Source organism: Chamaea fasciata, unplaced genomic scaffold, assembly GCF_029207755.1.
Source record: "Chamaea fasciata isolate MVZ Bird 193981 ecotype frontalis unplaced genomic scaffold, bChaFas1.0.hap1 SCAF_11, whole genome shotgun sequence".
Taxonomy (NCBI): domain Eukaryota; kingdom Metazoa; phylum Chordata; class Aves; order Passeriformes; family Sylviidae; genus Chamaea; species Chamaea fasciata.
In genome coordinates this window covers 9391827-9536005 of record NW_027094096.1, presented here as the reverse complement: position 1 = coordinate 9536005, position 144179 = coordinate 9391827, and the positions used below count along the sequence as shown (strand labels likewise).

General features: G+C 41.3%; 2 protein-coding genes across 6 annotated transcripts; both read right to left on the bottom strand.

Annotated features, from left to right (window-relative positions):
- Nucleotides 1-53522: 53522 nt before the first annotated feature.
- Nucleotides 53523-56579, bottom strand: KCNE4 (potassium voltage-gated channel subfamily E regulatory subunit 4). Its single transcript, XM_066193813.1, has 2 exons — nt 56487-56579; nt 53523-56057 (listed from the first exon to the last, which is right to left on the bottom strand). The coding sequence occupies exon 2, from the start codon at nt 56029-56031 to the stop codon at nt 55540-55542; it is 492 nt and encodes a 163-aa protein (XP_066049910.1). The 5' UTR covers nt 56032-56057; nt 56487-56579; the 3' UTR covers nt 53523-55539.
- A 20873-nt stretch (nt 56580-77452) lies between these two features.
- Nucleotides 77453-141257, bottom strand: ACSL3 (acyl-CoA synthetase long chain family member 3). Of its 5 annotated transcripts, none has more exons than XM_066193163.1 (17): nt 141196-141257; nt 140836-141119; nt 113455-113558; nt 108632-109053; nt 101950-102127; nt 96884-96993; nt 95520-95658; nt 93560-93710; nt 92872-92995; nt 92610-92681; nt 91976-92115; nt 91081-91253; nt 90225-90299; nt 89390-89581; nt 88480-88594; nt 83785-83942; nt 77453-81548 (listed from the first exon to the last, which is right to left on the bottom strand). In XM_066193163.1, the coding sequence occupies exons 4-17, from the start codon at nt 108980-108982 to the stop codon at nt 81385-81387; spliced, it is 2142 nt and encodes a 713-aa protein (XP_066049260.1). In that variant the 5' UTR covers nt 108983-109053; nt 113455-113558; nt 140836-141119; nt 141196-141257; the 3' UTR covers nt 77453-81384. The 5 variants fall into 5 exon arrangements, 4 of the variants coding, with proteins under 4 accessions (XP_066049260.1, XP_066049262.1, XP_066049261.1 ...); XR_010722576.1 differs by lacking the exon at nt 77453-81548 and adding an exon at nt 84144-84334 and having other exon boundaries at nt 83855-83942; XM_066193165.1 differs by lacking the exons at nt 140836-141119; nt 141196-141257 and adding an exon at nt 129027-129098.
- Nucleotides 141258-144179: the final 2922 nt, after the last annotated feature.

Below are 144179 nucleotides of genomic sequence, written 5' to 3'. Positions count from 1 at the left end.
TCAATGAAAGGCCTCTCAGAGAAAGGAGCACAAACATGTCTCTTCTCATAAAATGATGTTGTACTCTCTCTCACTGTGGTCTCTCCCATATGAAGTTGGGAAGATCCCAACAGCAATTGTGGAAGCTGCCTAGTGTTTCTCATTAGGCTCTTAAGAAGACCTTGCTCTTGAAATCCCCAAGGGAAAATGAACAAGGCTGGGTTTGGGCCCACAGAAAAATTGAATTCTGAATGGATATTTCTGTGGTGCACAGTGAGGTGTCCTTGACTGCAGTGAAGTTCTGTTCATTGTACACCCTGCAGACTGTACCAAACCCTTTCCATCCATCTTAGCAAAGACTGGCTAGCAAAAAAATGGCATTGTGCTACTGGGGAGCTGAAGACTGCTGGACTCCTATGCAAGCAAGGTGATGGAGCTGGACTTAATGCTGCCAAGTTCAAGTTTGGACTTAACACTGGTAATAATTTTCTGTTGCTTTGTCTTCTGCGGCACAGTATCTTGTCTGGGAAAAGGTCTCTATTCTCTGCTCTTTCTGCAACTCCTGTGGCCTTGCTTTCACACAGCCTTGTCCACAAAAGCAGAGGGTTTTCTCTGTCTGTCAAGAAAGTAATGTCCCTGGTCCCACAGGCCATGTCAAAACCCTGTTCCACTGGCCTTCCATGGACACACAGTAATGCCAGTAATCACACAGGATCCAACGGAACGTGGACTTGAGGCTTCACAGTTTTGGGCGCTTGACTTTTAAACCCAACAAAGTTAAGGCAGCACTTAACAGGACTGGCCCCCAGAGAATTTCTTCAAGTTTCATGAACACTTCAGCTTATGTGAATTAACTTCTACTGCATATTTTGCCCACAGAAAAACATGCAATCCAGGCACTTTTAAAGCTTCATCCAAAGCACTTCTAATATAATTTATTATTCTCTTTCAACTAATGGGTATTAAAGCTACATAGTAAATCTAGACAACAGTAGAAACTTACCCCTTTGCCTGAGGAATGGGCATCAAAACAAGCTCACTTCCTTTCCCTCATCTGCAGACAACCTGCACCCAATTTCAAATCCCTTCTGTGTCAGGTAGAACTTGAGCTTCAAGTGTGGAAAGAAAGTAAAACAAGAACACCCCTATTAAAGGAAGACTTCACGGGGACTCTGTGTTGTGATTAAACTTTTGTTTTAGGAATATAAAATAGAAAAGTTCTACCAAACTCCAGACAGTCCTGCAGGGGGTTGGAAGAGTTTAAAGTCCCTGAATGACACTATAAAACTAAAGGGGAGAAGCAGAGGAAGAAAAATGGTGTACAAGACAAATAAACAGTACATAAATCAAGGTATAGAAGCATCTCACGTGGCACAAAACTTTGAGAGGTTTTTCAGAAGCAACTCTGAATTGCTTGGAAGAGAACATAAGGAAAATGGCATGAAGTTGATCAACAGGAGAAGGTGTGAGATGAGATATCCAAGGTACAAATGATGTACTTGCTATGCTACCCTCACCAGCCAAAGCTAGTTCTGCTAAAAACTTCCAGGCATATAAGGAATACCTCAAAATCTTTTATCATGGAAGCAGGGACTGGGTGTCCACAAGTATTTGTTCCTTAATGTGAGCAGTTGAGGGTTTCAGGTTTCTCAAACTGCACCCCATTTTTCCCATGTCTTCAAAACAGGAACAAGTTTCTAAAGGTCAGTGAAAAGTTTCATATCTTCAGGAATGCAGATCTTCACCTTTAGTTACACATGCCGCCCTGGGTCACTGAGGGCTGGCTCCAGGGCTCAGCTTCTCCTGTGGCACAGACCCAGCTCCTGTACCAGGTCACTCAGGTGTGAGCCAGTCTGGAAACCCAGAGATAATTGGCCTTGAGGCAGAAATGGGACATGAGGATGTTCATCTACAAAGCATACGCAGGCAGCCACAGTGATATTTCTGACTTTACAGTTACTTGTTTTCAGATCAGTTTTTCCAGTTTTGCATCTTAATGTGGAGTGAATGTGGTTTGGCTTTTACTACATTTGAGATTTTGCTCTTCTATCAAAAGACCAAAAAAGGCACTAAAAAGTAGTAACATCTCCTCAGTCTAATGTTGATTTCAAGACTGCCTTCAGACTTTTTTATGCATAGGCTCTATGATGCAGCATTCAACTTTGTTTGGACAAGGTTCCTATCCTTGCAACAATAAAGAACTTTGCACTAGACCTTAAGCGCTCTTCCCAGTGGAAATGTTAACACCCAAGCAGTTTTCACCGTGATCATTCAGTTTTCTTTCTATTTTCCAATGTACCAGCACACTGTGAAGAGTACACAGGAATCTGCCTCCTTACCAGTAGCTAAGTGAAATATAATCACCCTCAACAAATAAAGCAGCCTAAATTTAGGTTCAGAAACACAAACTTGCAGTGAAGTAATCGACTTGCAAGCTACACAGGATTAAACAATAAACAGAAGAGAATGCATGGCTATGACAATGATTCTTTAAAAGCTTAAAAAGGATTTGGGCTGACTTGGAAACAGTGATTCTCACATGAAAATATAATATATTTTTTTGTAATAGTGACCTTGTTTTGACGTGTTATACCCCAAGAACCTATCTTTGTGATTTTTTTTTTCTTTTTTAAACTAGAAACAATTAAGTGGTAAATTTTACAATGGTGTGGAAGATTTAGATGACTGTTCTGTAACTGCACTCTCTTTGGCTGGATAAGTAGTTTTCCATCTCTGGATTCTTTTTCCTCGCGTACAAAAAGACTTCTTCACAGTTGAAAATAATGAGTTAAATATAATACAAGACAATATAACATAAAGTAAATATAATAAATCTCCTGTGAGGCTACATATTTCAAAATTTTTAGGTTGCCTCTTTTCATAAAAATGTGTCAGAATTATGAACCTATTCCCTTAGAGGAGAAAGTCAGGTATCACTGAAAAAAAAAAAAATGTATATGCAAGGCTTCTTCATCATTTTTCCATGGTAACTAGATTTAAAACAGCTTGAAATCTTAAACCTAAAATGAGACAATTCAGAGAGTCCAGGTGAATCATAGCTGATCTTTAATTTGAAGGTTCAGGTGAGTCATTACTTTTTACAAATTTCCTGGTTACTAATCACTCCACCATACAGATCAGCACCTTGTATTATTTATGAGTAACAGCGGAAGCACAGGAGAAATATCACCCACTTGTGTCTGAGCTGAGGGAAAAAAAATAAGGTTCCTGCCAAAACCACCCCCAACAAAATGCAGAATGGCTGGCGGTTCTTTAATAATATTATTGGATGTGATTTGAGGTCAGATGAAGGCAGGAGAAGGGAAAAAAAATCAAAATATTAAATAGAAAACACTTTCTTTTACAGACTTATTCCATCTTGTGTGTATATATGGCTTTTTCCCTGGCAGTCTTTTAACACCATCCTGTTTCCCACGTTGTCTGGTTGGAACTACATTCAAAAAGCTTTAAACCAAACAGTGCATATGAACCAAAATTATTAAACCTTCTCTATTGTTGCTGCTTATGCTATATATGAGTATCATATGTCTGCTAAAGGAATAAAAATGTCTTTTCTTTGCACACAATAAGTTCTTTATCCAACCTAACATCTCCATGGTTCAGGGACAGGGCTTGGGTTGTCCAAACCATGACAAGCCCTACATATGACACTGCTGCACTTCAGCTGATATAGGCTGTATCACTGTGTGTCAGATCTGCAGCTTATTCATGCGAGTTCCATGAAGCCAGACCACTTTAGAAGCTGATAGTCTGGCTTTGGGTTATTTTTCCCTTCACATTAGTACTACAGTATGGAAACATGACATGTTTTACTACCAGAGTAGTAGTACTGAATTGTATCCTTTTCTGCTTAATACTGCATAGCAAGGCACTGGTCTTTCATTGCAGCATTAACCACAATACCACACAATGAGGATGTGCAAAGCTTAAAGACACTGCTAGCTGGCGCTTTAACCTAACATGGCACTGAGGAGATGCAATACCCTTCAATTATCTTGTGCTAATAAAAAATTTAACCAAAAAATGCTAAAGGAAAGCCCATACCTGGCCTAGCCAAAACACGCAAAAGGAGCACCATGCTCTAAGCAGCCATAAAAATGTCAATACTATGTATAGAAAAGCTCTGCCCTCTGGCTTTGCTGCGGGATGACAGATTCCCACCAAGTGTCTCTGTCAGAATCCTGACTGTCCTCAGTCGATGGGCAGAGATCAGCTGGGCAGGGTGGTGCAGGCTGGGTCACACCCTGGGGCCGCTTGCTGTCTCCATTTACTGTAAGTGGGACCTACAAATTCCTCCTTGAAGGCTCAGCACCTCCTTTAAGCCAGCCGAGGCAGTTCTCCTTCCCCATGTGCAGACAGTGAAATGATCTTGGTCACAGCCAGCTCAGAGGCAGCTTCCCTGCAGCTCTGTTGGTGCTGTCAGCTCTGTCCCAGCTGATTCACTTGGCATTATGCAGATCCCAAAGATATCTGAGAAACCAAAATATGAGATTTTTAACCCTCTCAACTATTCTGCCCTGGAACCACGCACACAGAAACACCCAACTCTTCAGAGAGCAGCACTGGCAAACAGAACCATCAGCAGCTATCCATGAGCACAGATCCCTGCCCTGAGTACGAGGTGGGGGTGCAGAACCCTGTACAACAAAGCACCCACAGCAGAGGGGTGCAGTTCTGAGACCCTCATCTACTTCCTGACTAAAGGAAATTACACATGGGGGTGCAGAGAGTACAGAGAATTTTATTTACCTTGACAAGACCCCTCTCTAAATATATTAAATCATCTCCTGTTCTTGGAGAAAGCAGCTTTGAATTTCTAAGCCAGCTGCTGTATACACTCCAGGGAGTACAGTCACACGTACATTTGCAGCAACTGACTCTCAGCACAGTATTTTTCTGTCTGGGGAGACTCACCAGTTAAAAGACAATCAAAATGCAGAGTCCCACCCAGCAGTGTGGAAAGGAGCACTTGTCACCTGGCAGATGTCCTCCTGCAAGACATCTGATGGTACCAAGCAGTGCTCTCTGCATTAACACATTAGGGTAATGGAGATGGAACACTGAGGAGGGGAAGAGAAGGCTGCAGCTTGTGATCAAGTCTTTGTAAATCACTGCTTCACACTGAGAAAATAACCACATGGATTATAACATGCCAGTATTTTGTTGTAGGGGATCAGACTAGCATAATATCAGAGCTCTACAGAAAGGACTCGATTCCGTTTCTCTGAAATGCTGTGCTTTCCTTCCCCCCTTCTGATGCTCTTTCCAACGCATGCAAAATACCAGAGAGGCATCCACAGAGCGCCTGTTTATCTCAAAGCCTGGTTATCTTCTGCCCAGGATGATACCAGAGCCCTACAGAAACGTCTGTGAAGCAAAACATCTAAAGGTGTCAGCAGAAGGAGGTGAACTGAGGTTCTATAGACCTGGTTATAAGAAATGAAAGCATTCAGAAATCATTGATAGTATTCAAGTGCCAATATTTAAAAATAAAACTCTTGCCTAACTTTCATCCTATTTCCTACTTGCAAACTTGCCACACTCTTCAGAGAAGGTAAATAGCATTATTTCATTTTATTGTGGGGAAACGGAGAAAGAAAGCAATAAAAAAAATTTGTCCATAATAATCCAAAAGACCCATGACAGACCTGAATTCTGTCATTCTGAATGCAACCTGGCCCTTTGGACATGAGATCTCGACAGGGCACCCCAGCAATGCTGAGTCTCAGGACCTGCAGGGCAATCACGTGGTGAAGATCTCCAGCACAACACACCCAAGTGGGCAAATATTGTCAATAACACCCAATTAAAAGAGAAGAAAGTTTAAAAAAGGGGGGAAAAGTGACATTTTCCTCCACTTGCTGCCAGCCAAGTGCTGCTGTTCACCCAGGTAAAAATATTGTTTGTGTCTACTGGATGGTAGAAATATACTTTATTATTAGCAGTTGCTTCGAGGCAGCTGTGTAAACGTTCTCCTGATTCCTGATGGTGGGTTGAGCAACAATTTGATTTACCACATTCAAATTTCCTTTTGGTTGTTCAGTCCATTGCATATACACATCAGAGGACACCACAGAAAAATTCTGGCCCGTCTTCAGTTTAAACTATTAATGTAATATTTTGACTCATACATCTCTCACACTATAAATGTTTTGTTAATGTGATACAGTATTGAAGATGAGGATAAATCATGGCTGTAAAAAGAATTTGCTCTCCACTTCCAGAACCACCCTTTGAGCACCCACATAGAATATTGACCTATGACACAATGAAAGCCTAGTAAAAACTTATTTAATAAATGGAAATCTATTAATAAACCCAGCCAAAATGTGGAATGAGGCTGTTCACCTTCTCCTTAGTTTTTTCCTTGTGCCAGGGACAGAGCAGGGGATTAAGGCTAAGATTACTTTTCTGCTGGTCTCTATACCAGTTCGTTTCACAAATGGGACACTGGGACCTTAAACACTCTTGGAATAATGATCATCAACTGATCATTAGTGATTTAAATATATAATTGAAGCAGTAGCAAACCACTGAAAATCTCAAGCCACTATTCAAAGCTCAGTCTGTGTCCATTCTGATCTGAACCAAAAAAGACAGCTGTTTCTGGGACCAATTCAAGATTGGCCTAAAATGGTGCTGGAAGCAGGAGCTGGCTGGCTAACAAAGCGTTTTTTCACAGAAAGAATAAATTGTAGAAAATTTTCCAAAACTTCTACATGCATTGCTAGAATAGCTGAATTGCTTTAAACCATTTCTATTATTAACAAACTTTCATTAGTTTCAGAAAACAACATACTTTCCAAAGTATTTAACAACCATATGTATATATGAAAGAGAGAAAAATATTTGTCCCTCCGTAGATACTTATTATCCAATCATAAGCTAAATTTCTCTCCCTGAGTTCCCTTCCTGAGTAGTATAATTTTTTCTGCAAGAAAGGAAAATACTGGTGCCTGGTCACAAGCTGGGTTCTTGATAACAGCAGAAGTCAGCATTAAATAATCTGAAAGCAGTTCAAGTGACCCAGGTTCAACATATTCATTAAAGATTTATAAGAAGCCATCTGCATTAAAACCCTGAGCCAAAGGTTCCATTAAACTGGAAAAAATCCAAAATGTAAGTTTGATGAAAGTTACTGCTGAAGAGAAATTTGAATGATTGCTTAGAGACAGTGAATGTGGGTCCTTTCAGACTCCAGGTAACACCCTGAGCTAGGAATATCTGCAGTATTTGCAGCCTAGAATAAATAAAAAGAACCTGGTGTGGATTATGATTTAGGCACCTTGGATTAATTTTAAGAGCAACTATATTCACACAAAATTATGACAACATCACTTTGTTACAAAAGTATTTGCATATATAATTTTGCCTATATAATATGTTGATTGCTTAAGAAGTCTGAAATGGTTTTAGCTCTTTGGGAAAAATCAGCAGTGAACTTCTAGCTCAAGCTTCAACTTATGCTTCAAGCCACTATAGGCTAATAAAGCATGTCCTGCAGATTACCCAGCCCACAGTGCATATGCTGAATCAGTGCTTTAAAAACCATCAAAATGTTCACAGGAAAGCCTTGGTGCCATAACAAGCTGATCTCACCTACGTCAGAGGTTTGGAGAGAACTTTGCACCCCATAGATCAGCTCAAATCGTGCTTTCAACCAGAAGAAAGGCTCCTTTTCAGTCTAAGCAGGAGAAAAGTAAACTCAGTCCTACCCCTGGAAATTTTTCCACTAATACTGGGTTCCTTCTGCTCCCTAAAAGGCAAAAGACCTTAATCTGTGTTTAAAGAATGTACATAATTTTTGAACAGCCTCTTGAGGCAGGTGCACTTTCACACTAAATACGTACTGATCTAGCCAGAGAGAAACCTCATCCCCCTGTGGCCCTGTGCTCTTTTGTCGCTGCCGTAGCTTAATACAACGAAACTCTTCTCCTCTAGGAGGGTGTTTACCTTTAGGTTTGATTGTCACCAGAACTCTTAGCGAGGTGTCTTCCCAACCAATACCTGAAGAAGATACCCAACAGTCACATATTTAACTCAGTGAAATTTTGAGGTCAGCTAAACCAGTGTCCGCTTCTTTGATGAACTCCATGCTACAAATGCCAAGTCTCTTAGGAAATGGAATACTGGTTTTGGTGTTGAAAGTAAGTTCTTCAAATTATATTCTGTGTGACATCTACTTTGGGAAAAAGTCAGGTTTAGCTCCCTCAGCATAGTCTTCTAAGTAGATGAGTCTCCAATTAGAGAAAGACAGAAATGATTCATTCTGAATCTAAACATGCTTGGACTTTGGATCACACTGATTGGAAATCAGTGCCTCAGATTTATTTCTAGTTAAAGTAGGCTAACTAAATTCCACAATTCATGATGTTTCTTCTTTCCAGATCTACATACAGTAAGCAAACAGCTACTTAAAAATTTCCAAGTAGCTCTGCTCTATTTCTGATTGCCTTCTGCAGCTCAGAACCATAAAAGGTATAATACACAATATTTTCCTCTTTCCAGTTCTCTTATTTTTTTTCTCTTTCTGTTTGGCAGATGTCAAATAAAAGGATTTTATGTTTCTGTTGCTGTTGCTCATTTTTCAGCTGCATCTCTGATCTCATCACAATTAAATAGTGTTCCTCTCTCTCCACACAGCAGAAACAACAGTGCAGACCCAACAGGAGGGGTACAGAGGAATCAAACAGCATTAAGCAACAAACTATTTTAAATGTGGGAAGAGATGAAGTCTTACCCGCTACAGAAGTTCTCATCTCTAGGGACAGCTGGTTTGAAGGGAGGGTGAAATCCTGCACCTTCAGAAGTTTCCTCAGCAGACTCAGCCAACCTTTAACTGCACTGCCATTGAAACACGAATTGTGAGGGGCAGAGCCTGTGTAGTCATAGACCAACTCACCCCAGTTCCAGCCCACCTGCAATTCCATGCTCCTCAGTCACAAACCATGCCTCCTGCAGGGACATCTCCACTGCAGGGGCAGCTTGAAGATTTTTTTCACAGGAGGATCTCTTCTCACAGGATGACACAACCTTCAAGTTGCATTGCCTCCCTTGCCTACAATAAGAACGGCAGAAGAAAAACTTGATCTCTGAATTGCAACTTAAGTGATGAGTTTATCCCTCCTCCTTTATTTTTTTCATTTGCAGTTTTATTCAGAGAGAGAATCTTCAGAGATGAGGTTATGCATGGAGCTCATCCTTCAGCTTCAGCTGCTTAAAAAGATATGCCAAAGGTCAGAGAATCACCCTTAACTTGCTACCTCACCTTAAGGCAAAAGGATTATCTATGGCTTAGCTGAACTCTAGGTAGGGAGCTGACACGGACTGTGAAAGATCCTGTGCAAATCCTGTAGGGACAGGTGGGTTCAGAAGCATTAAACTGTTAATCCAATAAAAAGGAAGGAACTATGTTTGTTACACATGCAATCAAACAATATAATTAAGCTCATTTAAGGGAATGACTAAGTTGTGAAAGGAAAGATGTGAATTTCATTATCATGTGAATGACAAACGTACAGTTGCCTTCCCACAATTATGAGTTTGAAATAACGGCTTATTTCACAGCTACTGTGTTGTAGAGGACAAGAGAGAAGGGCTGTACTTATTGCTCCTCACACCCACACCAAGTTATGGCCACAGTTCTTTTCCCAACAGCATGAGCTATGTTTTGGTCCAGGATAGATAGCCAGAAGAAACATGTAGTCAAAATTCAACTAGAGCTGAATATAAACATGTGTTTGTAAGTGTCTGATCAAATTTATGACTTTCAATAATATGTGCCTAGATTTAAGTCTGTTTTATGAGGAGAATGCAAAGTAAATACTGAATTGTTTAAACTATGCTTTTCCATGACCTCTAATACTGCTGCCCTGCAAAATAAGGTCTCAAAATTCATGATTTCACCACACAGGAATCTGTAAGATTTTTACCTCCTTTGCAGGTCCTATATTTAAATGGCTATAGACTTCATAATCTTTCCAGTGGCAAAAATAGTTATTCTCACTATAAATACTTTACCTGTGATATTTGCATCTGTGTAATTATTTTATTATAATACAGAGAAACCAAGGAAGAGGAAAATTGCTTGTAAGTACAGCTATAGAGAGTAAATCCCCTTGTGGAGGGATTTTGCAACGTGTTGGATCTTGGTTTTGTTCTGACTGGAAATTCTCCAAAGGAATGTTTTTCCATAGGAAAATGCTGATTCATCAAAACTAAAGCATTTAGCAGTAGAAAAGGCCAACTACAGTGGAAATCTATCTTCCAGTGGAAATATGCCCAGCCTTCTGCCAGCTTGCCTGAGGCACTGCGCTGCACAGATGGGAAACGAAAGCATCCCAAAACTAAAAATATGAGGTTTGACATGGAGATAAGATCATGGAAGGCTCATTAGCTCCTGTTGCCAGTGTCCTACATTTCCAAGGTTTCTCATTCCAACACAGTTCACCTGCAGGATTGATGGGCTGGCAGAGGATTCAGGAGCCTGAAAAGGTAGATGAAATGCCTTTCATCTCCGGGGCCAGGATGTCCCACTGCTCCTGCCTGCTCTTCCCCCACTTGCCAGCCAGGATGACAGAGCTTTGTTATATGAGAACACTGTAAAACCCACAAAGCTCACGTGAAGCACGAAACATATAATTACCACTTCTTCTGACCAAAGGAAAAAAAAATCTCTAAACTTTCTTTTGTCCTGAAAACCACTTCCAGCTCTGTAAACCCTTACATGGAATTATAATGTCTTCTACAATACTCCTATTGAGATATTGAGACATTCAGAGCCATTCCCTTTACCATTAAATGCTTAAAAGGGCCAGAGAGGCATCTTCTCCCCAAACTGAAGAGTATTTAGTATTTTTGTGAAGTGAGGAAATTTTATTAAATATTAAATTAAAGAGTCATTAAAATACATTGGGTTACAAGCATAGGCCAGCCTACCCCAAGCATTCCCAAAAATATTCTCAAAATAAATCTGGGACCTGCAGGTGCTAAGACACCCTGAAATGGGCCATAAACTTGCCACCCAGAGTTCCCTCACATGCACAGAAGGGTGTTTATCCACCTCACTGCTCCTGGGAATGTCAGTGCACTCACTCGCATTCACAGAAGCAAGACCAAGACTCCGCTCAAAGTTCCTGCTTGGAGCAGCCTGGGTAACTTATGGGACAAATCTTGCAGGGACGTTCATGACAAGACAGCTCCCAAATTCTAGCTGACTCTATTCCTGTAGATACAGGCCCACGGCAAAGGGCTCGCACTGAAGGATGAGCTCACCTTGCTAACAAAGAAGCAGTGCCCATAGCTGGTGGTGAGATCTGCCAGCCAGGCCCCAGGTGAGAGCACACCTGCTCAGCAGATTGCCACGAACAGCCTTCCTTGTACCCCATCAGGTCTTCCCAGGCAGAAGCACTTCTCAGGGCACTAGGTCATCGCAGGCTGCACTGTGGTCATTGCTCCCTGCTCCACAGGGAAGGACTGAACATTTCTCAGCACACCAAGAAATCCAGTTCTATCATCCCACTTTATGTAATTTGGACAAGTCTATTCAGAGTCAGAGCCAGAAGCAACAAGGGCTTGACTACAGGAGTGCCAAGTGGCTGGTGCTCAACATAAACAAGCCAAAGAATGCAAACTCCTTCAGGAGCAGGATTGCTGTTACAGCATTGGAGTTCTTAAATCAGTGACAACTTCAGATATCTCTGTAAGACAGGTGTTCAGTGCAGCTTTTGGGTAGTGGAATTGACGGCTTGCTGCATAACTCATCTTGCAGGGAGCATGTGACCCTGCTGCCCGAAAGTTCAAACCAGCTGCCCAGTAGCCCTGGGGGGCAGAGGATAAGTTTAAACTTTCAAAATGAACCTTAAATTCAAATACTAATGAAGGAAGGCACACTATTGACTTGAATAACTGACATGAACTGCAAAAATTGCTGTTTCTGCCTTTGTTTTGTGATTAGATTGTGTTTTATCATTTTTATGCACTAAAAGATGTAACAACGGGAATTACTACAATGGAGTTGCATATAGTTAGAATTTACTAGCCTGTATTTGTGAAAGTATCCCACAAATGCACAACTGAGCATACAGCTGAGATGTTGGCTACAAAACACCAGCAAGTCCATTATATATCTGAGAGTTACTACATGCAGTATCCAACTTACTCCAGAATCTACAACTTCTAATGTGGCATTCAAGACACATGGACTTAATTGATGGTTCCCCCTATTCCTTTGCACCTCTTTCTTATGGCAGGTTTTTGTGCTTGCCCTTTTCCAGTATTCTGGATCTTTGTCTTTCCTCCCAGACCTCAAAGACATTCTCTTAAGGCTACCTCAGAAGAGCTAGAGCAGAGCACTTTGGAGTTTTTAAGACACTGAAAGTTCAGACCCACAGGATGGCCATTATATGAAGAATCACAGTCTGACTGTAAGAAAAAAATCTGCCACTGCAATGGCATGAATCCTTTCAAATCAAATCAAATCAAATCAAATCAAATCAAATCAAATCAAATCAAATCAAATCAAATCACACTTCCTCTGTGGCCACAAGGGATTCCTCCAGGAAGGCCTCGTTCTCTACAATCTTCACCATACTGTCTAGAGAATGAGGGAACCCTTATATTTGCTCAGCTGTAGTTATTCTCTGTGAAACTCCTCGGTGGAAGCCAAGGGATAATGGGGATTATAGACGAAGGGAACAGTTCAAAGATTCAGGCAATCTTAATGTAATTTTGTGCAGCCAGAACTGTGCAGTGAAAACAGATCTCTGCTTTCAGAAAACCATAGGACCTTTCATGAGAGTTACTTCCTACTGATCTCTACTAAGAATACTGCTGAGCACAAAATTCTGGGAGATGAAAGGGACAAGAACTTAATAAAATAATTATGTAGGATTTCCACTGCTCTCTTCTAAACTGGTCTTATACCAGAAAGTTTGACCTTTGGAGAATTGCTTCTTGGAACAACTCGTTCTGGAGCACACAGGGGAGAGGATGTTCTGACCCTTGTCCTGAAAACACTCGAGCCTAGTCTGGCACAGCTCAAGAAGCAGCTCTAGTGGGGCTGCTAGTGACAGTTATCACCACAGAATCCATGAAATATCCGTGAGGAACAAATTGCTGGGGAGAGGGGCAACATATCAAAGGAATGTTTACTCTAGTAGAGTCACTAGATTAGAGGCACTAAACTCTAGAAAGAGAATTTTTTTCAAAACTTGACTTTGTTAAAGGCACCCTGAAATGAAAGTATGCAAATTGAGATACTTAGAAAAGATGTTGCTCTTGATTTGTTTGAATCAAAAATCTATCCTGAGAAAAGAGAAATTCAACCCATGCCCCTCAGTAACCTTAAGTAAACAAGGAACAAGAAAAAAATCCACTGAAATGAAGGCCAAAGTGTTCCACATGACTCAGTCAGTGATCAGAAGGACGTGACTATGATAAAATTAAAGAATGAAATTAAGTTCCTTCTATTCCCATGAAGTCACAAGTGCTGATATCTCCTCTGCTTGTTCTGCTAGGTTGTCCAGGATGTGTGAGAGTGGAGCTTGGTTTAACCAGTTAGAGAGTGACACAGAAAGAATTGTCTAGCAGGAACTTGAAGGCGTACATGAACTTAAAAAGAACATAAAAAATAATTTGCTATCAATAAGTTTTTGAATCATACCTCAAGTGTACAATTTGAAAATACATAATGTGCATAAGAAAACTGTTTTCTAAACAGTGAAATTTTCTGCAAAAAGTAAAGGACAAGAAAGGAAATTTCTCAGTAAATAAAGGTCTGTTGTTGCCACCTGTTAGAGGGTTCCTTGTGTCCTCGTTTGCAGCCACTGAGATGGTCCTACCCTTTGAGACCAGGAGCTTAGGTGTGACTACACTAACCTGTGAATACAAGTGCACCTAGCACCAGTATTACAAGCACAGCAGAAGGTAAAAAGCCACAGTATCTTGCAAATTCATGCAGGACACTATGGGGCACAGATCCAGGTTTCTCAAGGCTCCAAGTGTCTCTGATGAGTAAAAGGTACATTGATGTCTAGAGATATCTTCATAATCACCTTCCTCCATAATATTTTTCTACAAATCTTCTCTTATTTAAAGGTTCATTTGCCCACATCCAAAGGCTGCTCTAATAGCACACAACCTTGAATCCAATTTCCAAAAAACCAGGGAAGGTGTGAGAAGCAGGGTTTGTGCTGTCCCATCTGGATTTTCCACTTGGACACCCTCTGCCCATTGGATTGGGAGATATATTTGACTTTTATCAAGTATATGATAGACTCACTGCACCGGGCTTTGCACCTGGCTGAACTTTCACTTTGCCTTGACTTCTTCACTTGACCTTGGACCTGACTTGTCCCCAGACTAGTCTGCTGATCACTGGAGTCTCCTCTGGACCTGGGTATTCTCACTGGACCTGCTGTTCCCTTGTTCAGGTGCTGTGGGACTGGAGCCTTGTCAGAGAGGCTGCTGTCTGCCTGCCACACTGTCACCCCCAGCTCCCTGACACACATGGCATTTCACCACGGGCATTCCAAGCACCTGCTAAGCAGTACCTGTGTACCAGCTCATGCAAACAGCCCAGCACTGAGCATCTGTTAGATCAGTATTTTAAATTAACTGCTTAAAGTATCAGTGCTGCAGTTGCTTCATCTTGGGAAAACTAGGGAGAGCTCGACTGATGTTAATGTTGTGATGGAAAGTTTTTTTGGCTGACTTTGTGGGGGGTGGTTTCCATCCCTTTGTGAAGCCATGGTTTATTTTGTTTCTTGTTTTGTTTCTTGATAGTTTGCCAGCATTCTCTGGGATAGATTATTCCTCAGCATTTTCTGAATCTCTGTCAGTACAGTCCAACGCTTCCTCCTCCCAGCTCTCATACAGGCAATGACTCAGCCCTGGCTCTCACTTTCCCTTTGTTGAACTTTGTGACAATTTTTTCAGCTGCATTGCTGTGTGGCCAGAAGAAGTATGTATAAAGTATGCCAAAAAGGAATTTCAAACAACAGAAAGAAAAAGCAAGAAAGCTATTTGTTTCTCTTGCATTAGAACATCTCTGCATTTTATGTCTCAAATCTATATATTTAGGGATACTCATATTTATCTGTGCAGGATGGGAGTAACACGTAAGATGCCCAGCAGTTGCTAAATCTGCAGAAAATTTTAACTCAGAAAAATTTGGAATAACAAATTCTTGTTTCATGGGCCTCATATCACTTCATCATCAGAGGGCACTGACAAGACACATCTGAGATTTGAAAAAGTTAAGTGATGAAATGAGCTGCAGTGATGGAGTTGTGGACATACAAAAAGCAGGTTAGACACAAAGTCTCTTTGAATTGCAGGCATAGGACAGGTTGCAAGCAAATAACCCATTATCGTTTACTAAACTCAAGGATGACAGAAATAATGTCTACAGCTTCATAGAGAAATACCACAAGGAGCCAGGGATGTCCCCAGTCAAAGGGAAAGGATAGCATAGCTGGAAAAACTGTGAGCCACTCTAAGGTAACTTTGAATTTGCCTTTGAATGGATAGAAGCAGATAATAATGTCCTTGTTCACATTTTTGTTTGTTTCTATTTTTCCCAATTCCAGTTAAAACATACAAGGAAAGAAAACTCTTAATGGACAGGGCACTGTGAGGGTCAGGGAAAGCAATACAGGTACTGAATAAATGAAATCCTCAATTCCTGACATTACCCAATCCCCAGTGAAAATCCAGATTTTAAGAAAAACCCCTCTGAACTGCACCATGTCACTGCATAGTTACTGAAAACTTGATGCACCAATGTTTCCTTTCCAAACTCACGGAACAGCTAATTCTTCTGTGAAAAGGGCCTGGAGCACAATTAAATTCCACACTGAAGTCTTGATTCAGGCTTACTAGAGTAGCCTGAACTTTTTCCAAGCTTCAAAATTTAGTGAGAAACTTATCCATTAAGTTAAGAAGTATTTGATAAGCTGTGCACATATTTTTCCACTCTTTCTCAGACTAGTTTTGTTACAGTTGTGCTCTGCTACAATATTTTATCCAGTTGCTGAATAATAATACCTTATATTGATCTCCCAGGCAGAGCTCTGTCTCTTTTGATTTCATGTGAACCCTCGAACACACAGATCAAGCCTTTGCCTTGGCGTAAGAGCTGGAGGGTTTTTTTTTCTAAGAATTGTTTGTACCATTGCTGCTGGCCAAGGGATCCACCTCTGCTGGATTCTTTTGGACCTAGTTCTCTTGTAAAACTTCACCACTGTTCAGACTCCTAATTCAATGAGGACTTGTTACAAACAACTCCTCCTCTCACCATTTTTTCTAGGTCACAGTCAGCCACCTTCCCTGGGAGGGATGTGCTGTTGCCATGGCCTTTCCTTAGGATATCACTTATATAACAGTGCAATCTCTGCGGTGACGCAAACCTCCTGCATTCCTGGCCACAGCAGGACAGTGTGTGAAACCTGCATCCTCCAGGAAATAATGGTCCCAGTTACAGTAATGCTCTACTTGGCATCTCAAGCTAGAAATGGGACTGAGCTAAAACTGTTGTCAGATGCATGTGTTCTCTGAAGATCATGCCTCTTAGTATGTACATAAACAACTGCCAGGGTTACCACAATGTTTTTCTTTTACCTCCAAAACTGTCTGCTCCCAGCTTGACAGAATCCATTTTTGTGCCATGGTTTAGGCTGCTCAGCCTTGAAAACAAGAACTTTTCCATTAGTACAAATTTATCTCTCCTTCAGGTTAGCTGTAGGGAAGGGTGGGAAATGTGGAGGCGGGAGAGTCTTTTTACTTTCCACTATTTTACTGTCAAATAGTTTATAAACCAATGGATATGGATTCTGCTCCTGCCTGCCGGCGTTCAAAGTTAAACTATTTAAGGTAAATGAACAAGGAGAAAAAGAGAGGCAAGTCCCTCCCATCCTGGCAGCTTGTGAACAAATAAGCTCACACTGTCCTTGTTGTGACTAAATGGTATGGTTTCTATCTCCTTTCCTATCTACACTAATAGTCTTGAGTGGAACTGAAAAAGAGCTTCAAGGAACTATGATGTTTAAACCAAAATGTCGTGCTCTTGGTAAAGCCTGTTGATTTTGATAAAGAGGGTCATTTCAATAAACTTCAACATTATAGAGAAGCTTTCTGATTTTCTTAAATTACGATTTATGGCACTCTATATAGCCATAGCACTGTAAACTATGGTTTAATATGGTTTAATAAAGATAGGTTTGTGTTTTTTAAGCTAGGAATGAACTCATCCACTCTAACCTTGCCAGATTTTAGGAGTTTAGTAATATTTGAGATTCCTAAAATCCCCAGTACCCTGTGGACAAGGGAAGCAGGTGAGATTTTGGCCAACATAAGACCACAGGAGCCAGATGTGCTGGCAAAGCCCACTCTGCCTCTTTGCCAACCCCAAGCTAATGGATGAGGCAGCAGGGAGAGAAGGAAGATGACAGTGACTAAAGGAATGTGTTAATTATATAGAGTCCACAAAAAGAAGAGATGTTTGTGGTGTGACATCAGAGGTGCTGAAAGGACACGACACTCAGTGTGGGAATTTGACTTCACATAAAGAATTAGCTCTGACTCCCAGGCTGCTCATTAGGAGCATTTTGGGTATTATATTATCTGCACTTTTAAGGGACTTGGTTTCTTTGTTTATAAAAAACTGTGACATATCTTTACAATTTCTATTTGGTGATATGAAGGAAAAGCAGAACAAGAAGAAGGAACTAGATATATATTAGACTATGTGTACAAAATGTTGCTATATCAGGGAAATTATTTTTCTTTATCTAGTGGAAAAAGTTACTGCCATTTAATGTGAATCTAATTTTCTCCCAGTTCTGCATAAAAGATCTGAACTACAGCTTAGGTGGCTATTCTGGGGCAGATGGACATCATTTTTTATGTCCATAAAAAGAGGGAAAGACAATCACATTTTATTCAGGTGTGAAAAAAACTAGAAAATGAAATTCACTAATTATTTACAAATTGCTGTATAAGATGAATAAATCACCAACTAAAATAACTCGAAGTCAAGTCTATTAATCTTCTGGGGCAAAATTGAACCAACTTGACATTTTTACTGAGGAAAGGAGAGGTGTTTTCAAAGAGTAGACCATTTCTATTCTACTCCACAGATTTCTGTAAGGAATCAGGAATGGCAAGAGGTTTTCTCCAGAACAGTGGATAGCAGAACCTGTCCTGATTGGTTTTGCTATTTGGATGGTTAGCTTTATACTACTCTGTTTCAGAAGTGACTAACAGCCCTTAGGACTTTCAGATAGGAAAAAACACTTTCGGTACATCATTCTGTTTTGCAAGGAGACAGCTCGATTTTTCACATATGTTTTAAATGTAATTCTTATCACATACAAGCTAGGAGAGCACTTCCCATGGTCTTTGAGTTACAGAAACTCAAAGAACAGTTTAAAATCTGAATTGCAGTATTTCTTTTCTGGTTCTGAAAGTGAGTTTTTAAAATTTGGCAGTAAAGAGAACATTCAAGTGGCTGGCTTTCTCAGCCTTACCAGATCACGAGGGTGTGATGAATAAAAGAAAGCTTTTCTCAGAGGCCTGCGGGGATATAAAGGGATATTGACTTCAGGTAATCTAGAGAGGCATCTTCCCACGTAATGTTTGTTATAACTAATGGGAAGGCTTGCGTGGCTACAGAAACAACCAAAGGCATTTTGCATTTATTTGCAAACCCTCCCTCAAGTCAGACATTTATCTGATCTTAAGTTCCCCTCTCATTATCTCCTTCTCCGCAGCAAGATCACAGAGTTCCCCACTAGTAAACATTTGTTCTGAGGATGGGAATCCACCATCAACTTGCCTATGCTGAGTGACTTTGCTGACTGAAAAAGCCAGGAAAATTGAAATAAATCACTGTAATGACTTGCCATCCTCTTTTAGTGACAAAGAACTGCAAATTTTTGCTTTGCTGTGTAGCTAACACGAGAACTGGCAGCCGAGCTGCAGTGGCCCTTGAAAACTCTCTGTAGACACACTGGCCCCCACTGCCATGGGCATGGTCAAGAGGGAAGGCTGTAGAAACCACAGTGAGGAACTCTTCTGGAAATTTCAAGTTACAGCAAATATGGGAGCTCTTACTTCATTGCCAAAGCTGTAATTTAATGTTCAGACTGAATTCATTGCACTGTGCATTGGGGAGACAATGTGGTCTGGAGGTTACAGAGGAGGGCTGGGAACCACAAGTATCCTCTTGGGATTCTATCCAAAATGAACTGCTCACTGCGTGACTTGAAGGAAGTCACTTAATCTGATTTCTGTATGCCTTAGTTAATTTAGATATAAAACTGGATAGAAAGCAGAACAAAGCTAAAAATTCCTGTTACTGCAGTTAGTCCTTATCTATGAAGAATAAATAAGTCCTTTTGACATAATTCATTATGGAAAGAAATATCAGAGAAGAAAGGTGACCCAGAAACAGTCTGGTTTGTTAACAAGAAGCAAAACCAGGCACAAAGAGAAGTAGCATTTTCAAATACTGAAGAAATGTATTAAAACAGTACAACAAACACTGTCTTGCTCACAGTGCCAGCAGAGAGTGGCTTTTGGATAGGAAAAAAGTCTGAGAAGTCTCAGTGATACTTTTTCATCCATTCATGAAAAAGCTGATACCTGAGCAATCAGATTGGCTTTGTTGGAGCTAAAATGAGGGTGCTCATTTGGAGTAATTTGATCAACAGTTTTCAGTATCCACTTGTGAGAAAGAAGCAGAGAAATTCAAAGCTGTAAGTAGATGTATTGCTGTCCTGATAACCTGTGGAAGAGGACATAGATGTTCCATTTGGAAAATCTGCAGGAGCCCAGCCATCATCCAAGGAAATTTTACTCAAATAAAGAATCCTGGACAGAGCTTGAAACCTACCAAATCATTCAGTCCATCTAACCCAATATTCTCTGAAAGCTGCACCAGGATCCAACCAAATTAATGGCAATACATTGGGCCAAAAAAGAAAAAGTCTTAGCTCCAGCAGGATTTTCCCCTCTGAGTTTAATAAGCAACATACTGTCAACTAATATCAAAAACTGTACGATATATTTTAATTGCATTGTTACTATTTTTACATTAATTGCTTTAAAGCATACTCTTTAATATTGCCTTTAAAAGTCATGTCAAATGAACACGATGGGAAAACATTCTGCAATAAGCATGCATTCTCCCTCTGCTCACAAATGGCTTATAAAATTCAACAGCAACATTTTGGCAATCAGAACTATTTACATAGGAGACAGATGACTAGGCATGGGAAAGCAGCTTTTGTTCACATCAAAGGACCACATACAAATTCTCACATGGTACTCTCATTTTTAAAAATCCTCATTTTTATTTACAGAGAAAAGAGATTGAGCAACTTGATAAAAACATGAATGGTGAGAAGTACAGTATGTTGAAAGAGGGAGAATGCTGCATTACTAGTATAGCATAAGGAAATGCTGCCTTATTGCATCATATAGGAAAGTGTCTCAGAGTTCAGTCTGGGGACACAAAAGCATGGCTCCTGCACCATCTGCACTCTGTAAATGTCCTGCAGCATGAAGGAACTTGCTAAGTGATATTTCTTGCTTTGACTACCTGGTTACAGATATCTCTTATAACTGCTGCCTCACATCAATACCCTCTATCATTACAAAACCCCCCAGTTTATATATGGAACCCCCAGCTAATATAAGGAACAAAATTGGGCATAGAAACCTAAATTTAAATGTTTGGGGAAAAGTATCACAACAGGGTATATTGTATTTAAGAAATTAATTCTGCAGCAGCACTGAGCACAAGCAGCTCTCGGCTCTAAAGTTACTACTTCACACCATGGCAACCTCAGCTTGACTGAAGAATTTTTAGCAACCTGGTTACAATTACATGCTGTATCACACAAGTGGCTTTGGTGCTGAATAAAAGAACCTGTATTATACTACCTGATCATACAAATACTGCACATGATACAAAGCTTTACTACTTTTTTTTCCCCTTCTTCAATTGCTGTTTTTTGAGTGAATTTGGTTCTCCCAACTTCAACACAAATTCCATCAATTTCTAAACACCTAAATAATTATTTCATGACAGCAGAATGTAGTTTATTGTGCACGAATTGTGAACCACTGAGGTACATTGGCAATTAGTGAGCAATGACAGTTCAGAAACCCGTGGTATCTCAACAGAATGCTGCCATTTCTGCACGTGCATGAACATACACATTATGTAAACACAAAGTGTAAAAACAGGCATTGAAGGTCTTAGAGGCTCCATGCTTGCCTTCAGGCTGTCCACAGTGTATACCCAAAATGTAAGAGGTTATTTTCCTTGTGTAATGATGGCTGTGGTCAACATGTTCACTCCTTTGGCATGATGGAGCTCTCTTACAGTAAAGGCTAAAGTTTGTCTTCTCTGGAGTCAGACATCTGTCAGAAACAGTCAGAGACCATCTAGAAAATTCCCCCAGGAATGCAGGATCATCACAGGGCTCCTTCCCTCCTATTTTGACCACTTTTCTCATTATTCCTTTTTTAACACAGTTGCGTAGCAATGTGTGTTTAACGAGCACAAACACAACCATGACACTTCACATCACAGACGTCTCCCTTTAGGGAGAGGATGACAGGCACACTGTCATGTGCCAGATGATAATTATATTATTTAACATTCCACTGGAAGACACTGAGATATTCCTACATATGGTAGGAGAAGCTTTGAAGGGAAGAGTTCCTACCATGTGAAACGAAAGAGGCAGACACCATTACTTCCTCCAAGATCACTCATTTTTCCTTCCCCAGATCTGGTGTAGTCCCCTGTGCTCCTTACAGCTAACAAATCAGAACGCACCAGTCCTGGTGAACTGACTTTAAGAGAGTGACAGCTCTGACTTTTTGCCCACTGAATTGGCAAATTCCCCTGGCTGTTCTTTGACTGGTGTGGATCTTTTCCAGCTATTCAAGCATAGTCTGAGGCCACTGAACTCCAGACAGTGCAGAGTCTGCCTGATGACAGCAGCTCGAATCAATGACCACCTGCTGTACACAGCCCACAAAGCTACAGCTTACTCACTAACCCATTGTCAAATGGTCATTTTTACCCATTATTTTACCAACTGTAAAACACCTCAAAATGAGTTTAAAATAAACCTTTGGCTTTAAATTCCATGCAGATGATTGTTTCAGACAATGTGACCTTCTCTGGTCATGGATGACTGACTTGTGGATGGGAGGAGCATTTCTAATACGAAACATGTATTTAGAAGTAATTCAGCCAAATTGTTTACCAACGGAAGAGATGTGTTTACTGTACAGTCAATACTACTTGATCTTAGAGAAGGACAGCCTGTAGGGAAGGAGATTAAATGACTCATTAAAAGTTGTAATATGCATTTCTTTTCTATTCCCAGGGAATAAAAATTTCTCTTATTTTATGAGTGAAACACAAAGTTCTGGACATACATACTTCTTTCTTTGGTGCTAAACCTTTTTTTTTTTTTTTTTTTTTTTCCTGAATGCAGGCTACTGATCTGGGAAATAGACTTTCTACCTTTATTGCATAGATATAGGCATCTGGAAACAGTCAAACAGTATCTCAACTCCTGATAAACTAAATCCTCAAAAGTAGACCTTTTTTCCAGGTATAATTGCAGGTACAAGGTACAACTGTTGTTATAGAATCACTTTTATCAGATAGAAAATGCTGCCTTATATGCAGGTCACTTACTTGAAGAACAGTTTTGACTAGAAAAATGTTTGGAGAAGATGGGGTGCTAAAGTTGCTTTTTCCACGTTGGTGGTGGCTGGGAGTTCCAAGGATTAACTAGACCATTCCACCACCTTATAAGGGACCACGTTTAACTTCTCAGCAGACAGAGGGGATCTGAAATCCAGAGAAGCTTTCCCAAACATTTTAACGTATTCCACAGCTCCCTCAGCCCTTCCCCTAAGAGCCATGTCACTTTATATAACTTACTTAGAAAAGCAAAGAGCTGAGTGGTTAAGGAAGTGCAATGTATGGTTTGAGCTCAATTCAGAATTGTGAACTGAACTAATGGGTTGGGTTAAAAAGGGAATAGCAGCTCCATTTACATCTCCACAACCATCAAGGGAGAACAGTAATCTTAATTTAGTCCTTATTTCACACGTGTTTTCAGCTGACACCTCTGGCTTGAAAGGAAACATTTAAATTTTAATTTTGGCAAATAAAAAGCAATACATTTTAAATCTAATTTGATCTGTATAAGAAATCCTTCTAGCTGTTGAACTTCAAAGCCTATTAGCACAAACCGGAATGCTCTTTACTTGTCTGAGATTGTCCTGCTACTGGTGCACATTAAACAAGTTTTCTTAACCCTCAGCAGTTATTCATCACGAGAAAAGGAGCCTTTCCTCTCATTTTAATAGAAACCTAAGTTTGTTTCTCTATTTCCTGGCCTGGATGATCAATGCTGATTTTTCCAAGACCAGTATTTGAGCAGTCTGGCCTCTTGCTAGTCAGGTTGAGAATTTTTAAGTCCAGACATAAAGCCTGATGCAATGTCAAATTCAGTACTTTACTGGGAAAAAAAAATATGAATATGCATCCTAATTCAGTGTTGAAGGATGAGTAGATTCAAGATTCTTGTTTCCTCTAAAATGTCATAAACCTCTCGAGTTTTGGCATGACACCCTTGAGCAGAGCAATGCTGCAGCCTGCTTGCACTAAGTGCTTCCACTGGCTTCCACACAGGTGGCATAAGGCACATATGGCAGCAGGAAACATTTTCCTGGCTCAGATTGCTAAGTTTATGACAAAGCAACCTACTCTTTAACTTTTATTAAAGAGTTGTGCATAACAAATTACAATTCAAAGGTTCTCCTAAACAGAGAGAAAAGTTTCAAAATTTTAGCATAGTAAATACCATTTGTCATTCTCTTGCTCAGTGAAAACATCTCATGCAAGAGCTAACCAATATAAAAAACCTGCAGCCAGGAAAACTAGTGTTAAATCATGCTGACAGTCTTGTCAATTTTACATATTTTTGCTGAAAACAATCACACTAGCTACTTATTTAATTCTACTTTAAAATATGTTAGCATGCTAAATAAGAAGTGCAGCCTAAGATAAATAAGACATAAATAGTTACTAGGATAGCCTAGCACCATTTATTATTTTTATTCATTTCTTTCTTTTCCTGCCAGCTACTTAGATCTGTTGTTCCTTCAAGCACTTCTTTTCCTAATTTCTTTTTAAGAAGAAACACTTCCTGGGTAATTGCAAGGAGGGTTTTGAAGAAATTTGCTGTCAATCAGACACCAGTAGACCTTATGGCAAAATCTTTGCTCACTTCTGTCTCAAACAATTAAAAAATAATGAATATGCATATATATGTACTTGATCAAGAAACATAGAAGTCAAACCTTGCTATTAATTCAGAGCAGGACAATACTGCTGTGTTCTTGTCCTAGCTTTATTTAATAACAGTTTTACCTAAGCCTGAAAGCTGATAATGTGAGTAAATAACAAGTTTCCATAGGGCTACCCCATGCAACCATTCCCCTCAGTTAAACTCTCTTTCACACACCCAAGCCCATGATGTGTTGCCAAAGAAAATATTCAGAAATCAGATGGGGTAATTTCTTAATGAAGATAAAATTTTCTTAACTGTTTGAGCCGTGAAGTTCTGCTATTTTCTCCTTATTTTTTTTAATATTATCTCTATTACAGAGGAAAAAAAAATTGGAAAAGGTTTTATCATCCCAGTTAGGTCCTCTGAATATACAATATGCCAAATCACTCATGTTAAATATTAGTTAAGACAAAGTACATGAGTTAGTGGATTAAATTCAAGGTAAGAGAGTCAGATTTTTAACGTGGGCAATTATGACCTCTGTTAGTTTAGCAAAGACTTCTTTCCCTGTGTAACATGGATATATCTTTTCACTCAGACTCCAAGCCAGCAAAGAATACATAAATTAATTCACTGTAGGCCAGGGGTTTTTTTTTTGTTGTTGTTGTTTTGTTTTTTCGTTTTTGGGGATTTTTTAAATGTTATTTTTTATTTTATTACTAATTAAGTTTGGAGTCTAGCCATAGACCATGACTCCAAGTGGGTTAGCTACCACTGAAAAAACAAACTTATCCGAAGAGTTCCAAATCAACAAGCAGCTCAAGATCCAACAGCAGGATCCAGAGAATCAAGCACGGAGCAGCAACCAAACAGTTTGGAAAAAAAACCACCCTCAGGCAGTCCTTAGATTGGAAAACAGAATGGAAGATATGTGCAGAACAACTGGTTTCCAAGTCTATGGATTATATTGATTTTCTGCCGTACAAAATTTGATGACTAGTTTAATTCAAGGTAACATAAAAATAATTCTGCTTTCTTGCAGAGCGGCTGACTAGTTCATCCCACTCCCACCTCTCCCATTCCCAGGTGTATGGAACTTCTGCTTATCACAATTTTCAACCTAAATGTGTTGCTGGCCTGCCAGACCAAGTGCAAATCTGGAAGGGATGCTGACCCCCAGGGAACACCCAACACAGTGCTGGGGCAGTTACCACAAATGCACTGACTGCTCAGAATTCTCCTGAGTGACAGTGGGAGTCTTGGAGGAACCAAGGTCCCGTGACACTTTCTGCAGTGCAGAGAAAACCCTCAGCTTGTTTCCAATTCCAGCTTCACCTTGAGTATGTGAATGACTTCAGTCATTCTAAATATGGATTTGGCCATACTGCTGCTTATGGTTTTGGAAAATACATCTCAGGATTTTCCTCCATAACTTCAGCAAAAAGAAGCTGCTTCTCACATGAAGAAGAGTTAAGCTGAAGAACTCCACTGTGGGATATCATGAATGCTAAAAGTTTACACATGTTTAAGGGAAAACTGCACGTGTTCATGAGAGGGAGATTTATTGAATGTTACCAAATACATAGGAGCTCTGTTTGTTCGGGAAATCTCCAAACTGGAAATGGAAATTCACAGGGAAATAGTGTTCATTTATTCTGCTCTCACATTCTTGCCTAGGCAGGCACCCATTTTCAGTCACCATCAGAGCTGATGCTGGGCTGGGGTGGTCTTTGATATGAAATGAAGGTTCTGACGTTATTGTTTCCTGCAGATTTGGATTTCTTCACTTGCTGTTTTCTTAAGCTGTTGCTCACTGCTATTATTCACTGTCTCAAGAGCTACTTTCCTCACAGAGGCTTCTGCATTGAACTGCTGGATATGAGACAACCCATGGGTGTATAATGAAAACAGTATATTTTCAACCTGTTTTACAGACCTTTACACAAGCTCCAACCATGAAATAATGAAAAGCAGTACCAGCAGAGCCTATTCCTGATCTCTCCTTCCAACAGTTTGTAAAACACAAAATTATTCATGTCCCTTTCCAAGCCTGTAGAGAATTCAGCTACCTAATAATGAACAATTGAGCTGCACAATGTCTACCATAACAGCTAGACATGTTGTTCTGCACAGTACTTTAGTTCATTATGCAATTTTCATTACCATCACTGTAATTCTAAGTGTCAAAGCTCAGTTAGTTATCCCTGGCAAAATACACTGTTCCATTCATTTCCCAAAAACAATTGTTTATTTCTTCTTCCTAATAACGTCAGCTGCTTTCAGCTCTGTTGAGAAATGTAAATTAGTTATTCTACACTAGAAAGTCAGTGAACAAATTGGCCTCGCTCACAATAGCCTCTCAAGCAGGAACCATTTGCCAGAGATCATAAGATGAGCAGCTAATTGTGGCTTTCTAAAATGCCTCTCATATTCTCCACTGCAGAAGTAGTATTTCTGCTTTATTTAGCTGACTAACACCAGCAGAACTGTCCCTGTGGAGGTGGGATGAGCTTCAATGCAGTGATCTGAGCTTTCTCAAAAGCTCAGGTGTTTTGCAATCTTAGATTTTGTTTGTTTTTTTTTTCCTTTGTAGACATTAAAGTTGGCTTCAAAACTTCAAACTTGATATGCAGTATTTATCACGTTTCAAGCCTGGCATTACATTTCTGAAGCATTTTGAGATACTAGAATGTTAAGGGGCATGTTTTCTCAGGATGAAAACAAATCTTTTTGGTGGTGGAGGTCAGTGTATTTTGATCAGTTACAGAAATCACAGAGAATGGATGCTTCCACCCATGCTACATGGTCTCTCCTGTTTGAAGTACTGTTCCTATATAGCTCCCACCTTAAGGAGAGGTCAAGCCCAGCCACGATGATAAAACTGACCACAGAATGTGCTGAGGATTAGAGAGGCCACAAAGAATGACAAGATCAAGAAACTTTGGCTACCTCTGTACTTATTGGATGAAACCCATGGTGGCATAATGCAGAACTTTAAATAAGCTTAGAAATAACCTCAGAAAACATGAAATGTGATTGTCAAGCACAGGATATAGCTCAAACTGGATCACTGAAAAATTGCTCTTTGATGACCACGTTATTGTCAATTCTAATAACATTACAAGAGAGAAAACATGTCAGAATTTCACCATAAAAATAGTAAATTTTCAAAAAGAAATTACAGAAAAATGGTTAATCTTAGTTAAAAGAAAATTTAAAACAGCAGCTACAAGAACAGGGCAATTGCATGCAGCAGGGAAGCAATTCGAAACATTACATAAAGACTCTCAGTTCACAGCAATCTGAGGGGGAAAAAGACTCCAAAAGCAGCAATAAGAACAACAGTGTGGTTAAACTTCTGAGGAAGGACAGCAATAAGAAGATATATTAAAAAAAAGTTAGAAAATGTGAAAGATATTGCTAGGTGGAGAACACAGGAAAAGGAATTAATTCTGTCAAGTCAAACAAAAAAGCATATTAAAAATATTTTCATTTTTGGCATAAAGTACAACTTGCTATAGGTATAAAGACCACTAAGAAAAAAACTTTTTCAAAAGTACTGGAAGCCAGGAGCCTGCCAGAAAGTTTCTGAAACCAACAGATCATAAAGACATAAACACTTAAGCAGATAAGCCCATTTCAGAAACACTACTGAATTCTTTCCATTTGTGTGCAGCACAGGGAGGTCAGGCAGGTTCACCCACTAAGCCAGTCTGCCCAAGAAATCAGTCTGAGCAGCTGCCTCAAGCCAAAGTGTTAAAGAGGCAGCTTTCTTCCAGCTCTGTAACATGAACTGCTGAGATTGCCAAGACCAGGGAGTGTTCACCCAGGAGTTCAAAAGGACCCCAGTATAAATTTTGCCAGCCTATTACAATGCACAGCTTGTCATGTAAATCTTCCTCACTTGCAGAGGGGTGTAGTGGGCAAACACCTCCCAGATCTGCAAAATGGATCAAGGCCGTTTTTGCAAGCAACAAAGCAACAGACCGAAGAATTTAACTGCTGCTCCTGTAACCCAGTAAGACATTTACTCTATGTCAGAATCAATTGATACTTGGATAAATATGATTTAATGAGGAAGAGTCAATGAGCCTTTCAAGCACAATGGAAAGCTATCAGAATGCTTTGAGTATTGATCAGTGTGTTAATAAAGTTACTCAGTGTACTAGGATTTACCCCCAAAGGTACTGACACAGGTTTCTGAATGGCCTTGACAGCCACTGTTCTTCTGTGGACTCTCTGACTTTGCTCTAGGATAAAGCAGTGTCTTCAAATAGCAGAAGCAAGAGTTTAATTTTCAGACTGAAATACATTTGAATAGGGGTACTTCAAAAACCTATACTGAGACCTGTGCTACTCAACATTCTCTTAATCTGAAAAGGTCAAACAGGGACAGAAACGAGCAATATAGTTTGCCAATCATAAAAACAGGGAGAGGAAAAAACCCAAATTGAAATCCCCATTCTGGAAAGTCAAAACTTAAGCTGAACTATGAAGGATCAGAAGCTTCCCAGTATTTGATAATTAGATCATTAAATGAAAATAGAATTTATTGTCAATAAAAAGAGAGTAATGCACACGGGGAAAAGCAGCCTTAACTGCCCCTGTGTGGTGATGATCTGGTTTTGCCATTAGCATTCACGTCTATTATCCAAATTTTGCTGCACATAACAACTAAAATAGCACACAAATTGTCAGAAAGTAGCTAAAAACACCCAATCTAGGGATAGGAATTATTTTGACATGCAGAGGTAAGAAAATGTGTTCTAGTCAAAACCCATTGTTCACATGTTACACAATATGCTTAATTAAATATTTTCTTTTACTGCTCTCTATCTCAAAAAGATAACAGAAGAATTAGAAAAGGAATTGAAAAACATTTTGAGGAAAGTGTCATCTAATAAATGATAGGGGGTGAGGTGTGTTGTTGTTTCGGTTTTTAGATTTTTTTTTTTTTTTTTGTGTGTTGTTTTGATGGGTTTTTTCCTTTCATAGACATTCTTTCCTTCCAGTCATCTGAGGACATCAGGCAAGGGAGAGTGGTTCTGGCAGCTCTTAAGCCATACTTCCAGTTTTCTGGATTGTGCACATAGGTATGGCCAGGTCCACAGTCCTGGGTTTGGCCAAATACTCTTCCAGGGGAAGCTGGGAGCTGTCAAGAAAGGAATTCCTCCTTTTCACTTTTGTTAAAGCAATTTTGTTATTTATCAGATTGGTAATGGTGTTAAGGGGGGCTGAGCAAACCAAAATACAAGTTTCAGCACAAGGCCTCTCTCTGACTCAATGCACTTTCAAATAAATAAATATGTCTCATCTACTAAGAGATTGATAGACTCCAGTGGCATTGCATTTAAGTAGGTACTTACTGCTCTTTCACATAATCCAGGAGTTTGATTATTTAAAAAAAAAATTATAGATAAATTTGTACCAGCTACTTATGGCTAGGGCAGACAGCCAGAATCTGTAGACTTGTGAAAACATCTCTTAACATCTATCTGTGGTCACTGCACCGTTGACTTCACCAACAGTCAGAGATTTTATTTTTTTCATGAGGGAGGTAAGGGAATGGATGTCTTTATGCATATAAAAAAGACTCTCTGAGAGGTTCTCAGCAATATCAAAATCAGTGCATTTCATCAGAGGTCTCCATCTTTTATGCACAAATTGCACCTCACAGAGCACAGTGCCAAAAGCAGTTAGCACCATTTCTGTAGTAGCAGTTACCACTATCTCCAAACAAATCAACTCCTGGAACATTTTGGTGTAAATAAACAAAGCAGTGCATGATACCAGGCAAAACAAAAACAAACAAACAAAACCCCAAACCAAAAACAAAACAAAACCAAAACAAATAAACGTAACTCCCCCCCACATCGAAAATCTTAGAACTCACAAGAGCACAGCCCACAAAAGCTCTAGTTTCCTGAAAGAGCTCAGTATTTCTAATTTATAAGCATCTTTGGACAAGAAACAAACAAGAAAATACTAAGTAGGGGAAAGAGAGCCTGCACTTTCCTCAGATAACTTGGCAGCAGGCTTTCTAGTTGTCCACAAGCAACTGCCCTGAGCCACACCACAGCCCAGCTTCACCAAATCCCACTTAGAGGAGTACCAATCCATGCATTTCTTCCCAGCCCCAAGCAGCCATTTGATCACCACCAAACTTAGCTGAGAAAAATCAGGTTTATTTTGGTCCTCAGAGACTATTACAGATTTATTTCCACCCTGTGAGCTCTCTCATACATGGGCTCAGTGCTCAGAAATTTGAGCAAAATCTTAGGTGTTTGCAGCCAACTCCTTTCTTCTCCCAAGTACCTCAGCAAGCCCTCATCTCATCCAAGTCCAAGCTGGTACAGCAAACACCTGAGTGACAGGCAGACCCTCTTCAATTAAGTTTGTGCAAAGTATCACTTTTCCACACCACAAATAGAGCAAGTCAAAATGCACCAGAGCTTCTCAAGTGAATCCTTTTGTTAGATTATGTTTTGACCTCATCTGCAAATACCAACATAACAGAGGCCTTTTGCCAGCTCACCAGCACAGGTTTATCTTCCGAGTACTGCCTGCTCTCCTTCACCACCATGCACACTACTGGCAAAGTGGGATTACACATCAGTCACCACTCACATCCTTGGCAGAAGGTATTTGCTATGCCTTTCACTCAGCCAAAAGCAGGGGGGAAACCCCATGATGCAGCAGCAACAATACACCAGGAGCTGTAGCTCTTGAATTTGAGACAAATATAAAATGGAACTGCCTGACAATGGACAAAACTATCTTTTACCTTCAATATGCAGTGGGAAGATGGACAGAAGGAAGGAGAAGCTGTCCATTTTCTCCTCAAAGCACACTTTGTATGCAAACCATGTCTCAGGCTACAGGAGAAGTTTCATGCCTTGCTAAGTTTGACCTTGCTAGGGAAAACAACCTGCAATTCAGATATTCTTTTAAATAAGCATCATTCTTTATAAAACCCTATCAAATAATTAGAGAGGAAATCTCATAGAGATCCTCTATAAGCAAAAACTGTACAAAGTAGAAACTTTTAGAGTTTTTTTTCCTTGCAGAAGAAAACGTAGATATTTGTAATTTCAGTTAGAACCCAGCAAGCAGAACCTTTCAATGCTAAGTCAGGAAATTTCTGTGCTGGTGGTGCAGCCAGGCTCCCTTTGCAGGAAGATCAGCTGCCTCTGAAAGCTGCAGTCCAAAGGCACAGTCACAAACTGAGCTAGCCCACACAGACAAAGGGATACTCCTTTTCCAAAGAATATTACCCAACAGGAATATGGGGCATTTGCCCAGGGAAACTTCATAAAGGACAGCAGTACTACAGATTTCCTCAACCCAATTCCAATGAATGTATCAAAGGGCTCCTGGGAGAACTGCCACCAGCCTGGAAAGGTGGCACAAGCAGCTCACTCATTAAACCTGCTCATTGCTTTGCTATGCTCTCATCAGCATCATGCTAAGCATTCAAAATGTATAGAAAATTAAAACCATGTATTGAATTCTGCTTCCAAAGATAGCACATCCAATTACTTTTCTGTTTTTTACTTCCACAGCTGTTCACTAAGTGTCTAACCAGAGCACAGATGAATGTTAAGCTACCAACTTAAACATTTTCCATATGGTATCCAATTATGCGGCTTGGATTCTTTTAGTTGGAAGCTGGAATATTTGAATATTTTTAGGTCTTTTTAGGAAATAATACCTAATTTCCTCAAAAGTCAGGATAAAAAGCAGTCTAATAGTCACCTGCTTCAACGAATCTGCATAGTTAGTCATCAGTAATGTGTATGAAAGCAGGAAAAGTAATGGACCCTCAGAAGTTTCCTCTGTGCTGCCTGCTGCTATCAAATATATAAAAACACCATTACCATATGGAGATTACAAAATCCCTGTGTTCACTCATGCTTAAGTCTGTTCAAACCAATTTTTTTCTGAATTTTCCATTTTTAGATATCAAGGTGGATTTTTTTTTCTGAAAAGTCAAAGAAAACTTTTCCAGCTGTTTTAGAACAGTTAACGGGAGTTAAAATCCTGTTTAAAAAAAACCCCAATAACAACCACCAAACAAACTGCCTCCTCCCCCCACCAAAACAAAACAAATCCACCCTCAACCACTCACAATAATCCCCCTTTTAAATGACAGTGGATAAAACAGGAGCAGCATCAACAACTGAAATATCTCACATACCCTTCAGTTATTAGTTTAATTTCATGGCAAACTTTTGGCGAGTTTGTTGTGCTGGGCTTCACACATAGGATGTATGTCTCAGAGAATCTGCTGTTTGGGGATATGAAAATGGGAAACATATCTGGCAGCATAAAACATGCTGCAGGAGCAAGCTGGGAAGGAAAGAGGTTGGCTGTGGAGCCACTGGACTAACAGAAATCCCACCAAGCTTAGTTTATTCACTGTATTAAGAAACCAAGAGGGGAGATGAGCTGCCTTCTTTTGTCCTGATGTGTGAGGAGGCCTGGCAGAGGACACTGAAAATGGCTTTTATTGGCTTGGCTTTACGCACATCTACAGGAGCCAGACTTTCACAGGGCAGAAAGCTGAAGGAGGACAGATGCTTCCTTGGAATATACCAGGGAGATTCCCCAGAAACTCTACACGTACAGGGTCAGGTCAAAGATCCCTCTAATCTGCTCTTTTCCCCTGCAGCAGCTGGGATGCCTAGAGAAAGTAGCACAAGTACACAATAATGTTCCCCAAGTGTATCCTCCCAGCTCTGAACTTCCTCAACCAGAGACAGTATCTACTGTTCAGGAGCCTTTTGCGGAATTTTTTCTTCCATTGATTTGTGTAATAATGGTTCGAAACATTTGGCCTTCAAAACATCCTGTGGCGAGGCATGCCATCATTTAATTATGTTTCTACGGAAAAAAAAAAAAGTAAAGGGGGTTTTGTTTGTCTTAAACTTGTCAGCTGGTTATTTCATTATGTACTTATAGACCCTGTGTCATGAGAAATATTGAATATGCCTTCACCAGTCACCTTTTCCATATCTCTGAGTTTATGAACTGCCATGGTTTGCCTTTCCCACCCTCTACCTCACATCATATCTCCCAAGTTTCAGGACTGCCACCATTTCCTACATCTTCACACAAACATCTGAACGCTGTAAGTCCAAAACTACACAGACTAAGCGAGACAAGAACAAACTATGAAGATGTTTTCTCTTTTATTTTCCTAGTATTTTTCCTAATTTTATTTTTCTGCCTTTTTTATTATTGCCAATCACTGTGGAAAACTAGTGCTTTACTCCTAACTCAATCTCTGTTAGAAATTTTGAGTGTGTGTTTTGGGGGTTTTTGCTTGTTTTGGGTTTATGTTTTCATTTGGTTAGGGTTTTTAAGAACTTCTAGTACTCCAACATAAGCCAGATGGAGAATTAGCTCCTTAATTATTGAGACTTTACAAAAACACCAAAGATGTGAAGCATAGCTTCTCTGTGTGAATCTCTCCTCTTCAGCATATCTGTATGACTACTAATTCTATTGTTTATTATAATTACTTAATAGATTTCTCCTGTAGAAAGTCATCCTTGCCCAACTTAATCTTGCCAGATTCCCTTAAGAATTAGCATCAATTGACCATCTGTTATTCCTTTGGTACAAAAGCTAATTTAACTCATACATTATGCACCACAGTTAGCAGCTCAGTAATTTCTGTTTGACTACCTTCAAAACACCCAGGCTACACTGTTCAGCCTTGACAGTTTGTTACTACTCATTTTTATGGATTTGTTCCAAAAGCTTCTTCTGACATCACAATACCTCTCTGAGAAATATTTCAGGTCAGTTAGACCAAGTCACACCAGCACACACGAATGGAAGAGCGGAGATTGCCCTGCAGAAAAGGATCCTCAGAAAGGGCTGGGTGCCACGGTGATGTATTATGCAATTAGAACACAACATTTACCTTAGAAGTGCAAATGCCAAATTTGGAAAGAGTCAGACCCTTACCTTCACCCACATCAACATTAATGTTGACGCCATTTATAACGTGCCACAGGAAATTTCCAAGCAGACTGGCAAAACTTTTTGCTGGTTCTGTGTGTTATAAAAGTCTGAAGACTAAACATTGCATTTAGCTGTAAGCAATACCTCCTAGGATCACATTGCTTGAGGCTAGGGAGAGTACAGAACGTCAAGACTGAATGAATACCTTCCAAAGATAAGCAAACAACAAAGTGCTTTGTCCTCAGGGGCCTTTTTGTTTTGTAAAAGACTGCTAGCGAAGCCAAAACCCACATGTTTTCAGGTTTAGGCTTATGTATATAAGTCTTATAATATGAAAGCAAAGTTTCTTGAGGTTATATAATAAAGGATATTTGAGAAAAAGGAAAAAAAAAATAAATTGAGCTGTTCCCACAGGCACCCTTCTTTTCCTTGGCCTCATTTTTTCCACTTCCCCTACTTCACATTGAAGTTCCTTCTGCTTATAATCACATCTCAAGATGGTTTCTTTAGCTTAGTCATAAGTTTTGGTTAGAACGAGCCAGCCCAAACAGAGCAACAATTATGGTTATTGCAGTATCTTAGTTAATGAAGTTTCCTGTTACAGCTCCTGTTTTCCCAAAAGATCTTCCAGTTTCACACTCCAGCTTGGTGTTGTTGTTGCCATTTAGCTGATGTTTTAGACACTCACTAAAACTGATGCCTTGGTTAGTTATTCTGGCAGCTATCACACCTCTGCTGGACAGGCATGGCCCTTAGCTCTGTCTCTGTACAAGACTACGACAAAAACAATAAGGACAGCCTTGCCAACAGACCACATTTTATTATCTAGAAGCCAAAATGACAAATGGGATTCATCCCTTAATCTACATGCTTGTTCTCCTGACATCATAGGATCCCTGCACAAAGCAAAACCGCTTTCAAGTACCGCCCCTCTGCCTGACCCCACGACCTGTGATGACTAGTGCTTTAGAAGAAGGTGACAGGAAGGGCAGGAAAGAATGAGTTGCTAGCACTGAATAATCCCTTATTAATATATCACCTTAAGGATCACAAGCAGAAAAGCAAAACATAAATCCCCACAAAAACAAACCCCCAAACTATCTCCATATGTAGAAAACCCCATAATTTCACTAAATCTAAAAGTCTGAACCCTGTTGAGAGCAACTTTTCACTTGGGTGAAATGACATTTGTTTGCTCACAGGGGAGACTGGAAAAAATGAGGATTTCACATCCTCTGACTTATTTTGTCAGGTTGAATTTGATCTTACCCACATCATCAGTTCAGACAGTGAACACCAAGAGCTCCAAGGGAAAGGAAACCAGACAGTTCATGAGAAGAAATAAGATCTTTTGAACATGAATATCACTGAATATCCCATCCTATCAGGCATGTGCATCTGCTAGAATTGCTTACCATCCTCAGCCTGATGGAGTTTCTACCTACATTGCTTCTGCTGAAGGAACACCATTCCTACCTTAATCCATACACTCCCACTGGCTTTCCCAGTGGGTTTCTAAAACCTAGGGCCCCAAATAAATTTCTTCATAGGAGGTTTCACAAAACCCAGAGCTAAAGCTACAGCAACTCAGCACTAGCCAACATCCCACCTGCAGGCCAAATCTCTCTCCTCCATCAGCAGGGCTGTAAAAGACAACAATGGGGAGCACAGAGTGCAACAACCCAATCAAGCTTGGTCCTTTCCACATCCCAGGCCTCAGTTTTGACTCTGAGGCTCAAATTTGACTCTGAGCATTACAACATGAAGAGCTGCCACCTTACAGCTCTGCAGGGACCAGCTGGCACTGAATGGGTGATCAGGTTGTTATTTCAGTGATGTGAACTCCCATAACATCTACAATGCTCCTCCCTATCCCTTCCTTGGGAAATCAGTGGTCAAGTCAGGAACTGAGCAACTGAGGGAAAACTTAAAATACCTTTCCATTCCTATCTGTAGATTAAAAAACAAACAAACAAACAAACAAACAAACAAACAACATAAAAAACCCATACAAACAAAATAACCAAAATCAAAAAGTCCACATCATCCAGCTCTTTTCATTAGCACTAATACTCAGATCTTCAAATATGCTAGTGTGCTCAATTCCTGTTGAATTATTTACAAATAAGGCAATTAAATATCTACAATCCAATCTTGATTGAATTAGGTGATCTATATATTTTCTTTAGATATTTAAACAAGTTTCTGAGTCATAATACAAGAGAATAAACAAAGGAAAACACATTTGCAGAGGCATCTCAATGATAAAAGACAGCAGGGATTAATAATCCTAAAAGTAGCATCCATGACAATAAGATAGCATTGCCTCTGCACACATTTAACACTTTGTTCTTATACACTCTGAAAGGTAAAGCTACTGGGGTTTTTGAGTTATTTTTGCTCGGCTGAGAAAGTCAGATAGGTATGAGCCACAAACATCTTTAAATTCTAGCCATAAAATACAGCAGGTGCAGCTTTGTCTCAGGACACACAAATTGCACCGCACAGGTTGGAAGGATGTGGAGTCTATATATACACAGTCTACTCTGGGACTGCATGATTAGGCCATGTGGGTCATTATAAAGAATAAAATGAACTGAAGGATTTTGCACAGTCAGAGAAGAAGAAGAAATGGTAGAAGCTTTAAGTAGGTTTAACAGACTGGAATCCAAATTTAGAGTGCTTTGGGATTAAACTGGAGTTTTAAGATTAGAAATCCATTTATAAGATCTGATAGGACTGAAGAAAAGGCATGTTAGTGTTCTCTGGCACTGGAGAAAGCAAAGCACCAGGCAACAAGAAGAGAGTCGCTCTCTCAGCATTATCATTACATTTAACAGGTCTGGTCTCTCTGTACCACAGATTGATAGAGAACACTGGAGACATCTTAAGAGCCTATGGGGCATCCACAGCAATGTCCCTGACAAGTCAGCAAGGTCCTTTCACTGTGTGTGCAGCAGGCCTGATGTGCTCCAGGGAGCACTGGATGTCTGAAGTGCCTGCTGGGCTCCTCATGCACAGCAAGCCCACCCCAAAGAGCTTGACAGACTTGCTCTTTGTCAGAGCATGTAACCATTGGAGCCACCCTCACCAGCCTCAGCAAAAGGAATTCTGCTGTACATGAGCTCAGCAATTTCACACACACTGGCGCTGGGGCAAGTTTGGAAGTATTAAACCGGTACACCAGAGACCCACAGCACAAGCCTCAGGTTACTATTAGTAAATACACCACTTTGAGGAGCCTGTCCCCAGTTCTGCCTTGTGCTTACGCAAGGCACAGTCAGTGCCTTCTGCTTGTTTGGCACCATTTATACCCACAGAACAATGAACTGTTAGAGTTATCCAGAGCTGGGAGAGGTCATGGATAGCTAAATGCAGACCACTGCTCAGCTGAGAGCCTTCTCAGAGGCTCACGCAGAGCCTGCCTCAGCATGTCATGGTTTGCAGTGATGCCAGGACACACCAAGCACTTGCAAGCAGACCCAGACACATGAAAGTTGTGCCCAAGGACAGACTTTAGCAGCAGTTATTGCTATGGTAGTATGAGAAAGCCAAAACTTTCTAAAAATAACCTGAACAGCAATTTCACAGCCTTTGTGTAGTCAAAATTGTTTAAATTCTTTCCTTAAGTAGACCTGAAGGTTTGACTGCAGTGATACAAACTTCTTTTATAGCAAAGACAGATACCCAAGCCCTTTATTTACCTGCATAGGTGACACACAAACCCAAACAATCCTTCTTCACTTTTAAACAATTCTTTCAGTCACATTGAGGGCAATAAGTTTCAGCTGCCCCTTATGCCTTTCATCTCTTGGAACTGACTCCTTTCCAAAAGTGACATATCACAGGGAGCCACATCATTTTTTGGAAGAAAGTGACTAGAAAGGAACTTAACAATTTAGGTAATCTTCATAATATAGGCAAGCTAAAAATCAGTTCTTAATTTGAACAATACTCCTCCCGTCTCGAAGGGTCTCTGTCTAAAAACCCCCTTATCCACAGACCTAACAGTGGGCTAAATTCCAGCAGTGTCACAAACTGCTTTGGCTACAAGTGTGACCAGATTCTTTTCTCCTCATGACCTGTGTTTGGTTGCACCTGCCTTTCTGTACACCTGTGAAAGGCCAAACTGTTTGGAAGTCATGGTTTACTCACGTAATTATTCATTTGCCAAGTCAGTAACAGCTTGCATGCCTCTGGCTGATCTGAGCAGTGTTTGCATAAACTACTTTTTTCTCATGGAGATACAGTTTTACTACCTCACATCTGCTGAACCTGCAGCCTCTCTGAGAGTGACTCAAAATGTTATCATTCTGTGTTTCCATGCATATCAGCTCAAGGCTTTCAGCTACCAAGTTCTGCTCACTTTAGCTGTACAACAGGAAGAATAAATGTCTCTTTCGACTTTTGCAGAATAAAAGAATGTAAACTGCATTAGCAGAGAATAATCCCTTTAAAGTCTAAGTGTAATTATCACACTATGATTATCCAAGAAATTTGAACAGCTTACAACATCAGTAATGCAGTATCTTGTTACAATTTTTAAAATATTTTAATAAGATTTTTCTGTGTAAGTAGCTATTTTCCCCCTAGGTAAGGTGTGTGTGTAAAGCTTAGGAAGATAATAATGGCTGTGACCTGATAGACCAGAAAAGCCATCTAGCAAAATATCTCCAAGAATACCCTAGAATGGATGCATACAGAAAGGAATAAATGCAAGGGAGCACAGGATAATGCTTGCACAGAATAGTCTCTCAGCATCCTGACATATGTTGCTCAGCACCTTTTTCAGCAAGAGACCACAGTGGTCAGTTTGATAATTTCAAACCCTAAAAAAGCTCTGATTACAAGAATAAAAACTGGGAATGTGCCTCTAGGAAAGTAGAATTGTACCCAAAAGATGAAGCAGTACCTGAAAACAAGACAAAATATGAATATAAGTCAGGTGGAACACCAAGGCCTGCATAGGATGAGCAATTCCCAGACTAGAAAGTCCTGATGGCAGATCCCACTTCAGAGAGAAAAAAAAAAATGCCAGCAGGGCTGTGCTGCCATTACACAGAAAGGTATAGGGAACAGGGAGGTGACAACAGCAGCAGACAATTTACAGAATCATGGCTAGCACACCTTGATGCCAGCTCACACCTGCATGAAACAGCAGCTGCCCTGCCTGCAGGGACTCGAGGGGCTGGCACTGTGCTCTCTCTCAGAGCTGAGGGCAGTACAGAGTATTTCTTTAACCTCCACAGACTGCTCTGGTGCCATGGCAACAGGAACAACAAATGAAAAGTAAGATAATATGAACTTTAAGCAGAATTTGTCATTTTCATAACTTCTGATTAAAATGGCTTCGAGAATTTTTTTGCAAATTCTTGCGCTTTTTTTGAGCCTCTTCTGTCAGTAATTTATTAGATTCTGCGATTTGAGCTTGCCTTCGCATCACTTTTCACAGGCAGATCCCCAGGTAATAATTATGCTTTGGCAGGTTTTTTTCCAGGCAACTTCTCCCATACCTTTTATAAAAACAGTGCCCAAAGCCCAATCCACTGGTGATAACTGTTCTTTGGAATTTTTCCCTCAAATTCCAGGTGGCAGCTGCTGCCGAGAGACAGAAAGTCACACAAAAGCTTGGGAACAAAGGCAACAGGAAGGACCCATTAGTATACCCCATAGCTTCCAAGGAACGGATACTTAAAAATAAAAACATTTTAGCATTTCTTTCCACCTTCAGTTTGCCATGTCATGGGGTTCTCTGCTCTTTGTGCTTTAGAAGACTTTTGCCCCTAACACCTTCCATAGCCAGCATGTAACAGAACTCCAGAAACCTGTGCCCTGGGACAGAGCCAGTGTTCTCACAGATATTGATGTTCCACGTGAAACTTCAGAACAAAGCAGCCTGCTGAAATTGCCACCCTGGTTCTCAGATCACCCTGTCCACTCTTTGGTGTAACCTCATGTGCTGCCAGAGGTTTTGTTCTTGCAGCACAGGACCACACCTGCATCGAGGAGTGAACTCATGCGTGTACAAATGGGTATCTAAAGGATATATCTGAAATCCAACTGTAGCACCTTTCACTGACTCTTCTGCATAGAGCACTTAATTGCCTTTAAAGAGTTTTGGAACATTTATCCACAAAACGTCTGGCTAGGTTTAGTAATGATAGCAGGTACTGTCAGTGAAATGGAATTCTTATTAAAGAGTTTGCACACCTTTCTGGCTTTGCAGGAAAAAAAAAATTAAAAAGAACCAGACAAACAACCAAATCACAAAAAAATCCTCCACATTAAGGTTTGTCTTCAGTTTCTGAAAGCTGGACCGAGCCTAGTGCAGCTGTGGCAGCAGGGTAATTGTGCCTGTGCTGTGACATCTGCGAGTCTGCCTCCTGCTCCCTTTTTCACTGCACTTCACCACTCGGCTGGAGCCAACCTCAGAGATGTGAGCCCACCACCACGGGAGGTTTTAGCCAAACCAAGGACTGAAGCAGTGAGCCACATAGCACAAAACATGAGCTGTTGCTGCAGAAACACCAGGCTCCCAGTGCAGTGCATCCCGTGCACACACATCCTCTGTGAACCGGGCACAGCTGGGGATACGCAGCACAGAACCCACCCACACACTGGTCCTGGGTCACTCGGCAAGTACGTGGGACTAACGACTGAACCAGCATTCGAATGTGGTGACTCATCGCAGCTTCCAAACCCTGCCTTTGCAGCGAAAAGAACTCACTGCCATGCAAAGCACCAGAAACTTCCCAGCCACCCCAGGCAAACCAGCAGAACTGAAGTGCTGTGGTCTCCTAGACTTGACCCACCTTTAACAAGCTGCCAGGGTGGCCCCTTTCGCCCTTCTGAGCAGCTCACAAGATGGAGAGCACATTTTTCTGATGTGTCACAGGCACCTACAGACAAACCTCCCCAAAACTGAGCAGGACTGCAAATCGGAAAAGCTCTTCTCCCACAGAGGTCAGTAATTACATGCTAAGGTACCACAATAGATCTTACCATACTTACAAATTTCTCCACCAAAAGAGCCTGACAGCTTTCTTATTGCAAAAATAATCCAGGTCACATAAAATAAAATTATTTTAAAAATCACAATTGTGAGCTAGAGGAAAGAATCAAAACCACACCTTCCTATCACAGAAACAGTACTTAAAGTAATATCTGCCTGCTTTTCTACCTTCTGAGAGCAGAGAGAAGAGATGTAGGATAGGAGCTCCAAGTCCTGAAGGTACTAGTAAGTTTTATTACCCCCACTGGCCTCACCCACACCTGCCTCCATGGGCCAGGATCTCCTTTGCAGCCTAGGTTTGGCACACCAGTCCCAGAGCACACTGCAAGAACAAGTCCCTCAGTTGGCCTGAGCTGTCTGGGGACCTGAGCCCAGCACCCCCAGCCTGCCCCATGGCTGTACAAGGATTGATGGTCCCAGCCAGGGCTGCACTGGGTGGTCCCACGGTCCTGGAAGGAAAAAAGCAGTGGTGGCCTCTAGAGGGAAAAAGTAAAGGACGTCACCTTTTGATAATGTCTCTGAGCCATGTACTTCAGTTAAACTCTTCTCCTGAGATCAATCTCAAAGGCTTCTCTTCAGTTAAAAAAGAATAAACAATTTTTGTGCAATCTTTATGATGCAGCTGTAAATGACTTTTTCCAACAGGGTCTGTACTTTATTAAGACAGGAATGTTGGCCACAGAGTGCTAGCAGGTAAATGCATTTAGTGAACTTTGATACCTCTGCAGTGCCATGGCATTGGAGACTGTCCATGGTCTGGCAGCTCATAAGGCAAATCCTGTGTGTATACTCACTGAATTAATGAGAATTATATCCAGTGCAAGCTGCTGCACTGCTGCTTTTCTCTTGGTGATATTTGTTTAGAGATAAATCCTGGAACTGCTGATTACACTGGCTCCTTCACTCTCTGTCAACCAGCAACCAAGAAAAGCTGTGCATTCATTTACAGATGCAAACCTAGAATATTACATGTTTCCCTTCAAATATCAGCACATCCTAATATACACAGGAATTAGAGCACAATGGCTGGGCATTAACCTGCAACAAATCGGAGGAAGCAAACACCAAATACCAATTATTGCACAAAATTCAGGCACACAGGGAATGATTAGGCACCTGCTAATTCCACTAAGGCTAAAACAGTGTGGTACTTTCCTCAAAGACAGTCACATGTAAAATATCCAAACTGATGAGCTCTGGCCCGCCACAGTATCTCAGTGAAGTGTTTGTGTCGGGTACAGAGCTGTTGTATGACCCACCATACAGCGTCCTGTTTGCTTTACCACCACACTCTGGGCTGTTCCCCTCTCCCCAGTACGGTACTGTGCAGCCAGACCCTACAGGAATGCAAGAGTCCTCTTCAAATATGCTTGTGATGGTTCTATTCAGTCTCTGCAACACCTGCCATGGGGGGACTTTCCAGCTGTTTGTTGCATGGATCAGATTGGATGGGGGAGAAAGGTACCAACAGTCTGAGATGTTACTACACCACTATTAGCTGCCCCATTAGCTAACTGGAAAAAACTGTAGAAATGCAGCTGAAATTCAAGCTTTCTTATAAGTTACGCCCAATATTTTCATCCTTCCCGACTCTGAAAGGAATTTTATTTTTCCCACTGAAAACAGATGTAGAAGGAAATGAGCAGAGAGTGTTGCGAGTTGTCCTGAACTGATCCAAAAGCCTGTGCTTATGGGTTTGTGTTTTGTAGGATTTTACCCCTGACATTCTGCCCATTTCACCTTCCACAGTACTAGCAGCTACTGAGAAAAAGACAGGACATATTCTCATCAAAATCTAAGGTCTGTTTCCAGTTAAGGGTGTAGTAAAATAACATGTCATTTATAAAATCAGATGGAAAAACCCAAAGAACAATTTAAAGACAGGCTGGTTTCTTCTCAGAAAAATAAATGTCAGCCCTAGCTTCACTTTTTCTTCTATGCTTAGGACAGACTGAGGAGAAAAGAGGTCACACGGTCCTTTCTGTCTCATGAGCTGAATATTTCCCTTATGCTTGCACTGTAAAAGTCTGTTGTAGCTAGCAGGACCTTTAACAAGCACACTGAAGCAGTTAGTGAGATCCAATTATTGCTTTCAGGTTGTTTTTAAATATTAACACAGTTGCCAAAGACCTACCTATTTTCCGTTGCCTGCCTGACTCAGGACACCCAAAGCACATCCCAGATGATTTTGTCTCAGCTCTCTGTTTACCACACCTCCTCTCCCAGCCTGCAAGCTCTGGTGAACTGAGTTCTTGTTTTGTACCCCCTCCTGTAGCAGCTGGCAAATGAGGCCCCACTTTGACAGATTCATGTGAATAACTGCTTTTAGTCAAAAAGATGGTTTACAAATTTAAGTTGATGTTTCTAACCAAAAACTAAATCAACGTGGCTTTCACTTGAAACACCATTGTTTCAGCAAAGCATTTGCTTCTTAAACAGCAAAAGAAATGATAGGATATTTAATTCCCTGATTAAATCCAAGAAGCAATGGATCCAGACTGATTTCTACCTATGCCCTGAGAGAATCCACATCTCTTATGGGAGTACTATGGCTGCCAGGCTATGGGATAAATAGATCTCACACTGTCTTGATGTTCTTGTACAATTTTATACCAGTTATAGTCAGAGTGGACTATTTAGCAGAAATTCTACATATTCTTGCCTCTGTGTATTCACTAACCACCATATTAGGGAGTATTTGTAATTTCTTTCTCTCTGGCTCATGAAGTACATATTTTATACTGTAGGGACACAGGTCCAGTGGGATATACTGTGAATGTCTCACCCTTTCTTCCTAACATACCCAAAAGTGCTGGCAATTCAGTGGGAATGGATTATCCAGCTCCACCCAAGCATGGACTTAAACTGTATGAGGGATTCCCAGTTTCTGGGCAAATGCATTGACCCCTGAGTTTAGTAAAAGGGAAAAATTAATCCTCTCCCGGGGGGGGGGGGGGGGGGGGGGGGGAAAAAATCCCAGGAGTAACTACTCAGAAAATTTGACCTGAATTGGTAAATAATTTTGGGATGATGTAAATACTATTTTCCCAACAAACTTACTGTTCACCAGATTTTTTTCCTTCTGACTTTACAGGACGTTTGGCTCATTTGAGGTCCCTCACTATAAGCATTAGATAACAAACAAGATTTTCTTTGTATACAGCTTGGCTAGAAAGTAATTCACAGTGGGATTCCTTAGTCCACACTTTAAAATCTGCAGTCTGGTTTTCTAGAGTGACCATCATCACAAAATTATCACCGTGAGGAACACAGCAGACAAAATGGCCACACTCACCCTCAAGAATGACATTCTCCCAAGTTAAAGGTCCCAAACTGCCTGACAGAATTGCCCTTTTCATAAGTCACTGGAAATATTAAAACTCCTGAGAAAAGCGGATGACACAGTATCAACCTCAGATACAAAGCAAAATGAAAGGGCAGCTAATTAGAGGTTTCACAAATATCAACAAGGCAAAGCTAGAGCAGAGCTTAGCCTGTGGGGAGGAAATGCTTTCTGACTACCCTGTGATTGAAAGCACAGCCGCGGTCACCACCACCACCACAAAGGACTGAGCATGTCCCTCTGGCCCCTCCATGGGCACAGCCACCAGGCAGTCCAGCCCCGGGAACGGGCGTTTGCTGAATCTCCTCACAAGCATTTTGTGCCTTCACCAGGGAGCTCTGCAAAGGATGAGGAGATGTCAGAGCAGTTTGTGTGAAAGATGCAGCAAAGATAAAGCACTCATTGGGTAAGCTTGGCACATTCCCACCAGCCTGCTCAGCGCTGGGACGTGGATGCTCTCAGCTAATGGGGCCCGACAGACTGAGCAACCAGAGACATTACTCAGGCTGAGATGTGTAATTAAACCATAAAGTGTATCCTGACACGGCTGCTGGGGACTAATCACAGGCCTTGGGGTCTGAAAGAGCATAAAGCTGTGAGGAGCGGCACCTGAGAGGTGTGATTAAAGAGGAAATCACGGGGTTTGTTATTCCTCCGGTCAGCCTCAGCCCCACGGGGAGGCCTCTGCCCCTGCCCTTTGCCATCTCCTTCAGCCACCATTGCTCCCACATGGCAAGTGGCCTCGGGGGAGGCACGGGGCCTCAAAGAGCACGAGCTTGGGGTGCAACTCACAGACTTGTTTCCGATTTTCCCTGTGGGGCTGCTATGGAACAGCAAAAGCACTGGCTTGGGCTGTTCCCCACAGAGACCTCTCAGACAGAGCCCTCTGCCGAGCTGCACATCACTTGCTGCCCTAGCTTGGAGGCAGGAATTCTCCTCATTTCAAGGCTTTTATCACCTGACAGTTTCCTCTGAGAGTCAATCAGTATAATTCAGAGATTTTTTCAATAACTTCCAGTGGCTCCACACACATGAACTAAACAGCCAGAGGACTACACAGAAACTCTGTGTGAAGGCAATTGTGTGGCCACAGCTCACGTCTGCCTCATCCCTGCAGCAATTTTCTTCACCCCTGACGGACTCAACACCCACTGCAGGTGGAGGGGGGAATTGGGGCACCTCAGGTCCCAGCTTGCCCCATGTGGGTCAGAGCTCTGTGACTGAAAGCGAGGAATCTGGTGTGAATCAGCCCAAAACCCAACAGATTCAGAATGAGGAGACCCCATTGACATGTCGGAAAACCTAGAGGATCCATGGCCACTCAAGCTCTTTTGGGGCCATTTCTAGGGGAACCTCACTGGAGCGAGGAGCCAACAGCAAACCTGCACCTTTACTAGGTTGAGAAGAAATCTGGAAAGCTAAAGAAGCAGGATTTATTTTAATACTTTAATTTTACTTCTATTATGATATACAGAAAGTGACCCATGGTGCTGAGGAGGGCAGGGGAGCCCAAGGAAAATGAAGTACTGGAGAAGGTGATGGATCAAAGCCAATGGAGCAAATGAGGATATGTGTGAGGATGAGCTGTCCTAACAAATCTTTAGAGCTTCTTTTTTAAACCTTAACCAAAGAAACCCATTCTCTAAGCCAGCTGTGTTTTTACAGCCCCAGCATTCCCCCTTCAGCTCTGTCTGGGCTTTAACATGCAGATCCCATGGTAGCACAGGGAGAGAGGCAGCTTCAGCCAATTTTCAGTGATCAGGGGAATGGTTGCAGTAACTGTCCTCGTACTGCTAACCTCACAGCGCTTGGCATACTTAGGAAACCATTATTTCCACACAGAGAATATATCACCACTGATGAATCTTGCGAAAAAGATTAGGGGTAAAAAGGTTGAGGGCTGTAGCTGACGTTAGAGCAGGGTGCTGTTTTCACTGTGTCACGGCTCAGCTGGTATCTTGCAGCCCAGTCTTTCCCAAGGGCTTGATAGCACAGTCACTTTTATGGCCCCATGCTTAAATGGAACAGTTTGGCCTTCAGATGCAACAATAGCTTACGTGCAGGACTCCCTAAAAGCGCAGGTCCCCGGAGGGGAGCATGAGGATGTCTACAGGAATGAGCTGGCTGTGGCCCGAAGCGGCAGAGCAGATTCGTGTAATCCCTTATAGACCAAAGAGAGGAGTTAATCATTTTCCAGGCAGTGCTTCAAATTGGATCACTAGGGATATCTGCAAAGATTCCAAAAGAAATGTTCCTGATGCTCATTAATGTGTTCCCAGTGACGTACGAGATGCACACGCGCACCGAGAAAGCAGAAGTTAGCCTGGAAAAAAACCCAGCTCATATGAAAAGGTGCACTTACAGTAAATTTCATTGCAAGGGACTCATTCAGTTCCAGCACAAATAATGACTCCCACTGCCCTTCCACGTGTGCTCCCAGCAAGGGGTGAGGGAGCGGGATGCAGGGCATGTGTACAGCCCAGCTTCCACCCTTGAAAACTCCAAGGGGCCACGCTCTGTTTCCATAACACTTTTTACATGCTTACTTTTATGGGTCTCTTGATGACAATCTAAATCCTGCCTGTTCTTCAATAAACCATTAATCTTCCAGATAGAGTTCAGGGAAGTTGCTGTGAAGCAATAAAATGCATGTTTCCAGAGCCCAGAGGGAACAAAAAGGAAAAAAACAAAGTGAAAGGGAGAGACACTGTTTCTGATAGACAAATTCCTGACTCGCAAGGATTGGGGGGCATGTGGGGTTATCTCCCCAGATCCTGCCTGGAACATGTCCCTCCCCTCACCACACCCTGAAGCCACTTTGAGTGTAACATTTGTGAGAAGGCCCACCTGCCAACATCACTCTCTGCATAAGAAAGGGGCTGGTGACCCCTTTGACTCCCATCTTCGTGGCCCAGAAGGCTTTTGTGCATGGTGCCAGCTGGGACTGTGCTTTGGTGATCTTCACTGCCCCTGCTAGGCCTGCCTTGGAGGTCGGTGAGGAGAGGGCTCCACCATTCCCCACCCGCCAGTGACTTCAGCAGCCACCTCACATCACCCAGCTTACAGACTTGCTGCTGCTTTTGCAGAATGAAGCATAAAATGTCTCCTCTTCGTCTTCAAATTACTTCCTTCGGTGTGCTGAGGGCACCAGTCTCACAGAGCCAGTGGCACAAAAGCCATCAAGTACCCACACCAAGGCTGGTCAATCCTGTCCTGGGTTTGCATTTGAACTGATGACCCACAGTAGAAGTTACAAATTCTGTGCCCCACTTTATAACAGGATAAATGAACACGATCCCTTGTGCTTCCAGGCCCCTATAAAATTGATGGTAACCATATGTCAGTGTGTGTAGCTGGTAGGAAAGCACGTACTGCGCTGCTCAGAAGAGATGGTAGCAGGCAGCATTAAAGAGTGCCAAGGAATAGAAAAAAATCAGGTTCAACCTGACTTAAGTGCCTTAAGCTATGTCTTTTATGCAGTAAAGAAAAAGAAGGCAAGGATAGGCCTGAAAAAAATAATTTCCCTGGGCTATGGTCCTGTAGAAAAATGGTAGAAAAGGGAGAAAAAATAGGCACATCAAGAAGACACATACAGATATAAGCACAATTATTGGACTTTACCAGTTCAAACTGACACAGCTCTCAACAGAAAAATGAGGGAAGATTCACTTTCTGTCTAGACATCATAAATAAATAAATACAAGGACTCAGAGAGACTAGTACTATTACTCTCAGCTCCTGGGTTTCTGATATTTCTCTGGCACATGTGTATCTCACAAATATTCCTATACAGGACACTTTTAGTCCCAAAGCTCTGTCTATTCTATATGAATGGTTTGTAGTCTTCTTTCCACATGAATATAATGTTCTCGTTGTTCCTGAGGATAGTACTCCACAAGACAAACTAAAAGTCACAGAAGAGAAGTTGTGGAAAAAATCCTTTTTACTGACAGAAGAAATCCTGGGATCTTTTGAATGTTCTTCATGAGCTTTATTACAAAACTAATGCATAGTGCACTGTGTAAATGTCTACACAAACTGTAAGTAAAGTACCTATTGATCACCTGAAGCAATAAAAGCCTTGAGCAGCCACCTCTAAGGCAGCATTTTTCTTGCCACTGCAGCATGATGAAGGTCAGCCCTTTCAGCAGCCATTTGCACCTCTGCAGAAGTGAGCTGCATGATTATTTTAATCTGGTCTTGAAGTCTTGATGAATATAGAAGAAAAAAACCTCTACAGTGAGCATCCATCTGAGGTACACATCCTGGCCAAAGAACAGCTAATTAGATATGACTGAAGTTAATTATGTGTAACATTGAGCAGATAGACCCTGAGAAACAGAATGTGACAGGGCTGCTGCTGCTGTTGCCTCCAGTGGAGGCACAATGAGCTGTTTCTCAGTAAACATGGGTAGGTGCTACCATCACATCACCCCCTGGCCTCAGTGTCATTTCTTAGATAACACTCACCCTTGTAAACAAATTCAACAGCATCCTTTGGTGTAAAATCCTGTGCAGCTGATGAAGATTAACCCATACTCAGTGCATATCCCCCGAATTTCCACAGTGCTCTCATGCGGTGATGAGTGAGGAAAGTCAGACCTGGAGAAATGTCCCAGTGGTGCTTGGGCTTTCATCAAGCCCAGCACTGCTCCGTGCTTCTACAAGTTCCCTGTTTCCCAGTGCAGTGGCAGCACGGTGCTTGCAGGCTGGAAAGCAATTACTGACACTCAGTGGTTGCTGCTGCTGACAGGACTGGCAGTTGCAATGAGTCATTTGGTAACATCAGATATTTGTAAGGAAAACCATGGGATGGGTCTTCCCCTAAGGCCTTAAAAGAGGCACCACTGGGGCTCTCCTGTGTTATGTTCAAGCCTGTGTGCTGCTGTATCACTCCATGCCTATTGTTAAAAAATAGCAGCATCAGTTTTTCTCCTCCTCTCTCTTCTCTTACAGGAAACCTTGTTCAATTAGTTTATCCTGTTCTGAGGAAAGAGAGGGGGGATGTACATCCTTAGAGGTGCACAGTTTATATTTCCTCCTGAGGAGAAGGAAAGAGCAAGCTTCTGTGCATTGGCTAGGGTGGAATTCAAAACCACTTGCATATCCCACATCCTCTCTCCTGCAGTGTTTAGCTGATGTTTTCATTGCTGGGATGAGACACAGCTGTCCCAGGGAGGGCTAGGCTGAGGACCAGCCCCACAGCAGGCTGCTCCAGGTCCAGCATTCATAGGTAAGCTGCAGGGCCTGGAGGCATCTCACAGTTCCATCTAAACAGCTGGAGTTCAAACCAGAGGAAATTCTTCAATTCTTTAATTGATTCCTTCTCCAAGGCCAAACAATTTTTCTGCCTTTTCTCACTTTCCATCAGAGCTCAGCACTCTAAAATTCTCAATGTAGTTATCTTCACATCAGCCTTAGGCAGGGAAGGTGTGCTCTTCTTTAAAGTTTATAAAAGGGAGTCTTAGCCAAAGCAAGTAATTTTCCAGAGTACCACAGTGAACCTGGAGCTGAAGGGGGAACTGAATTTAGTCTCCCATATCCCAGAACTACTGTTCTCCAGCTCTCAACAATGCAAAAAAAACCCTGTTACATGGCTTCTGTGGGCCTGAGGAGGGAAGAGCTGAAATGTTCCAAGTGCTATAAATTGGCATTTGTTGCCAGTAACAACTGTTGCATCTAGTAGTATTAAGGACGGGAAAAAATTGTTGTTCCTAAGTGGGCAAGAGTTCTGTATTTATACCAAATCTTTAATCTAAAATTCACAAGCATTTCATTTCTATCAGAAACATCTCATATTTTCAGACACCAGTATAAGAAGCATCATATGATAATCAAGAGAAGCACAGGCCAGTTGAACAGATTACTGAGGGACAGAGCTGGGAACACAGTCTGTAATGCATCATCCAATTGCCTTTATTATCCTTTTTTAGTCAATTATTTGTGTGGTAAAAGCCTCAGTCTAACCTCAGTCTAACGCAAACTAGAACTCTACCCAAACTAAACAAACCAACCTTGAAAAATTGGTTGATTTTTTGATTCTTTTCCATTTTCTTGCCCGGTTGAGCTGGTTACAGAAGTGTCAATGAACTAAGAAGGTGTAGCTATTTTTGGCCATACACAGTAGGACCTGCAGAGCTGTGTAAAAATGGAAAAAATACAAAAGTAAATCAACCAAATATACAGAGGAAAATATGATCAGTGCATGAAAGCCAAAACCCCGAACAATTTTACTAACTTTTATGCCTCTTAGAACCAACTGTTAACTCAGGAAGAAATCATCTTCCCACTAGGACAAGTTCTAAAAAGATCGTAACATGACCATGGTAAGTAAACGAACACAGGAGAGCATGGCCCAACTTTGTCACAATGGCTCCCGGCACATCCAATTATTCTGTGCTGCACCGCCTTTGAGCATCTCTGAGAATGCTCATTTTTTATGTGGTAGGGACGCCTTTCCATCTGAAATATTTAGATGAAAATTAAAGGTAGGTGGTTTTACCTCTTGGTTGAAATGGCTGTGATAAAGGCATGGTCTTCCCTGGGGACCTGTGTACCCCTATCCTCAAGCAGCACACATACCCTTGGCCAGCATCATGCACTGAGAACCTAGAAACAGTAATGACTGCTGGAATTTACCCATTTCCTTCCTTTCCAACTCTTTGAGTATAGATTTGATTATTTGTGTGGGTGTGGGCACTTGTCTGAGAAAGGGACAGATCCAGGGAACACACTGCAAGAGGGCCGAGCTAAGGAGGGAAGTTTTGCAGTGAGTTGTAGCACATGAAGTTCCTGGCCTTAGCACCACCTGTGACCTGTGCTCTGGCCCTGGGAAAGTGGATTCCCTTGTTCACCTTCCTTCTCTGGTTAACTCTCCCCTGGGAGAGCTTAGGAGATCCTGTGCCTGGGGAAGAGATGGGTTCTGCATTCCCCCTTCATTAATTCAGCAGGTTCAGCCATTGAATGAGTAACCTCACAGGTGTGTCTGAACATGATGTACAGGTAGGATTGACAGGTCCTATCCCAGTGTGGCAACCTTGAGAGCTGGTATTTCTATTTTCAATAGGTCCTGGAGGCAGCCCATGTACACAGGCCACGTGTGGCCATCTTCTTTTCTCTCAAAGGGGTTATGTGTTAACTACTGCAGCAAACGTATGAGGTATAGCACTGCCGAGAAATGGGAGCCTAATAATATGTTCTTTTAAAGAAGAATGCATTTGTAAAAAAAAATCACCTCCGTTCAGTCAAATTACAGTCAATTATCCGGCCTTCAAGCCAAGACCTATTAGCTCTGAATCTAACTTAACTCAGTTACTGAAGCACAGTGGAAATGTCATTCATTTTGGAAAAAACAATGTTATTACCTTTTACTCCTTAGTAGTCAAAAGGATTTTGAAATAAGATTAATGGGAAGAAATTTTTTTCCTTCTATCCATAGCTTTTGAAGATTAGCAGCACTTCTTTTATTTTGGAATAATAGCAACCTGGCAGTCTTGGGTCACTGGGCTGTCTTCAAGACATCATTGCATTCACTTGCACATGCATCTAACTTTTATAGCTAAATAGATTTTTGCTGCTTTTTTTTTTTTCCTCCCGGTGTCATCAAAATACTGTTTTGGACAAATGCCTTAGGACAAAGGCAGGCACATTCAAAACTTTCTACATGCTTTCTCCAGCCCCACAACCCAAGGATAGCTCCATCAGAGCCTTCAAGAAGATGGCCACATTTCTGTGTTTAGTAACTCTTTTCAGCGTAAATAGGCCCTGGAGCAGGCGGTGTTTCCCTTTCTAGCAGCTCGTATTAAAACAAGAAACTGCTGGAATAAGCTACACCTTTTTGATCCATGCAGCAGAGCTGCAATTTACATTTTGTTCTGTTTTCCCTCCTTATCACCAGTGCTGTCAGAAGTTTGTTGATTGATTGTTGTGGCAATGGAAACACTGGGTAAATGTGGGAGATGCAGTGTTTTGGAGTGACCCGCTATTCCAGGACACCGCGGCTGTCCCGGGAGAGCGCTCGGCTGCAGGGAAACACAGCCCTCTGATGGGGAGCTTCAGGTCCACAGCAGCTTGTGACCAGGCCCCAGAATTATTTAATAGGGAGTGAGTGAAGAGACCAGTGCACAGGGGAGCCTGTTTTGTGGGAAAGCGAGCAGATATAACTTTTTGGCAACCTGATTTTTGAAACAACCTCAAATAACCTCTTGGAGCAGGTCTTGACCAGTGCTGGTGAATCTGTACACGTAATTCAACAGATTTAGGGAAGCTCAGCGTTGCCTCTAAACATTTATCCCCTTCTTAGGGAGGCAGATTCTGAAAACCTCCTCTCTACGTAAAACTGAGAATGACAGAGCAGCAGTGAGACCCAGGGTCAAAGTTTGTGACAAAGCCAGCTGTGTGCCATGGCCAAGCAGTGGAAATCCAGTGGGATTTGAGATCTGTGTCAGATACTTGTCCATAACCTCAATCCCAGCCCACTCAATTTGCTACAACGCAAATCTAACTCTGAAACTCAAAATGCAAACATGTCCAGAGGCTGAATAAGCAACACAAGTTTCCATAGCAGTTTTGCCAGCCTCCCCAGGGGCTCCCCAGCACCCCCAGGTCTTTGCAGAAGGGTGTCCCTGTGGCCCTGCTTCCACACACTCACCATCTGAGTGTGCTGCCCAACAGCCAACAGGGACCAAAGGTGGATTTGGAGCACCTGGCTCAGCCCTGCAGTCAGCCCACAGCTGCAGTACTGTAAAGCTCAAGGAATCATTTCAAAAAGAGGCTAGGAAAAGGATCCTGCAGGAATTGTGCCCAGCCTTGTTACTGGAAATCTATTTGATGTAGCGAACGAACATGGAGACTTTTCCAGGAAATGTGTTTCTTTATTTAAATAAAATTAGTGCCAGTAGAAACAGTAAACTTTAAATACATGAGACAATTATATACAACTCGATGTTAGGAATTATATACATCAGTTTTTTACAGATACAAATACATTTATACCAAAAGTAAAGAACGAAGGAGAAAGCAATGGAAAATGTGACAACTTGCACATGTCAGTCTCATTTGGAAAGTTTCAGGATTCAAGTGATTCCAGGCAAAGTGCCAAACTTAATTTGGCTCCTTTCAAACTTAAAACAGCCCCTTTTAGAGTAAATCTACCAAAAAGCTTTATATGGTCTGATCCAAAGTTCAGTGAAGCCGATGGAAAAACTCGAGCTGCCTTCAGTCTGCCCCGTTCAGGCCCTTTGCGAGCACAATGGAGCCTTTGTCCTGCCGTGCCTAAAGAGAGACAGTGATCCCTGATCCCTGATCCCTGCATCCCATTAACCCTCTGAGCCCTGCCCAGCGGCAGCACACTCTGGCTTCAGTTCATTTCTGCTCTTCAGCATTCATGTTTTTCGAGCTGTCTCTCAAGCTCTAATGCCAGTGGATAAATCACAGAGCTATTTTAGTGCAGGAAATACATGGAGATATTTTGCAAATATTTTGCTGTGCAACGCTTTAGATTCAGGCTCTTCAGCCCTCATGCTTCAAAACTAATCAAAACACTGTAATAAGTTATTATAAAACATAAGGTATGATTGAAATATTAATTTTCTTCTTTGTATTAATTTTTACTTCTTTTAAAAGTGCAATAATTTAGCAACAGATTTCATGAGCATTTGAAAAATGTCACAGTACCATTAAATTGAGGGAGGGGGAAGTCTGTGGTGGCTTTAAAAACTAGTAACTAATAGCTTTATAGAAATGCATGTGTCACATGCAAGCTGATTAAAAAAAATGTAACACAATGCTTACCTACACTGGCTTAAACAAAGCAAAAAGTCTAGATTCCTTAATGATGTAAATGGGTACACTTTTACTGACCTCAAACAGAGAATTTAACTCCAATAGAGAAGCACAAAATCTTGCCCATCCCTGACTCAGCTGAGAATTTCAGTGGGGCCAGGAATTCACCCTTGCTAGGTTTAATTCCATTCAGAATTCCACCTATTTTTCAAGGGAGTGTAACAGAGCAGCATCTGAGCCTTTCGACATCTTACAGCCTGTAAGAAAAATCTCTAAACATCTCCTTCAACTCACAGATCTTTGCCTTTAGTGACCAAATGTACACATCTTTAACAAATACAAAAGCAAAAAAGTAAACCACCTTTCCTGTTCGTAACTCAGTCACAGGCTGGATTGCAGCAGAAGGTGGTGAACCTGACCCAACCAGCACAGGTATAACTTCAGCAAAGACACAGATAAGTGTCATGGGTCTGGAGACAGGCTTTACAAACTGCACAGGAACTCAGTGCCTCTTTTCTTCTGCCTCGTCTTTCATTCTTTCTGTACCTAAAGTCAGTCTCCAGCCATGCTGCAATCTCCTTTCAAGTACAGCATCAATAAATTTTCAGCTGTTGAGGCCTCATTGAGCAAAGGTGCTGTTGGCTGTGGTTTGTCATAAGAAAAACACAGTAAGAGTATTTCTAGTCTATCACAGCTTTGTGTGAATGAGCATTACCAATCATCTTTAAGAACCAGGCACTTGTATGAGGGTAACTTCCCCAAACATTTCCCAGATATTTACAGAATTCTGAAATATGCGGAGACATGCCAGTAATAATTACCTCATTAGAAAATACGTATATATTCACCATGTTCTTAGCCTTCATAGTAGGAAATAATAATGAAAAAATTAAAATCAAGCAACCCAATTACGTGCAAGTTACACTTTGAAGTTGGGTACCACTGCTTCCTTGTCCAGCCAGCTCTCAGGAACACCTTGGGCCCAGGAGCACAGATACCTGTTCAGAGTTCATTGGAGAGCAGAAAAGTAGGGCCACAAGTTCTCAGAGGGAGCTCCACTCATGCTTTGGCAGCTGATCAGGGGAGCCCTGCGAGTGCTAGGAGTCCTTATGGATGTTTTCCACAGAACCCTCGGTGCTCTCGTTGAGGGGCGTTTCTGACACCTCCCCGAGTTCCGTGTCCAGCACTTCCTCCTGGATGGTGAAGTGCACATCTGGGGAGGAGGACTCGGAGCTCACGCTGCTGCCTTCCATGGAGCAGATGGCACAGGACAGGGAGGGCACCATGCTCTCCTGCAGCATGTTCAGCATCATGGGGATCTGCACGGATTTCAGCCCTGCCACCGTTGGCAGAGGCTTTACAGCTTCCCCCCATTCTCTCTCCTCATCTTTGTAGAGCAGAAGCAAATTGGATGACTTCTCTTTTCTTTTGGATTTCATGTAGCCAAGCATTATTCCTATCAGGAAGATCCCATAGAAAGACATGACAATCAGAATGTAAAAATACTCGTTGCTGTTGTTCTTCTCTGTGCTGGGGGATTCAGCATCAAGCATAGCTTGGGTCACATTTGCATGGTCCATCTTCAGCATGGAAAGTGTTTTGCCACAGCTAAAGCCTAGAGGAGAATGTAAATGGATATGCAAGGTCAAACTTCAGAGCAAAGATGTAAAAGAAACACCTGGAGAAAGGTTACCCCAAACTCTTATTCCTTATTCCTTGTAATTGTAAGCTTGCAAACCCCACACCTGATTGAAGCTCTCAGCCTATTATACCTCTGCATTAGTATTGTAAGTGAATGAACTCTTATTCAGATACAGGAAACATTAAAGGAAAGAAAACATATAATGTTAAATTATCTTGGGTTCAATGCTGAATTATAAAACCCCCAATCCATATGATTAAAGAAAGAAAACTATATAGAAATTCTCTGCTAGGCACTTAAACATAGTTTTGTGTTACTTGATCATGTTTCCATGGTGGGGGAAAGTTAGAAGTATTATTTTGTTCAGTGATGCAGGAAAAAAATAATCAGAAAGCAACTTACGCTGGTATGCAAATAATTCCTCCTTTTGCAAAGCTCAAGAGACCTTTCCTCTACCAAATGCCGGGTGTTCTGAAAACTTTCCTCTGCTGCAGTTGGAATAAATAGCTCTCAAGAAATGTTTCATCACGTGTTTTAGAGGCACAGTTTATAATAGTTTTGTGTTGGAGTCAACAGATGAACTTGAAGGATTGCAGTTCAACCCACTGAACTCTTAACAGCTGTGAAAAGAAAAAGAGTTGGGAATTCAGATTTTACTCTTTCCTAACCAGTTCCACACTGGCTCTTTCAGCTTGTGAATCTGCTCCTTTAACATCCCAGTTGCTAAATCTGATCTCTTACCCTGAGAGCTGCTACACAAAATGGAAAACCTGTAGATCGTTATTCTGTGTTAACTTACAGAAAAATATAGATGTGAATTTTAGATTTGACACTACAAGTTATTTACATATCCGCTATACATAGTCTTCCCTAAAGAAATGGAGGAGGAAACAAGTTCTTTTCTTTGGTCAGGACTACTGACAAAGCTTTGGAAAGTGCAGAACCAAGTGGTGACTTTCAACCCCTGCTGCAGCTCCACTTCGCCACAAGGTGAGGGGCTGGGAAGAACCGGGCTCTGAGTCTCGAGTTAGTTTTGGATGGATATGTGCTGGTGCTGCCTAACTTTGGGCATCAAATCAGCAGCTGCAGGATCTAGGTTCTCCATATAGTCAGTGGAAGGGCTCAGACTCCCCCAGGGAGCAATTTGGAGCTCCTGAAGTTTGCAGCTGCCTTCTGCCTCCAGAGAAGCAGCTAAGAGTTAATGCTCTGTGCATGATATTACACCTAAATAGGGGCCAGGGCCACTGAGTTAATGATGACTGAAGTATAAAAGGTTGTTACCAGTTCCTGGGCAGAGGGATGCTCTCTGAGTGACTGCTGCAGGCTGCTGGGCTGCACAGGACACCTCACAGCCCACGGGGGAGGGCAGTTGAGATGCAGCCTGGCTTGCAGGGCCCACAGAGTTCCCAGTCATCAGCTCAGTGGTACAGGAGCCTCTGAGACCCCTTTCCAACACGTAAGCAACAGCCCAGGCCATGGGAAGAAGGAGGCCCAGCTTGCACCTTAGGGATTTCATTTCCTTATCCTCTCCATCCCCGTTCTTCACACACAAAGCCCAATTAGTCAGGGCCCACATGTGAATGTCACCCCTTCTGCAAAGCTTCAAGGATGTTTATGTAACAGAACACTCCACTTCCAGAAAGCAGTAGACTGGTGCTGGAGTTTCCCAACGGTAGGTCTGGGGTTTTTTTCCTGCAGTCACTGGTGGATTCTTTGCATAGACAGCAAATTCTTTTCCAAACACTGCCCTTACAATCCCTCTGAGGTAAAGGCAGATAGGATTAACTTCTCTTCACATGCAGGAAAAGGCAAGAGAGAAAAGTTAAGCAACTTTAGATGTAGATGAGCATTCGAGAAAAGACAGAATTGTATCTGTATTTGGAACCAACATTTTCCATCATTTCTCTGAAGGACTACAGAAAGGAAAAAATTACATTAGCCAGATTGCCCTCTCTGCACCTTAAAATAGAGGATCCTCCCTTTAGGATGTTGGTTTTATCTCCCTGTGCATTCCCATGTGATAGCTCAGGAGCTGTTGATGTTGGACTAACGTCTACTGGGATTTCATCTGACAAAATCTGTCTGCAGCATCAGCTTGCCAAGTCTGAATTCTTCTTCCCTGTTCCCGACAAATTACCAAGCAGGCAACAAGAGCATATCAACTGTAGGCTAAAGCAGAACTCAGAGCAAGCCTCTGGATTTTCTAGTTAACTTTAGGGAATATTTACTTCACAACTTTCTCAGCTCCATGTGATATCTTGCCCTCCCCATTCAGCTCTAGAAATTTGGGGGTTGAAAAACTAAAGACAACGTGTCAGATTTTAGCAACACCTTGTGCAGGAGTTTCACAGACTTGTGAGGAAGTGCCTTGCATTTTTGGGTCAATGAAAATTGGCTCAGGACAAGGAGAAATCCTTTCTCTCTGCCCATGAAACCCTCTTGGAAGTTGCTCGATCCTGGGAACAAGACCAACTAAAGCCTGTCATCAGTGTCACCACTCACCTGGACACAGAGGCACATCCAGAGGCACCCCACAGCTCCCAGCAGTAAGCCAGCAGACCAGCTCTTCTGTAGGCCCCTGCATGTGCAAACAGAATCCTTTATTTGCTCCAAACCCTCGTATTCTTCACATAGGTGAAGCCCTGTACAAAATTACCAAGAAGAACTGGAGCACCCAACAGGAACACAGGAAGACTTCTCAGGTATATCCATAGATTTATGCAATTCCCCGAAAGTTTAACTGAAAATTGACTGGATTGCATAATTCTGCAGAGTTATTGACGAAAACTCTTTGTAACTATGTTTATTTTGGCTAGCTGATGACATCTCTCCTCCATCTGTTAGCCCATGGTTCTTAAAAACAGTTTAATTTTGAAAAAGCCTGCAAGGAATTTCTGATCCTTCTATAGACATGAAGAGGAGGAAAAGAAAGACATTGGGGAATAACTACCTGAAAAACATATGCCACTTGCTTACTGATGCCATCACTCAGCTTTCCCAAGCTGTACTCAGTAGAAACTGTAATTTTGTCTAAAAACAAGACCTAGAAAATTAAAACTTGGAGTTTTAGTTCAAAATTATATTTGCTGCAAATTATATTGTAAAGCCATTGATCACAGCAAAAAGCTTGTTTAATTTCAAATAACTTCTTTTTAAGTTAAGCTTACTAGCTACTTTTTTGATGTCTCTTTCTTTCATCCTTTCAGATCAATTCTTTTCCCCAAACTTCAGAGATTTTTCCTGAAATTTCATTTACACATCTCCTATGCTTTCAGCAATTGCCTCTCACGTGTTCCTCTTCACTTTCTTTGCACTCACCCTAAACAAGGCTACATATTTAAGAATAATCCTCATGCTGTTGCTACCACCTTCCATATTCCCCCTTTGGAAAACATTCAGGCCAATAAAGCAGAGTAACAGCCAGGCACTCCAACAATGAAAAGGTCACAACATAGTTGTTGATGCCAGATTTTTTTTCTCAAGGTCCCTGTCTCCTAGAGAGCCTTTTGTGGCAGCAACCTCCGTCACCAAAGGACGCAAACGTTGAGGCTTGAGGCATCCCACGGGGCAGGAATTCACAACATGGCTTAAGGGATCATATAATGTGAGCCCTTTCTCCAAATAAAAATGTGAGGACAGTCAGAAAACTGAACAAAGACACAATCTATTACAAAGACAACATGAAACCTCCTTAGAGACCCAGATGACTCTGCAGGCTGCCTTGGAAAACATATGCCTAACCCTTCATTACGGGCATAATCCATGGTCTGATGCTGCATTTATCTGCCTTGCCCCAGTTAGTGAGTTAATAAGACTAAAGACACCAAACAATTGTTAAAAGGCCAGCTCCTATGGGAAGCTGAGCCTGTTTGATGAGTGTTTGCTGACAGTACCACACTAAAGAGTACTTGAGTATGTGCTTATTTAGAGTTATCTGATTAAAAAAAAAAAGAAAAAGAAAAGAGAAACAGGAAGGACAGAGGAGTTGGGTTTATTCCTGCACATGCACATCTAATGAAAGTAATGTTTGGTAATTTACTGCTAGGGCAAAAAGGAAGGGAGAGTTTTGCCATTCAAGTATGAACTTATTTTTGATTTAGACCTTCCAGAACTACAGTTGGCAAAGGACGACCAACCAGTGGTGATCAAAAAGATGACCAATACATTTCACTCACATACATTACTTCAATTGAAGTAAAGTTGGAGCTGCTTTTGACACCATAAAAGAAGACATGATAAAATAGATCTTTGTGGTCCTGATCTGGTCCTGCACTTAAGGACCTGTCACGCTGAGAGGCACACACTAACTTTCAGTGCTGCTACCAAACCCCTTTGGACCTGAGCCAAAGCCCCCTAAAGTTACTGGCAGTGTCTCTCCTAAAACAAACGTCAGCACCTGATCCTTTCAAGTTCTGTGCAATTCAGTGAAGCCTGTGAATGTGTTGGAATAAAAGCTAGTCCAAAAGCAGCAATACACTCCTCCCAGAGTAGGCAATGAGGGGTAGAAGTAGCACAAGCCACCCACATGCCTCCTCACTATTAAGTGTACTAAGTTTGAAATTTCTGAGCTTTACTATGTGCTCTTAACGCTCCTATGCCTCATCAGTTCAGCCACTTAAGTGAAAACATCAAATAATACCCACAAATTTCTTGTGCTGGGAGGCACAGCATGGCAGATCACCACCCAAAAAGGCAACAGCCACTGTGTCCACAAGCACAAGGGCTAGGTTGGCATTTGAGCCACTCGCACACGGCTCTAGGTTCTGTGTCATTTTCCATCACTCTCCCTTATTTTTCATACTGCAGAAATAGACGACATCCTTCATAGACTTGACACAAGCAATTTCTAGAGGAAGATGGCAATTTCCTCAGTGTCATCCATAATATGCTGTGTTGCCATCTGGATGCCAAATGGGAGTTATGGTCTGATCTGTTATGAACCATAAAAAACTTAATAAAATGCTACAGCTCTGCCTTGTTACCTTACACCCTTCACTGACGAAAACATGCAAATATCACTCCAGAAGAGGCATGCATCAGCCTTCTCTCCAACTTTAGAGTTCAGTTTGCTTTAATTCAAATTTTATTTAACACTCGTAGCGGATCCATATTTGTGAAACTTGAAATTTCTCAGGCCTTCTCTGCACACAGGGCAGCAAAAAAATGTTTTAATCAATAGAAGCAAATACAGGGTTTAGTAGCATCTCACAGCCAAGGTGACCATCTGCACTCTGTCTCAGCTCTAGCAGTGCCACGAGATTTCCCAGAAGCCACATCTGGAGTGTGCAATTGCTCTCCAAGCACACAACAAAGATCTGTAAAAACAAATTGGCTTCAGATCCTGAGAGATGACAAGCAACAGAAAACCTCAATGATATCTGTAATAACAGTTCAGACTAAATTTAGCATTTACTGTAAGGCATGTGTTGTGAGAGTCTTGGAGTTTCAGAGAGGCATTCCATTTCAACCTCTAAACTGAACTTCAGGAAGCTAGGAGTGACTGCAAACAGAGCAGAAACAGGTAACTCTCATGATAGGAATAGCAAGAAATTACATAAAAAAAAAATAAAAACTTTTCAGTGGTTAATATGAGAATCTGAGTTCAAAGTCATCACCGCCTCAATTCTGCTTCCTGTAGCTAGGTCAGGTTGCAAAGTCATTTTATTAACATAAATTTCCATGCAATAAAATGAAACCTATCCTTCACATTACCTTACCCTTTTCCTTTAATGGGACACACTGAATGTAGTGATGCTTGATTTGAAAATGCTTTTTATTTTATTTTTTCTTTACTTTTTCTTTCCCCAAATATAATTCTCTGTTGGATGCACTACCTTTAAAAAAGGTACATTAATTCACAGCTTACTTTGCTTTTGGAGTCAAATAGTAGATTCAGCTGCTCTGTATGGCTCAACTGTGTTCAACATTATTTGCTTCTGTTTTGATCCAAAACAGCAAGCAAAAGACAAAATTCTGGATGTCACAAAAAACAAAAAAATCAAGAGCCTTTAATTGTGATTAGGAGAAAATCACTGACAAATCCAAACACACAATTCTTTCTCTTCAGCAAAGAGAGAGTTCTTGCTCTCCCAGCTATGGAAAGGTCCTTATTTAGGTCCATTCATTCTACCTGAACAGCTTCTAGCTCTAATCTGTTCAGAATTAACACTCTGATTTACCTTAGTGAAGGCTTTTCAACTACAAATTGTAGATTAAGGGATATGTATCAATATTTATAGGGCATTTGAAAAATTCCTCTGCATGCCGCATGAAGATCTCAGGGGTTATTTGTTTTGTTTTGGTTTGGTTTTTTTTTGTTGTTTGTTTGTTTGTTTTTTGTTAATTTTAAGACTTTCTATGACAAGAGAAATTCAGCAATGCCAGCAATTGCTAAGTATAAGAAATAAAGAGGACAAAATCACTGAAAATATTTAAGTGCTCAGCTTGAACCCTTACCTGACCACAGATCATTAATTGAAGATCATTAGAAAAGTTAAGAGACGCTTGCCCAGCATAAGGTAGAAAGCTTAAGGAGACACTGATAAACATCTAGCTGTCCAGTGAAACACAACCAGAGATCAAATAGGAAAGCATGCATTCATTCCCTGTGCCAGGAAACATTTTGTTAGAATGGGTTCACACCAGCTGGGACCCTGCTGCCTTTCTGAGTAGGAGCAGCTACACACTACCTGTTGGCACTTACACAAGTTCATGTCTCACCCCAGGTAATCTCCTTTTCCTCCTCACTTCTGGGGCCTATGGAGAAAATGGCATGGTCATTTTGCTTTGAGCTTTTTAGAAAAATGATATTTGGAAGCCAAGGAGAACAGGGGAGCAGGATCCTCTCTCATTAAATGGACGTGCCAAGGTTCACACATGCAGTGACTTCATTCACCCACATTCAGAAGCATAACTGTTTTCAAAGTTGGTCACACTTCAAAGAACTTGAGAAGAAAAACAAACAGACAAAAATATAATCATGAGGGAAACCACAGACTCTGAAATCAAGGAGACAGCTCTTACTTAGTCCTACTAAAGCACAGCAATGTGGGTTTAATTTTCATACACCAAGAAATGGTAAAGACACCAACATTTAACAATGCAAGTTCTGTCTCAGACATGCCCAGAGCTCTCACTGAATCCAGTAGGATTTTAGTGAGCGTTAGGATTACAACTGCTAATACAAGGCAGGGTACAGTCTGGCTTCCAGCATGGTCTGTGTCTGTTTTTCTGCTTTAAGATTAAAGTATCTGCCAGTACTATAAGGGGTACTTCATACCAAGTTTTAACAGTGCTCTTGAAAACGCAGCATGCAAAAGATTGGAAACAGAGAGGGAGATCATCATGGCATTTACTACAGGAACAATTCTATCCCTTTGGGAACTCACACCATACAGTAAAGACTACAACCCGAGTGTCACAGTGATACTCCATCCTCCAGGAAAGAAAACACGTGCAGAAATAAGTGTAGGGCAGAGATGAAAGGAACTGAAAGTGCTATCACAGTAGCACACATCCAGTCCAGCCAAAGTAAAAGCACTCGCAAGACCTCAGAGGAACAACCCACATTTTTTTTTCATTGTTATTTCTTCCAATCCCACAAAACTAGTCGACAAAGAAAGCAGCAGCCTATCCTTGTTTCACAGCCATGTCAGTAAAACGTCCCAGGTCACCGTGACCTTGAGTGTGTGTGAGATTTTCATTTTCACATCAATACCAGATGCTGAGCCCTCTCCCTCTGATATTCACTTTTCTACAACATCAGTCACCCCGCATCATGTGTGTTTGTAGCACTCCCTCTGAGTTTTGATTGTGAAGCTTCCACATTTAACTGTAGCTGTTACAGCAAACATCCATTAATTTCAGCTCTCAACCCTGTTGACCTGAATCTTCATGGGATTTCAAATACAGCTTAGATTACATCACTGCTGTTCTCTACAGCAGTCCCCTTTCAAGCTGAAGCAACTAAGATAGCACTTCAGTTTGATCTATTACATCTTGGCATCTGTTGACTGTATTCACTTTTTAGAGCATTCACTTTTTAAAATATTCAGAACAGCTATTTGTATTCTTATTCCAAAAGTCTGCTTCGGAAGCACAACAACAGGAACAAAATAGCAACCTGGCGTGTAAAGAGCATCAATAGAATGAACCCCAGGTGTACAGCAAAGAGGGCAGAAAGAATACAAAAGAGGCAGAGGAGGCATCCTCTCCAAAGGGAAGGATTCTGCAAGGCAGCAAGCTGTGATTTCTGAAACCTGAGGCTAAGATTTGTTTCCGTGTTTCAGTATTTTGGTATTAGTCCTCATAGCCACAGCTGTGAGTGTGCAGGGAAAGGGTCCCTAAACGCACTGTGTAGAGAATGGGTTGTAGGCAATGCAGCATCATGCCAGCTCTAACAAGACAGGATTCCTTTCTTCTTAACAGTTAGGAAAACTTTATTTCCTTCAGTTAACACAAGCACTCCTTATCCAGCCTTGCATGGACAACTGATGGAGTTTGAATAATGTAATCCTCCACTACCAGGACCTTGGCTAATGTAACAGCCTCCTGAACCCTCCTGCATGAAAGACATTTGGACAGAGTTCCAAGAGACCTGGAAAAGCCAAAGGAGAAGCCCTGCTGACATCTCCCTCATCATTGCTGCGAGAGGCCACCCTGCAGATCAGGGGTTTGCACGTGGCATCAAACTGAACCAAGTGTGCAGCCCCCTGGGAAGCAGTGCCATATTCCATGCTGGGAATGTGCCCACAGCACCCATGGAAAACTGCCCCTGTGCCATGTGGGGAACAGAAACAGGGGAGAGAGCACACATCGACACTGCAAGAAGGCTGAGCAAAGGAATCCAAATTAAATTCCCTAATGGATTCTTTAAAAAATGATACCAAAGAAAAATAATTTAGCAACATAAAAATGCCTACTCTAGGCAGGGGTGGTTTACTTGCAAATGATAAAACCAGTAGGGATGTATTTTTCAAATGCAATCCTTTATATCTCAGTGGGCAGACATGAAAAAATAATTGTTAAAGCAAAGATAACCATTGTTTTGATGGAATTGTGCTTTTAGAACTTAGGGGAAAACACTCTCTTCCTCTCTTGGCTGCTTGTAACATGTGAATAATCAGCCCAAAGTAAACAACATGTGGTCTTGTGTGGTCTTTTTCTCTTCATATGAGGTTGGTATTTCACTTGAAACTAGGAAGTGACAGGAAGTGGGGAGTTCTGTGCAGATACAGGAGACCTTGTCTTTTCCCAACAAGCTCTGGAAATGCAGTGTGTTTGAAGAAAAATATCATTCATGTTGCAGACAGGAAATGCAAAAAAAAACCCCCAACAATACATCTAAACACATAGAATGAATAAATATTCCTTTGAGTCATATAACTAAAGAATTTGGTGTAGCCTTATTTACAACATTTCCTGACTCTCTCATGAGCCCTCAATGCTCCAGTGTCACTGAGTACCATTCAATTGTTAAACTGAAGTGTTAAAGGAGTTCCTGAAAGCAACATAAGTGCTGCATTATTTGCAATATAATTCTTGATGTGTGGTGGTTGCTCACATAAATCATGCAGTCAGGGAAGTGAAGGAGTGCTCTGGCAGACAGAAAGGCTCAGCACAGCAGAGTCTGTGCTCCCCTTGCTGTTGCACTGCAGGCAAGGAGCTGCTTTCTTCAGGAAGGCTCCTGAAAGGATGATGAATGTTTAACATGCTGCTACCCATTTTCACATCAATATGGGCTGTGGAAATTTTGTGTTGGTTTTCTGAACCTCTGTTTGCTCACCCAGCCTCAGCATGCCCTGACTGCTCCCACCATGGCAGGGCATGCACACAGAGCATCAACTCAGGAGTTTTCCAGCTGCCTGCTCCCTTTCCCTACCCCAAAACCTCCCTCCCACACGACCTATCCATATTCCCATCAGTCCAGCCCTCCCTCTGTATGGTTTTGACCTCCACCCTGCCCAGCCATTCAACCCAGCTCAGCCAAAGCCCAGGAGAGGTTTGCTCCCTGCAGGCACTCACAGGATTTGGCTGGGTCCCTGTGTCCGACGGACTCAGCTTTGTGCTCTGTGGAGTACAGAGGCAAGAGGACACAGCCTACTCTTACATAAAAAATCCTTCCACTGGAAGCCATTGCTTTGAATACTGGGACTTAAGTGGTCCTTGCCTTCATTTCTGGGCTTCCCACCTTCTGAGTTAAACATCCTGCCATCTTCTCCCTCTGGGGCTCCTGTCCCTCGCCTTTGATTTCTCCCAAATTATCTCATTTTCACCATCAGTCCTTCAAAAAACAGGGTGCCAAAGCATCTCCTTAAAACCCCTCTAAAATCAACCTACTATCTTTTAGTAGTAGGGTGGGAAGTGAGACAGAAAAAAGATTTTAAATAACATTAAAATACTACAGAAAATACTCATGTGCACTCAGTACCACATCCTTATACTTATCCATACCTTCTGTGTCTTTTGTCTGACATTACTGGCTATGAACACAATGTGTCACATCAAACCAAATTGCTGTGTTTGTGCTGGGGCAGGACTGTGTTTTTCTGGAGCAAAATATCTCTCATTTCTCTGAGCCCTGAAATAGCAATCACACCCCATAAGTTTGTGAAGCACTCTCAGAAATGGGACAGCTCTGCAGGGTTCCAAGTGCTTTCCAGCACCTCCCTTCAAGAAGAAGCTGCCCAAAGCAGTTCCTTCCTTCTCCCCAAAGATAAATTCTCCTTGCCAGACATCCCTGGGGGTGCAGCTCAGCACCTTGACTCCCCCACCACCAGCACTAGGGCCAGTGCAAGGCACATTCCAGGAATGCTTCCAGCCAGAGTGTCTGTGCTTCCAGCTCCTAACTCTCCTCCTTTTCCTGAAAGTTCATCCATGCTTTATTCAGATTTTTTTTTTTTTTAATTTCAAATCATTGCTCATTTGAAAGCAGAGAGGGGTGCATCTATTCTGAAAGATTCCCTACCCAGATCCTCATTACCTGGTATATCCTATTAGGATTGGAGCACAGACCAAGAAAATATTAATGTGAATTCATTTGCATTTGTAAATAACAGATTTAAATGAAAGAGTGAATGCAGATTTAACAGCTTTAGGATTAGCTAGAAGCATAAGCAAAAAAAGAACTAAGAAAAAAACTCAGAAAAATTTTAAAAAGACCGTTCTTTGGAATTAAGGAGTTTTGAAAATTAAGCTTTATGATTTGCTGCTGAACCAACCAACAAGTCAAAATATTGTCATTATTTTTCCCTACACCCAAGAACTAACAAGGTAAACAAAATAAAGTCCAGAAAATGTTTTGTTCTATTATGAAGTCTTTTTTTTTTTAATCAGAATCTGAAGATTACTACAGAACACAACTAAAATGTAAACAACAGAAGATTGCCAGCGATGAGCTGTGCCAGGGTGCAAGTTTGAAATTACAAGAGTAGAACCATCTTGTTCTAGACTCCTTTGTGATGTGGGGGTGAATAAGACAAAATTAATCCCTTCCAGTTATGTGAAGGATGAAAAGCAGCTGCAGAGTCACTCAAACAGGCACTGATCAGAAATCCCTGAGGATACCACACCCCTTAACTCCAGGATCAGCAGGGTCTGCCCTGCCTCTGCTCCTGCGGCTCTCTCAGAAGGCAAGGCTGAGCTGACAGACATCACAGGATCCCAAAAGTACCCGGTAGGAAGCTAACAGACCCCCGTGCAGCCAGAGGGCTGCTCCTTCACAGACACCCACTACACTTCATTTTAAGGAAAGAAAGCTTCTCTTTTATTACAGGCACTCAACCAGCACAGGCACAGCCTGGGAACTGCTCAATTCCACAGGACACAGCAAACCCACACAGAGATCATTCCCCACTGAAGTCACTGGGTTGGTTTGTTTTTCTGTAAGGTGAATCATATTCTGCCCTTTGGGTTTAATACCTAAATCCTCTTCTAGAAAAGATTCCTTTCAGCTCAGCTCTGTAAATTGCCTCATAACCTCATATCCCACTGATGTCAATAGCAACAAGGGTTGGTCACCTCTCCGCTGTGCCCCAGAACACCACATTTGTGTTACTGCAAACCTGCCCCTTTGCAGCCACCTCCGGCTCTCACAGTTTAGTGTTTGCTGGTCTCTGGTACATCTCTGCCATTAGTTCCCTCTCAAACACAACTCACACAGACTCTCTTTGGTATTAAACCACAACAGGTTTCCTATGGGTGGGAGTTGTGATAGATGCTGTCTCTTCATTCAAAATCTCAGTGTGGGGAAGTTCAGGTCATCACTAAAACACCAAGTAGTCTTTTCAGGTTTTTTGGTGTTTGGCTTGTGTCTTTTTATCCAGCCCCCCATGACTGGTTTCAGGGTCGGATGAAACTCAAAAAGGAAAGAAAATAAAACACAGACATTAATTTGGGTACCCAGTGCCCAGACACTTCCAATGAATTGCCCCATGCCTTGCTGTAATTTAGCTCAGGAAAGCAGCCATTTTACTAAATGAAAGATATTAGAAGTCTTATGAGTAAAGTGAGCTTATGCTTCGCCCCCTAATTCATTAGCATTTTCATTTAATTTCTCTTATTTTACTCAACCCTTCATTTCAGAACTGGTCAAGTTACAACCCCATAGGTTCATTATCACATGGAAAAATCCACGTGCCAGGCCACTGCCATAGACTGCAGTAGCTCCTTTAGAGCAGTGACTCCAGCAGGAGGGAGCTGCACATCCCCAGCCCGGCCTTCCCCCTCAGCCCGTTACCATGGCTACCAGCGATGCTCAGGAGATGAGATTGCCATGGCACCGAGGCAGGAGAGGCTGCCCGGGGCAGGGCACACACTCCCCATTCTAGATGCCACCGTTTTATTTAATTAGGGAATGGAATGTAGCCAATTACACACAGGTAATGCAGATTTCTGGGGCCATTTTTGTTGGACTAAATTTAGGAGAGGTTCTAACCCAGCTTTAAAAACAAGTGGCAAAACCACATGAGCTTGTTAACAAAATAAATCACAGACAAAACATCTCAGATTTCTATTGTTGTAACAATAAAGTGAGGGAAATTAATGTGGACTAAACATGAGTAAAAACCAAATGAGGATCCCTCACATCTAAATGAACTCCATTGCACTTTCTAAAGATGAAAGGTGGAGGCTTCCTTCCGAGGAGGCAGATACAGTGCAAGGAAAACTAAGCAAGCAGCAATCTCCTCTGTACCAGGATTTTTAATTCTGGAGATTTGTCCACCACTGGGGGTGTTAAAAACTCAGTCTGTGTGACTCACAGGCACTCTTCAGCAGGACCATGTTATCACCCCTATTTAATAACTCCCCCCATTTGATCAGATACCCTGCAGCACTGAGATACTCATCTCACACCACTGAGCTGTTGCCAAGACACCATTCATACTTCTGACTCCCCATTAACATCAGCTAATAATCTTCTGCCCATTGGCTTCCAAAGCACTCCAGAAGGATCCAAGGCTGCTCTAAGAAAACAGGGAAAGAGAAAAAAGCTTCTTGCTCCTGCAAGCAGTCAAATTAAGTTTAGCCCATGGCTTTTGCATGCCTCAGATAACCAGGAAACCAGAATAATAAAATCCTAAATCCATTACTTTAATCATTTGGGGATCTGAGTTGTGAATTTTGAATTACAACTTGCTAGGAGTTGGCAGGAGCAATTAAACTTTAAAAAGCAGACATGACCACAGGTTCCCCTGTTTCCACCCGTTTCTCCCTTGAGTGCTAACAAGGTTTCTCTCTCTCTCTCTGCTAACATCCATAACTGTGCCACTCCTCCCTCCCGGGAAGCCCACAGCACACCCCCTCCACTTCTCAGCTGCTTTCCTATTTTGCTCCAAACACAGAGGATTTGAGCAGAGGTTCAGGCAGGGGCACAGAAACCGTTCATCCTGAGCAAAGCTTTTGGGATCAGCATCCCGGGGCTGGGGCCGGGGAAAGCCCTGCTGCAGAGGCCAGCCAGCACTGCTGTTCCTCAGCACAGACAAAGTCAGGGAGACAGAAAAATTCCAGCCAGCCTCATCTCACCCCATCATTTTGCTCTGACTGAAACAAACTGTTATCTTTGAACCTACTCTCCTCCTAGGATGCAATCACAGCACTTGTGAAATGCTGCTGCTTCTGCAACACTAAACCCACAGTGGGGAAATCAGTCCTGTAGATCTGAGTCTGAGCAGGAGCCACAGACACTCAGTAACCAGCACGTTTCCAGGGCTCTGTGTACCCGGCCTTGCAGTGCTAACACTCAACCTGTGTCTTTAGCCTTCGGCAGGAAGGTAACGCTGGCACAGGGAGGTGAATGCCAAGGCTGCTGCAGGAAGCCAACAGAGAAATAAATGCCCAACCTCTACTGCATCAACCGGACTGTTCTTACCCTCAGGTAGGTTTGTGTCAGATCTTATTTCAGCTGAACTTGATATTAGCCTTCAGAACAGGTAAGAAAAAAGAAATCCTTACATCTATGAAAAAAATACTGCAGGCAAATAAAAGAGGGATAAGAACCCCAAACCAACACTTTTTTTTTTGAGGTTGGTGTGATGATACCTGGGTGTGAGAAGTGGAGATTTCTGACTTGCACCCTTCATTCTGTCACTGGACACATCATTTGCTCCAGGACTGAGAGGAAAACACAACTGGGTCACTGCCCGGCAGGAAGATGACCTCCAAGGAGGTCAAGGGCTCTCCCCTAAAGCAGGAAAACTACAAAGGATGGATTCAGAAGAGATAAAGATTTTTTTTATTTTGCTTTGCCTCACTGTTGTGAAATAGACAGTCAAAATCCTTTCAAAATAAATAAAGTAGGACTGGGAAGATAATTCTTTACAAAAATGGAAGGTATTGCTTTTTTCTTGATCCAAAATGTGAGGAAATCAGGTCAGAACGATGGGTCTTTGCTCTTGTGGGAGATTCCCAAATTCACAGGAAAACAAATGCCACTGCTGCTCACCAAGTCATCTACTGCACGCAACTGCTGTCGTAACTGAGTCATTGACAAGCTACAAACATTTCCCACAATTTTCCAGTAAGGTTGTGGGGCTGTTTTTGTCTAGTGACTGAAAAGAAGAAAAAAAAGTCAGCTCCAGCACAAAAATCCTGAGTTACATTTTAAATATTACTTAAATTATAACTCAATAGTATAAATGTCTGTTGCCGCCCTTCACACCTACTGACAGCTGAGTTTTCTCACACTGCAGTTTCAGGGAATGAATGCACTCACTGTGCCCCAAGATACTCATACAGCTGCCTTTTAAGACTATCACATGGACCAGCAGAGAAACACCAGTAGGGATTTTTTTGCTTTGAAACTACCAATACCAACACTTCAGTTCATTAGCTGAGGAAATAAAAAAAGTTCAAGTAAATGATCCAACCTCATACAGTCTGAGTTACTGATTCCCTCAGTGCTGCAGGAGCATTCACCCCCGGAGTGGCTGCAGTGACGAGGGGCTGTGTGACACTTGTTTGCTGATGTCCCCAGCACCCCACGCTGGTTGGGGACCCCATGACTAAGGTGGGTGGCCTGTGCAGTTGCAGGGGAGCCAGGCTGCTCCACCTCTGCAAACACCTCCAGAGGTGATGCCTGGTCACACCAAAAAACTCCTTGAGGCAGAGACAGCTTGAGGTATAAACTCCAGAATAAAACAGATGAAGAGAAGGGATAATGAAGAGGATTAAAATTTCAATATACTTTAGAAAAAATTCTGACGATTCTGTCAACTCAGTTAATACAGAAAGCCTTTTGCTGCAGCTGACACGTGCTTCTGATCTTAAAAATGATTTATAAGTTAGGAGTAAGATACCAGATGTGGAGATGATGCAAGCATTTGAGACGCCTCAATCTTTAAAGCCATTTCTCTCTGAAAACTATGAGAAAGGTCTTGGCAGCAAAATCATAAAGTTTTTTAAAAAGAGCAGAAAGATACTAATTGTTTCTTAAGGGAAGCTGGGAAGAAAATCAAAGCAGGACTATGGAACAGTGGAAGCTGGCTCTAATTTTCTACAGCCTCTGCTAAAGGTTACCACAGCAGTGTCCTTCGCTGTATAAAGTCAGTGTCTCCGAGGAATGAGCTCAGACCCGAGGCTGCCGTCAGGAGGAAAAGCTCCCTTCGCCCGGCCGGCTTTGTGCAAGGCTGGCCCAGCACAGGGAGCGGCGGCGCCGCGGCTGCAGCGCTGCCTTGGGAAGGCGCGGCTCGGCTCCGCTCTCCCGGCCCCGCTCCGGGAAAGGGCCGGGGCGGGAGCCCGGCCACCGCCACTGTCCCCAGCCCGGCCACCGCCACTGTCCCCAGCCCGGGGAAAGGCTGGGGCGGGAGCCCGGCCACCGCCACTGTCCCCAGCCCGGCCACCGCCACTGTCCCCAGCCCGGGAAAAGGCTGGGGCGGGAGCCCGGCCACAGCCACTGTCCCCATGGCACTGCCAATGCTCCCGCTCCGGGCACACAAGGGAATATCCGGAGACTCAGACGCATACAGGGAGAAGAGAGCATGGAAGAAAAGGAACCAAACGATTCTTAAAAGAGTTCTTAAACAAAAAGCTGAAAGAAGCCAGGGAGTTGGCTGTAATCTCAGCCCTAAGAGGGAAAGAAAATGTAAATGGTGTCAGCATGTGTTCCTAAAGAGACTTTCCAAGGCTTTGTTGCACTGATTCAGCACAGGATTCTTCAAATCACCACGGGCTAGAAATTTCTATCACAATAAAGCTGTTCTGAGTACTACTGGAGCTTTCTTGAAAAAGTAAATAAACAAAGACAAACAGATGGAAATAATTATCATTTGAATACTTGGAATTGTTGGAGTGCAGTTTTCAACTATCCCAGATTGGTCTGGGCCCTAAAAACCAATCCAAACTTTTTCTAGCTAAGGCTGGAGAAGAGAAAAAAAAAGAGAACTCGCTCCTGGCATAACCATGTGGGAGGTTCCTGGGCTCTGGCCCTCTCCAGCACACAATCCATGAGCCCTGAAGGACAGCCTGGCGCCCCCACCTTGGAGTGGGACACCCAGGGAGGGCTCCGGCAGTACAGGTGTTTGACCAGGCACTTACTGTGGCACCAAGGGCCAGGAGGACGGTTTAGCTGCTGTCAGCAAAGGAGAGGGGCAGCCAGCACAGAGGGGGATGGAGAAGGGGTGAAGGGGCAGCATCCTGGCACCAGGAGTGCAGCCTGCAGTCAGTTAAACTGTCAGACATCACATGGCAATTCAGCACCTTGTTCAATGTTAACTATGGAATATGTAGACAAAAAAAGAAAGGTGTCAGGATAATGTAAATCTTTTTTCTTTTCCTTTTTTATTTTTTATCAGGTTTTCTATTTCCCACTGAATTGGGGCTGCTACAGACCAGCAACACTGGCTATTCACAAATCCTCAAGCTAGAGGCTGAGGACAGCAATCTTTGCTTTCATGGCAGACATTTCTCAAATGGAATTCATTCTCTCCACCAAATTAGCTGACCCTTGCACAAGGACCACAAAGACAGGGTGGCTACACACCTGCACAGTGCCCTGAGCACAGGCTGCTGCAGGTGACTCTTGGTAGCCACAGCCCCACTGTTCCAGCATTTCAGACAAAATCCTATCTAGAAATCTCTGCCAGTCAGGACTTACAGAGAGCATCATGCCTCCTGTGGAAGCAATCCATTTTATCTACATCTTTCTGTAAATTCTGTAAAACAATTAAAAAAGACAAAACATCAGTTATGGGAAAAAGCACACCAGAAAGATCTGACCAGCCCATGGTATAATGAAAAGTTACTGGTAGAAAATAAAACTGGTAGAAGGAAATGGAAAAATGGTTTAAAAACAAGTATCCCTTAGTAGCACTGGGAGAAATTCTGGGGAAAGTCCCAAATCTCATCTATTTATGAAAACATTAGGAAAATTACTGCAAAATACAAGGAGGCACACCCCTCATCAGCAAAACACTGCCCTCAACTAAACCTGGCACCTGCCAGTCCTGGAAAACCTCAGATAATCCATTACTAAGCACATGGAGGAACAACTATATTGGAGATACTTTCAAATAAATATTTCAGAAATTTATCAATATTTCAAATAAAAATTAAAGAAATTTCTGAAAGAAATTTTAGCACATTTTACTTATAACATCCTTGGAGAGACATCAAACAGTTCAGCAGGAACCACCACCCCCCGAAGCTCCATGGTGGTCTGCACCAGGAAGGAACAACCCAAAACCTTCTGGCCCTAATTCTGCCCTGTTGCAGGTCACCTACACAATGTTTGCCTGTGCCTGTCGGCCTGTGGGAGTGCAGAGGCACAGACAGATATCCCACTGGAGCGGGACTCAATCAAAAACTTATCAACCCATTTTGACAGAGAAATTACTCTTGAAAAGTCTCCCTTTTTTGATTCTCCTGTTGTTTTACAGCTCTTACACAACTTTGGCGAGAAGGGGAGGAAAGTGAATGTGCTGCTGAATGGGCCAGATTGCTTATTGGCATTCTCAGCCTTCCTGCTAATTATGTTACGCTGCTTTAGCTGGAACACACCAAGTCCTGAATTGCAACAAAATTAAGCAAAATCACTTCATTTCCAAGAAACCTGGCAGAAATACCAAGTAAACGGGTGTAAGACCCAGAGAACTGATGAAACATTAAATGCCTAATGAGTTTCAGTAAATGGCTTCCTTACAGCTTGTTAAACATCCACAACCCACCTTCCAACTACACTGCACAACAGGAACTACACTTTACAAATCGTTCTTCAGTCTTGTAAGCTATACGCTTAAGATTTAAAAACAACTTATACAAATATGGTACTAGGAAATGTACCAAAAATAGAGAGTTTGCTGAAAAATTCCTGATACAAATCTTATTTCACAAAAACTGAACTGTATCTGACCCGCATTATTAAGATAAAGCTCTAACTCAAAGGCTGTATTAATAGTTAAGCATCCAGGAGGCTTAACTATTTTTTACCAGGTTGGGATACAATGAATTTTGGGAATTTGATAGACAGTCTCTTGCTATTAATAATCTCATTTTTCAAAATAGTGCTTCTTTCTCTTTTAACCTCTCTAGGAGCCTAAAGTAGCAGAAACTTGATGGAAATTTACTCTACGTAAGGAAACTTATTCAATGTAAGGATCTACATCAAAGTCTCACAATTTCAGAGGAATAAAGGTCACCAGCCACCAGGCTTGTTGCCAAATACTACTGTGACTGCACATCAATAGGAAGCCATATAAACTTTTCCACTATATTCACAAAATTGTCTCTCAATTATCTGCAAATAATGACCAAAACAAAAACCAAACAACCTACCCAACCTTGCGACCAATGGAAGGCATTACAGTTCCAGAGAAAGAAATAAACATACACTTGTAATAAAGTGGGAAAGGGTACAGTGGAATACATTAAAATTGAGGGGCTAGGGACTTAAATATGGTACATGTCCTTTCCTGCTGTTGCACTTGGCAATGCTGAGTTACCCCAGAAGTCTGATATAAAACATCTTTTTGACATTCCACGCACGACAGGCTGAACTGAGCACACTGAACCCACCCAACTCCTAACAGGGAAAAAATGTTTACTTTTCTACTAACCACCTTGTCCTGGGGACCAGGCAGCAATTTGGGGATGCCCATCCAGGACCCCCTGCAGATGGAGGTGCCCCGATGGCCAGCCCTGTGCAAGGTCTCTACGCTGGGCAGGGAGGCAGCGAAAGCCAAGCACATGAAGCAGGAATGAAATGCTTAAGCCAGTCTATATAATGAAATCTGGGATTCAAATAATGGAGACATTACTTGCTAAAAGCCACAGGTATCTATTTTAATCACAGCTAGAGAAAATCCTTGCCAACACTGTCTGGAACTTTCAGCCACCCACACCTGCCATCCCTCCAGCCCCCACAGCTGGATTCATGCTGGACAGGCGCGGGCAGACACAGCCCCACTGCCACCAGCCCTGCCCTCAGGTCCAGCTTCAGCAGTCCACATGCAGGACATTCAGCTGCCCTGCCTGGGAACATGCCCTAATTCCTCAGTTATCACTGGCACCTTTCATCCCAAAGCAGAAACTTTCCTCCCACTGCCTCCCCAGCACAAAAAGGCACATTTATCATCTGTTCCCCGGCTTGCTGAAGGCAGACAAATCCACTTTATATCAATTCTAGGGAAAGTCAGAGTTCCCTTTCCACACCACTCCCCTTTGACCTGCAGGAGAACATTGAAAAGGGAGGGTAGGTGCCAGCCCAGACATTCCCAGCACTTCTCTGGGACAGCAGGAAAGGACAGGTACTGTTCTGAACACAACACAGGCCTGGGACTTTAACCTTTAGTGCCAAGAGAGAAATTCTACACGCACAGAAATAACAACAGGGTTTTAAAACTATTTTTCCTAAGTATTACAACTGTTTTTTAAAAAAAATTACTCACCTTTTCAACTGTTTGGGTACTCCCTTTCCCTGCTGCCACCTCTGGATTTTTTTGTTGACAATAGCAACTCGGGTCTACAATGTTTTTATTTGTACTTTTATTGTATCTGTTTTGGATCCCACACCTCTGTAATGGCTGCATTGACATATTGTTTGATATGGTTACATTTATCCTTCCTGAAATTAGTTGCTGCAAAAAATACCTACTGTAGTAGTTCCAAACTTAATTCTCTTTACTAAAGAGACTCCGAACAGCATTTTATTAGCTACAAATATCTAAAAAAAAAAAAAAAAAAAAAAAAATCAGTTAAAGTGAATCATATTATCCTAAATGATGTGAAATAAGTTTTCAGTCTTAAACCCTCCCAGTATTTTTGAAAGAATCAAATAAACAACTATTTTGGATATAACTGAATCTAGAGGAAGCTGGAGCCTTCTCATGGCTGGTTAAAGGGATAAACAAAAATACCAGCTATACAGCAAGGAAGGTTTGACATTTTGTCAGCACTATGACTCTGGGCATTTGGGGAACCTGTAGAGACACAAAAAAGGGAAAAAGAGGCTTCTGTTAAAATGTGAGCTAGTAGTCAAAAGTTGAAATTTAAGTGCTTAAGATCTCTTAAGAAGTTCAACTGCAAGCATCTAATACCTGACGCTTCAACACACAAACTTAGGGAAAGTTACACACCAAATACAAGTCCTAGCACAATTGGATAGGAAAAAAATGTCATAACCCTACAGCTTTACATCAGGTATTACCCACAGCCAGTGCTTTTAAAACCAGGTAAGTGGCAGATCATGTGTAAACAAAAATTGACCAAACACAGTTAATTTTCCTGCAGTAAAATCCAGGCTAACCTGGTAATTCTTGCTCCTGCATTCAGTCCAAAATAGTCACTCATATTTGAAACATTTGACAATAATGAGCACATTTCTATATTATCACCTCTGTACCACTGAAAAAACTGGATGTACAGGGCCCAATCTGTGAAATTAATTTTATTTTTGAAACATGATATCCAATTACAAATAAATAATTCATACAATATAACTCAATTAGGATATACAATGTTCAGGCAGTTCATAGTAACAACCAAGATCACATCGAAAATGAGTTTACATTAAATAACCCATTACAACAATATACAGTTGGTCATTCAATTAACGTTTCAGCCTGGTCCAAGGTGTAGGCAAGTTGAAAATTGTTCCTCTTACGAGTATAGAAACAGATGTACACTATTTTATACCGAGTCCAAAAAAGTTAATACACCACAGTAATAAAAATTAAAAATGCTGCATTGCATTACCTAAATGTAGTTTTAGTAGAGAATAAAAAGTTTGTGAATTTTAGCAGGACAAAGGTTATTGCAAAGGAGTTTTATGTCCTATAGCAATTTCTGCATAAACTTCAGAGCTTTACAGGTTGTTCTCAATGTATGGTTTTGATTCCACACCCTTCTCTGCATCCTGTCTGTAAAGCAGTGGGATGTAGGTACCTGTCATGTTCTTAGCTCTAGTCACACATTGCTTTTCACTTCCATTTCAGCAGAATGTTTCCCTGCTCAGCTACAGCTCCCCTTTGAGGTGTGCTCCTGCCTCTGTGAAACCTGCAGCAGCAGCAAACTCACACTGTCTTTTGACATGCAACTTCTGAATTTCTCATCTACCCCAGAAACGCTATGCTCTATAAAGAACACTTAGATCTAGACTGAATGACAGCCTAAAGTCCTGAAATTTTTTAAAGGATTGTGAAACTTAAAGGATATTCACAGCATCCCTGGAATTTCTTGGTCAACCATTTTAATAATGAAATGCATAGATTTTTCACAAGAGAGTTAGTAGTTTCAATTTTCAACGATTCAGAGATCGGGTAAGTTTTTATTTACAAAAGTTTTGTTCAAAATCCCCCTCTTTTGGGGGCCTTCAGGTGAGGTATATGCCCCTTGCTCTTAGTTTGAACTCAGATTGTTTAAAGTTACAGCTCTTCCATTACAGAATCCCCCATGTGAGAGAGACCACTCCTCCCAAACACACACCTCTCAGTTCCTGTACAGCTGCCCACAGCCCTTGGGACAGTGCAGTGCATTCCAGCAGATGCTTCTCTTCTGGTCCACAGGGCATGGGAAGACACACCAAACAAACAAACAAACAAACAAACAAATTAAAATATGGAGGGGAATTCCCAGGCGGCAAGTAGGGCATCGCTGCAGGATTGGAACAAATCCTTCCAAAGCTGTCCTTGTGCTCAGCAATGCAGGAGCCAGAAGGACCTGGCAGCCCACAGGGGCAGCCCCAGAGCTGAACTGCAGCCTGACTGAACACCCCAGTACAGCCCCCAGCACTCCCCAGCACAGTGGCCTCAATGGGACATGGAAGGACTCAAAATCCAGCATAGTGGAGTCTTTTGCTATAAATCAAAAGAAAAAACCCCATACTCATCACAAAGACTTTTAAAAGTCTTTATATCTCCAGCGCTGAGACTAAACCTAATGAACTGCTTTGTTTTCACATTCTGTAGAAGAAATGAATGAATGAATGAATTCCACAATGTATCTGATGCCTAATGAAAGAGGAACTATATATATCACATCCATTTTAAACATAAGAAACCTGAACTGCAAAATCAAATGTAGTTAGACTGCAACCCCATCTTGTGACTGGATTAGAAAAAAGAAAATAAAACTACTATTTTCCGAACCATTTGAAAAGTTTCATTTATGCAATTTCTCAAAAGGGGATTTAAATCCTTAGCAGAACAAAATACTAACTTGAGGTCTGTTTAACCAAAAGCAGATTTATTTTAAATCTGCTGCACAATGCACCAAGTGATACACATAGTACTTCAGCAATTTATTAATTTTCACTAAAAATCACAAAAATATTTGAACAATGTACAGTCTGTGCAGAGGTCTATTTAAGAACCTGTTGATGGAGCACAGATACAAATTTAAGAGTTTGTAATACCTAATAATGTGACACTTCCCTACAGCCTTGGCAATTTTTCCACATTTGGATTCTCCAGTCATTTTTCAACATTCGTCTTATCTCTATTTGCTACAAGTTTTCATTTATGATCTGGGTATCTAAAGGCAATAATCTCAAAAATATGGTTCTGATTTCTTTTTGTTACTTCTATTTCTATTTGATTACTTACATCAAAATTTACCAAATGTTAACAGTTTTTCATGGACGGCAGCAGGGGAAATCCATAATTAGCACAAACCACCTCATCCTTTCATCAGGGAACCTGCTTGATAACCTTCAACTCCTACGAATCTGCTTTCTAAAATCAGTGGAGAGCATTAATTAGAAAAAGTATTTCAGAGGTTTATAAAATGAGGATTTGCACGTCAAATACCTCCCAAAACCTCATGTCACAAAGACAAACAGCAGGAACTCCCTCTCCCAAACTAAACTTCTGGCCTTCAGCATTGCTACGTGCTACCATAGCAGGGCACTAAGTGAGCGTTAGGACCTTGAGTTTTAGTACTACAAGTAAATGATACACACAAGAGTAATCCCCAAATTAAAGCCATTTTAGTATTTGCTTCATCACAAAGTTGACTGATGTACACCTTTTCACATTCTCATGTAACCCCGAATATTCATTCCAGAAGTATTTTGAAAATAAAATTCACATCTAAAACAAATCTGAACACACTCACTGAAGATGAAAAGAACCTCTATGTTTTTTCAAACAATATCCGTGAATCTCTACTGAAACAGAAACTGAGACTCCTTCCCAAAGTAAGAATTAGGTGTAACAAACCAAGCAACATAAATAACTCTGGTTGACAAATGCTTCAAATATCTGTTTTAAAAGCAAAAAGTACTACACAAAAGAACAGAGAATCAAAGGGAGATTTTTAATGGCACAAAGGGCAGCTAGGCACTGTGTGAGTTGAGAACGTAACTGTCATTATGACTTTAAAAATCCCCCCCAGGAAGATTTGGGTTGCAGCTAGGGCAGAGCAGGGGTCTTGCCAAACCTTCAGAAACAATGAAAGAGCAAACCCACTGTAATGTCCAAACCTAATGAGAAAAGACAAAGGTTGCTACAGTCCCTTTGCTAAAAGGACAGTCAAGCTTGTAAAGTGTTAGGTGACATTAATGATGAGAGTTCATATTAGCACTACACAATTCAGCTCTGGATGAAATGGTCACGAGCTATTTAAAAAAGGAGTTTCTGTATCTGAGAGATTATTCTTAGGTTTAACTTCTGCTGTGTTAATAGCATCTTCTGTATTAAAGGAGGTTTAATTAACACCTGCAAGAGTACCTGCCTTGAGGCAGAGCTGTGCCACGACCATGCTTCCATTTTCAGATAAAAATAAAAGTAACCATTAGGCACATATTGAAGGTGTATTACACAAGCTAGAATGTCAAACGTTTTCTCCCTCAGATTCACACAGAAAAATAGCACAGCAGCAAATAACCTGGTCCTCTGTTCAACAATTACCTTGTAACAAGCATTTTCAATGTACATAATGTCACAACATCAATACCTTCTTATCTTTAAATAATTAGGTAAAAAAAGGCCCCCAGTATAACCATTTCTTATATAGCCAAGTTCTCTCTATATACATCCAAATTTTAAAGATACAAATAAAACATTATACAGGATTTATAAATGTTTAAAAACTTGAGGCTTCAGAATCATGGTTTCCCAAAAAGACCCGGGAAAATCCACAGACTGACAAGGTAGCAGAGAAAACTGGAAAAAAGGAGACAGACACAAGTTTGCTGCCATAACATTTTACTAAACTTGCCAGTCATCACGGTGATGTCATTAGAAAGAACAGTTTAAGCTGGAAACGAGGAATGGTGGTTTCGTGTGTTGATCTCAAGTGTTGAGTTGAGACAGGCAATTCAAGTATTTCCTATTTGATCCAAGCTCAGGGTACAAAGTGGTGCAGGGGAGGGTTATTTGACATTTTTCCCGTACATTCGATCGATGTCCGTTTGATAGAACGCCGTGAGCTCTTTGCGTTTCAGTTTGAACGCGTCTGTAACCAGACCAGTCTCTGGGGTCCAAGGATCTGGGCTCAAACGGATCTTCACTGGTATTTCAAACTTCTCCAGATTGGCTGTAAACAGAAATAATTTTTAATACAGAACCTGAATGTAAGCATTGTCCTAAAGTTAAGCACAAAAGGAGAAATCATATTCTCGCACAGAAAACCACGTGACCCAAATGAGAAAGTGCTCCTCCAACCCCCCACGGTTGGTTTGACAACCTGTGGGGTCACAAGTGGAGTGACGGGATCTGCTAGTATCTGTTGTCCAGTTTCCACAGGAATACTGGAATAAAGCCCAGCTGTCCAGGTAACTGCAGCTCCCTAACTTCAAAAAAGCCTCAGTGCAAGGAAGTGAGATCCTCAAAACAGACTCTGCTCTACCACCATCGTGGCACTCATCATCCAGAGGGAAAATCTTAAAATCCATTCTACTTAGGTTAGAAAAAATGGGGGAGCTTGTTTTTTCCTGGTAGTACTAAATTAACCAAGGGAAATAAGTTCATATGGGAGCTCTTCCCTGTACTGAAAGAGAGCAGTGCTCTCCATGTTACACCTTCAGCACATAACACCATCATTTGCAACAACTTCTGCTGTGGTTTCAGATATGAGAAAAGAAAAACAGATAATTAAGAAAAGTAGCCAACAGATAGCAATAATAATAATAAAAAATCTCTTTTCAAGTTGAATTTCAAAAATATATGCAAATGTATACCTAGCACATGCAACCTGTCATTTTTAGGTTTTCCTGCCCCTTTTTCTCCCTTTGGCATTAGATTGCTGAGTTTGGGTTTTGGGGGTTTTTTTGCAATTTATCACTAAAATCCATAGTATTTAAAAGTAAGGCCTGTGACACCAGAGTGAAAACAAAAACCAAATACAAAATAACATCAAGATCATTGAATCAAATACTACCATTCATCAATTTTTTAAAAGTATTTAATTATCCTTAGAATAGTGTTGCACAAAAAAATGAAAGCAACTTTGTACATGCTCTCCATCACAGCAGCTTCTGAGAATGACTGCTCCATACAGTGAAGAAAACCAGACTAGAGAGATGGGGCAAGGAAAGAGCAGCTGCAGAGTTGGGACTGCACTCATGGCAGGAGGGTGGTCCTGGGATGGGAGCTGGCAAATACCTCATCAAATTTTAACCCATTCACAAGCAATAAGGAAAAGAGATGAATATTAACAAGCAGAGATTGCTGGAAGCATGTAGTTATCCAGGGTAGAAAGGATGAGGACAAAGGGCAAAGAGGGACAGAAGGACACTGTGACACTGAGCAACTGCAAAACAGCAGCAAACATCCATTGCAGGACAGTGTCAAGAGATGAGTATGGAAAATTTTACACCCCTGATCATCATTTTAAAAAAGATCATTCTGTGGCCATAATTGACAGTGTTATGAAAAAAGCTCAGCGCTCAGAAATGGCCAAAAGCAAAAATAAGGCCAAAATTATTACAAAGAACAAACAATATCCCTGTGCCACTGCTTCATTCTGCACCAGAGCTGCCTGACAGACTATGGCCAATTAGCATGAAAAAGATACTGAGGGGGAAGAATAATCCACACTGACAGAATCACAACCACCACTGGGACTGTTCACTGCCCCTCCCAGACCTGAGCTCAGCAGAGCCAACCTCAGTGGGCAGATGGAAGGCCTGGCACAAACAAGGCATTTCTTCACAAAACCAGGCCAAGCTACAGACTCCCCATGAGATACTACGGACACTGATACAGAATATCTGAGTAATTTTCAAATGTGGCTAGAAGAATTAATGTAAGGAAAGTCTTCTGAAAATCACTATCTACAAAGGTGCTGCTTTGGTTTTGGAAATCCTTCAGATGCAAGTGGGAGCCAGGAGAGCCCTGTCACCATGGGTTTATTTCAACTCTGCACTGGTATGTACCATGTGAAACTGTCTGATACCTAATGCATATGATGATTATGGATCTATAGTTGGCCCACATGGTTTTTGGACCAGCAGCGAGGCCAACAAGATATTACAGGACATCTTAAACAATGCCACACATACACACATAGATACAGAGAACCGTACTTGTAAAGCTTCCCTGTTTTTTATATTCTTTCCTCAGCTACTGGCCACAGTAAAAGAAGCTGCATGAAACAAAAAGACTGACTCAACTCACGTGTTGCTGTTGGGGGTTTTTGTATGAAAATCTTACTACATACAGGTTCAATAAATTACACACACTCAAGGAAATATTTTAGGGCCTATGCTTATCTATTTCACAGACATTACAGTCCAGTCCACAAGACTAATACCACCTACCCAGCCACTCACCTGCCATGGCAGCCTCAGCTAGCACCTTCAGAACCTCTTTTTCCATCTCAGGACTGTTACAGATCTCTTCCCAGGTTCCTTTAAATCCTTTTTTTCGGGCTAGTTCTGCGAGCTCCTTTTGATTTGGCACAACAAATCCAATGACATAAGAATGGAAACTGAGAAGCACAATGTACTTTAGTATGAATTTTGCAAAGTAAACAACTCTTCAAAAATAACATTTCAACTTGGGGGAGTTTACACCTCATACAGAGATATTGCTCTTAACAGCTGGCTTTTGTTCACCTGATAATCTTCCTGAAGCAGTACACAAGTTACCTCTGCCTGCTTAAAAATACATAGAAAGAGAAGCTACTTACCTTACAGTAACTAGATTGCTTCAAGGTGTGCTGTCCATATGCATATTCCACTGTGTCTCATGCCCAAAGCTTTGGGAAGCAGTACCCACACGATGCCACTGCCCTGCCTCTCCTCATGTTCTGCAGCCCGGAATGGAGACTGGTGTGCGGCTTCCCTACCTCAGTTTCCTCTCAACTGCAGAATCCAGTTACTGTAGAGGAGTAGAGGACTGCAGTGAAGAGGGGTTGGAGAGCAGGTTGTGGAATGAGCATATGCACAACACATCTCAAAGGATGCCTGCTTCTGTAAGGGAAGTGACTTCTCTTTCTCTTTCAAGTGATTGTCCATACACCACTCTTACTGTTGGCACTCTTTGTCTGCTCCTGACATGCCCAGAGCACAGGAAGCTGTGATCTCAAAGTCTTTGGGCCCTAAAGTACAATTCAATCTGAAACAGGTATTCAAAGTTTTTCACCTGGTGCAAAGTTTAGGTAAAATGTACACAGAACCTCACACAGCAGCTTGACACATTCGAACAAAGCAGATTAGAGCCAGAGTTGAAAGTGATCTCAGAAGAGCTCCTGATCAATGCACCTGCCCTAAAGCAGGGTCAGATATATCTAACAGATGTTTGTCTACATCTTGCTTAAACATCAGCAAGCACAACTGCCAACACTTTATCACTCGTAGCATGGAAAAGCTGCTGCTGATAGCAACTCCTGACTCTTCCTCTTAGCAGTTTACCTCAGAATAGTCAGATATCCCTGTCTTTTCCACAGAAGCTATTTATTCATTCAGAGATTTTCCTTGTCACCTTTTTAGTCTAGCTTCTTTTCTTAGATTTAGACATATCAGCAGTGCCCTTTCCTCCTAATTCATGCCATCACAGGCCTCTGCCCAGACATTGACTTTTTTTCCTGGCCTCTTTTCATGAGGTCCATCTCTTCAGATGTGCTACATGTGGAACTCAGACCCTTTAATACTTGTTAGAGCAAAGAGATCATTGTGCGTTTTGTAGGCAGTACATCTGATTATGCCTTTTACCTTCTTATAACAGCATGGCACTCGTGGACTCATGTCAGCTACTACAGAATTGCTACCAACTGGTAGTTCTCACCCTTAACTTCTGCAGTTTATTTAGCTGTAAGCGTAATTTACAACTCCTCTCTTTGAACTTACTGCTCTTTTCAAGCAAATCTCCATCTAGCCAAGCTTGCTCTGAATTCTCATCCTATCCTCCACTGTGACTTTGGTTCCCTCCCATCTTAACTATCCACAGATTTATTACATCTTTTCAACTCTCACCAGACAGATCATTAATATAAAATATGGAAACTTAGCCCTAGCATGCAGATTACTGTAGCTACATCCTTTAAGGTTTTCAAGATAATTTTAAGATACTACCTCTAAATATGCTTTTGGTTACTGCACACTGCAATTTTCTCCTTTGTTACTGGCATGAATCATAATGGGCATCTGACAGGAGCTGAGAAGACTGCACCAGAGTCCATTACAAACACAGACTTCCCTGCCAGCATCATCCCAAGCTTTGCCTGCCAGCTCAAAACCATACTCATTTTTCTCTTCCTGAGAATGTATGACAGGATGATTTCAGGTTAGTCTCACTTTCACTACTGCTTGCATCTCACCTCACGCCTTTGCCTCTGTCCCATTTTCTCCCAAGCACACTCATACTGTACTCTGTACCGAACCCTTGTGACTTTGCTCCCTACTGTGGAGGTACTGTGTCTGGAGGCACCTGGGACACAAAGGACTCTGGCACTTTCATCCCTGGTTCCTGTAGTGTTTTGACATGGCTCAAGATCTTGTCTGACAATATCACCAGTGTCTCCAGAGATAAAGAGTATATAGAAGTAATCAGTTGGCTGGGTAAGCATCAAACATTCTGTTCATCTAAAATTCAGCCCCTTGAGTAGAAGTGTACTTGTTCTGGACAAACAGGTTCACCCAACTGGTTTTTTCTTGGAAAGAACACCTTGCAGCTCACAGTTCCTGATACATGTAGTTTTTCATTCTGTGCCACAAAGTTAAATCTTCATTTGTTGCAGTTCAAATGGTAAAGCACTGTTTTGTCTTGAGAAGTATCCTGAAGGTACATCTTCCCTCTTGATGCTCCTCAAGCTGATCTTTTGTATTTGGTAGCATTGTCTTCGAAATGATTTTCAGTGGAAATTTTCAGACTTTGGTCCTCAAGACCTCCTTAGTCATCTCTTTTGTGATGAAAGATTTTGCCAAAATGTCTGTCCTACACTAGGCAGCCTCATTCCCTTGCTGTGCTTAGGATTCTACCCATGTATGGCTCTCAGACCTATGGTCAGAAACATATATAGTTTCTGCACTACATATAGATACCACTGTTTCTATTCTCTAAGGTCTGGTCCTTATCTCTCTGAGATTATTTAGGACTCACTCAGGTTTTTTGCAGTGTTTGCTCATTCCTCAGCTAATTGAGGTACTCATTTTCCCTAGGTGATGCTTGAAACCCACTTAATGTGTCTTGGATGGGTGAAGTGTTGATAAAGCAGTAGGAGTCTCCCCTGACAGTGCTCTCATCATGATTCCTTTCAGCAAATCTTTTTATTCTTTATCTCACTTAATTTGAAATCAATACAGCTTTTGAAGTAGCAATATCATGCAAACAATTCTGATTCCTTTTTACCATGTTCAGGAGAACTTTGCACCCTAAAATTTAAGTTCAAATCACATTTTAAACCCATTTGTAAAAGTCTGCCCTCCTTGTCCTTTTGCACGTGGGAGACAGAACAGCTACAAACACAGGACTCCTCCTGCATACAGGATCACCCAGGCAAAGTATAAGGAGAGACAGGATCTAAGAAAGGTCACAGGCAGTGTTACAAAATCTCCCTGAGCTCAGACTACTGAGGTGAGCACATGCCCACAATGAAATGCGCATATGGACAATCATTCAGGGACTCTATTACATGGCTACTCAGGCCACATTACACACATAACAGCATTAAGGACAGCAGCAACAGAAAAACCAATCTGGAAAGCCTTGTCTTGTTTGTCCTTGGTCTGGACTCTTGTTTGTAAATTTCCTTTAAAAACTGCTCATAGGTTTCCCTGTTTTTAGGTAATAGACATGACACGGACTATCAGAATCAAGTGTCTGGCTGGCAAGTGCATTTTAGCTTCCAACGTTATGGTGACCTGGCAAAATTAATACAAAAATTTGGTAGCACGAATCCCATAGTGAACTGCAATCCTGGAAGAGAAGAAACCACATGTAGGAAGCTCTTTCTCCACGGATTACAGAGGGTGCTTTGGAAGAGTTGCAACTTCAGGCTGTCAAAGCCAGCAAACATGAGACTCACTCAGTGAGTCCAAACCACAAATAAAGCTTAAAAGAATGGAAATTTTCTCAGCAGTGGCAGGCCCAGTGCATGCCAGCCTACTGATCCAAAACTGTCAAAACTGCAGTTACAGAATGACTACAAAAACCCCCCCAAAATTACAGAGAACCAGGTGAACAAACCAAAAGGTAATTGTTTCATTCATTTATTACCACTGAGCAATTCTCTGGTATGCTTATCCTGGCTTCTTTCAAAGTAAAGTGGGGCTTTTTGGGCCATACTGGGAATGAAAATATTTCTTATCATTCAGAAGCTCCAAACATCAATGTCATATGTCAACAGGAAACAAAGACCACCTGAAGTATATTTATCTGTGTAAGAGCTAAGAAACTCCAGAAATAGAAATTAAAAACATATTTGAGCCCCTATCACCTAATTTATTAGTACACAGATAAAGCAAATAGAAATGACATTTGATTGTCATTTATTGTGTGTTTGCACAGTGCTTAGAGTGTGTTTAAAATGTGTTTTTTCTCAAGCTTCAAGATGGTGTACTACAGAGGTAAAAAAAAGTAACTTTAATTCACAAGCCAGCTACTGGGCCCTTGGTGTTTTTTTCCCCCCACCTTCCTCTGAAGTACCACAGTACTTCCTCTGAAGGACAAATCACAACTAAATACAGCAAGGAAAAAGGTGTCCTAGGGCTTCTGAAGGTAACCATCTCCAAAGTGCTTGAGTGATGCCTGTAATTAATGCAAAAGAGCTTGTCTGCTTTTTAGATTGGGAAAGGGGGAAAGTAAGACTCATTGTCAGTATTCTCCAATAAATGATGACAACAAATGAGAAAGGAAAAATAAAAACGGAGTTCAGATCTTTTTGTTTTGATAGAGAGTTATTCCATTGTATTATAATTAAAATCCCTTTTTTAACTGATTAAAAAATTCTACACATTGAGGGGCAATGGCTTATGGCTTCAAGAGGATAAAGAACAGAGCAATAACAAAGTATTAGCTGCTCTTACCTGCTTGCATATGCACAAATATTATCCACCAGTGGGAGATTCTTCAGAGCTGCCTCTACTTTGCCAAGAGAAACATATTCTCCAGCCTGCAGTTTTACAAGGTCCTTTTTGCGATCTGTTGAGGAAGAAAGGAATTAAGTGTTAATTACAGAACAGAAAACTTCTAAACACGGATTTTAAATTTCTCTGAAATGCATATTTAAGTATCTAAACTGACACATATTTGGTGAATGTACAAGAAACCTTTAATGTCAGGGCTCCAGACTGCATTTTATCAGGCTGTCTTCGCCAACAAAATGAGGGCCACTACAATTCCATGCATTTTTTGCCTCCAGAACAGCATTTCCTATTTGACAGCACCATCATGTGCAGGGAAGACAAGTAGGACTATGCAAAAGCCATTGTTAGCCAGGAGCACACATTTTGTCCTGTCTGGCCCAAACCCACAAGGCAGGATACGCACCATTTGGTGACATTATGTTATTTATTTCAGGCTAAATCCATATTTAAAGAGCAACTGTTTGCCTTTTACTTGAAAAACAACAATAGGAACTAAAAATTATGCCCAAATTACTTGAGGTTATTCTACACAACCTTACAAAATTATACAACATAAGGCAGCTTATCTACTCAATTAGCTTATATTTAACTCTCTAATTACTACCCAGTCTCACTGACTAAGGGAGTCAATGTTAAAGATTGTTTCAAAATGAATCAAAAATCAGCTTCTAAAACACCCAAACAAGTTTACATTAACATATCAGAACTTCCCTGGGATACATGGGAAGGCTTTAGATTGCATGAAAAGATATGGAGGGTTTTTCTCATTACTGTATTTCACAGCCCTGAAAAATGTGTGTGTATATGAATATCTATACATATACATGTTTACCTGAATTTATTAACTCACCAATAATTTTTAGACATCCATCATGATGAAACTCTCCAATGTCTCCAGTATGGAGCCACCTCTGCCCATTCTCATCAACAGTGAAATCTTTTCTGGTTCGAGCTTCATTTTTGTAGTAGCCCACAGTCACATTCTGCCCTCCAATAAGGATCTCACCTCTAGGATATGGTTTATCAGTGTTGTAATAGCCACCTAAAAGGATGGGCAGTTTTATTAGGTTGATGAAAATGAAAGTATGTTCCAAAGCAAAAATTTGTGCCATCCTTCTGGCAGTAGTAAGTTTACCAGTTTCACATAGGCTCAAATAAAACCAAATAATTTTGTCTCATAGTTCAGAAAAGAAACAAAAAAAATACATAAGGTTTTGCATTAGTCCAAAACACACTTAAGTATTATGTATTTCTACTCTACAGTGCATAAAAGCCTACAGTGAAAGAAAACTCCCAAATGCATTTCAAAATTTATTATATGTATTTTATAAAGTATCCATTAAGCCTCTATTCTACATACCAATTTTTAATGACTTTAAGAATAATATTATGAAGATCATTTTTAAATAATTTCTTGATGGCAACTGAAGGTATCGTGCATACAACCTAGTCAAAACGCCACTTTCATTGATAGCTTCTGTCTGGATATTTTCCTTTTTTGAAACTACTGCAAAATTTATTTTACCTCTCTTCTCCCCAAGAGCAAACTTTAATTGGCAAAAGCAGCATTTAAAATACAAACAGCCAAGAAACAGTCTTCCAGTTACTGCTACTGAGCAAAGCCCAACAGAAAAACACAGCTCTTACAAACGCACTACAATTTAATCATAAGCAGGAATTCTCACCTTCTTCCCAGTTCAATAACTTGATTTCACAACAGACCAAAGGTGCTCCCACTCTTCCTGTAGTGTAGTCCCAAACTAGAATTTAAACAAGTGCATTTTCAGAAAAAAACCCCCCGAAGTTAGTTAGAAAAATATCTTTTGTTGTCATGCATCCTCAGTGAAAATTAACTGCTATTTATTTCTGAACTTTAATTCACAGAAACAAAGTTTCAAGAAAACCCAACGGTTTTATCAAGAGAACACAGATAAAATTCTTATCCCACCAAGAGAGTAGATGGCTGTATTAACAGATACCCTCAGTTACTAAAAGGCGACTGAAACCACTAGGTTCTGTTATATGGAATTAAAATCTGGTGCAGGAAGATTTTAATTCCTGACATCTCAATACACTCAACAAAATCTGAAAAAAAATTACCCTGCTCACGTGGCAAAGTACAACAATACCAAGATCCCATTCATGCTAGAATGGGCTGCTCTACCACAAACGATAACATTCATTTTACACACAGGTCACCTGGCTTAGCACATCCAGATCAGCACTGCCACTGCTTTATACATTTTTGGGAACACCTGATCCCAGGACTCCCTGATGACACTTGGTGGAACCACCAAAGGAACAGGGCAGGGCTGAGACCTACAGGGCAGAGTGTGGGTGCCGGTGCCAGGGGGATGCAGCGCCACCCACCTTCAGTGATGGTGCCAGCCCCGGCAGACTCTGTGATTCCTTAGCCCTGCCACCCACCTTCAGTGATGGTGCCAGCCCCGGCAGACTCTGTGATTCCTTAGCCCTGCCACCCACCTTCAGTGATGGTGCCAGCCCCGGCAGACTCTGTGATTCCTTAGCCCTGCCACCCACCTTCAGTGATGGTGCCAGCCCCCGCAGACTCTGTGAGGCCGTAGCCCTGCCCCACGGGGCAGCAGAAGCAGATGTTCATGAAGCGCTGCGTGGCCGCCGACAGCGGGGCGCCGCCGCACAGCAGGATGCGGATCTTCCCGCCCAGCAGCATCCGCACCTTGCGGAAGATAAGGCTGAAACGCAAAGGGAAAAGGACGTTTTGGTGTGCGAAAACAAAGCAGGAGAGCATCTAGTTTTGGATCTGAACACAAAGTTTCCACTGTCTTCAGACAGACTCTTATGACATCCAAGGAAAACCCTGAAGCAGCACACTGAAGTTCTCAGACATACAGGCACAGATTTCTAAGATTGTTTCCATGCTCTGGTTTGAAGATGGGTTAAATGTTTGAGAAGACAGATTTAATGAGGCAGTAAAGTTCCATGATTTTCTCCTAAACATACTTTAAGTTGTATAAATTTTGCATAATATGTGTTATAAATACATTATCCTTTACTCTCATAGAAGCCCAGAGCGAGACTCAATGATCCTGTGGGTTCTTTCCAATTTGAGGCATACCATTGCTCCCTTCTGTGACAAGGTGGACTCTACAGTTTTCTGTAGGAATAAATTTCCCATTTTACCCAAAATTGTATAAATCTATTATTAGATTCCTGATGAAAATGCAAGAAATATAAATTGTCCATCAATTTCAAGCTAAACTACACTCATTTCAATTGTATCAGCAAGTATTTAAATCCATCACACAAACTCCTGATTTGTTGTTTCAATTTACACTCAAGTACAGATTTGTTCATGTTCCAAGTGCGAATGTTAAAATGAAGATAAAAACCCAGATACTGCTCCGGTAGTAAGACTTTGAATTTTTGGTGCCATTAAAAATGAAGTTAACATTACCTGTCACAGAGTGGGGTAGTGTAACCTTTGGAAATCTGTTCCATTTTGTAGTTGTAGGCCAATATAAATAGATTCCGCTGGAAACTGGTCATTTCATTCACTTTATTCATGACATTTTTGTAGATTCGATCCATAATTTCCTAGTTATGTAAAAAGATGAACTTTAACTCAAAGAAACAGAAATCCCGAATTCAGTACAGAAAAAAGAAAACACAATCTAGAAATTCAAGTGAGTTCAGGTGACAACCCACTCCCAGGTTCCTGCCTCTTCCCTTGCTAAGAGATAGCAAGATGTTCATGGAAAGGAGGAAAGCAAAATGTGGGCAGGAGCAGCAGTTAAACCCCCACTGCCTGCTGCCAACTCTCTTTATTCCACTCTTTCACTGTAACAAACAAGAAATGACTAATTAAAATGGAAATCAAATCTCTATCTTTGAAACAGTTTGATACTCGTATCATGATTGTTTATCCCCAACATACAAATAAGTACCAAAATTATTATTTTAAGGCAGCTTAACAAAGATTCTACCTTTTCTATTTTAATGGTCACGGTATTAATTTTGTTGCTAAAAAATGAACTATAAATTATATTCTAAAAAAGGTTTTAAAAATTATTTGTCCTTTAGTTACTTACCGGAACAGCTGCCATTAGAGTTGGTTTAAGTGTAGTAACATCCCCTTTGCTTCCTTTCTTTATTTTAGAAGACTAAAGTGAAGAACAAATTTACTAGCAGACACATTCAAGATCTTGAACATCAGAAACAAAATCTGTACTATTTTTTTAAAAAATATTACAAAGATCTGACAAAAGTAGTTCTTTAATTTTTTTTTTTTTTTTTTTTTTTTTTTTTTTTTTTTTTTTTTTTTTACTGTAAGGACTTACATAGTCAACATACCTGGTCAGCCAGTGTCTGAGGGGAAGAGTAACCGATGCGGCACCCATGAGACAGACACACAAGCTCAGCACTCAGCTCCAGAACATGGGCAAGGGGCAGGTACCCAATATAAATGTCTTTCTCCCTGCAAAGAATTTTTAGAAGATAGGTTTATGCAGTATCACTAGAGTCCTCAGATGCATCATTAAGTACAATTTATGCGAAGTTTACTGCAGAAATGGAGAAAGTAGAAAATGCCTTTGAGTTTGAGAGCATATTTCAAATCATGTGGGTTTTGATTTCAAGAGTTGTATACTACGTACTGTAGGTTTACGACATGATAAAAGGGTGATGGTTACTCTGGTTACTCTCAGTGGATGAGATTAAAAACTGTACCAAGCCACAGAATTTAAACATTAACCAATGGAAGCACTGCTTAGGGAGGCTTTCAACCACTCTGGTGCAAGGTGACCTCACAGGTTTGTGTGTCCTGGTCTTGTCCACATACCAAAGAGGAGAGAACAAAGAGTACATGAAGTAGTTATGTCATTTAGTACAGTGCTGGAAGATGCTCACATGTCAGTGCACAGTATGATGTGTCACAGCCATAGCAATATAAAACAGTTCATATTTTACACAGTAATTAATCTAAAATTAAATGCAACTACATGACTTCTTTATCTGCTGGTAAGTAATGGTTAGTACATACCCCAAATTTGGGATCCTCTCAGCCATTCCAGTTATCCCAGCAATTATGTTGCAATGGGAGATCATAACTCCTTTGGGAATTCCCGTGGATCCACTTGTGTACATGATCACTGCGATATCTGAGGGCACAGGCCTGGATGGCTGTTTGTTTCCTGCAAGTTGTCATAAAATAGGGTGTGAGATGAGTGGAGAGCCTCTCGGCCTGGGAGATCTGACACACTGACACATTTCAGCAGTCACTGCAACACAGCACCACAGGATTCTTGCTATTACATTCTGCTTTTGCTTAAAAATACTGTGGTCAAGCTTAAGTGCCTTCACAAGGAGTAGAAACCTTGCATTAGCTGAGCAATACTTCGACTGATGATCCTTATCTATCACAACAACAGTTTTCCTATTATTTTTCCCCCACTCCTGCAGTGGAGAGAAAAACAGGCAGAGTTTTGGCCTGTCCAAAGCAACACTGAGCATCCCTGCCTCGGGAAGGTTCCCTGCCCTGGTTCCATGCTGCCACAGGGTCCATTCTCCCGTGCCAAGCTCCTGCCTCCCGTGCTCCCTGGCAGGGAACAACACACTGCCTCATTTGCTACACCTGCAGCAAAGCACTGCTGAGCCAACCTGAGGCACAATCTCTCTAACTACTTAAAAGAAATCCAACAGCTTTAATTGGATTAAAGTGCTTTTTAAATACTTGTGCTGAGTGCAAGAAAATACAAAAACTACTGTGCTTACTCAGAGGAAACTGCATCACACACAGTGCATGTGGCACAGTGCACACACTGAATGAGAAGCATGAAAGCAACATTTAATCATTTTCCACTCACTGAATCCTGCCTATCCTGCACAATGAAATACACAGAGGAAAAAAAAAACAAACCATAAACTATAGCTCATCTACTTAATATTAATTGGACATGCTTGACTATAAACAATTCATGATAGCATTTTATAGTTTATGAAAGGTTAGCTTGACAAAGATAATGTTCCTTCATTGTAGTGCAGAGTATGTGATATTTAAAAGACTGAAGAAAGATTAAATATCTTTTTACACAACACACAGATTAACAAATTCCAGGGAGCTAATGAATTACAGCCAAAATTTTTCTGCTGGTGTTGTATTGAACTGTTTTAGTAGTACATAAAATTGATATATCAAATAGGGAAAAGCATCTTCTAAAGAAATTGAGATGTCATAATATTTGAAGCAAATCTGCCATTCCCTTGAATATCAAAATCAGATGGATTGACCACCCCCACTACTCCTAAAATACAATCCTGTGCCTGCAGTAGTTAAGAGATTCTGAAAACAGAAAGGATAAGAACAAAAGAAAGGAATTACTGAATATATTGAAATCTTAAAATACTAGGATAGGCAGCTCTTCACAGCCAACAATAAAAATTTCTCAAGATTACAATTAAAATAAGGTCAAGAATTCTGAATTATAGTTCTGAAAATGTTACATAGACCAGAAACAGATTTCAGTGTATTTACATAGATTGATGCTTTCAGAAATGTAATAAGTGACCAAGTTCTATCAGATTCAAATGACTATTTTACATTTTGCTATTTGTGAATTTTACAAAACTTAAAGGCAACAAATCACTGATTTCTTTTGTTATAAAACACACAATTATTTTCCTTTTGTGCCCTAAATAACCTGGTTTTAACATGTCTGATCATACGAACAGTAAGTTTCTATCCTGAATTAATTGCTTATCCTAAAAACTATCCCTGAGCCTGTGACACTTGATTGTGGAGTCAGTTTTTACTCTGTTGAAAAACAAAACAAAAACTTACACCCCAAAATCCAAACACCCACAACCAAAACAAACAAAAAAAAATCACACAGATTTAAAGGAAAAGGAGATAAAGAAAAAGTTAAATCGGCAGTTTCTCCAAGTTTACTCAACAGGGTCAAATTAGGGCACCAAAAGAGATGGTCTGAGCAGGAAGAACCCACCAGTGTCTGCCTTGGCCCCCATGGCTTGCACAGATGCCATCGTGTGAACAATGACACCCTTGGGGAACTCTGACCACGTCGTGGGTTTGCCATCCACTGTAATTATGTGTCGCAGCAGTGGAACTTGAGAAACAATTTCCTGTGGAAATGAAAAATGTGTTCAGAAATTAAAAATTAGTTTTATGCCAAGAAATAAAAATAAAAAAAAAAAAAAAAACAAGAAAAAAAACCCTCCATGCTATATACTGCTATATACTTTTTAAAAAGCACAAATATAAAACATCACAGAATTTTAAAGGATAAACCTGCCAAGCTCAAATAGCTGCAAAGCTTGAAGCTTTCCAATTTTAAGCACAAAAGCTTCTCCAACCATTTAATGATTTGTATTTTATTTCATGAGAACCCCACAAATAAGACTGCAATGATTTGCAGACGTAACTGACTTTCCCTTCCCAGGGAACACAGAGAAACTGGTGTTACTGAGCTCACAGTAATTCTTAGGTTGCTCCTTGGTTATTATGCTATTTAAAATAAGCAATAGTAGCAAAAATATTGAAAATTACTAGTTAAGCATTTCAAGCAAAACATGACTTCAAAGACATTTACCAGTGTTCTCATGGAAGATCATCACCTTAGAGCAGAGCAAATACATTCTCTCACTGTAAGCTGAAATAAATGTGCATGGCATAGATACTGTCACTGTAGTAACTTCTTTTTAGAGTTTGAGAAATTCTCATTCAAAATTCCACAATAGCACAGTTTTTCGTTAAAACAACTGCCTTGTCGGAAAGGTCCAGCTTCCCCAAAACACACAATGATGAAACTCATGCAGATTAGTTGGTCCACTTGGGTATTCCATCAGGATCAGTAAGTCCAAGAAGTTCTTTGACTGTTCCAATGTTTAGTGAGCTTTTTTTGCCCCCTGCATGGAAAAACAGCTCTAACTCTTAAAACACCCATCTTTAGATGTAAAAACCATTCTCTGCTGGAAAAACATCTGATAATAAGCCAGGAGCATGATCACAGCTAGCGCTTTAAACATTTTTCTGTTCTTCCCATTGTTACATTTATAGGCACTAAATCCACCCAGAAAACGCGGCAGTTTCTTGTAAAGGTGTTTTTCCAGGCAGCACTCCAGCTCTGCAATACTGCAAATTGCTCATTCTCCAGTCACTGAGCAGCCTAAAATCCACTGAAAGCAAACTACCACTTTCTGTACATGACGACAGATCTATAAATCATCTTCCAAAAGTGTCTGCCTTATGGAAAGGCAATAAATCATTGTTCTGTACAATGGAACCAGGCCATTTAACACTGGTGAACAGATACACTGGAAAGAGATAGACAAAGAACAGGTTTCTGACCTTCAATTTTGTTTGCATCAATTCTTTACTAGTAATGATGGTGGTCACCTCTGTTTCATTCAGCCCATGAACTATTGCTGGGCCTCCCAGCGTGGCGTACAGAGTAACAACTGAAACACAGAACAGGGGAAATGGTCAGTCTCTGGGTTACATCTTCAAGTAGAGTTCACAAAAAAAGAACTGAGATTAATCTCTGCCAGGTTAGGCAACACAGTAAAAATATTTGTCAACTCAAAGACGGGACAGTTTTGTATTTAAAAAGTTTTTTAACATCAGAATTTAAATACAGTGTGATTTGCAGTTACTCCCAGAAGGAATAAAGAACAACAGTTCTCTATGTGACTGTTTACTCTTTTCCAAGTTCTAATTAGAGGTCCCAAAACCACACCACCTTATGCAATTCTCCTGGATCTACTCTCATACTTTCATTGCTTTTACCATGTGAAAAGTAGGCAAACCTTCTCAGTTTAATCACTGTGTAACATTCCTCTTGCACACAGGAAAGAAACGGCTTTCATTCATGTGACTTCTCTTTCCAGATGTCACATACTCTGTTACTAACCTTTTACAATTGACTGCTAATAACAAATTATTACAGCATGGCAATACATGTCATCAGCAGAGAATTCTCACACTCAGGAATAAATCTGTGGCTATCCTGTCCTGCCACGTATTTAAAATAATGTAATAAAGGTTTAATCATCACAGTCATTAGAACCAAACTGACATAATGAGAATCATACAGAACAGCAAGAAGGAAAATATTTAGAAAACTGACTATAAGAGAAATTGTTTCCTGTTTGTAAGATCAGCTCATTAGTGTGTTAAACAATGATTTCATTAAGACCTTTAAAATAGTATTTTATTTTCTGCCATTTTCAATGGAACTGAATGAGAAGAGATCAGAAGAGACTAGGAAAGAAAAGGGCAGCTAAAAATTGAAGAGAAGTATTGCAAAAAAAACCCAAAAAAAACCAAAAAAAACAAAAAAACCAACAACAACAAAAAACAAAACAAAACAAAACAAAACAAAACAAAAAAAAAAACACCAAAAAAACCACCTGTTTTCCGGGCAGAACACTAAACAGGGACATATCAAAAAGCTCTGAGATGAATCAACTCAATCAATAACTACAACATCCTTGCTGGGAGTTTTGTCACATCAGGTATCTGAATATCTTCTGCTTTTTAGTCTGTATATAGCTGAATATTTAAAGAAGGTAATTATGTAAATACAACCATTGTACATTAGGACAGTAAATCACTGCAGCAAAGAATAAAAATTAAAATTAAATGAAGTTCTGTTGTATTCTACGATTTTTATTTTAAGATTTTAAATCCAAGGAGTTAACCCAAAACAATGCAAAAGCAGTTTTCTTACACAGAAAAGTAAATAGTTGACCTCTACTTATTTTTTTCTTGTTAAAACAGTCCATCATAGTTCAGAACTGTTGCAGGGCAAATGCACATGCACTGTGTTTTCTTTAATTTGGTGGGAGCAAAGTCCAGAAGAGTGCCTCTCCTCGTTCCCACGAGCTCTCTCTACTTACTGCAGTGACCCCTGTTATATAAACATGTAGCAGAAATTCAGCTGCCCCGAGCCAACAAGCAGAACCCAGCTGACAACACCGCCCAGAAGGCAGAGCATCATCTCGGGAATAACCACGGAGATACTTAATTACTCATCTGCAAATAACGACATTAAGACACTCAGAGCTGTATGACAGAGCCAAAGAGAGAGAGAGAGACCATTTTTTATGACGGTGCACTGATGTCATGGAGAGAGCAAAACCAAGCAAAGACTCGTCTCTGAAATTCTCCCTTCTCCACACTGGCACCTAAAACTTTTTCAGGCAAATCTGAAAGTTTTGATAATTTTTTTTCTCTCCTCATTCTCTTGAAAACATATTGAGAACGGATTATTTTGTATTCACCTTTATACATGCAATAGCATAATAGACTTTTTGTTATCTGACCAAAGACTTGACAAAAAGAAATCCCCCAACACCACTAAATTTGCCAGCTCATATAAAAAGACAAAACCTTGACCCAAAAAAACAAATAGAACTTCTGCAATTTATTTCAAGGTAACTGGAACGTAAAACTGAGTATTTCAGCATTCACAGTACATCAAGAATAAAAAGCAAAATATATCTTTAATGGCTTCAGCCAAATTTAATTTTGACAAAACCACTTCTGCTCAAGCATGACTGAAAAATGAAACCCAACCTCTGATATTCCACCATTTGGCTATGCACTCTTGTGTTTCATCTGCCTACCCTGGTGAAGAGCTGTTCACACACATGAAGAGGTACTTAGGAAGAAAATCTATTTTCATGTTAGTACTACTACTTCTGTTTCTGAGCTAGCAATCCCACTCTACCTCCGGCAAATACAAGACTTAGAGAACTTCAGAAAAAGTCACACTCAAAATCAAGCAAGTATTTCAAACCATAAAATCCCTTGTTTGTGCAAGTAATCCATAACAAACATCACTTTCCTCATTCTAGTTCTGTAGTGCAAACGGCATTCTCTCCAATACTATGTATGAAGCAGAAGAACCTGCCCTGCTGACGTCAGTTCTGGGCCCACTCCAGCAGACTGAACACATTTCACATTTGAGAAGAATGTCCCAACCACCCCCCCACAGCAGTTAGCTGGTATCAAACCTGCACACTGAAAAATGCTAACATAAGCCATTTAGCAATGTCTTGCCACTACAACTGCTTCAACATCATCTGAATCTTCCAATTTGTCCTGCAAGCTGCCTGTAAACACTGCGTGGCTGTCTCTTCATCTGCCAGCACAAGCCAGCCAAGTTCACAGAAGATGACACAGCTTAGATGCTGCACACCACGTCAGAGTGTGTGCCGAGGCACGTCGCAGTGAGGGGATTTAAAGCACTAATCCAACACACGCAAAAACACGCATTCCATTCCGCTCAACATCCAGCCCCCAGCTCAGGCTTGCCCCCCTCAAATTACAGATCTCCCTAGGATTTGTATATGTGCTTCAGTTCCAAAGGAAAAAAATTGATACAAGCCTTTGCATTTTATTCCCAGGATAGCCGCTAGGAATCTGACAGATCCCAAAAGTGATAAAAGGGAATTGGCACAGAGACAAGTAGTTTAAAAGCAGTAGAGGCATCTTATCTGAGGATAGTCTGTGCAGTTCTTTGCTCTGGTAGGCAGGCCAGCAGCATTTACTCACTGAAGAACCAACCAAAACCAACACCAATTCAGGAGGGAAGGCACCTGGAAAGATCCCCTGCACACATCATCCACTGCAGCAGAGTGCTCAGAGCCAAGGAAAATCTGGGTTTTATGGATCTCCAAGGATGAAGGTTTCACAACTGTTCTTTGTTCCTGTTCTGATATGGAACCACCCTCACAACAAAGACACTTGCCCTAATATTTAATCAGATTTTCCTGCCACTGAGCATGTGACTGTGGCCTGCAGTGGTGTCAGAGCACACCTTTGTGAGCGGAGCCTAGCTCCATCTCCTCTGCACGCTCCCAGGTAGTGTCAGACAACAACAAGAGCTGAACTCACTCATCTTAACGCTGAACAGACCCCTCTCTGTCAGCCTCTCCTCAGATGTCACGTTCTCCAACACCTCCAGCATCTTGGCAGCCCTCCACTGGACTTGCTCCAGGATATCAGCATCTTTTTTCCTAATAGGAAGCCCCAGTGCAGACACAGCAGTCCAGATGTGGTTCTACTAGTGTCCAAATGGAGGAGAGGGATCATTTCCCAGGACCTACCCACACACTCAATGCTACCACCATCCAGGATGCTGCTGGCCTCCACTGCAAGAAGGTGCTGCAAAATCCTGGGTGACTCCATGGCCCACCAGAACCCTCAGGTCCTTCCCTGCAAAGCTGTTCTCTCCCAGCCTATACTGGTGCATGAGGCGCATTCCAGCATGCACAGAAGAAATTTTAAATGCCTTTACTGAATTCCGTAAGGGAATTCCATGAGGTTCCAGACAAGCCACTTTTCCAGCTGACAGGCTCCTCTGCACAACAGCCCCACCCTCGAGTGTATTGGCTGCTGCCCCCAACATGCCACCAGCTGGGACCTCCCTGTGTTTGCATTCTGTCCCATCATCCAGGTCTTCAGTAAAGGGACCAATAAAGCAAAAGGTACATGTAAAATAACCAGAGACAGCAGTAAAAACTTAAGTAAACGAAAACTGCTACACACTTATCAATATACTGCTTCTCAAACTGAAACAGACTCATGCTCAGAGCAAAGAGGGACCATTTAAATATAAATCTTACTAGACTTGCATCCAAAATCTGAAGAAAGTATAATTGATAGATGTCTTTAGTGCATCTAGGCAGGAAATCAGGAGTTTCTGCACATCCGGCTTTTATGGTCCACCTCTTACTGAAGGAGGCTAAATGTGGCACAGGAGGGAAAAGGCCCAAAGCTTGGGAGGAACAGCAGTTTCTGGCATGCCCTGAGGGACGAGATGTGTCCCCCTGAGAGCATCACAGAACCCAGCCAGGCTGGGCTTGGTTACGTGAAGGACATATTAAGGAGCAATGATGAAACAGACATTTAAACAACTACAGCACACTGAGACCAGCACTCAGTACATTCCTGAGCAAGAAAAAGAGGCCTAACCAAAATCAAAATTGAAGAACTGACACAATATCCAGATAAAACAAAACTTGCAAGCACAGATGAAGGTTTGACGTCAACTCCTGAAATTGAGTCAATGAATTAATGTGTGATTTTTGTTTGTTTGTTTTCAGAAACCCGGGAATCTGTACTGATCTGAGATGAAAATAAACCTCTCACAAATTCATTGAGCAACTTACTTACCAAAACCATTCTCCGCACCTGCCAACAGATACAGGTTTCTCCATCCACCAAAGCAAAAGGCTACAAAGTGCACAGTTTCTATCTTATGCAGTATTTTTTAACTTGAAAACTTTAATGTTCTATATAAAATCTAGATAAAGTTTTCTTAGTACATAAAGCAAAGCAAGGAAGAGTTTTGTTTTCAGATTGTGGTATCAAAAGCCATAAAAACCTCAGGGAAGACAGGTACTCACGCTGGTAGTTGCACATAAAGCAGGCCTGGGCTGCAATCATCCACTCAGCTCTGGTCTCACAGAAGATAGCAATGTTAGTCTTTGGCTGCTGACCCAAGACTGCTAAGCCATTTCCAAAATTAACAGCTTTAATGTACACATCTTCGTAAGAAAGCCACGTGTACTTGCCAAGGATGACCTAATAAGAACAATGAAATCAATTTAGAAAATGAAAATCCTTAACACATGTCCTACTACATCTTCATCCATGTGTAGAATCCACAGATGTTAGAGTAACATGTGCTTGAATTAAAGCAGCAGTTTATTCAAGATAAAGATGATACTTTTTCTTGCCAAGAGCTACAGGGCCTGTGGAAGTTCCAACATAAATACTGTATCACGATGCAATATCTCCATGCATGTTACCACCTCAGTTTCTATTTTCACTGAAGGGAAAGCACATGATTCCCACCATCTTGTGTAGCTTCAGAAGCCCTCTGAAAGACTGTGTTTGGTTATCTGGCCCACATACTTCTACTTTTTAAAAGGGTTTGGTTTATGAAAAGGATGAAAAGCACTAGATAGCACAGTACATTCTCTCTATTTGCTTTCTTGGATATTTGGGCTACAATTCTACACAAATAGGACACTGAGATGTCCATTTGAAAAAAAAAATTAAAAAGGGAAACTGGAATCCAGAAAGCAGTATATCCATGGGCCCTCAGTCAGAAATTGTGAAATCTCTTTCCCTTTGTTCTGAAACAAATGTCAAGGGGATGAGTAGTAATAATTTTGCCTTTTCTTACTGTTAAACAGAAGTGGGACAGAGAACAGGATAGGAAATTACTGGCAAACTTCAGTTCTGAGAAGTCATGTAGAATATATTATGCAATCTCACTTTTCCATACGGGAAAGCTGGTGCACAGTAAAACCATTTGGATTTGAATTTACAGGTCACTACTCAGATTTCTGTGTGCACTTGCACCATGCAGAACTACTTCCTTACAGAGTGACAGGATTTTTCTTTGAGACCAACCTAGAAATTTCCATATGTAGGCAAGTATAAAGATGTTTTATACTGAAAATCCATACTCTACATTATTATATCCTACCCATCCATTTATATAAGCACACTGACAATTTTGAAAAACAATTTTTAATCAAGTATTTCAGACATGTTTTTCACAAAGCATTAGTAATAAATGCAACAAACACTAAAAAAAAACTAGAAAAGCTAGAACTAGGAAAGCTCCTTCACTTTTTTCCATATTTCATTCATCAGTGTGAACTAAATTTCAAACTTCAGGCTATCAAATCTAACAACTTTTTGACACGTAACTATATTTCTAATGAGTCCATATTTCCACATCCACTTCTTTAATAAAACATACTTAAAAATCTCTTTTAAACTCTAATAGAAAAATAAAATCTAGTAGATTTCCCTTGTCAAGACACTTTTTCAAACTGCTCAAGTAACAATTAGTTGTAACAATGAGTTGTTCCTACTACAGCTTCACTGCATACTGCTCATTAACCTATTTGTTTAGCAGGACGAACAGGTACATGTGCAGCTGCTTGGAAATTTCACAAATGTCTTTATGGGAAAATATCATTTAACAAGCCCAAAACACAACATGTGTCAACAACAGCAATATACAGCAATTCCACCAGAAAACCCAGATTTCTCACAGGCATATCAGCTCAGGTTTTCCTGGTTTATTTCCAGAAGCTCTGTTTCAGTGGCAATCAGGCTGTTTCAAACCCCAAAACCTTTCTGGAGCAGAAAGGTCAGGCTGAAATGGCAGCATGTGGGGCAGGGGCTCACCCCCCTGGCTGGTGCTCACTGCCACAGTCCCATGAGGAAGAGAGGGGACCTGGGAGTCCCTTTTTTTTTCAACACACCAAGATATTCCTGGTGTGGAAAACTCCCACTGCTTCTAAAAAAATATTGCACCTCTTCCCATTCATCCATATTTCGGTAATTTGGAATTTGAATTCCAATTTGGGCTATTTTTTCCCCCAAAGGCAGTATTTTTGGCAGATGTGGAAGCTCTCAACAAGCTCATCAGTTGAAAACCATTTATAGCAGTGACTTGGGCAACACGCTTTCCCCTATTATACTTTGCCTACAGTGTAGCCTCAGGAAAACTGCTCACAAATAATTAGGCCAAGAAATACAAGCAGATTCTTGTTACTGTTTCTGGTAAGCTTGCCAACCAATAACAGGTTTTAGTCATTTCCACCACTCTGCAACTCGCTGAACTGGGTAAAATAAATCATTAAATGACCAAAAATTAATCTCTCCAAATAATACTCATGGATTCTGCCTTTTTCTCCTTTTTTATTCTCTTAAATAATTCATCCTCATTGCTTAAGCAAGTTTGTTTGATACGTAATGAAAGACCACCTCACTCATGCTTTCTTTTCTTAAAAAGAAAAAAAAACTTTTTTAAGAATGTATAGCACTGTTGGCTGTAGCTATTTATATAAAAATACATTTCTGAAGAACACATAAGATCAGGTAAGAACAGCCAAGGTCTTTTCCAATGCAGTAATTTTGAGTTTTACTTTCCTACTGCCTTCCATATATTAAAATTCCAATGTTCCTTCCCCATGCCCAGTGTTCCTTCTCTATTCCATCCCTACGACATCTATATTATATACACATTAGTGAGTGACAGATATTCATATACGCATATTACTAAACTGCCTCGAAGCCCCTTTCTCCTGCAATTTCTCTATCAGCTTCCTCTGCAGGACACAGAGCAGGTTTTGGTTTCTCTCATACTGCTTATGTTGGAGTATGTCTCCAAATCCATCTCCCTTCTTGGCCTTGCCCTCAGTAGCCTTAGCCAGCCTTTTCCAATGTACAGTGCACGAAAGACAAGGAGCTGCTAGAGAGAGGCCAGTGGGTGCCACAAAGATGATGAGGGCACTGGAGCATCTCTCTCGCAAGGAGAGATTGTGAGACCTGGGCCTGGTTGGTCTGGAGAAGAGAAGGCTGAGGAGATCTCATTAATGCATACAAATATCTCAAAGGGGGGCCATCACGAGGATGGTGCCAGGCTTTTTTCAAGGGTTCCGAGGGATGGGACAAGGTGCAATGGCCATTAACTAAAACATAAGAAACTCCACTTCAACAGGAGGAAGAACTTTTTTACACTGAGGGGGGAGAGCACTGGAACAGCTGCTCAGGGAAGGTGTGGAGTCACCCTCTCTGGAGACATCCCAAACCCACCTGAGTTACCTGCTCCAGGTGACCCTGCCTGGGCAGTGGGTAGGACTGGATGACCTCCAGAGGTCCCTCCCAACCCTAACAATTCTGTGATTCTGCTTCTGCTGAGCACAGGTGAGAAGACTGGCATTAGGTGCCACAATCCTTTAAACATTCACACACCTTTAACTTAACAACTTTCAGAGGCTACTTCTGCCTGATAACTCATGGAAACAAAGTCACTGTGCCAGAGCTGGCAGAAGGGCCCAAGCAGTGAGTTAGGCAGAGATTGATGAGTCCCACAAAGAGCACCCAGCAGGGACGGCAGCTCCGGGGTTTTCCCTGGAATCACGGCATTCCATAGGCAAACGCTGCCCTCTCGTGCTCCAGCCTTAAACTGCAGCCAGGGTCACATCCGTCACGCAGCACAGAACACTAGGAAGTATCCAGACTCTACTCTCATCTGGAAATTCAGAAAAGCAGAGGCTAAACGCACAGCTAACATTTCTTTGACCTGGATTTTAGAAACGTATTAAAATTTTTAGTGCAAAGGTTTAATAAAATGTTCTTGATAAAGCTGCAGGCTCACATAGAGTCATTAAACTACCTGATCTCAGTTACCTTTGAAGGTCTTCCTAAAAGTACCTCCTAAGGTTTAAAGAACCTTGACTATGATTTGGAAACCAGTGATCATGAATTAAATACATTTTCTTGTAAAAATATACTAAATAATAATACAAAGGAGGTTATTTGAAATGCCCACTTTTGGCCTTTTTCATATGAACACATGTATTGCAGCTGAATATATCTGAAAATCCCCACCCTAACACACCATTTACAAAGCAATCTATGGTTTTTAACATCATAAGTGACTCTCTTACTGCTCAGTGACTTGGCATGGCAAGAATCTTCCTGAACCTTCACTTTCAGTATCAGCAATAGTGATTAAAGCTCTGAATTCCCAAGTGCTTGCCCATGAGCTTGCTGTTGCACCCAAATCTCTCAGGCATTAGATGCATCACCTTCCCCAACAATGCTGTGTTTTCTTGTCCCCACTACATCTTATTTATTACGTTCTCAGTAATTCTGTTCTTGGTTACCAACCCTTTTTAAAGCCGGGCAAGACAAACAACCAACCCCCAAAACAAACAGACATCTCCCTCGAAAAATAAACCAAAGAATGAACACACACACGAAGCCAAATTCACATACCAACAGAGAACAAAGCAAGCACCTGATGATATAACCTACAACTAAGACAACACAAAATAATGAAGCTCATCTCTTGGGCATCGTAAAATTTCATTTGTGGTTAAATTAAGTCCCTTTTCCAATTAATTACACCTTAATCTCAGAAGTATTTTCAACATTATTTTATCCTGACTTAAATACATGGTTCATGAAATTAATACTAGGTATGCATGATATTGGAGAAGGAAGTTGGAGAAGTACACTACAGAAGGAAACAGAATAACCAGCCATATATGAATTACTATGAAATGCAACATGTACATAAGCAAGTATTTGTATTTTATTCACATCCATGAATTTCTGCTACTTTGGAATCTGCACAGAAACAAATATTTTTGCAACAATACACTACCATAAAAATTCAAGAAATTACAAATTATCTGAGATATCATTGTTCTCACAATAAATTAATGGAGTATCTGATCTTAAAGATGTTAAGAAGCTCTAAATAATTTTAGCTACAAGTGTGAGGACACTTAATTTTCCCAATAATCAAAAGCTGAATATTTTTTTGAGAGAGAGACATATATAAAATAAAAAAATGTACTGCAGCTCCTGTAAGGTATAGAAATTACATGCATTATACCTAAGAATTAAACTTGTTGTGCATCTTTTTGAAGAACTGCACCAAAACTCAGCAAGCTGGCTATGCTAAAGGGAACCAGGCAATGAAAAGGAGGAGAACCCTAACATTTAGAACCAACAAGGTATCTTGTGAAATGTTCTGATTTTCCTCACTTGCTAACATATGCTATGAGGTCTTAATAACACTGTATTCTTTAACCAAAAAAAACCCTAAAAGTGGATTTGTGTGATAATGCCACAACTTAGAACAAAGTAACACAAGGGCAAGTATGGCAATCGACCATAATGAACCTTTGTGTCAAGCTTAGACAAAATTACCTAACTTGGGTAATTGCCAAGTCTAAATATTCACAAACAAGTCATTTAAGTGGATCAACACAAACATTCTTCAGCTTTCCAATATTCATAATGCTTTGCTTGCATAATGGAAAAGGCTAAAACTCCTAAGTTCTTAAGTCTTACATTCACAATTATGATTAAAAAACAGAGCACGTCACAGGCAGCCAAAATTCTGATCTGTGCTCAGAAGCGATTCTTTGTACAAGACAAACTTTCTGTTTCTTTATAGGGTAATGAGGCAGCAAAATGTGCATCAAGCAAGAGTACATGTAACCATTCATCCCAGCATTTCCTCCATACTGTAAAACTAACTCCACAGCTAAGGGGAAGTTTCACGAACAATAAAGTTTGTACAAAGGTTTTAAGAGAACTAAACTTTGCCGTATATTGTGATATTAACCAAATTCTATTTTAAACATAATCCTCTATCACAATTAAAACTAGCAGCATGAAGAGAAATTTTTTTCATCTGCACAGAAACTAATCTTAACTAAAAATTATCTATTGTGGACTTAACAACGTCTAACACAGAAATGCAGGCCTTTAACACACAGAGATGCACAAATATGCATATTCTGTTGCAGAATTCTGCTTTGCTTCTTCAGGCAAAAATGCATTTTTCCATGTGTCTGAACAAGTATGAAGGTGCAAATGACAATACAGGCTTGAACATTATACACTATAACAAGTCAGTTCCCTTGAAACAACAGAGCTGTTGTCAGATACTGAAATCACATCTTCCACATACACCAGGATTACAGATTAGCAGAGCAGTTCACCTTAAAGGAGACTCAAAGAAAAAAAGACTCTTCCAATAAAATCTGTGCAATCCTTTTCCAGACATGAAATTCATTTAAGTCCTGAATTCCCAGGACAGAACAGCAAATCCCTAAATCACAACTAAGTCTGCTGGAAGGGCACATCTGAGTACTGGCATCTAGTAATTTTTGTATATTTACCTGATTACAGTTCAGAATAAAACAAAGGAATACTTTTTAAAATTCACTTAGAAATCTTTAAAGCCACTTACATCATCAGCTGAATATTAAAAACAAATACCTAAAACATACTTGTGTTTTTTCTTTGACTAAAACCATAAATAGGATATCTATTCAAGAGTGCAAAAAGGTTTAGATTTGGTTTAAATGCCAAGTATTGAAAGACTGGGAAATAGATAATTTAATTCTTTCACAGCTACTGAATGTAAACATAGAAATTTATTTTTTCCCCAGCTTTGCTTTACTGGACTAGAAGTCCTGCATAAGAAAGTAAACATATTTTGGAAAAAAAATCTTGAAGGGAGAAAAGACTTACCTTTTTAAAAACTTTTCCTGATGGCTGGATTTCATCTTCCTCTTTCAAAATTTCACGTGTTCCCAAGAGTTTTTTGTCCTTATATTTAGTTTTAGCGTATTTAAAAACTTTGTCGAGTGTATCACACCCAGGATATAAAACTGAAGCTAAGCAATGCAGACTGTTTACAGATCTGTATGCACCCCCAGGCTTGTTATTCACAGGTCTGGCTTTAACCTGCTTGGCTTTTGCTATAGCCTGCTTTGATCCTGAAAGTATGTACCATGGAATGTAAGTTACAAGGGAGTACACCAGGACTATGAAGTTTATAAACTGTAGAAGTACAGGGTTGATGTTATGCTTCAACTTCATTTTGGCTGCTTGAAAACGTTACAAGAGAAAGTTTGGAAACATGGATCAGCTAGACAGGGATCCAAAAAGATCTGAAAAGAGAAAAGAAGAGGTTAGTAGTAAACTATCCCTGTTGGCAGGGGGTTATTTTCATATCCCAGTAGCTCTCTTTATGAGTTAGAAGTCTGAACCCCATACACAAATGAAACCAGACACTGAGACATGAGGTGGAACTGTTGACTCCCCTTTAGCAGACTGTAGTACAATGACATGTGCACTGCAGGTACTCGTTTGAAAATGTTTTGTGATTATACAATTTAAAAGATCTTCTTCAACATCAGAGCACCTCCGTGTGCACCTTCCCTAGGAATCTCTGTGACCTCTGACCGGGAATCACCAGCCTCCAGACAAGCCCTAGAACACAGGCCATGTCACCACTCTGCACATGGGAACCCCGACCATTAAGGATGTTGAAATGTTTCCCAAGCATTGGACACACTGGGACACTCACTAAGAGAAGGAAAACTGTGTATGTGACAGAGCTTGGCTGGTTTATTCCTAAGGACTTCCCATCAGTCCTGTGATTTCAGTCTCAGAACCAGTATTCAGTGGGCCCACTTCTTCTACCAATAAACATGATTTAAGTAACATTGGGTAAATATCAGAAAAGAGCTTATAAATATCCCCAAATTCCCAACAACAGCATTATGAAGAGATGTGTTTTTTCAGAGTCCCTAATGATGCCAGGATATTCACTTTGTCCTTTTTAAAAGCATGATTTACCATACTCAATGACCACAATGATGATGCAACTTTCTAATGTATTATACTGTTGAGTCAAGAAATTGTGCAATGTCTGAAAGATTAAAAAGATAAATCAACAAAATAATTGAAATCCTTATGGAAATCAGGGATGGCTGCCATAATTGCTAAAGATTAATTTCTGCAACAGTCAATGAGCCACTAGCTAAAAATCAGTGTTTTGTACATAATAAACTGCAAATGCACTTCACTCAGCTAACCTTTCAAATGTATTGATACAACTTAATAAAAGCAGCATCATAAATCAAGCAACTAAGAATGATGTATTTGTAAGATGCACAGCTTTTGACAATTCTAAATGAAGTAAATTTTTATTCATAAAATGTATTATTCTGTGCTGATGTCTTACACTCTGACTTTTCCTCTGAAAACCCTAATGAAAAGAAATTTGAGTTGAAAAAAGTAATGTTTAAATCATATACGATCCTTCAGTGGCAACGGAAAGAAACCTTGCTTCATTAATCCTAGATCTGCATTCCTTTTGGGAATGGATCAATCCAGGATGAGATTAATTCCATCTCTCCCTGAAACATAAAACTTCCTAAAACTCCAAGCAAAAATATTTCATGACCATCCTCTTCCCTAACAAGCTGCTGTAATGTCACTGTTAACACTGCATCATTACAGGCAGTTTGATGGAACCAAACAACATCAAAGTCTGTTCTGCAGAGCACCCTGAGACACATACTCAAATAAACCATAGGAGTACTTCACAGTAGGGACTTACTGCAACAAGCAGCAGTGGGGGAAAGATATTTAAAATATTAAAAAAATTAAATGGAAGTGCATATATTTTAATTTGCAGACCAAAGGCAAAAAGCAATGACAAATTAAAAAAAAAACAAACTTAAATAGGCTAAAGGGCAAATTCAGTAATCACTTGAAGAGACTTATGTTCTTAGGCTGTCACTGAAGGTTACTTAATGAAAATAATCATGAGCCAGCCAATCAGCTACTGCAGGCCAGAAAAATTATACTACTGTTGATAGCGGCACAGAACAAGATGTTTTAAAGCTGAACCCAGAGTTCACACAACAAGAGTTTACCCACTTTCTAACAAGTTCTGTGTTGTACTATTATTTTGCCTGTCTCAGTTCAGGAGGGGAACAGCTTTTTTCTCCTTATAAAGCTGGAGAACTTTTCTCTGCCTAAAAAGTAGAAACAGAATTTAACCGAACACTGCTACATACAAAAACTAAAACAACTCATTTAATACCTTTAGGCAAACTGTTTTCCAAAGAAGTTGCCTGTCTGACAAACAGTCAAGGCTGTTGATATATAATAAATAATATTCTCTCTAGGTTTCACAATCTCCCTTGGTTAGAGAGGCACTGAGCTCTTCCAGAACAGCAGCCTCCCATTTCATTTTGCAGTCAATTATCCCAACAGCTTTATTCCTTTTTTCCACTATTTTTATGATAACAATGCCAAGGTGTCATGTCAAGCTCTCTCTTCTGGCTCACCCTTGCATAATAACCCCAAAACCTGGAAATCTTTGCTTTGAATTGCAAACATAAATTGTGCTTTGCCCACCATTTCATAAAAGGCTGCATTGCAAGAAAGGGTCTAAGGAACACTCCAACAGGACAGACTAAAGGGAAATGTCCTGGACTCTACCCCTTGCTCAGAAAAGCAAGCATTCTGATCTAGAGATCTCTGCTTTGATGTACATCTCTTACCCTAAGTAAATTGCTAATTATTTCAGTTACTCCTTCACAAAAGTGAGGCCATTATAAGTCATCTATTGAAAACAGTTTATTTTAAAAATTAAGACAATCTTTTTTCCACTCAAAATGTGATGTTTTTAAGATTAAAAATTATCTCTTGCAAATGAAGTTTCTTGTCTTACAGGCCAAGTAAGACTCCATTTTTTTTCCTTCAAAATCCTGTAATTAGGAGATAGCAAACTTTAGCCAGAGAGAGAGAACTCCGGTGTCAATGTCTGTGATATTTAAAGAGCATCTATGCTTGTAACTAATTGTAATTACTATTGTAATTGGACATTGGAAAAGTGCAATGCCTTTTGGAACCAGAAAGAAAAACATATTCCAGTAGTTTCATTAGAAGAAAAAGCTCCAGCATCTTTGTAGGTGATGGTTCTAAGGGGAGCTGAGCCATGACACAAAGGAAGTTCCCTGGTGGCAATGTAAAGGCTCCCTATCTTTCCTTGGTTAACTGAAAAACAGAAGTTGCATTTTAACTCATCATTTTGTTTATTTGCTCGCTAGGTTGTTGAAGAGGAAAATACCAGGTAAGCAAAGGAGATGCAGTTTAAAATGCCTTTGGGCCTAACAGATTTATCACTGCCATTCCCTGGAGAACACCAAAGTCAGCTAAATGGATCACTAAACATTCAATAAAAAATCATTTTGATGACAATGTAGAAGCGAAACTCTACCCTGACTTGAGGCTGGAGTGCTAGCTGTAAGGCAATTATATTTTACAGCAAGCAAAACCAATGCAGCTGAACATGCCAGTACATTTTCTGTTTTCTTCTTAAGCAAAAGGTCATTTAATCTCCATTAAGAAAACTACTTTTAATGACAATGTAAAAGAAAAAGACTGTTTTCATTAAGATACAATGCTTGCTCATGCATTCTTCTCTGTAACAATTACTGTTTCAAACCTTTAATGTATGTTATTTTAAAAACTCAAAATGAAAATACATTAAAAATCAATCTGCAGGACTAATCTAAAAATTAGAAGTTTGAGTGAAATTTTCAAGATTACATCAGATCTGGAAGGCCTAAAAGGGAAGCAGTGTTTGCTGTTTAATATTCTGCCTCTAAAAAAAGAAGTAGTACCCAACAAAACCAAAACTTTGTAAGGTTTAGTGAAATACTATACAGGGTTTTAAAATTTCATTGAAGTACATAATACGTTGCCAACTTAATAATTTGGAAGTGTATGGCTGCTTCTGACCATAAAAAGAGTGCAAGCAAACCCATCATTTTGGGGCAAGGAACAAAAAGCAGAGGACATGATCCTATTTTTGCAAGTATGAGACCATGGCACAGTAAGAATACTCACTGTATTTTCAACACTGGAATTTTGTTCTCAGGTAGCTCCTGCTTAATCACTGACAAAAACACATGACATGTGTTTTAGTATTCTAAGTTATTGGTTTGGTCTGCAGATTAGCTGTAAATACTCAGGTTCTCACAGAACATGCAACCTGGTTTCACATAATCAGTGCTCAAACCCTGACTAGTGATGCAAGAAAAGTTGGGAGGTGAAATCCTGGATGAAAGAGCTGCTAATTTATATAAGAATACACCTTAAAGAAAATCTGCTCAAGCAAAGGGTTCTGGACATGCGTAAGAGCTGTTCTGTTACATGTAATTCATGTTTACTCTGGTAGTCACCAAATGGGAAAGAGCAAGACCACAAATCAAGTTTGACACACTTGTTCAACAGCAAAAAGAAGCAGCAACCAGCACACTCATTCAGAGTCTGGAGAAGTACTTTTCAGGACTGATCCTTCTTAATATATAATCAGTGATTTGGCCTGATATGCTACTTACACTAATACTGTTATACCCTTTAGTTTTAGACGAAAACTTTTATTAAATGAGAAAGAAAAAAATCCTTAAAGGAATGTGTTTACTAATTGACCTGCTTACAACAATTACATTACCATAAAAGCATGAATTAACAAGAAAAAAAGGAACCTTATGCAACTTCTCATCGTGGCAGGTACAGGTACAAGAGCTGATAGGAGATGTTCCAGTCTCAGTTTACTCAACAGGAGCTGTCACAGGCAACTGCATGAAATCTAAAAAAGGAAAATTCCCATTAAATATGGCAATTATAAAACACATCCTTCATTTTTTCACTGGTAATGTGTAGTAAATAAAACCTTTTCCTCATCTGATCCTGTACTGTATCACCTCAGAGAGTCTAGGCCCACTGAATGCAAGTGAACACAAAGCCAGATGTCACACACAGCACAGCCACTGCTTAGACCTGAGTACCCTACAGTCAAGGTGGCTGCAACAGCTTCAGGTAAACTCAGGAGCTCATGGGACTAGTCTCCTTGACAAATCCTAACTCCCCAGTGCCTTTCAGTGTACACTGCTTCTACCATTTCGGGTAGAAAAAAAATAGACCAATCTTTGTGTATCCACCCACAGAGAGAATGCATTTCAGCCTGAGTAATAAAATATTCTTGTACGCTTTACAAAAAGGCTTAATAAAAGAGTAATCATTGATTACTATATAAATACTACAGTATTTATTGATTTTGCTTCACTATACGTGAAAGATTTATTTACTGCCCTTTGCAGAAAGAAGTCTTGAAAACCTGTGCCAGCAAATCACATTTAAAATAGGCAAATGCAAACATTTTGTACCTATTACTTTTCTGTAAACATTACTATTTACACAGCTATTCAGTTCTTAAAGATAATCTTTTCCAGTTTCAGTGGATTAACTATTTGCTGCTTGAGGTGAGCATTCAGGGTACTCACTGCCCCATTTTTTTGACTTCCACAACTTCACATATACCAACCAAACTCCAACCCAGAGACTCCAAAACACTCTTGCAAAAAAACCATTTTGGTCAACAATTTATAGTTGTAGAAAAACACATTAAATTTCTCTTATCACTGAATCTTGCAAACAAACCACCCTGATTTATTAACATTTACTGAAAGGATAAAAAGGTTATTCACAGGGTTAGGCTTTAATGGACAAAATAACTAAGTATCTTTACTGCTCAATCTCTTCATTATAGAATATAACAACAGGAATTCTAAAGACAATATAACAAAGTCCATAATACAGACTTCAAACTGTACCAAAGAAGAGCCTCTATTAGTTTACATCTGGACTTAAAAAGTAACATTAACAACCCTGAAGAGACAGGTTTCTACCACCTCTGGAACTCACTCAAGAACTGTCAGTACTTGCTAGCACTCAGCAAGTAAGCCTTTCTTTTAAAAGAAGAGACCAAAAAGAAAGAAATCCCTATTACTGATTAATAAATACTCATGTAGTCATCTATATAAAAATAAAAAAGCAAACCAAATGTACACAGATGCAACAGCCTAATGTTTCACAAGCAAACTCCCTGGACTGCGAAGCAAGGAGGGCCCGAGGCGATGAACGGCACGGAGGAGAATCCCAAATATGTACCTGCATAAATGGAAGGTCTCTTTTGCAATATGGGGTTAAGGGACAGTTAAATTTGAAAACAGATGTACTTCACAGGTACAGCCCAAGTGTTTTCACATGTTTCTTGAAGCAGAGAGGGTAGAAATCCCAGTGAGCCCTACAGAATGCTGGAAATGGATGCTTTGGGTCCCTGAAATAAGAGCTGGTGCTCAGCACATCCTCCCAAACTGGAAGACAGGGCACAAGGGCACACCCCACATCCCCAGCTCACCCTGCACAGCTTCCACAGGCCTCTCCTCCCACCACCTCCTGGATTCCCTGAGCACTGCTGCCCTGGCACTGCTCGTGGGAGCTGTGCCACTCTCCAGAGCCCAGCACCCTCCAGGCCATCCTGGCAGACCTCTCTCTCACAGTCCTGTGGTTTCCACACAAGTGCACACACTGTCCTTGTCCCCTTTCCAGTCCCCAACCCCTCCAAGTCACCCTTTCCCAGGCTGCTGTCTGGGTCTCAGCATCACTTCTAGCACAAGGGAGACCTTCCACGAGCCTCTCAAACACTCACAAAACCCCTCTCTCCAGGCAGACCTGAACCCTCTTACAAACAGGAGTGCCTCTCTGCAGCCCGGCTGGGAAGGGCTCCGTGGCTCTGTCCCAAAGGACATCTGCTTTCAACGGGGAGGAAAAGCAATGCTCAGCACACCAGCCCCCAGGAACCACCACCCACTGCAGACAAACACAGCAGGATCTTCCCCAACAGCTCCCCACGACCACGCAGGGCTGCTCACAGGTATTGAACAGCCTCTGCTACAGAAACATCTAGAAGAGGATTGCACGGCTGTAACACAGGCACACACTCAGCCAGAGGTTCTTCTGAAACTCTCCCAAGCGAACACACAAGAATGAAACTAATCCCCACATCAACTCCAGTCCTTGATGTCTCACTCGCAGTCCTGAACAAGAGACAACCTGCGTCTCTCCCTGGACTCTGCCCTCCCTGCTGCTCCACATTCCGTGGACTGCTGTGGTCTTACACAAAAAGAGGGATGGTGGGAGACCAAAATTGCTATTGATTGTGTCTCAGCTCTCAAAAGGAGACAGATCTTCAGGACACCGAGAGAATAAACACTCTCTGAAAGGACACGTAGGGTAATCCTGAGCTACCTTATTGAGATGATCTGCAGCCTCCGGCTGTGACCCACCTCTAGCACAACCCCGGGTGAATCCGAAGGCTCTTTAAATGCTTCCCCTCGCTCCGCTCTGGGAACACAACACCGGCAGACGGCCAGAGCCAACAGGGCACTCCCACTCCTGCCTCCACAACTCGACCCACTCAACACTTCAGCATAAGCAAATTTACAACACAACTCCAGTCCCGAGGGAAACTCGGGCACTTCTCTGCACGAGCATGTTTCTGAAAAGCACAGGAGGGCACACAGACCGTCAGGGAAGAGGCATCACGACCCGGAACAAACCAGCTTCCGAAGCAGGAGTTCAACAGACCGCTGGGGCGGCAAAGGCTGCTCATGAACTGCACAGCCTGAGGCTGCGATTTCAGCTCGGCTCAAGCGGATTTAACACGGGGCTGCTAATAAAAACACACTGTTCATCTCCGAAAGGTAATTCCACTCTTGCCCTCCATCGTACCAACACAGGAGTGCCTGGGTGGCTAGGAATGAGTCAGATTAGTTTGTTGATCCAGTTTAAACCCTCTCCTTCTCAGGGCGGAACGGTGGATTTTCCTTTGTATCAACTTTGGTACTCATTTGAGCCTACCGTGAGTCACTGCAACCACCTAAATCAACAGAAAATTAGCACTACAAAAGATGTTTTTCTTCTGCTGTCTCAAACTGAGTAACCGTGAATTGACAGGAGTTACTGACAAGGCAAAACCGGAGGAGGAGAGGGAAGGAGCCTGGCAGTGGAGCTGCAAAGGAAAGCCCACCGGGCTCAGCACAGTGGTGGCAGGACGCCTTGTGACTCGGGTGTCACAGCACACCGCGGGCTCAGGGCACAGCTGGGACCGGGGATTAACCTGCTGCTCTCCTACTAATGATCTCACTACTTACTTTTTTAGGAGCTCAGCCTTGGGGGTTTCAAGTGCTACAAGCTTAAATACCTTTAAACTTTGGGTATAGGCTAATACACATCCCATAAATAGAAAGGGGTTAAATTCATGTCCTTCACATGGCAGCGCTACGTTTGTAAAATGATACTCCTATTTCTTTAGGAGGCAGCCAGAAGGCATGTTATTAGGATAAATAAATTATTATGTCCTTGTTAAACACCAAGACACTACAAAGGCAGGAATTACATGAACCGAAGAAGTCTTTTTACCCTAGAGAGACACTCTCTACGGTATTAACTAAATTTTGATACAAAGGAAAAAGTTTTATTATCTAGAAAAGATTCCTTTTCCTCTTAGTAGGTTCATCTACATCAAGTGGAAAATAAATATCACACCTAGTTTTGGCAGACAACAGGAAGACAAATGAGGTAACACAGAACTAAACTAGATAGAAGGAACTGACATTTCTCGAGGGCGCAGAAATGTGTTTTCTCTAAAATAGATCCTTAGTATATCCAGTTATTCTAAGATGGTAATGTTAGGTAGGTATTAAAAATTTCTATTTGATATCAATCTCTTTTAGGTACACCCAAGCCCCACTGTCTGAAATATCACTGGACACTGCAGGACAGCAAGGGCCCAAGTTGGCAAATCTCTCCTCTGCTTCCTAATGAAACCAAGAGTGACATTTATGAGAAACTGAAAGCTCAAGTGACATCACAAAGCAGACAGATTTATTTTGCTCACAAAAAAGCGACAGGACTCCAACAGACAGTTTGACTGCACAAGCCACAAACTTAGGTTTAAACTTTAGTTCCAGGTGAAAAATAAAATTAAATCAAAGTGAGTTCAACACTAATGAGCTCCAGGAACAATATTTAAACACTCCTAAAGCTACCTTCATGCACAACGTGAGCACCCTTCCAACAAGATCAACTACAGATTCAAGCCTCATTGCAACTCTGAATCCTAGATGTTTTCTATTTAAAACATTTTAAAAATTATTTTCCTCGAATAAGCGGTTTTTTTAAAACTTATCCGAGACAGTTTGGATATTTAATGGATTGACAAATACATCTTCCATTAATAAGAACAATACAACACAGCTCTAAGGTGACAACTTTGTCAGCAAAGCTGAAAGCACCTCCCAAAAAGAAGGCAGTGCGCTAAAAACACTTATTTAAAGTCATGTCACAAAGTAACGGCTGTGCCAGAACACAATCCAGCGCTGCTCCGGCTTTCATCTCCTTCCCCTCCCACTACACACATGACACTTCATGGCAAACAAGCGTCTTAACTTGTTTCAGGCACTTTACCAGATACTGTCAATGCACTGCTTCCATTCCTTTTCACAAGCAATTATTAGAGCATTTAAGAAATGCATTTAGTATCAAACTAAATTAAATGTTTTCATGTTTGTGACAGAGGAGAAAAAGAAACTAACGGGTAAAGCATCTTCCTACTGGAGGGGCCCTCAGAGGAACTTTGGTATCTGCCAATTCACTGCTAGAGAGAGATGAAACCACCAATTTCCCCAGCACACTGCTAGATTTTTAAACCACAGATACAAATAAAACATGGAAGAGTACTTAAACAAGAACATCAACACCACAGCACATACAATAAGAAAGAAGTCTGCACAGAAATAAGCCAGAAGCTTCACCAGTAACTTTTGCCCCCTGAAGAAGTCGTGTAAGAGCCGAGTTATCACTGCCAGTTTATCACCCCAAATCCCTACAGTCATTTTCTGCTCGTTTAAGTCAATCGCCCTCAGTACTTCCACTGGGAGGCAGACTCTGCTTTCCATCCCAATCCAAGGGACTCACCAGAACGGTTTCCTGTGCTGTTTTCTACTACAAAACAGCCTAAGACCAGCTCTCCAATTTCTGGGAAATCTGAAATGCTAAAGCATGAATAATTCTGCCTTGTTTGTTTCTTAGAAAACAGAACAAAAATAGATGGTCTGCTGCCATACATTCAATGTGGTTTGTACTGTATCCTAGTCATGTTTCTTTAGATCAGAACAACAACAAAAAAAAAATCCAACAAAACAATCCCACACGTTTTTAACTGTATAGGTGCTTTGGTATTTTTTTCTCCAGCAGAAACCATGCATGCAGAAAATTGTTCTTATTTACTTTTAGATGAATTTGAGTTCATGCAGTGCCACAGCAAAAATTATTACCCTTCATATTATATTCATTTTTCCAAAAATATCAGGTAGCCAGGTCCCAAACCTGGTAAGCCTGTATATTTATGTCGTCTGTGCCTTCTTTCTTTAACATTTCTTCTCTATTTGATGGGATTTTGTTAGGGATAACTGTTGATCCTGATGCTGGCTCAATATCTGGTGTGCAGTATCAATTCACACACTGAGCTATTTTATTTATTATAGTTTGAACAAAGTAGGGATCTAGGCGTAACCCCACCAAGTCAGAAAATTTTACATTATTACACATTTTACCAAGGGTATCAGTGTTCCTTGGTTACAAATTACACAGCTTTTTCACTAACTAGTACTCAAACCCCTATTCACTAGTTATCTCCCTCACTACTCCTGCTAACTAGTCCTCATGCACAGCTCCTCTCTGCACTGCAGTCAGGGGTCTGTTTTCAGTAGGTGGTCAATGGGTTGGTGGCCATGAACCCCCTGCCAGAATCACCTTTCCCCAGATACTGCTCAGTCTTGCTGACTTCACTCCTGGTGGCTCTTGTCCAGACAGCCCTTTCATCTTGGGATTGTGTTCCCCTTCCCTTAAAACAGAAGATTAGCCAAGCCTACAAGTATCTAACAGGTTTCACAATGCAATTGCTTAATCCTAAGTGCCTACCTACAGCCACTGATTAACACCAAAACAACTGCATACTTCGGTTCAAATCTTGAGGGACCTGATAACCTTACACCAGAAGCTCCTGAAGAACAAGAAACAGATGAATACTCAGGTAACAAAACAAATCTGAGAGAATAAAACAAAGATACAGATTTCACAAGAAAAAGTGTGAAAATTCCAAGTCTTTAGGCAAATTTCTCACATGAAAAGTATCAGCCAGATAAACAATACATATAAGAGGAATTTTACAATACATTTTGAAGCAAGAAGGATATCTACAGCATGATCTAAGCTACCAAAGTGATAAAGTGGGATGTTTCACCATTGAATTTGAAAGGCTAAGCTGGTGACATTTTCAATACACTCTCTTTGATGGATAAATACATTCTCAAGTTCAAATTACTTGGGGTTTTTCTAGGTTTGGTTTGGTGTTTTTTTCTTAAACACCATCATTGTGTCCAGTCATCTACAGTGATTTACTACCAAAATAAAAGTAATGAAGAAGTTCTCACAAGAATATCTACTTTTCTCACACCCCACACTTTCTACTGTAGTGCCTCAAACTCAGCAATAGGAACAATCCCTCACCTCTGGCTGCAATGGAAGTCACAAGTTCTTCAGAAAAGATCACTGCCTCACTGAGGAAAGACTCCTGCACCCAAGCCATGTGAGTTGTTCAGGTTGTGTTATCCAACATTCACTCTCAGTATAATGAAGAGATCCCCCTCAAGCCACACAGCAGAAAAACAACAGGAATGCAATTTATAAAAATCACAGCCCGAGCAAGTCTTGCCTCAAGCCAAGACTTGCACAAGACTCATTGGGAGTTTCAGAGTTGGTGGACTGAACCCCTCTGTAAGGGCTAAGCAAGCCATCTCAAAAGCAGTGCTTCACTCCAGCAGCAAACGCAGAAAATAACCTGTGGAGCTTTTCCTGAGCACAAACACAAAGAGAGAAATGAAATTTGCTCTAAGTTCTAGGAATATGTAATTTTCATTTTTGGTAACTTTTCCCCTGCCAGAGGTTATAAACCTATTCTCAAAACCAGAGTCATCTGTTTCTCAGAATGCTTACTGTGGTGTATATGAAACCCCACATCCTAAACACCCAGGTATTGAGCTTGACTCTTAAGCTGGTTTAACGGAAATACTTTGCTTAAGATTTGGTTGTATATCTCCAAATACAACTATTGTCCTGCAATTGTCCTGGTCAAAAACTGCCTCCCTCCTAGTATTTTTTAGGACCTATTGCTAAAAAATTACTTACTTAACTCCAGATTTCAAAAAACTCCAACTAAACCAAACCAATTTATATGACACCAGAAACACTGCACACACAATCAGTAGAAATGGGACTTCAACAAGTATTTCCTATGGATACAAGCATAACACCATAAATACTAAACTGCCAAAAGGAACTGAAAAGGCCTGGAAACCATGGCAAAAGCATTGATCAATCAAGCACTCGACGAAATCTGGAGAAGACTACCAGAGAAGATTTTGCCTGTTAATGGTTCGGCCTCACTCCTCCATGTATTTATGGTCAGCACACTTTGCACTCAACAAGTTGTGGAGTGACTGATGGGAAGTTACACAAAAGGCTGAGCTACAGAAAGACAAGTAGGCTGTTTCTCTGCAAACTGCTTTGTATGGTTTTTATTTCTCTTGGCTGGTCTAAAGTTCCAGGGACAGTGGGGAATACGGTATTAAAAAAGACAGAAACAGCCAAGGAAAAAGAAAATATTTCAAATTCAGTGTACTCTTAAAGAGCTACTTGAACTAGGTTTTGTATCTGTACTGCTTAGGGAAAAATTACTCTTTTGTTCAAAATCCAGCACTACAATTTATTTAAACATGGCATAAAGAAGTCTACCCTGCTCATTTGAATCATCATTCTATTTTCTAGCTTTAGAAGTAACAGAATATCAGGACAACCTGTCTCCTCCATCACACTGGAACAAATATCCTTTTCTCTCTTTTTATCACTCTTCATTTTGTAAGCAAAGCAAGGCAGGACCAGTCATGAACATGCTCAGCAATTGCATAACTCGAAGCAAACACGGAACAAGGTCTCATTAAATTAGAAGCCATTTTCTTCTCTGAGAAGGAGCATTACACAAGTGTGGTTCTCAGCTCAAAGTCCTTATGTGCCACCCTTAAAAATAAAACTTACAAACACAGATGGTGACAATCAGAGGACAATATCTAGCGCCCACAGATATGTTCAGAATGGGATGAAGGTGAGGAAGTAACTACATCCTCCCAGGAGATCACTCAAGTCTGTAGTTCAGAATCAGTACACACATATTGCGTAGGTAGAGGGAGGTTTTGGTAGAAGAGAATCCTGTTTTTCTCTTCAGGGAAATCAAACACACCCTTAGACTCTGATTATGTAAACATGATCAAAATTGAGGTGCGTGGCTGGGTAGAGCCTTCACTGCTAAGTTTCAAGAACACTGACCTTTTTTTAAAAAAGAAAGGTGCCACAGTATCAATAGCACGTGTAAAAGTTTTGTGAATATTCTCAGGCAAAATTACTTTGTTTTTTTACAGATGTCAGCATTAGATTAATATGATTTGATAAGTTGGAAGTCTCAAATAGACTATTAAATATTTCTAGAAGAAGAACATAAATATTTTAACTGTTTCCTGAGCCACTACCATTTCAAACACTAAGGGAAACACATCTTGCTTTTAAAAAAAATCCCCCCAAAGAATCATGAAATATTAAGCAAATAATGTAATTAAAATATATGCAGTTTCAACCGCCATACTCTTAGAATCTGTTATCTTAGATGTATACGCATTTACAGATGCACAAAAACCCAAGTCAGGGTAGCAGAGGTGTCAGTCCTTTCACAAGCTGGGCCTGGCCACAACTGCATTTGTGACTATGTAACACAGGATTTGGACAGACGACTGGTTTTTTTTCTTAACTATAACTGATTTTATTAGTAAATTACAAATGTAAATTTTTTGATTGTCTGTTTTACGTAACTTTCCTGATCAAAAACCCCCACCCCACCTTCCAACACCAGCTAACAGCCTTGGCTTGGTGACCTGGACATTCACACATAAGCACACAGCCCTGCTACACCTGCTGGGAAATGGATTTGCACCTTGTTCTTTAAAGTACTGGATGTTACCAGGTTAAGCCTTTTGTACACATTGTAAGAAATGCAGGTAAGAATCTCCACAAGCATCCTCTCCCTAAGAAAAGATGAAAAAATAAAATCCACAGTTTTCAGCGCTGCAGAGTTGGAAAAAGTTTTCTATGCATCTCAAAGTTACCCATTAGGAAAAGCATTTCTCTCTTCACAGTTTCTCTAGAACAATAAAGTGCAGCAATACTTCATCTGAACAATTAAACTGCAGATGGAAATGCCTGGAAAGTTCTGTTACCAGGGCTTCACAAGTCATTTGTGGACTTGCTGCTGGAACACACCAAACCCAGTTTGCCACACAGACCACCAAGCTCCCTGCCTGAGCACTCCTGGGACAACTGTCCCTGTGTGCCTGCTGCCTTTACCTCTCTTCAGCACTTGCAAACAAAAATCCTGACAGAATCTGCAGATACAAAAAAGCAGATGTTTCTCTACAGAACCACTTAAATCCTCCTGCAAACCATCATCTCCCTGCTTCTTCTGTTTCCTTCTGCCTTTCTCCATACCCATATACTTAAAACCAACTGTAAAGAACTCTTTACCAAAGAGGAATTACCAACTCTTCTAAATTCTAAAAGCTAACCACAGATGCTCCCCTTTCCAGTTTTTCATAGGTTCCCACAGAATGAGCTCATAAACATTGATTTTAATAATGGTTTGGTGAAACGACTGCAGACCACACTCGGCTGTTTCACAGACTATCTTCTCATACCATCCTAAAACTTTGGTTGGTAGAAATTTTTTCTGATATATATGTATTATATATATCTGATCCAATAGACCTTACATCACCATGCACATTGATATAAGACACTGTACTAACTGCTGAAGAAGCACAGCACCCATGCAAAACCTTCCTGCAGATTTCTCACATGTCTGAGCAGCCAACCTAAGCAAAATGAGGCATGTTCCATACCCTGCCCTGGAGAGCAGTGAGGCAAAGGCAGAAGTCTTGCCTCTAAAGATGCAGAAAAAGTGTTTTTCCAGAGTTTTCTGTTTTCAGTATCCTTATGAAGTTATCTCAGGAGTGTTCTACAGACAGGAATGTAACACAGCTAATAGATCAGGAACCGGACCTGGCAGTACTGTACTAGTGCCATTCTGCTGCTTCAGCTTCAGTATGTCACTTCTAATCTTCACGATCTATTTTCCCCTTCCAGGTCTCAAACTCGTTTCATCTAACAGAAACAAGCATTCAAGGTAATGATATTTACACAGCTCCAAAAAGCAAAGCACTAGATTTCCACTTTTATAAAGCAATGAGAGAAGGTTTGCAGTTTATTCTTGCTGTCCTCACTATCAACAGTGAAAATCCATAAACCAGTAACTTCAATAATCTTATCTTCCCTGCTTTTCAGGAAACTCATCGGACTGAGAAGCCAGCTTGTCCCATTTCAGATATCGTAATTAACTAGCACTTTTTTGTAATTAACAAGGCTCATGAACACTGAGGGAAAGACGACTTCCCAATGCACAGGTAGTAACAAATTGCCATCTCCTCCTCTGGGATTACAGACACCTTAAGTCAGCACCTTGACTTCACATGAGCTGCAGGCTCACTTAAGGAAGGCGAGGACACGTGGATGAGGATTCCTTCCCAAGGATCAGTAAAAGACTCTTGCAAGTTTTGAAATGAGTTTATTCAAACCATTTTGTATTGTGAAAAACTTTTCTCTCATTGATTCAGAAGGTAATACAGAATAAGATTTGAGTTTCCTTCAGAGCTGCACTTCCCCCCGGACACCCTGTATTTTGGAATAACCATTTGGGAGGTGTGTTTAGGATGGCCTTGTCCACATGATTGCCTTCAACAGACTCAAAATCATTAGATCTGAAACTGTATCTTGCAGCTGAATACTGAATCTTTTGAGAGCCCTTCAGGCTTTACTACATGGCAAGCCCTGATGTAGACCAGGCCCTCAGGATGAAGAGCAGGTTCTTCCAACTCTAACTGCATAATTAAACAAATAAAGTCCTGGCATTTGAGAGATGCCTAGGACTGGCTTATGTGCTTGTTATACTGCTCCAAGTCTGATGTGTAAACCTGCACTGCCAGACCACACGCAGCCCTAAAGCTGCCTCACAACCTTCCACTGCAACTGCTCTGGCAGTAGAAACTAGATAGAGCCATGGGATAATTCAGGTGGAAAAGGACATCAGGGGTACTCTGGCTCAACCTCAAGCTCAAAGCAGAGTCAGCTGTGAAATCATACCTGCTTTCTCAGGGCTTTATCCAGCTGGATTTTGAAAACTTTCACTGAAGGAGTCTACATGAGCTCTCTGGGCTACCAAGTGCCCCCACTTTACACACCTCAGGATGGAAAATGCCTTATAAACAGACCTCCGTGACTTCAATTCACACCTGCTGTCTCTTGTCTTCCCACCATGCACCACGGTGAAGAACTTGGCTTCACTCTCTTGAAGACCTTCGCACAGGTGCTGAAGTGCCCCCCAAGCCTTTTCTTCTCCAGGCTCAATAACAGGTCCAGTCCCTCTACGCCTCCTCACAAAGCAAAAGCTCACAACTCAAGCCAACCTTGGCAGCTGTCCACTGAACTCACTCCAGTTTACTGACATTTCCTTTGTCCCAGGGAGGGGAGCACAACTGGATGCCGCATTCTGGATGTGGTCTAACGAGTGCCAAATGGAACGGGATAATTGCCTCACCTGACCTACTGGCTGTGCTCCCATTAATATGGGACAGCTCACTTGGCCACCATGACCCCCAGAGCTTTCTTAGCTGAGCTGCCCCCCAGAACAGGCTGTCCAGTGCAGGGGGTCACTCCCGACAGGGAGAGAGGCAGGAAGCCCCCACTCCTTAAGGAGCTGCTTAAATGGTAAATTTGCTTAGTAATCGGCAGCAGATGAAACGGATAGAAATTGAAGCCAAGTCTTCTTAGTGTTAATACACCTTACTTAGTAGTACTAAGTCGCCTCTTAGGGCCATATTCAGATGGCCTAAATTCCACATAAATCCTTCTGCCTCCTATTTCTTATTAGCTGGCTTTCAGGCAGCTCCCCACTCAGTGTCTTATGTAAATTCTCTGAACTGCTTTTCAGAACCACCTAGAATTCTCCACTGACTCAGAAAAGGGGCTTCAGTGGAATTCAGGCCACCTGAACCTAGTTTTTAAGGTCCAGTAACACTGCAGCATCAAAGACATGATGCTTTATTTTTTGGATTTGCCAACATGACAGTTAAGTAGCAGTTGGCTGCCAGGACAGGTTTAGTTACTCTTCCACTGGAACAAGTATTTTAAAAGAAAACATAGACTGCTAAACAATTCAGGACTCAGTTCTTCCTGCTACTTTCTGGAAATTTACTCCATAGCTGCATCTCCTTTAACAAGAATGCTTTACCCATAGTTCTTTTGAATTTTGTCCTGAGCCATGTGCGATGTTTGTTCCAGAAGTCTTGACAATCCATTGAAAAAAATTGGGTCTTTAGTATGACTCAATGGCTCAAACCATTCACAGGCCTACAGAAAGGAAGAATAAAAGCCCTACAATCAGCACTGAATGAGGGCTGGGGAAATCAATGGCTTAAATGTTCACCAGTTCAGAAAAAGCACACCATGCTTTAAGTCAAACATGAAGACAATTCCCCTAGACCTTCAGAGATTAACAGTTTTCCAATAAATACTGTTTTGATTTTCTGAGATTTCTAGTTAAAACACATCTTGTGAATTGAAAAGTCATTTCTTACAGGCATTACAGTTTTGGAAGTGTCATAAATGAGAAGTTACTCCCACCAGCATTGTCAGCCCAACAGGCCCTACTCAGTATTCTTACATACCCAGGATCCTCCAAGCAAGAGATGGAGCAGGGAAGATGGAACACCCACAAACACTTCTGCAAAGTGCAACCAGATTCTACACACCAGTCCTCACACCTCTTTTTAGGCTATTAACAGGGCTTTTGCCAAAGCCCCACAGCACTCAGGTGCACAGGTATGGAGAGTCTACCCATTGTCCACAGCTGTAAGCCAGAGCTCTCTCAAAACATGCCAGTTCAGTGAAATATAAAGAATAAAACTGAGGCTGAAATTTATTACCTTCATCCTTACTTGAGTGGAATAGGGCACTTGAAGATAGCACATTCAGAACCAAGTGCCAGCCTCCTGCAGGTCAAGGAGACTACTGTAGAATTAAGTCAGTAGGTGCACACCTCTGAGGGACTCTGTATCCATGAGGAAGCAGCCTGCTTTCCTCACCAGCCAAGAGGGACCAGATCCATACCACAGACTGACTTCATCATGAGTTTCAAAATTTTTCACCACACAGATCAGCAGCTCCATCAGACTGACTCAAGCTTGTCACGCAGCCATCAACGCTGAATATACAAATGTTAAACGTGAACCCACCTCCCGTTTCTAGGGACCAACAATAACAAACATGCTGAACAACTACAAAGAAAAATAGGTCTGTAAGTCACAATGCTTAGTTTCAGCCATTCCTGAGGCATAAATCTACAGGTCAAGGAGAAATCACCAAGATTAAAAATGTCTTTCCTTAACTTTTCAAAGCACACAGAACAAATAGTATGAGAAGAATAAAGTCTTATGAATGCAGCCAGATGATTACCTTCCTCTTAGGATACAGTTGAGACCTGATAACACATCTATTATTTCACGCTTCTGCTTTTTAGACCGAGGTCAAAAATATGAAAGTCATAAGCCACAGTGAAGTTTAGCACAATGAGATGGCAATCCACTCTGGAGAAAGACTGTATCAAGACCAGAATGTAACCAGTCTAAAATCATATTAAGGCTTTTGGTTTCATTTTATGCCTTTTTTTTTTACATGATGCTTTAAACAATAACAAGACAAAAACAATAACAAGGCAAAAAACCCCTGAATAAATATCATGTGAACTCAAAATCTTTGTATTTTGTGTAGAAATGACTGCCCTTACCCTTAACAGACTTTTTAAGGTAACCAAAATCTTTTACCATTAGTATAACTCTTTTTCATCAATTCTGTACTGATAACAACACTTAAAAACTGAGGCTACACAAATACAAGAATTTCACATCTGTTGTTATCAAACCCATTTCACAGGCCAAAAAGGGTGCTAATATATAGAACCTGATACTCCTAAACAAAACGTAATACTTGCTGTAAAAGATTACATACCAGCTGTTGTACATAATAATTAAATGTTGGGGGGGGGCTTGTTTCTTCAGTAAGGTAAAAAAAAAAATGTAGTGATCATAAACTACCTTACAAATATTTTCATTCTGCTACTGCCCTAATTTTCTGGAGGTTACTGTTTTCTCATTTCCGAGGGATTCTGTGTGAGTCCCAAACACTGAACTTCATGCTACTTACGGAACTATCTCTAGTAGTATTCTAAGGCTTGCTGCTCTCCCTACGAGTGAAAGGTGTTCCTGCGCTCTCCTCCTGCGCGAGTCCCGGAAGGGAACGCACCTCAGCATTAAATCCTGCACCAACCCCCTGGAAAACAGATCAGCAATCCTGAAACGAGACTGGAAATCCTGGCCCGCTCCTCCTCCGGCCCTGCCGCTTTCGCATCACCCGCGCACACCGACCACGAGCCGCACGCCGAGACCGCGGAGCCGCGGCGGGTCCCGGAGCGCGGACCGCGGACGCGGCACACGGCGTGTCACCACCCCCGCGGCACCGGGCACCTGCCTCCCGCCGCGCTCCCGCCACCCGCTCGGACGCCGGAGCCCCAACACAAAGCAGAGGAGAAGGAGAAAACGCGCCTGTTACCGACTATTATCTCGCTAATTACCCGGAGCGCCGCTCCCGCGGGGGCGGCGCCGGCGCGCAGCCGCCAGCCCCGCCGGCAGCCGGGCCCCCGGCAGCCCCGCCGGACCGCTTCAGCACCCCCGCGGCCCGATGGCCGCCGCGCTCGCCCCCGCGGAGGCGGAGAGAGGCCCGGCGGGGCCCCGCAGCACCGCAGGGTCGGGCGGGAACGCTCCTGGCGGCACAGGGCCCCGCAGCCCGCCCCGGCCCGCGGCCCCGCACTCACCGGCCCCGGCCCGGGGACGCCGCGGCGGCACCGCCCGCTCCGCGCACCGCCCGAGTGCGCGCCCGCGCTCACCCGCGGCCGGGCCGCCCGCCGCCGCCGCGCGCGCTCATTCCGTATGCGCCACGGCGCCTCCTGGTTGGCCCGCGCCGGGTGGCGCGCGGGGCCGGGCTCTCGCGGAACGGGGTTACTACAGGTCACCGGCGCCGAGGGGCGGGGCCCGAGCCGGGGGCCAATCGGCGGCGAGGGGCGGGGCCGCGTCAGCAGCGCGTCCTTCCGCGCCCCGGGCCTCCCGCGCTGCGGAGCGGCCCCGGCGCCTCCACGCTGTCCCGGCCAGGTGCCGGTGCCTCCATCGCGGAGCCTCCTAATGGCTCCGGGCCCGCCGCGGACGGCATTGGCCCACGGGCGGTCCCGCGGCTCCGATACTGCGCGGGCGGTGCCTGTTAAAGAATGCTTCTTGCCAAGTCTCCCGGTCAGAGCGAGTGACCGCGGCAGCGGGATGAACGTGCCCCGGAGCCGCCCGCGCGGGTGGCTGTAAGAGCGGGGCCGCTGCAGGGCCTGAGGCCACCGCTCGGGCTTGGCCGGGTCTCAGGGTTTACAGGAGCCTGGCAGCTGCTGCAGGGGCTCCTGGGCTGCATCTCTGCTGGCAGGGCTAACGGAGATCGCTCATTTCACATCCACCCTGACCCGAACTGGCGTCACCTGGAAAGGTTTTGGTCAGTGCTTGCTCAAGACTGAGCTCTTCTTTAACAATTCCTGAGGATCTTTTGTCAATATTGACTCATCCAGGCTCTGAAAATGTTCCTTCAGAATTAAAGGTTTTCGTTTAACCGGTGTCATACGAGATGCTGAAACGAAACAAATGAGCACCTGCCAAAGAGAAGTGAAATAAAAACATCAAATGGGAAGAAGGTTTCGAAGCCCAGAGGAAAGCTTTAGTTACTCCTGGTGCCGGGGTGGCGTCTGCGGTGGTGACAGCCCCCATTGTCACAAGGGTAGGTTTGTTTGGCTCAGTTGGTGCAGGTCAAGCCCCTGGCACAGCAGCGGAGGGATCTGAGGGCACAGCACAAAGCACAGGGAGAGCACAGGGAGAGCAGGACTGCGGAGCTGCGGGCGTGAACCCGGACACTGTTGTACCTACAGACCATCAGCAGCGAGTTACTTTGAGCCATTTATAACTGCAGCTGCCACTGCCCATGGCTGTGCCCCACCTGCAGCCGTTCCTCCTTCCCGTCAACAGACATCACGTTTCAGAGGCAGAAGCACTGTTTGCATCTCCAGTCATCTGCAGAGTTACTGGAGTGGCAGAGAATCTGATCACTTGCCAAAAGCAGATTGACATACTTCTAATACAAAGACCAACTAAGTCAGTCACCTCAGTTACTGGAAAAAACACTTCCAAGTATTTAAAACTGGAACACAGGAGATGGCTGCTGACTGTTCTAGATGCAGGAAAACATTATCCACAGGAGTTATCTGAGCTATAAAAGTCACGAGCTGCTTGAGCAAAAGGGATGCTACCTGAATTATGGGTAGGAGTGTGGAGACATACTTAAAATAGTTGCACGCTCACTGGAAAAAAGTGAAAAAGGTTAAGCAGACGTGGAAGGACAAGAAACTCAGTTTTCAAAGATGGAAAATGCAGACATTTGTGCAACAGAAGGGAATTCAGGCATTGTCTGCCAAAAGATTTACTAATGTTAGTAGAGATAAAGTTAATGAATATGTTGTGAACATCAGCACAGGGAAAAGTCCTAGATTTGTGTTACACCATCTTTCACATTTCTTTCAGGGCAAGGAAGGTTCAGGATAAAGCTACAAAAGTAATTTGATGTAAAGGAAAATGGCAGATAAAGCAGTGGACAGCACAGAGCTCATCTGCTCAGCATCAGATCTCATGCTGAACCCTCTGCTCTTATTTATTTCTGGGTTATCACCAGCAACTGAGCCGTAAAACACCTTGGCAAAAGCCTCACTTTGAGAAATGCTTGGAATCCGTACTTGAAATTCAATGTTATCCTTATTAAACTGCTAGATCTGATACTATCAAGTTTTATGAGGAGCAGATTTCAAAGAAACTTTTAACTTCAAATACTGATTAGTTGCAAACTTTGTACTTCAGCCTCACCTTTATTACAGGGTGCATCAATTTAAGTTTGCCTGAACTTTCCAGTCATTTGAAATCCAAACACTGTGTAACTGGCTGTATTTATTCCAAAGAGACACAGCTATTGGCTGTATCCCTAATAGTCCTCAGGGTAAATGAGAAGGTTGATGGCTCCTAATTCAGCTCAGCATCAGAAGAGAAACATCAACTGCAACCTACAGTGATAGAGCAACTTCTACTTTACAGACACCTAAGGCTTAAGAAATGATACATATATACACAAACAACAACATGCTGATTTAAAGATTCCTACATGTATGCAGCATTTTCATGAGGTTCTTCATCGACTCCCAATGTTTACATACAGCAGAAGTAAAGCTTTTCATGATATCAGAGATATTAGCACACATTTTGCTTAAATGTAGATTTTACAGAGCAGGTCTTTGGAAGATGCTGGTGTCATGTGTTATTTTAGCACTTTCCTTGCACGAGTCTATGCTGAGTATTCCATGGGGAAACTAAAGAATATGGGGATAGATAGTACACATAAGAGTCAACAATAAAATGAGGGATAACATATGTTTATAATTGGAAATTTAACCTGCACAAGGCGCTACACCAGTGACTGCAGGTGACAGTGGCCTTTCCTACACAAGTTATGCATAATGATAGGAAATTGAAATAGCTTATTTATATTTTCATTAAAAAGGCACAACAGCACAATTAAAGGCAGGAAAGAAGTAGTTGTATCACCCTAGAGCATTCAGGCAGGGAAGGAGTATCTGGGAAAACATGCGTGGCTGTTCCTAACCACATTCATGTATTCACAAATTCTTGTTTGGCTTGTTTTGTTGTTTTTTGTTTTTTGGGGTTTTTTTTTTTTTTTTGATTTCCAGAAGGAGCAGCTCATTAACTATTCTCACTTTCCCTTTTAAAAAGTTTCAGGCATGCAGTCAAGGGGCAAAAACACTGCCATATGTTTTGTTCAACAACAGAGAGTGAATAGCAAGCAGCAAATAGCAGGGAAGATTGCAAGTGATCTTATGAAAATGCTGATTTGGAAGTACAGTCAACTGACTCATCAGGAAAGAGAATAGCAAGCCAATGTTATATTTGGCCAATTCTAGCTAATATCCAGGGGGAATTAATAAAAACAAAACCACGAGCCACACTGAAAGAGGAGAGTCTATGAATGGGTAAGTCTGTGTGGAAGGTTGGCGTTAATCTTTCATGAACAGGCTGCTGCCCACTGATTCTTGGGAAGAAGCTAGAGGGGAAAAACCCAACAGTGTCACAGACATAACATATGTGGGAGCTTTTAACTAAAAATCCTTGGAGGGACACAAAATTAAGGAGTACAGGACAGTACATATGTTTAAATGAAAATCAAACTGACTTCTTATGTGAAATAACAGAAACCATTAAAGAAGGGCTTGAGTGGGACAAAGCTCATGGTCTCAACAGAATATATTTCAGTGTATGCCTTCAAACCTGTGGAAAATGAATGACTCGAAAATTACAAAACTGTCTTCATGACTCATTGAATAATTAAATGCTACAAGTTAATACAGTATTAGTCTAAATTAAATTAATTATAACTAAAGATAACATTTTTAAACAGTTTGCTTAGAACTTATTTTGCTTTAGTTACAAACAATACCCTGTTTAACAAAGGGATTCATATCCATGATCATTTTTAATTAAACACTCAAACTGATGTTGTAATAATTTATATCTAAAGTTATCCTGTTAGTGTGGCATTTTGAATGCCCTTTTATGCATAGACAGAGCTGAGCTACTACTGAAGGGGCAAGGAGAGCCAGCTGGGATGCAGGTTCTGGCAGCAGAAACAGCTTGTGTTCCTGAAGTGATCATTCTCACAGCTGTTAATTTTGGGGTGTTGCTTTAAAAGATGGAAAAACATTTCTAGACCAAGCAACATGAGGTTTCAATGCTAAACAGTCCTCACGTACATATCAGTACATTTGACTCATTTTTATCAGTGAAGCTTTTTGTTTCCAGATAAAGAAGCAAATGAGTAAGTTGCTAAGATTAAATTGGAAAGCAGCAAACTCTGGCAACATGCCTCAATGATTAATTATTTAGTAGAACATTTGGTCATATGGGCATGCCCAGAGCCATTTTTCACAGAGAGATTGATGACATTAATAATAAGGTGATCAAGGGTATAGTGGAAAATTTATCACCACTTGACACAGGCTCAGCTTTGTTAATGCTTAAAGTACTTCTTTAAATTCCTAGCTTGTATTTTCTCATCCTACAGCTCTGTTGCCAACCCACTGTGATAAATCAGTGTCATTCAGGTATTAATAGTAGGATAACCCTGCAAACCTGAAATTTCTGATTAGGGGAAAGCATGTAAACGGGTTAAATCTGTAAAACAAGCTGCAAGGCACACTCGGCAACCCCGCCGCACCCTAGAACTGCCATGGCATGAGAACCTGCGTCACCCACGGAAAATCAGGGGAAGGACTAAAAATAGCATTTATTTCTGCTCCTGAACTTACTTGCTCAAAAGCTGCCTGTCGTTTTCTAGGCCAGTGAAACGTTACAGTGGAGCTGAGGTGTCAAAGGCAGCCAAGAGGAATCAAATCATCAGATGGTGTCTCAAGCCTGCAGAAAAACATTCATCCCTATGGGCTCCAAGGACAATGGCATCCTGAGAATCTCACAATCCAATTTAATCATCAAATAGACGATAAAAACATCCAAGCCCAGGTCTAAGTCCATGTCTGAGCCTTCCACACTGTACCCCAGCAGCTGCCCAGACTCCCCAAGTTGTGGGCTCCCCCACAACTTGCTGTGTGCCCAGGTGTTGCTCCATGGGCATGGATGCACTGGACATGCTGCAGCCCAGTCCATCACCACCCCTCCCACCTTGGTGCAGCACAGGTTTAAGAGTTTCTTCATTCAAGCAGCTTGAATGGCACAGAGCCCTTTTGCTCTTTAGACCACCTAGTAAGACTCACCAGATTTGTCTGGATTACCCTGTGTGCACCTGGTATTTGAGAAGGATGGAGAAAAGCCCCTTCTCAGGACAGATCTGCCTTCTTCTGCAATTCTGAATAAATAAACATGGTAAACAAGTACTGTTACAGATAGAAATGGCATATTTTAAACTCTGTAACATGACAGTGAGTGGCCAAAACAATCCAAGAGCTTTCCTGGTCTACGAGGTGAAGGCTGCAAAGGCTTCCAATAGTTTGCTTTTATTCAATGGGCTTTGTTTACTACTGTACAATGTTTTCATAAAACAAAACTACTTTGCTAAGGTTTCAACCAGAAAACAAATGTGGCCAAGGGTTTCCAAAATGGAAGCTTAAATTTGGATCCTTGTGCAGGTGGGATGTTTGGGGTTATTTGAGAAAAATGAGGTAAACTACCACATCTTTGGCAGCTTGAGAAATGCCGTGGCTTAGGTGGGTGCCCAAATGTAGCCAAGACACATTCTGGGAGAACATCCTCAATTTATCCTGTCTTCTGTGCAAACCACATTCATGGTGGAACTTCCCCTCACAGCTGGGGTGTGTAAAAGCCAGAACTAGAGTATACACTTTAAAAAGAAAGATACTGCAATAAGTTCCAAGTCTGCTGTGTAAAAACCAAGTGTTAATGTTTTGTGACTCACAGACTCCAAGGTGCTGTTAGTCAGTACACTCAGGGAATGACTATTCAAACTGCATTATGATTCATACATAAAACTGATTTTGAATTTGGGGTTGTTATCATCTGATTTCACTTTGGGATAACAAATCAGTCACATGAAATTTAGTCGGCAAAACTTAAGTTCATCGAACACACTTGGATTTCCTTTGTAGTATAGTACAGCAATGCTTCCATAAACTTGTCAAACTTCAAAAGAATGGCTTTCAGTGTTTTATAAAGGAGGAAACATCTTTCTTCTGGCAGAGATACAGAAAGGAAGCCAAAGCCATCCCAGTTTCAGTAAGCTTAACTAGGGAATTCTTCAAAAAATCAGGGCTGTAGCAAGGGTGTCTGATTTTTCAGGCTGAGCTGATCAGTGCCAGGCTGTTACCTGCTCAGCCCTTGCAAGGCAATGCTTGGAGGCTTGATCTGTGTAGTGCCATTTGCCCATCACCCTTCTGCAGAGCACTCTGGAGACACTGCAGCTGCGCATGAGTGGAGCAGCAGACACGTGCCAGGCAGAGTGGAGAAAAAAGTGAACTATTTCCTTAAAGCCTCACTTATGACATTTGTACATGTGTAAAAACAGGGATTATTCAGGGGCTTACACATCCATGGGTTCTTCTGGGAAATGCTGAGCTGAATGTCAGATCTGCTCAATTTTACATTTACAGTGTTCCTTACTGATTGCACCAGACAGTGCATACAACCTACTGCTTAAGGGAGCCCTCACTCTCCAAATCACTCCTCAGTAATGATAAAATAAAGCTCGTTTAAGTTTTGGCTGATGGACATACTCCTTTGCTTCATAGCAATTCCTTAGTGATTCAAAATCTGATACCAGAAACAAAAGACTATGAAACAGAACTTCCCTAGCAGATAGGTTATATATGCCTAAGAAAATTGTATGTTAAATCAAGTAATTGCTAAATTCAGTAATTCAGTAATAGTACTTGAAAAATTCAATATATTTTAAGGCTATCCCACTGCAATACTAGAGAAAGAGATCGTTGGTTTTAAAAGATCTAAATTAAATACTAATATACTTACATACACTAACATTCCATTCTATACCATGAAAGCATACTAAAAACATTTTAGAAAGCATTAGAAACATACAGAATTGAGAACTTGCAGTAACAAGAATAGTCAGAAAATTCACAGAAAATCAAAAGAGAATATGCATAGATAAAGGCAGGAGGATTTAAGAATAAGGTCTCACTCAGGATTTCAGAGCTGAAGATGCAATAATGAAAGTATGATTTTATAATCCTCCTGCACCTTGGCATTATTCTGAAGTAAATCTATGAAGGAATAAGTTAAATGAAGACAGTGTGATCTCTTTGATGATTAAAGTGATACAACACTGAGATCAGATGTAGGGTGGTCTGGGTTTAGGGAAACTAGGGCAGTGATTGCTGGGAGCACATGGAGCATTCATCCTCACCTGACACAGGAAAGGTCTAAGGATTAGAAGGATTAAGATTAAGGGAGACAGTTTAAGCATGAAGAAGACTACAACTGGGCTTGCTTAACAACACACGGACCATGATCTGCATCACTGCAAAAACATTCACTTCTCAGCTAACGGAACATATGTGTGTTCCTCAAGACACTGCATTCTGTGCCTCTTCATGCCTCTGATATTTCAAAGACATGAACATTTCCAAGAAATGAAAGTAGAATATATGCAAATGTGTAAAAATTGGAAACAACAAATGCTTTGTATGTGCTGTGAATGTTTTTTAAGGAATATCTCCTAAACGTTTCACATAAGAAACCAAAGCCCTGCTACATTCACAGGACAACACCACAATTCAAAGAAGTCTTTTATTCTGAATGGTGATCCAGTGTGAGCAGCATTTGCTCCTGAATACTGAGGCTAGACCTTTCTGGAGACAGCCCACGCCAAGAAGTCCTAACCCCAGTCTAAATAGCTGTTACCTTTGACAGGAAGACAATGAACATGAATTTATCCTTACGCACTACAAATCACTCACAAAAATACACTTGGGGTTGGTCTTTGCCAGCCAGGGAAGTTACTGGGCCAGTATGCTCCGTAGTGGGCATGGACTGGGAGCATTGTACTCCTGTGCTGTCATCCAGCACCACCACAGCACAGGTGTTCAAGGGACCTCCTGCAAACACACATTCTGGGGGTTTAGTATAGTAAGTTCCCACACATACCAGCCTGGGAAAAACTGAGCATACTTCAGCTGGAGATCACCCAGTCACTCACTGTAAATTTCTACAATTGTAAATGCATTTTGCTTAGTGCAATTTGGGTTGTTTTAAAGGCATTTTGTCTCATCTAATTCTCTACTTGAGACAAAATGCCTGGAATTCTAAATCACGGTCATTAGCACAGCTCACCAAGGTCATAATCTCACACAACCTGTTTTGCTGCTGGAAGACAGCTCTGAGGGCTCGACTGCATGCCCTGAGTCAGCTCCCTTTTCTTCCAGAATAGGATGTTAACACAACATCATTGTTTTTGTTTGAAGTAAGGTATTGCTGTTCACCAGGGGAGGGTTTGGCAATAATTGCTTCTTATGTAAACAAGCAGAAATAAATGATATTTTCTGGAAACCTAGATAAAAGTCCTGTTAATTGCTTGCAAAGATGTAGAGATGCAAAATCTCAGGCTTGATAAATATTGAGTCATTATACACTTAAAATTCTATTTCATCTCTTACGGTTAAAGAATAAAGCAATAGTTTTGTAGTATGTGGATGTGTTAGAAATGTCTGCAAACTATAGGGCTGGTTTATTGTCCAGTATTCTTAGAATATATTAGAGCATGATTTTTTCAAGATATGAAGTCTGCAATAAACATGTAGACTACTCAGCTGACACTGTAATTACTGTTATATAAAGGTAGTGGTAAATAATGAATGTTGCTTCTGAAAGTATATTGTGGAATAACAAATCAATGTGAGAAATCTGGGTACCTTCAGGATAGGATCAGCCAGAAGAACTGCCATTAGGTGTTATTTGCTTTGTTCTTTCTGAGGCAAGCAAAACATGGTACAAACCATTAACTAGTATTTATTAAGAAACTTACTTTAAAATGCTTTCAACTCTCCTTACTACTTCTTTATTTGACTTGAGCAAGGGATATCAGATTTTATAGCAATGTTAAGTTTCCCCTGACTATTGCAAAGGACAAAACTGGAAAAAAGATGTTCAACTGTTTCATCTTTATTTCTATACTTAACAGCTTGCAACGCTAATTCATGAAGCCTTTTATACTTCTTTGTTACTCCATCCATCCTGTCCTCAGTATCCACTGAAGGTAACAATCAACATCACAGTCATTACACCATGAAAGGAGCAGTTATTTTTTTAAGTGAGAAAAAATCCAGCTTGCAGTTTTATCTTAGAAGTTAATTGATACTATTCTGCAAACACAATCATGCAGTGTGGAACAGATCTACACCCCATCACCCTTATTTAATAGTTTGGTATTATATTTAGTAATGTCCTTTGCCTAGAGGAATACTAAACAGACACTCTCAATTCTAAGGAATCAAATGATCTCCCAACCTTTTGAAAACACCACTCCCAAAGCTCTTCTAACCCTCACAGTGAGTCTTGGGGAAACCCGCAGTTTTCCTACGTTTCACTTGGCAGAGACAAGTACAAAAGAAAAACTAATCTTCACCTAAAAAAATCCCAGCAAATAAGACATTGGTGTTTCTATAAACAAAGTCTGAAATCATGACAGTATTCGAATCCAGAAGGATGCATTTTAGATTTGCTATTAACATTTTTTAAGTTTTTCTGTAGTGCAAGTAGTGGGGCTTTTTTTAGATTGAGGCTTGAAGTGGAGCTTTCAGGAGGCACTTATTGCCTTCAGAACACTGTTTTGGTTTAGGAAATATATATATGCTATGGCTATATATAGGGGATTGGCTAACCTAAGTCCCAAAAAAGTCATGTTTGAGGTGCCAGCTGCAGGGCAGCCCAGCTGTGGCCAGCTGGAAATGGCAGGCAGGAGAACTGCCGCTGGTACTTCAAGAAGATACTGTATTTCAGCAAGAACACAACAAAACTGGCACTGAGGAAAGGCAGGCCAAAACACAGGTAATCCTCCTGTTGAATGAAATGTTTGGGCCCCCTGAAAGTTCTGATTTTTCCCTTTCTGCAAGAGCTGTAGACATCAAGTACAACTTTTTCTGGGGCAGGCTGTTGCCAGCATGTAACTCACAACATCACACAACTCAGCTGCTGTAACCCCTGCTCTCCATGGTCCCCAGTGCTTGCTGTGCTAAATGGAACACAGCCCACAGCAGTTGTGCTAGACTAGGATCAAAGTCTAGCAGCTGGCAAATTAGCACATGGGACTCCAGCCACAAGGAAAAGGCCTTTTCATATTTGAAAAACAACATGCATACTTCTGCTGCCATGTAACAGAAAACATAGTTATGGTTAGATACGTGATAATGAGTAACAAGGATACAGATCTGTGGCTCTCAAGTGCATGGTAATGTGTTCACATCATCCAAAATGCTGACAGTGCCAGGATTCATCGCTTGCTTTTAGTGACACCTCCCCCTACACGCTTTTATTTTCTATCATGAGCTAAAATTTCAAAATGTGGCAGTACGAGCTAGTTATAGATGTCCTGAACTGACAAGTTATTCACAGAAAGCCAGATATATATAAAAATTGGGAAGTTCATGCATGTGTATCCTGTTCTGTCAGCACTACTTGTGGTAACAGCCTCACACAACAGGTTTGGTAATCACCTGTCACCAGCTGCATTCCAGGTCCTTTAGAGTGGCCAGGAGGTGGCTGACAGCTTCTGCTCAAATTAGAAAAGGAGGGGACTTAAAACTGAGCCAGTTTCTTCAGGCCTTGGTGGCCCTGAGCAGCTCTTGCTCTTGATTTCCAGTCAGTCCTTCAGCGGGTGATGAGGAACACAGGACAGTGTGCCTTTGATGTCCTTTGCAGTGGTAATTCTGGGACCTGCTGCCAGTGTTGGCAGGATGACAATTCTCATTGGGATCAGTGGAGGCACTGCTGCTCCCCAAAGCCAGTTATTTTAAGTCACATCTAAACAAGGAATTATCAGCTTAAGATCAGCCTTTCTCCCCTGCAGGTTCAATTAGGTGCAATACTTGGTAACTGAAAGGCAAAATCACATCCCTCTCACTTGAGCCAGACTGCTCTTGGCTTCAGTGGGTGTTGGCTGCTGCTGAAGAATTTACAGGCTGGCCAGAGAGGTATGTGGGTAAATACCTGGGAGGCTGACATGCCCTGTGTGCCTGTTTGCTTCAGCAGAGGCACAGCAGCCTCACTTCAGACGCTTCCCTGCATGCCAGTGCCTGACATCCCTGCCTGTGGGAGGGCAGGTGACTCGGCACCATTTCTTGTACCTCCTGCCTGGCACCACTGTGCTTTCTGGTGGTGGTTGTTTGCCTTCTCTCTTACTCATCTCCTGAGCAAAATTAAACCAACACACCACCAGAAACTACCACTGGGCTCTACACTTCACAGCCTGCCCCATACACACTCCTTTCCCTTCTTCCCTCCATACTCTGCATTTGCTGTGGGTATTTGCTGCTCCAGCCACTGTGTACTTGGTGCAGCACATCTGCACCAGCAGTCTGCATCACTGCTATAATGAAGGCAGAGACTAAAAGCCCATTCCAGACAAGGTCTTAGAAACACAGAGAGGCTGGCAATAAAGAAAACAAAACAAAAATGCTCTTAAGACATCTATGGGGTTTTTTTTCTGTGAAACTGTTTTATGAAGTTGGATTTTTTTAATTCATTGCAAGGTCCCTATGCAATATTATTGCCCATTAAATAAAAAGATTTACACACCAAAACAAAAAGACATACTCTATTCACTAACAACCAAATTTCAACACCTTTATAGGTTTCCAGACCTAGTTCAGGAAACCTGTTTCTGGGCTGTAGGGCTAAGCACCAGTCAGGGCCCCTGACAGATATTAGAGATACACCGGGGTAGTGATGGCCAGCTCCAGAGTGAAGCTAGGCACTCCTTTTCCCACTGCAGCAGTAAAACCAGCATGAGTAAACCCCCTTTCCCCACAAGTCAGAGCATCTGCTGGGTGAAGACTTCACTCTATATCAAAATACCTCTGGAGTTGAGGTGGGTGCAGATCCAGAGGTGGCTCTCGTGTCTTGCTGGAATCCATGATGTTGCTCCTCAGCTTCCTCACAGCATTCCAGGCCCACACCTGAGGCTGCAGCTCCACCAAGCTTCTCCTGCAGCGTGCAGGGTTCCTGAGAGACCCTGTTCAGCTGCTATGCCCTCAGCTCTGGTCAGTCCTCTCAGCTCCTCCAGCTCCTCTGGCTATGACTGCCTTCCCAGTCAGATTTCTGGAATGATTCAGCTCAGGGAATAAACAAAATTGAGTTTCCTGGGGAGAGGCATGAGCAGCAGGTGAGCAGTGAGAATACCAGCAACCTGCTGTCACAGCCCAAGACGATCATTACCTGACACCACATGTAATTAAAGGCACAAATCAGTCACACTGAATTCATTTGTTCAGTCCTCATTCACTTGCTTTTAGTAGAGGGGAATCATGTGAAAGCAGCTGAAATCATGGCATTGGGTCACCTAACTACACATGGGTTTCAGCTGTGAAGTCAGATTCCAGGTATATATTCTTCAAACTTAAAATCAGAAAACCTATGTTAGACTCCTTTCCAGTTCCTTGTGCCTATTTTTCTGTTGCTAAGATTTGTTTGAAATTACTGATAAATCAGGGAATGTTTGAGGTATCTGAGCAGAACAAAAATCCAGGTGAATTTTGTGTATAGATACATTTTCGAATGTTCCATTCAATGTCATCAATATTGCTGTACTAAGTGAAATACTTTTGAGAATCCAGATGTGCACTTCATGTAAAAAGATGGAACAAGTCTGGGACTGATGATGAGAGTGCTGATGGAATTAATGCACACTTAGAGAGAAAACCCTTGCCTTCAGTATTAATTTGAGCTGAGCTATTGTAGAGCAATCAGCCTCAGATTGCTTTATAACTCCATAGTTAGACTTAAGGGCTTCATGAGAGAATGAAGATATGAAAAGCATCATTCAAAATTTCTAAGAGCTATTAGGAGTGGAAATCAGAAACTACAGAAATTCCTGTCATTTTATTACATATCTGCACACACATGAATGTAGAACTACTTATTTACTCATTAATTAACTTTTTGTATCTCCCATCTATTGTAGCTCCTTTGCTGCAATCCCCTAATCCAGAATCAGGGTGGCTATACATCCCTTTTAAACATTAACAGGACCTGGGAATTATGTTTTAATTATTTGTATTTCAAATGTTCATAAATTATTAAAATGGGAGATTTAGCTGCCTGTGCTGTAGAGAAATCATGTTTTACCTCAGACTGTTTTTGTAACAATACTGTTTATTTCAATACCTGATAAATTCAAATATATTGCCAGTGAACACATAATAGAAAGCTATTTTTTCAGTTGAAAATTTAATTGAAGGTTATCCTAAGTAGTAATGAAAGCCCGAAGCAGCACTGGCATTACATCAAACAGTGCTGGTGCATTTACAAAGGCACCTCTGTACTGTTCATGATCAGAGAAAAGATTAAGTGATACAAAGGGCCGGCTGGGGCTTTTTTAATACATTCTGGCAACAAGGTTACAACTCTGGACAGTGGCCAAGAGTGCAGTTTTCATGTGCAATCAAGGGTACCGTTTAAAACAGAGAAGGAATCAAATCCTCCTTTGCAGCCAGGACTGGAGAGGGGACAAGCCAGCAGGTGGCCACAGCAGAGCCCAGGAACCACCACTGGGGACAGTTGTACACTATATTCCAATTAATTTTCATATATTTTTTAATGCAAGTGATTAGAAGCACAGCTGTCCCTCTGCAGTGCCCAATGACAGCTGGTTTTGCCTTCTCCCAGATTAAGTAAAGCCAGTCAGCCTCCAGAGCCCACTAAGACCACTTCCCATTGCTGTCAGTGCCTGGCTCAGCCCCAGTCCCACACCACCCCAGGGACTGGAAGCAGCAGGGGACTCCAGTGGGACACCGCCATGGCAAGGGCAGTCCAGAGGCCTTTGTAGGACAGGCCAAGGTGGGGAGGCTGTTCCTGACCTCTCACCCACCACAGGCCAGAGCAGCCCTCCCACTGCATAGATGGGTCAGGAGTGGCAGCAGGCTGGACAGGAATTGTGAATGAAGCAGAAAACACTGTGCCCAACGTGGCCTTTGAGGATGCACCTTAAACCTCAGCACATGGCTAAAAGGACACCCTTTCACAAATACCATTCTGCTGTAAGCCAAGAAGTTGTATTTATAGCAGAAAGGGTCACAGGGGTCCTGCAATATGAATCTTCATTGGAAGCAATATCAGATGTTTTCGATGCAACTGTGTAAAAACTGTAATGGCATGTGATTAGCAATTTCACAGGGAAAGAATCAATTTCATGCTCTTCTCTATGTTTTCTAGCTCTAACCATCCTGCACTGTGAAATCCTAGACAGCAAACAGCAATACAGTCAAGCAATATTAGAAGAATGTCTTTCCAATACTGAAAAGGATACATTTCATACGTTAGCAAAATTTGTAATAGTGCCATACACATATCAAGCAGGTCATCATTATTATTCAGCTGCCACCATGAAGGACTTAAGACAAATAGTGCAATAAACAGTTTTAGAACTGGTAATTTCCATGCAGGTATCCAGACAAGTTAGGTTTTTCCCAAACGTTCAGAGTGCCAGGCTATCATCAAACAAAATCAGGTGAAGAGATTCTTGTAGAAACAAGACATGGGGTTTAGTATTCCAGTTCTAAAACAATTAGTTGAGCTTCAAAGTCATTTCATGTTATTATCTTCATACTTTTGGTTTTGTTCTTTTAAGTGGGGATAATTTTCTTGTACTTTTTTATATTACTAATGTAAATAATGTTTCCACCTAATTTTTCCATGTCTTACAGAAAAGAGCATATGTGGAGTTTATACCAGCTTTTAAAACAAAAATTATTGTCTAAAAGAGGAACCTAGGAACTCTTCCTTCTATGAAAGTAAATTTCAGTGCTCAGAAAAGAAGATCCACGTTGATGACAGTATCACTTGCTAGTCTTACCTCCACTGACAGCATTCTTAGACTGAGATAAGAATCATTTCATCATAAGAGCAGTTCACACCCATGAATGGTTTTCTTCAGAGGGGAATGAGCTTCTCAAGATATTCCAGGTAGGGCTGCCCACCCTGCAGTGAGGGTCAGGGTTTCAGCACTGGATTTTGAGAGACAAATTCAGCCATTAAAATAACTTATTATTTTTTTAGTTTTTACACCAGTGTTTGTACAGACTGGTTGTCAGAAGTGGGGTTCCAGGCGCTGGGGAAGCAGCTGTGACACAGCCCTTTTGCCAGGGAGTGCCAGCAGGATCTGGGATCTGGCTATAAACTTCCAGCACTTTGCAGCAGTAGAT

What these genes read in the sequence shown, in the direction of transcription:
- KCNE4 (XM_066193813.1), bottom strand. Translation starts at nt 56,031, where the DNA reads ATGCTGAAGATGGACCATGCAAATGTGACCCAAGCTATGCTTGATGCT.
- ACSL3 (XM_066193163.1), bottom strand. Translation starts at nt 108,982, where the DNA reads ATGAAGTTGAAGCATAACATCAACCCTGTACTTCTACAGTTTATAAAC. An exon ending in CTCAGACACTGGCTGACCAG is followed by an intron (nt 92,682 to 92,871) that starts GTATGTTGACTA and finishes TCTTCACTTTAG; the next exon opens with TCTTCTAAAATAAAGAAAGG. An exon ending in CTCTAATGGCAGCTGTTCCG is followed by an intron (nt 92,116 to 92,609) that starts GTAAGTAACTAA and finishes TTACATAACTAG; the next exon opens with GAAATTATGGATCGAATCTA.